The 122,640-nt window shown below is 44.2% G+C and overlaps 1 protein-coding gene across 1 annotated transcript; it reads right to left on the bottom strand.

Annotated features, from left to right (window-relative positions):
- Positions 1-5,765: 5,765 nt before the first annotated feature.
- Aco1 (aconitase 1) lies at positions 5,766-70,004 on the bottom strand. The gene is made up of 21 exons (XM_028884068.2): positions 69,850-70,004; positions 48,379-48,497; positions 47,373-47,541; positions 44,390-44,527; positions 37,120-37,189; positions 36,829-37,012; positions 36,230-36,369; positions 34,023-34,194; positions 32,871-32,971; positions 31,860-31,976; positions 30,665-30,824; positions 29,213-29,348; positions 28,401-28,485; positions 27,515-27,671; positions 25,120-25,244; positions 22,781-22,885; positions 21,580-21,722; positions 20,012-20,159; positions 9,670-9,792; positions 7,222-7,407; positions 5,766-6,547 (listed from the first exon to the last, which is right to left on the bottom strand). Exons 2-21 carry the CDS (start codon positions 48,473-48,475, stop codon positions 6,434-6,436), a joined length of 2,670 nt encoding a protein of 889 aa, XP_028739901.1. The 5' UTR covers positions 48,476-48,497; positions 69,850-70,004; the 3' UTR covers positions 5,766-6,433.
- Between the last annotated feature and the right edge of the window lie 52,636 nt (positions 70,005-122,640).

Raw genomic sequence — 122,640 nt, 5'->3', positions numbered from 1 at the left:
ATACCAGTGAGACCGGTAGAACCAAAGTGAACTATAAACTTCTGGATCCTGTCAGTAAACTGTTGTAATATACCATAAATACAACTACCAATTCACTCTACAAATCTGTATTTAATAGACAGGTACAGGCTTGCTGGGTGAAAACTTTAAAAACTCTTAATACCAGCTTTGATTGTCTTTGTTTATGGCAATTTGACTAAGTGAACAGAAATTAGTTGAGTGTTAAATCACATCTGTGGTGATGACATTTAACAGCTTCCTAAAGCAGCCCGTGGAACCATGGTTCCCGTTTCACAAGCAGGGCTGTATACTCCTCTACAACCCACGGGCTGCCTCACTGTCTCAATTGTGGTCTGAAGGCACCCCGTTCGAACGCTTCGTCTCCAGAGGGTGGCGCTGTTGGGGAAGACTGTGGAACCCGGAGGAGGTGGGGCCTCTCTGGTTCCACTTCCTGTTCGCTATGACTGCAGCTGGTTCCACTTCCTGTTCGCTATGACTCCTGCTCCCACGCTTCCCAGCCTGCTGCCTTGTCTTCTCTAGCAGGGTGAGAGATACTGCTCTGGAACCCTACACCAAAATAATCCCTTCTGTACGCGCTTTTGTCAGGGTGTATTCCTGCAACAACAGAAGAGTAACTTAGACACTGCTACAGTTCTGGGGAAGCTGTGCCAAAGTTAACTTCTTCACTGATGAGCAGAAAGTCCTGCTGTCTGTGCCTGAGGCAAATGTTTGCAATGACAAAATGATTGATTGACAACCAACAGCGGGTGGTAGCCATAACGCTGGCCCATAGAGGGACTTGGAAGAATACAATAGATGCTGTCTCGGAGGCCATGAGAATGGGAGCTGAGCGGGGAGATGATGGGTAAAGAGCCGCAGTTTAAATCACTAGAACCAGCTAAGCCTGAGGCCACGATGTCACTATCCTTTTATATGGATTTAGTTTTCCCTTTTGCATAAACCACTCTGAGCTGTGCTTCTAACACCCAAAGACGGACATGACTAACATATCCTTTCTTTACATACTTTTATGTAACACAAACATTGTATACACACACACACACACACACACACACACACACACACACACACACACACACACACTGAAAGGTACATGTACTTTGTTGCTGTGTTAATTTGCCAGTTAACTCACATTGGATGCCAAGGAATGCCTATTCTTTAGGAAAGATAAGGCAGTAATGGACTTGGAAAATCATAAACACAAAGGAGATTATCATCCCCTTTTCCAGAGTATGGAGCCAGCAAGAACTATACTTTCAGTTGGAGAGTGAGTGGGCCAGTACCACCTTAGAACTCAGGGAAAAGGTTGTACAGTCTTATGGACCAGCACAGGACACAGGCCAAGAATACCGCAGCAAAAAGAACAGAGGATTGTGGTGATATATTGTGTACCCTAATAAAGCTTGCCTGAGAATCAGAGGACAGAGCCAGTCACTAGATTAGACATAGAAGCCAGACAGTGGTGGCACACACCCTTATTCCTATCACTTGGGAGGCAGAACTCTGTCTGGATCTCTGTGAGTTCAAGGCCACACTGGAAACAGAGCCAGGCGGTGGTGGCACACACCTTTAATCCCAGTACTACTGGGAAGCACACACGCCTTTAATCCCAGGAAGTGACGGCAGGGCAGAGAAAGGTCTATAAGGCGTGAGGAAACAGGAACTAAAGCAGTTCAGCTGAGACCCTTTCGGGTGAGGACTCAGGCTTTCAGTCTGAGGATTCATGGGAACAGGATCAGCTGAGGAGTTGGCCAGGTGAGGTTGGCTGGGGCTTCTTGCTCTGCTTCTCTGAACTTTCAGCATTCACTCTGATATCTGGCTCTGGGTTTTTTCTTTTTTTTCTTTTTAATTAAAAGACCATCTAAGATTTGAACAACAGAGGATACATTTGGATAGAATTAAGAGTGAAAGGGCCTCCTTCCAGAGTCACATCCACAGGAAACTTCCCTCACAACCAGTGTCTTAGGCTGCTACAACAGAATCTCACAGACTGGACAGCTTAAGACTAGGAATTGTGGAGGTCAAGAAGGCCAAGATCAAACACTCTATCCCCCCCAAACTGCCAGTCAAGACTATCATCCCTAGAACAGCTGTTCTAGAGTGAAGAAAGGATAAAGACTTTCCCAACATGACGATGAAGGAGTCATCTCCAACAGACCTGTCACGGGAAATGCTGTGGGCAGCTCTTCAAGCGGAAGTTAGAAACAAGGAAAGACACAAAAGCATACAACTCACAGGGAAGGTAAGCAACACACCCAATCGAGAACACGGCCGTGTGGTATGTAGATCTGTTACTGCCATTCACTTTCCCTTTAAAGGTTTAAAGATAACACTCTTAAAATGTTAAATATTTACCACCATTGGTTAAGAGATGCACAATATAAAAACATGTCAGGTGTGGCATTAAAATACAAAATGTGGGAGGAAGAGGATGTTTTTATAAGTGTCAGAGTGTCTCTGGCTTATAAAACAGCCTGCAGTTCACAGGACCGCTGACAGCCTCCGGGTGAGCACAAGTCCAGATGTCTGGTAGATACACAGAGGACACCAATGAGGACCATCACCTGCTCACACGGGACGCGCTGAGAAGAAATCAAAGGTACAACACATCTGCTGAACGACCAGAGCCTCACGGAAGGAAGTCCTCACATATCAGTAACCAGGCATTTTAGAAACGTGCACACAGAAGGAAGTCCTCACATATCATAAAGGCAAAAATGCACACAAAAGTTCACATACCAGTAACAGCATTTTAGAAAGTAAGAAAATTCAATACAGTAAAGCAAAAACTGCAACAAAAATTCACATACCAGTAACCAGGCATTTTAGAAATGTGCACACGGAAGATCCTACATCCTACCAGCAGAAGGAAAGTCCTCACATACCAGTAACCAGGCATTTTAGAAATGTGCACACGGAAGGAAGTCCTCACATACCAGTAACCAGGCATTTTAGAAACGTGCACACGGAAGGAAGTCCTCACATACCAGTAACCAGGCATTTTAGAAATGTGCACACGGAAGGAAGTCCTCACATACCAGTAACCAGGCATTTTAGAAATGTGCGAAAAACGTACACATATTATATTCCTGAGCAACTAATGAGCCAAAGGAGAAATTAAGGAACTCAAATTCCATGCAGTGGAAGACTAAAGTTGAACATGTCTGCACTAACACCATGATCTGCAGCTTCAATGTAATCCTATGAAATTCCCGGTGCTGTTTTTCCCGATGATGTTTTTCTAAGAAATAAAAGCAACCTTACTAGGTACATGAAACCACAACACTCACACCAGCCGAAGACATGCTGGACATAGGAGCAAAATTGGAGTTATTACTGCTATCTAACTTCAAAATATACTACAAAGACATAGCAATGAAAATAGCATGGTGCTAACATAAAACAGTGCATAACCCAATGGAAAAGAACAGAGTGCCCCCCTCCACCAAAATAAACCTACACAGGTATGGTTAAATGACTTGACAAGGAAGCCAAGAACGCAGGTGGAGAATGAGCTGTCTCTTCAATAAATGCTGTGGAAAAAAATGGATGACCACATGCAAAAGAATGAGGTTGGACCCTTATCTTACTATGTATAAAAATCAACTAAAGGGCTGGAGAGATGGCTCAGCAGTTAAGAGCACTGACTGTTCTTCCAGAGGTCCTGAGTTCAATTCCCAGCAACCACATGGTGGCTCACAACCATCTGTAATGAGATCTGGTGCCCTCTTCTGGCATGTAGGCAGAACACCTAAACATAATAAATAAATCTTTTTTTTTTTTTTTTTTCTGGAGCTGAGGACCGAACCCAGGGCCTTGCGCTCGCTAGGCAAGCTCTACCACTGAGCTAAATCCCCAACCCCATAATAAATAAATCTTTTTAAAAAAAATCACTAGAAATAGACTGAAGATGTAAGCATAAGCTCTTACTCTATAAAAGTATTAGATAAATGCATTGGGGGAGTGCCATGGCATTGGTTATAGCGATGGTTTTTCTGGTCAGAATTTCAAGGACGAAAGCAACAAAAATGCAAATAGGCCCATCGGACTGCTTCAGAATAAAAGCTCTATAGCCAAGGAAATAGTCAAGAGTCAGACTGACTACAAAACAGGAGAAAATATTTGATAAACAGTTACTATCTAAATATGTGGTATTAAAGTTTGACATCGCAATGAAATAATTCAATTAAAAAATGGGCAAAGGTCTTGAACAGACATTTTTTCAAAAGAAGCCACAAAAAACGATCAACGGGTATATGAAAATATACTCAGCAGCATTAATCATCAGGGAGCTGCAAATAAAACCATGAGTTAGCACTTCAAATCCGTTAGCCTGGTCATTATCTAAAAGATGAGAGGTTAGTACTGGTGAGAGTATGGGGGGGGGGGACGACGACACCGTTGGAGGCCATGTACATGTAAGGACACTACGGAAAATAGTATGGAGGCCTCTAGAAAATCAAAAAGAACATTATTATGACCCAGACATTCTTCTTCTAGGTATGCATCCAAAAGAATTAAACCAGTATGTTGAAGAGACACCTGTGCCAATATTCATTTCAGCATTATTCACAAAGGCAAAGGTATGAACTCTGCCTATTGTCTAGTGTCTATCCATGGCTGAATCAATAAAGAAAACAGAGGGTGCATGTGTGTACACACAAAGATACCATTTGTGGCAATATGGGTGAACCTTATGGACATTATGTTAAATGAAAAAGCCACACACAAAAGAAAAATCACTGCACAGTCTCACTATGTCTAAAGTGAAATGCACACAGCAGTAATTACAAGGTGCTCAGACAAGCATCAAAATAAAAAGGAAGCAGTGAAGAGTCAGTTATGGAATAAATGGGAGGAAGTGTATCAAGCTATACATGAAAACATGGAAGAATATGGGACTTAATGCAGGAGGAAGGAACTTAGGAGTTCTGTGGTACTGCATGGTGACTGCTGTTATACCTATACATTATATATTCCTTTAAACACATATTCTCGGGAGTGTTTTCCACACGAAAAATAAGTATATGAGGCCTAATTCAGTTACTCTACAATGTTTACATTTTTAAAAAAATCATGTACAAAGTACAATTTTTACTTTTCGGTTAAAAAAATTAAGAGATAAGGCAGCCCCTCCCCCAGTGGAAATTTTAATCCACAACAGAGGCACTGGCTGGTCTGAAGTCAAGGCTCAGGGGTCAGGCTATGCACAGAACTGCATGTGTAACATCCTCAGATCTAGTTCTCCTACAGACTCAAGGAAACCAGGCTCCCAGTGTGAGAGGAAAGGAAATGGCGGCAAGCCAGTCTCTAGAGAGAAAATAAGGGTGTGTGTGTGTGTGTGTGTGTGTGTGTGTGTGTGTGCGCACATACACCCCGACATGCTCTCAAACAGCGTGGGGATGGATGATTTATAGTCTGTGGCATTTTGTTACAGCAACCTGAGCAGAACAAGGCACTCCATGAAATAATTCCAGCTATGAAGATGAGTGAACAGATATTAGGACACCAAGAAGCCATGATTTGCTCCCGGCGGCTGCTGCTGCTACCAAGGCAGAAGGACCCTTCTGGTCTCCTGCTCACCAACAGGCAGCTCACTCGTGGCTCCACGCCATCCCCTCTGTGTCTGCAATCCGATACAGTGGTAGAAACAGCAGGCACGAAGGCCCCTCAGGGCTCCTATGGCTCAGTGTCACAGCACTGTGGCCACATTCCCAACAGAACTCAATTCCAAAGCCAACACATTTTCATGAAAATATATTTAATCTTATTCAAATTAGGAATCCCGTCTCTCTCCCCAGTTACTTTCAAACAAAGGCCCCCCTCTCAAATGTTGAAAATGGTAAGAGACGATCTCTCTCCTGTTGATTGGAAGGTACGTAATCACACACTTCTGATGGCTGACCATCCACCAGGTCTTTGCTCACCAAGGAGGGAGGACATCACTGCTATGGCTGGAAGCGTGAAGAAGTTCTTACCTATGGCAGTTAACACTGGTGTAATGGATAGAGGAACGGACTCTCGGGAGGAGGGTTTCATTGAGCAGAGACGAACAGAGAGTAATAAAAAGGGGAGACACTTCTGAGAATACTGGCTAGTGTTCAGCTGAAGATTAGTCGGTGAAAATCAATGTCCGGTGATCAGTAACTCAAAGACAAGGTAGTTCTCTTTTTGGTACTACTAACTTTCCCAGATCCTAGATTCCAAATTATAGAAAAGGATAAAACGATTAACAAATGAAGAATGCAGGAACTCCTGGCTCTGTGCCTCCAGCAACGGCAGTGCCCACTTGCTCATCTTGGCAGCACCCTCATTAGAGGTACAGGTGGCTGCTTTACCAGGCCTCTGCCAGCTGGGGCCTGGTACCTCGTTGGGTCTAGCACCAACGGTGGGTCTCCGGAGAGGCCAGCACCTACTGGGCCATCTTGCGGATCATGTAGTTCAGGATGCCTCCATTATGGAAGTAAGTGAGTTCCACATCAGTGTCGAACCTCATCACGGCCTGGAAGGTCTTCCCAGTGTCCAGCTGTAACGGCAAGGAGGCAGAGTGCTGCTGAAGGAGGGGCCGAGACACCTGCCTCCGGGAGATTCCACCTGGCTGCCCACTAGCTGCCCAGGGCCAGCAGCATATGGAACCCGTGGTCTCTGCACTCAGCCAGACCTACTGGATTAGCATGTGTGTTTCAACAGGACCCCTTGGGATTGATGTGCCCACTGAAGGCTGAGAAGCACTGCAGAATTAATGATGTGGGTAAGAGGCATGTGGGAACAAGGAGTCTCCCAGGACAGCAGCTTGAGTGACACCGTGATGCTTTCTCCTAAGTCGTTTCTGGACATGCTCTAGGCAGCAGAGGTCTCGCTGAGGCTGCTCCTTAGGCAGCTGATTCAGCTGCTCACTGGGGTCATCCTGGGCTCTCAGCCGCTGCCTCTGCAGTGCTGTCCCCTTGGGACTCTGGTGTCTGGCACTTTATTCCTGCCTCCCTAAGGACGTGTCAGAGGGGATCGATGAATACTACGACATAAGCAAACTATGATAATCAGCAGGTATTACCTATGCCGTGAGGAGGTGGACAGTACCAGTAGGCTTCACATCTAATGCCATCCCCAGTTAACCCCTCTCCCTCCACTGATTTCTTCCTATCGAGGGATTACAAACAACAGGCCCTTGCTTCAAATCCTGCCTGCAGAAGCTCTGCTTACCTTTATCTGAACCTTCATGCGCGGCTTAAGGTTTTCAGGAATGTCGATAGTATACCGTTCCCGACCCGTGAGGCCCAGAGAGTCCGCAGTCTCACCGGGGAGATACTCAAGGGGGATCACCCCCATCCCGACCAGGTTACTGCGGTGAATGCGCTCATAGCTCTCTGCCAGGACAGCTTTGATTCCCTGAGGAGCCAAGAGAGAAGTTTGGACACAGCTTCAACTTTTTCTTTAAGAGACACACAGAAACTTTACAAATTCTTCAGAAATACTCACAGCTAGATTCTCAGTACCTGCCAGTTGTTCATCTAAAAAGCTATCTTCTAGTTATCAATAACTTAGTAGCGAGTCTTACCCGATTGCCTACAATATACCAGCCCTCTATAAGCACTTCCTTGAATTCTCTTCTGCCCTCCACCAACTTGGAGGCCAGCAGATGTAGTTACTGTCCCCTCTTGCTAAGGGAGTTTTACGGTGGGATATAGTATTTGAACCCATATGGTCGGACCATGCACTTAACCACTTTGAGATACAAGAGTCCTCAGCTAATTTGTATCTGCACCGTATAATCCAAAGCAATATAAAAAAATCATTTTCTTTTCCTTGGGTTTTCTTTTACTGCGGGCACATATCAGTAGATACCAAGGGTTTAATCAAGAGAGAATGCACTACCAAGCAAATGATTAGAGTGTGTTACTTTCACAGTTCCTGTTCCAGGACCAAACTGCACTGAACAGCTTTGCTATGAAGCTTCCTATGAAGGATCTTTTATTGTTAGGGTGTAATTGGCAATATACAGCAGTAATCAATAGAGCAGAGAACTGGATTAACTACATTTTCCTACTAGTTATAAATTCCTGGATACCACCTCAGATCTACTGCACCAGAACCTTGCAGGGGTGTGAGGTGTAGGAATGTGTGTGTGTGTGTGTGTGTGTGTGTGTGTGTGTGTGTGTGTGTGAGTGATTTCATCTAAGTTTCAAGAACCTGGTTGTTAAGTGGTAGGTATTGATGCTGCTGCATACTGGAATCACCAGGGGAGGTTTTTAAAATCCCAATGTCCAGACCTTTACTAACTGAAGTGGGCTTTCCCAGGAGAACACCTAAAATGTCTCCACACATATTTCAAAGTCAAGAAACACTGGCTGAATGGGTTTTACTGATATAAACTGTGCAGCCCTCTGGTGGTGAGACAGTTCAATGGGTAAAGGTGCTTCCATCAAGCCTGATGTCCCACAAGGCTAGAATCAACTGCAAGTTATCCTTCCTTTGACCCGTGGCTGTGTGGGTACTCATGTGTATGCACTTGCATATATGTGCACATGAGTGAACATACTAGATACATGTAATTTAGAATAAAAGCACCTACTCTTACTTTAACCCAACTCCCCGCCCTCCCACCCCCACCCCCCAGACAGGGTTTCTCTGTGTAGCGCTGGAGCCTGTCCTGGAACTCACAGAGAACTTTGTAGACCAGGCTGGCCTCGAACTCACAGAGATCCGCCTGCCTCTGCCTCCCAAGTGCTGGGATTAAAGGCATGTGCCACAGCTGCCCAGCTTAACCGCACTTCTAAAGAAGCCCAACTCCTCACTGCTCCCTAGAGTTTGCATTTACTCTTTACAATCACAGAGGACACTAATCTTAATAAATTATGTGTCGGAACATGGTCCAGGGATGGAGTCATGTGAGGAGAGTGCTGAGTGCTTGTGAGAACACTCCAAGAAACAAGAGCCTTGTGACCTCAATTTCTGCTCTTGGACTGTGTTTTCGTGCTCTTTTCAGGTGTATCAGACAGGAGTGAGTTTATTTTGGATTACTCGTCATTGCTTGTTCTTATTATTCAATTCAATCAAATGTTTAAATTATCCTTTGTCTATCTCTGTGGAAAAACATGTTTTTTCCACATGCAGCTTGTCCTTGTGATTGTACACAGCGTGAACTCATGAGAGCTCAACTCATGTGACCTTTCTTAACCTTCACAATATAAACTGTCTGAGGCTCTCAGTAAGGTTGGCTACTGCATGAGACTTTAGTCCACCTCACTTACTGGCTTCTATTGTCCCAGGTCCCACTGCCTCTACAGCAGTGACAATTATGAACATCATGCTATTTTTTTCCTATATATTAAAAAAAAGATAGCTGCATATACATTTCTGAATGTGTTAGCCCTCACAGGCTTTCCTCCAACGTCATCTACAGATACCCTCGGAGCTGATGGCTGCCGGTCCCAAGCCCAGCTGGTGAGCCAGTTCTCCTTGGGTTTGCCCTTTGACGGGAAGAAGTCTAGATCCACAGAGAAGCAGGCTGGGTGAATATCACAAGCTTTCCACAATCTGCTCTTTCATAATGTCTTGGAAATAAAGCCATGGCATTTCTTCCCAAGCACCCTCCCTGCTCCCACCCCAGTTGAGAGGCGGCCCGACCAGGAAGCCTCTGCTCCATCATACCAGCAGGAAAGGGCCTTTGGCTGCCCAGTCTCGGGAGCTGCCTGAACCGTATTCTTTGCCAGCCAGAACAATCAGGGGAAGTCCAGCCTGCTGGTACCGCTCCGCAGCATCGAACACATCGAGCTGAGAAAGAGGAAAGACAGCTCAGTCAAAGAAAAACTAAAATCCTGCCCATGTGCTTGGTCTCTTGGTTCCCAGTTGACTCTCATCTACTCTCATTTTTACCCAACTGACTAAACAAAACTGCTGTCCAATTTTATAGATTCAAATCCTAGAGCATCAGAAGCAGAAGGGGAAGTATATCAGATTTTCTTTTTCTTCTCTTCCACTGACTAAACCATTTGAAAGTTAAAAGACAAAACCCACGAAGCCTGGGTTTGGGCCCAACACTAGAGGCCCAGCAGTGGTCAGTTCTGAGAGGTAGCAAAAACGCAACGTGCTATGTCTAGAAACGATGTCAAATGCAAAGTCTTCTTGCCCCTCCAGGTGCAGGCCAAGGCAGGGGCAGCAGAGGCATGCACAGAGGCATGCACAGAAGCATGCACAGAGGCATGCACAGAAGCTTGCAGCCACAGGCCAGGAGAGGTCAGCTAGTTTAATAAATGAGAAACATCCTCCACAAACACATTTGCTTCCCACAGGACATTCTGCCGAGTTGAGAGTTCCCCAGACGTCTGATGGGATCACTGGTGACTGTGAACAATTATTTATTCGCAGCTAAGTGGATCAGAAAATAAAGCCCCCTAAGAGGGAGTCAATTGAAAGGGGGCTCAAGACAAGACTTTAGTTAGACTCTAAACTATGGTTTAACTCAACATGTTAATATTCTGGGGATGGGTGGGACTGGGGTTCATTTCACATTACCACCTAAATCTGGAAAGATGCTGTATGTCATGATTAGCTAGGACTCATGAATATGGAAACTGCTACGTAACAGGAAGTGCCTTCCTCTGCCCAAGCAAACTAGTGGGATCCGAAGGAAACAACCTACCTGCCACTGCAGAGACAGTCATCTGTGTGAACTAACTGTGGGAGTCTGTGTCTTAAAATCAAGACTGCAGCCTCAGAATCCCGCAGGAAGCAGCCTCCGTTACTGTAGGCTGCTGCTCCCTCTCCAAGTTTGTACAACTTTTCCTAATTTCTATCTTCATTACAAATGCTGTGACTTAACAAGGTCTTTGCAATCACGTGGCTAGTGTTCGGTGTGCCTTTTCAAAATATATTCCTTGTGTTATTTCTTAAGGAATTTCCTTCCTCTCTCTCTTTTCAAAGACTTACTTAATTTGTGTGTATGGGCCCAAATGTATGTCTACCACCTGTGCAGAGGGACCTGTGGTGGCCAGAGAGGCGCCTGCCCCCCTGGAAGTGTTGCCTCAGGCGGTTGTGAGCAGCCTGATGTGGGTGCTGGGAACATCCAGGGGAGCAGCAAGTGACATCTCTCCAGCTCCCGTCTCCTTTGTAGGACCTCCCGTTAATCAGATGTCCTGGTGTGAGTTCAGTCCACCTTCTTGAACTTTCCCTTTCTCACTCTTCTATATCTCCAGAGATTTTCTATAGAGATCAGCCTTGCCTTTGAATCTTTTAATGTTTTCTTTGTCTTTCTTTTTCTCTAATGAACAAAGATCTTGGCTTGTGATTGCTCTTGCTAAAAAGACAAAAACAAAAACAAACAAAAACCAAAACCAAAACCTCTTCTTGGGGATAATTGTTTTTCTTAACATTTTCTACTTTTTGCAGTGTCCCTGTGTCCTGCCTCCTTTCCATCCCATCTGCTTGCTACACTCTGTTTAGGACTGTTGTGCTGGTTAATTTTATATCAACTTGACACAAGATAGAGTCCTGTTAGAAGAGGGAACCTCAGTGGAGAAAATGCCCCCACCAGACTGGCCTGTGGGCAAGGTTGTGGTGATTTTCTTGATTCATGATTGATGTGGGAGGGTCAAGTTCACTGTGGGTGGGGCCACCCCTGGGGAGGAGGGGGCCTGGGTTGGATAAGACAGCAGGCTGAGCAAGCCAGGGGGAGCAAGCCAGTAAGCAACATTCCACCATGCCTCTGCATCACCTCCTGCCTCCAGGTTCCTGCCTTGGCTTCCCTGATGATGATTTATAACCAGTAAGTCAGAAAAAAATCTTTCCTCCCCAAGTTGTTTTTGGCCATGATGATTTATCACAATCATAGGAAGCAAAGTAAGACAGTTATTGAATGGGCCTGTCTCCCTTTCAGGTTTTCCCCTGGTCTTCAATGTGTTATCTTTCTCATATAATAGCTTATTATCCCCATTTATTGTTCATCTGCTGTCAAGGTCTCTCCACTCTCAGCAGAGGATGGACACCCACTCCTATCCTTGAAATAGTGCCTTTTCCACCTTTAACTTAGGAAATTAATCTTTCATTATCTGATAAATGAGCACTGTGACTTTCTCTGAAGATGCCAGGTAAGACAATACTGATGTCCCTCAGGGCCCAGCAATAGTTGCCTCTAGACCTATAATCAGACTAAAAGCCAAGCAGGCCCTAGAGAGGAGATAGAAAATGCAGAACAGATGTAAGAGCTCCTTCTCCAGCGCCTTGCCTGCCTGCATGCTGCCATGCTCTCCACCATGATGATAATGGACTAAACCTCTGAAACTGGGGGCAGGAACAGCGAGCTGGCCTCACCGGCCCCTGAACAGATATCTCCAACCTAGAGAACACGTTGCTGCTGGTGGTGCTCCAGGAACTCTTGGCTGCTGGGTGAGTGCGCAGCCCTGACGACTGCTCCCATTCCATACAGCTGAGGGAAAAAATAACATCGTCCTATCTCACAAGAATGGGACATCATGGACAAGTCATGTGTCCTAGATAAGTGTCCTACCAACTACACCTCTAAACTCAGGAACAGGAGTTCTTGAGTTTCATCAGAAATTTCTGCTGCAACACAGGCCTGCTGAGGTGGCCTGGGGACCCCCATGACAGATGAGCATCCGTGAGATTAGCAGGAATAAGGAAGAGATGAGCTGGCTGTTGGCAAGTACATCTCATCTCTCTATCTCAAGTGAAGTCTTCGAGGCATTCTTCATCCCTTCCCCAGGGAGCTAGGAAATGACTGGACTCCCCTGTCTGTGTGTAGTTTAATAATATAAGTGCCCGTTGAATTTCTTCTGCAATTTAGGGAACTCTATCTGATTGGTTGTTTTGGTCAGCTTTAGGATATTGGTCTGAAAAGGGGCCATACATTTTGTTTTCAATTTTGTTTCTGTGCCTTTTATGCTTTAATATTCCCCTGCAGACTTGCTGAGCCTGGTGCTCAAGCTGGGGAGAGAAATGGTTCCAAGAAGAGTCATCCAACCTCTGAAAGAATTTCAACCCAAGCAAGAGTCTTGACCTTTAAAGATTTGAAGCCTAGTTGGGACTCAACTAGTATGTGGTGTCATGTGGAAGGTTCACACGTCTCATCCGACCCCTTTCTTCAGCAGATTCCTTCTGCATTCCCCCCATCAGGGCTCACCCCACTCTAGCTGCAGGGTTTGACATTTGATTCAGAACAGGCTATTAGAGAACTCACTCTCTTGGGGTGAGAAGGGACCACTGAAGCTGAGCCAATCATAACCATCCCATGGGTCCAGCTATGCCTGCAGCCCAAGATTCCCCTGGAAGTTCCCATTACACAAGACAGATCCCACAGTTAAGAGACTTTGGATTTTAAAGATAACTTGGACTTTGAAAGTGTTGAAAAATGTAAAACCGGGATTTTTAACATTGGACTGTGTTTTATATTGTGATATTAACATGAGATTTGGGGAGTAAGCAAGGAAGGAAAGGTTATGGCTGAATAGTGTATGTTTGTGTGTGAAAGGTGACAAGGGATGAAATGCCATAGTTTTTTCCAACTCGACACAACATACCTGGAGAGAGGGAATCTCAATTGAATAATTGTCTCCATCAGATTGGCCTGTGGACATGTCTATGAGACATTTGCCTGATTAATGTTGATAGGGCGAGGCCCAGCCAACTGGGGATGGTGGCATCTCCAGGCAGGTGGTCCAGGATGTATACAGAAGCAAACTGATCAAGCCATGGGGAGCAAGCCAGTAAGCAGCACTCCTCTATGGTCTCTGTTCCAGTTCCTGCCTCCAAGTTCCTGCCTTGAGTTCCTGTCTTGACTTCCCTCAGTGATGGATTTGTAAAACGAAATAAACCCTTTCCTCTCCAAAAAGAAAGAAAAAAAAAGTGCAGAACAGAATGTAGATACAAAGTATAGATAGAATACTTATAATAGATATTTAGAAGTTGGAAGAATTCTCACATTGGTCCCCGACCTGTGTGAGAGGGCTATTGTGGTTGGAAAGACTAAATGGAAGCCTTTAGAGTTGCCTCTGTCAGGAAAAACAGTGACTTAAAAACAGTATCACACCTCTAGAAAAATTAAAGAAATTAGTGCCACCATCAAGGACTTGAAAGATGCTGGACGGTGGATCCCACCACATCTCCCATTAATTCTCCTAAATAGCCAGTGCAGAAGACAGATGGGTCATGGAGAATGATAGCTGACTATCAAAACTCAATCAAGTAGTGACTCCAGTTGTAGCTGCTGTACCAGATGTGGTGTCCTTACTTGAGCAGATGAACACATCTCCTGGTACATGGTATGCAGCTATTGATCTAGCAAAAGCCTTTATCTTGGTACCTGACCATTAGAACCACCAGAAGCAATTTCCTTTCAGTTGGCAAGGCCAGCAGTATACCTTCACAGTTTACTTCAAGGATATATTACTCTCCAGCTCTGTGTCATAACTTAGTTAGAGGGATCTTGAATGTCTGTCTTCAATGAACTATCACATTGGTTCACTGTATTGACATTTTGCTGATTGGACCAAGGAAGCAGGAGGTAGCAACCACTTTTGACTTGTGCTGCCTGCATAGCATCCTGGACTTGTTGAAGAGCCTTCTTCTATTATTCTAGGCCCCACACAAAGCTAGCAGTACATATGCACAACAGAGGATGGGAAATGAATTCAACCAAAATATGAGGGCCTTCCATCTCGGGGAAATTCTTAGGAGTCCTGGTGTGGGGCATGCAGGGATTCCTTCTAAGGTGAAGGATAAGTTATTGCACCTGGCCTCTCCCACCACCAAGAAAGCAGCCCGATGTCTAGTGGGTCTGTTTGGATTCTGGAGACAGCACACTCCTCACTTAGGTGTGTCACTCCAGCCCATAGACCAAGTGACTCGGAAAGCTGCTAGTTTGTGTGGGGGCTGAAGAGGAGGAGGCTCTTCCACAGTCCCGGCTGCTGAGGGGCTGGAAGAGGAGGAGGCCCTTCCACAGTCCCGGCTGCTGAGGGGCTGTGGGGCTGGAAGAGGAGGAGGCTCCGGGCTGGAAGAGGAGGAGGCCCTTCCACAGTCCCGGCTGCTGTGTGGGCCGCTCTACCACTTGGACCATGTGACCCAGCAGACCTGAGGGTACTTGAGCTGTCAGTGGCAGAGAGGGATGCTGCTTGGAGCCTTTGGCAGGCCCCGGTGGGTGAATCACAGAAGAGACCTTTGGGATTTTGGAGCAAGGCCCTATCATCATCTGTAGACAGCCATTCTCTCTTTGAAAAACAGCTCCAAGCCTGCTATTGGCCCTTAGTGGAATCTGAACATTTGACAATGGGCCACCAAGTTACCATCTGACCTGAGCATGTCCATCATGAGCTGGGTTTTATCTGACTCACCAAGTCATAAAGCAGGACATGCACAGCAGCAATCCATTAATAAATGGAAGTGGTATATACATGTTTGGGCCTGAGTAGGTCTTGAAGGCACAGGCAAGTTACACGAAGAAGTTGCACAAATGCCTTTGGTTTCTACTCCCATTTCAATGCCATTTGCTGCCAAGCATGCACCTATAGTCCTATAATTGGTTGACCTGTAGCCCTAGAGAAGACTAGGGCCTGGTTTACTGATGGTTCTGCATGTTAGACACCACCCAGAAGTGGACAGCTGCAGCCTTATAACCCCCTTCTGGAACAACCATGAAAGACACCGGAGAAGGGAAATCTTCACAGTGGGCAGATCCTTGGGCAGTACACACGGTCATACATTTTGTCTGGTAGGAGAATTGGCTAGATGTGCGACTGTTCACTGATTCATGGGCAGTAGCCAATGGAGTGGCTGGATGGTCAGAGACTTGGAAAGAACATGATAAAAATTGGTGAGAAAGACATCTGGGGAAGAAGTATGTGAACAGATCTCTCCAAAAGGGGCAAAGTATGTGAAGATACTCATGTCTCATATGAAAATGTCCATCAAAAGGTGACTTCAGTTGAGAAAGTTCAATAATAAAGTAGACAGAATGACCTGTTCTGTGGACAGTCAGCCTCTTTCCTTAGTTATCCCTGTCATTGCCCAGTGGGCCCATGAACAGCGTGGCCACGGTGGCAGAGATGGGGGTTAGGCATGGGCTCGACAGCTTGGATTGTACTCACCAAGGCTGACCTGGCTACAGCTGCTGCTGAGTGCCAGATCTGCCTACAGCAGAGACCAACACCGAGCCTCACATATGGCACTGTTCCCTGGGGTGACCAGCCAGCAACCTGGTGGCAGATTGATGACTACACTGGACCACTTTGTTTGTAGAAAGGACAGGAGTAGATGCTTATTCTGGTTAGGGATTTGCCTGTGCTGCATGTAATGCTTCTGCCATAGTCACCATCCTTGGATTTACAGAATGCCTTATCCACTGTCATGGTATTCCACATAGCATTGCTGCTGACCAAAGACCTCACTTCACAGCTAGAGAAGCATGACAGGGGATCCATGATCATGGAATCCAGTGGTTTTACCATGTTTCTCACTGGCCTGATAGAAAGATGGATGGCCTTTGAAGACACAGTTACAGTGTCAATCAGCTGGCAGCAGCCTGGAGAGCTGGGACAGGGTTCCCCAGCAGGTGGCATATGTTTTGAATCAGTGTCCAATATATGGTACAATTTCTCCGATAGCCACGATCCATGGAATCAGGAGTGGAAAAAAGAATAGTTCCACTCATTATCACCCTAGTGACCCACTAGGAAAAATTTTGCTTCCTGTTCCCTCGAACTTAAGTTCTGCTGACGTAGAAGTTTTGGCTCCAGAGAGGGGAGTGTTCCTGCAGGAGCCACAACAAATACTTTATTGAACTGGAAGCTCAGACCTCCGCCTGGTCACTTTGGGCTTCTGATGCCTTTAAGCCATCAGGCTAAGAAAGAAATAACAGTGTTAGGAGGGGTGGTAGATCCAGATTTCCATGGGGAAACTGGATTGCCTCTCCACATGGAGGTAAGAAGGGTTAAGTCTGTAACTCAGGAGATCCTTTAGGGTGTCTCTTGGTGCTCCCATGTCCTGTGATTAAAGTCAATGGGAAACCACAACAGCCTGATCCAGGATGGCAAAGGGCACAGACCCTTCAGGAATGAAGGTGTGGGTCATTCCTTCAGGAAAAGAGCCAAGACCTTTTGAGGTACTTGCTGAGGGTGGTGCAAAGACAGACTGGGTAATAGAGAAAGGTAGTTATAAATACAGGCTAAGGTTAGGTGGCCAGCTGCAGAAATGAGTATTATAAATGACAGTGTTTCTGTTACATTTTGTTAAGAATGTGTTTGTACAGATATTTGTGTTTTCTTCCTTTGACTTTTTTTTATATGATGGAATGTAAAATCAATTAAGAGAATATCAGTGGTTGTCATGTTTAAGTTTGAGATACTAAAAGAATGCCCCTCAAGGGAAATGCTACCTATTCTAAATATGCGTGTTTGCAATTTTGGGTGGGATAGTTATATAATGTTAGGCGTAATCATGACTGGTTATTGCTTTCATTTGGAATTTAAGCATGGCATAAGGTGATATTACTGTATGTCAAGCTGACCTGGGCTGGACTTGGGATGGGTGTTCTCATGATGGGTGTTCTTGTGATGGGTGTTCTTGGTTGTCAACTTGACTACATCTGGAATCAACTAAAACCCAAATGGCTGGGTGCACCTGTGAGGGATTTTTTTCTTAATTAAGTAATTTGAAGTGGGAAGATCCTCTTCTAATCTGGATCTGTGAGGTGGGAAGATCCACCTTTAATCTGGACCACACCTTCTGCTGGCAGCCTGTATAAAGGGCATGGAAGAAGAAAGCTTGTTCCTTCTCGGCCTGCTTGTTCTTGCTCTTATTGGCAAGTCCATTCCTTCAGTGGCATTAGCGCCTATTCTTTGGGATTCTGGTGTATACTGAAGACCAGCTGACACATTCAGCCTTGTGGACTGAGTAACTACTGGATTCTTGGACCTTTCATAGACTGTAATTGTTGGACTAGCTGGACCACAGTCTGTAAGCCATTCTAATAAATCCCATATATATATTGAGATATATATATATACATATACATACATATACATATATATATACATACATATACATACATATATATATATATATATATATCGATTCTATAAGTTCTATTCCTCCAGGGAACCCTAATACAGCAACCAATATCTGATTTGATTTAAGACCAATTCCATGAGATGGAACTCATCCTTGACACTAGTTGGGTGACCAAGAACTTGAGACTAGATAGTTCAGGAACCTGAGGGAAAAACCAAATAACACTGTTCTGCTAAAGAAATGAAACAATAAAATGACTCCTGATGACATTCTGCTGTCCTAATAGGTCAGTGCCTTGCTCAGCCATCATCGGAGAAGCTTCCTTCTGCAGCACATGGGAAGAAATACAGAGGCCCACAGCTGGACAGTGTGCAGAGTGAGAGACCTTGGAACACTCAGTCCAATGGTATGTGTCCATCAAATCCCTCCCCTCAGGGCTCAGGGAACTGTACAGAAGAGGATCGAAAAGGTGTAGGAGCCAGAGGGGCTGGAGGACACCGAGGATTCAAGGCTTTGGAAACACAGCAGGAAGGAGGCACATATGAACTCAGAGAGACCAGGAAGCACACACAGGCCTGCAGAGGTTTGCAGCAGGTAGAGTCCCAGTGCTGAGAGGAGATGTACACCTAAGTCCACATCCCTAACCCAGGGTCTATCACAACAGATGGCCACTTGCGAATGAAGGACTTGTTTTCTCCAGTGGCATCTCACTGGGGATATAAACCAATTTTAAGGGCAGGTCCCATGTCTAGCAGTAGATGGCCAACACCAAAGTAACTCAATGGCATCTTTGGAGGCTGTTTTTTGTCTCATAATATTTTGTCAGGGCATTTTTTTTTTAAACTTACAGGGTCCTTTGTGTATGTATTACAGCATCCGTAATATAGGGTTTTATAGGGTTCATGGGTGTGCGAACATTTTTGGCTCTGCATCTATATGTGTTTCTTTTGCTTTTTTTCTTCTGTTTGCTTGTTTTGTTTTCCTTTTTGGTTGCTTTGAGACAAGATTTCTCTGTGAAGTCTTGGATGTCCTGGAACTCACTCTGTAGACCAGGCTGACCTCGAACTCAAGAGATCCGCCTGCCTCTGCCTCCCGAGTGCTGGGATCAAAGGCGGTGGTGCCACCAATGCCCAGCCTGTCTGCTTTGTTCTATTCTAATTTGTCTGTTTTGTGGATCTGGATGGGAAGGGAAGTGGAGAGGAATGCAGAAAACTTGTTGTTGTTGGGGAATTGTAATCAGAATATATTGTATAAAAAAATCTATTTTTAGTAAAAGAAAAAGAGAAGAAAAAAAAAAAAAAAAAAGGGAAGCTGGCAGGCTACACTCCTTGGGGACCTGCAGATGTGCTACCATCCTAGATCTTATAGGCTAACCCATCTTGTTTTAAGCCTCAGAGCCACATAAGGCTGGTGTTATTCCTAGGTCACAAATTTATAGAAAGGGCCAGAGAAGTAAATAACTGGATCTGGGGCCTCACCTCAGGTGGCTCTGAATACAGACCGCACTCACACACCCACATCTACAGACAAACAACTCCAGCATGTGCGCCAGCCTCAAGCAGCTCCTTCAGGACTGGGCAGACCTCAGAGGGCCTCCATGGCCCTTCCTTTTGCTGTGGATGCAGTAAATTAAAACAAATACCAGTGCGGACACACCATAGCTCTTCTTGAGAAATATCCTGAATAATCTGGAACTTAGTCTTTAAGTACTTTAAATACATATGGAATTTCACCAGAGATTTTTTTTTTTTGAGCTCAACTTCCACAAAATGAGACTTAGTTGAACTATGGTACCCAACTGCTAAGCAGCAAGAAACTGTAATCTCTACCGGGCTAAATGGCACGGATATGGACACACGGCAAGAACTAGGGAGTCAGGCAGGCGACGCTGAGAAGACAAGAAAAGGCACTGTGAAGAGTCAGGCTCCAAAGCCCGACAGACACCGGTTTCTGGAGGAAGAGAGACTGTACTCACTGTTTCTCCTGAAGGAAGATGCACAGTCTGAGGTGCCTGCTTGTTCAGAAACTTGTTCAGCAAGCGAATGTTGGCAAACGTCCCCCGGGCCATGATGGCGTCGTTTCCCCGACGGGAGCCATACGAGTTGAACTCTCGTGGCGTCAGGCTAAGGACAGAAGCAGGAGGAGCTCTTTGGTGACGTGAGTAAAGAGGAAACAGCTTATACACAGACGAGAGAATGCCATAAAGCTAGCATGGCACTGAATCTGCCAGGGACGGCTCTGCAGGCTGCTCTCAAAGCCTCAACTGGGAGAGTGAACCAGGGGCAGAGAGGGGCAGGAATCAGTACTCTCCAGGGGCAACTCAGGAGTCTTTCAAATCTGGATAGAAAATTAGAAGGAGTTCTTCAAGGAGTGTTCATCCTCTTAACTCAGCAGGAAGTTCACACAGCTACATATAGGGTGAAAACTGACTTAAAAATAATAGGGAGGCCAGTCAGATGGATGGGAGAATGGGAGATGACTAGATATGCTCCACAAACTAAGCTGAAATAGGCCTGAATTTGTCCCTGAATAATCAGGGCCCCAAGACAAAGGGAAGCAACACAGTGACAATACAACACACAACTTTCCAGAGGAAAAGAGTCACCGCAGGCCAGAGGCACAAGAGTGACGTCGGCTCCTGTATCTTATGTGTGAGAGCCAATGAAAGGAACTTTGTACGTCAAGAACAGCATGGTTCAGCAGACCCAGCAGCCAGTTCACTGGCCTGTTTCTTACAAGACTGGGGTGGGTGTTTACGCGACTGAACTGTTGGACCTGCATTTGGTGGTTAAGAGAGCTTCTGGTTGGCTTTCGGGAGCAGGCAAACATGCCTCAGAACCTCTGAAATCCTAGCCAACATGTTTCGGGTTTGTGCGTTGGGGAAGAGGGGCATTATAATTGCTTACATTCACTTCCCTAAAGAGATCCTATGTCCAGACAATCACCTCCAGAGAAAAAAGTGTTCTGCTTCTCAGATTTGCTCTGAGCCCCCTCTCCAAGAGAACTGATTCAGAAGGGAGGAAAGAAATCAGGGAGTTTTTCCTCCTCATATGAGTCTCACGGGAATCAGACCCGGGAACCTCCAAACTCATTATCTGTATTTAGCTGGCAGCAGATGACACAGAGGTTCCTACAGATATCGGGGTGACCGGGGGTGGGGGGTGAGGGTTGGGTGGGGGGTGGGTGGGGGGTGGGGGTCGGTGAGCTGCACACTCTTGAGGCAGTTCTGTCCGCATCGTCTCAACAGGACATGACAATGAATGTCAGGATATACCATTGCTGGGTTTCCAGCAGGCTCTCCATGGCTTGGGAGAGGGCTGACGCTGGAGCCTAACGCCATACACTGGCTTAGGAAGCTGTCGCTCCTGGTCACTTGTGATTCACGGGCTCTCCTATGGTGCTTGCTAGGCAACAAAAGCTGGAAAATAACCTCAGTAAGGAAAGAACACAGTGTGATCCCACAGGCACCACGTGAGAGGAGAAATGCCAGCTTCATCGAGGTTCCTCCCTTGTCTTCGACCTCCCGGCCTCACCCACACTCACCCTCGGTTGGTCAGGTAGCGAGCAGCAGGACTGTTCCTTGCAATATTCCCCGCCGGAGAGATATGGTCCGTTGTTACTGAATCGCCTAAATTTAGCAGCACATAGGCATCCACTATAGACTTGGGTGGCTGGAGATCTAACGTCTACGGAAGAACGCACAAGCCAGCATTTGCCCAGATTTCCCAGACAGGTCACCAGGTGAGCTCAACCAGGTGAACCAGACTGAGAGCGCCACATCAATGCACGGAAAATTCCACTTTACTGGCTCACAGCAACACTGTTCACAATTAGAAGTAAGGTAAACTGAAAACAGTCACATCTGAATCTTGGATAGAAGGTGAAGTACTGGCATTGACCCTCAAAGGCAATGGGAAGGCAGCTGTAAGGACATTCTTTCTGCACCTCTATATAATTCTTCAGATGCCAAGGACAGCTGGGATGCTGACTTCTCCCACCCATCTCCAGAGCAATCCATCATGGAGTGTAAGATTTAAACACATTTGGCAAGTCTTGAGGATATTCTTCTGGACCAGTCCTGCAGACCTTAGCTGGTCCTCATCTGGGTGGTGTCTACTCACTGGGATATCCTTGCACAGCCACACAGAACCTCTGGCCAGAGAAATGGTGCCTACAGCCAAAGCTTCCAGCCTCCTACAGCTCTCCCAGCATTATCTGCTGGAGTATGCAAAGGTTTTGTTGTAATGGGCAGCCAGCACAGGGCTGTGGGGCAAGACTATACAAGGAAAAAATCCTTTAAAGAACTAATGTTAAGAAATAAAAAGCCAGGGGCCAGAGCGATGGCTCAGAGGTCAGGAGCACCAACTGCTCTTCAATTTCCAGCACCAAATGGTTGCTCACAACTGTGTAGGTCTAGGGGATCCGATGCCTTCTTCTGACCCCCTCCCCACTGTACACTTGTGGTGCACAGACATGCGTGCAAGCAAACTACTCGTACACACACGAATGTGAGGCCAGTGGGATGGCTCCAGGTAAACGTTCTTGTCACCAACACCAAGCCCGGTGACCTGAGTCTGACCCTGAGACCCACTGTGGAAGGAGAGAATTGATTCAACAAGCTGTCTTCTGACCTCCGCACTGTGTCATGGTACACCTTTGCCATGCTCACACACTAACATCATATACACAGAATAATAGATAAAATTTAAAAATATACTATCTAAAAATATAATAAAAATCATACCAAGTTTTGGAAGAAGGGCGGTGACTTAATGTATGTAGATTTGGGATTCCACGTGTACAGCTTTTCTGATGGGGCTGCTAAGGCATTCCAGCTTTTGTTTACAGTCTTAAATAAAAAAAAGGGGGGGGGGGGAATTAATCACATTCCAGGCAGGGAAAAACTTGATATATAAATACAAAACATTCAAAAGAGGTCTACTAAAAGCCACTTTGAGTGACAGGAGTCTTAAACAAGCCCTGGTAGAAAGGTAGGAACTTTCTATTCGCTCCATCCCCAGGACTCTTTCTCAGATGACGGCTCCCATGAAGACACGGCCTTCCCACCATTGCTCTGATGGTAACTGTCTACCAGGATGACCTGTGAAGACGCCATGGAGGCAGTACTGAGGGAAGCCTCCAGCTAAGAGCCAGTGGGGGTCTGGGGAACTCAGTCCACCCCCCAGGGTGGCCCTCAGTAGACCATGTCAGCCCAGGTGGGATGAGTTTTGCTTGTGCAGGCCGAGGCCCCTGTTGGGGAATATTATTTTAAAGTGTGTTACTTTTGTTTATGTTGCATTTGTTTAACTCTGTGAAGCTGTGTTACTGTGCCTGTCTAAAACACCTGACGGCTTAATAAAGCGCTGAATGACCAACAGGGAGACAGGAGAGAGAAATAGGTGGCGCTGGCAGGCAGAGAGGATGAACAGACCCAGAATCTGAGAGGAGAAGAGAAGGACCAAGAGAGGAAGGAGGAGGACTTCAGGGGCCAGCCACCCAGCCACCCAGCCACCCAACCAGCAATGGAGTAAGAAGGAAAGAAAAGGTATACAAGAACAGAGAAAGATAAAAGCCCCAAGGTCAAAGATAGACAGGATAAATTTAAGTTAAGTAAAGCTGGTTAGCAACAAGTCAAGCTAAGGCCGGGCATTTATAAGTAAGTATAAGTCTCCATGTGATGTATTTGGGAGCTGGATGGCAGGTCCCTCAAAAGAGTAAAAACAACCAACAACCGGCCCCTATTGGCTCTGCACCCATAGACACAAAATGCTCTTGTTTCTAATTGCTAAGCTTTAGTTACTTTTATTTCCAATATATGTGTATATATCTTCTTTGTTTATGATTTCATATACATGGATACAATATACAGGGCGTATCCCCCGTTATCCTCTCATGTCTCCTCCAACTCTAATCACATTCCCTTCCTCCCCTCTACCACCCCTCATTTTCACGCCCTTTTCTTTTCCTGATGTGCTGAGTTTAATTAGCATTGCTTGTATGAACATGGGTCAGGAGGTGTACTGGAGCCCGGATACCTATCGGTGGCTACACAACTGAAGGAAATGACTCCTCTTCCCTAGCAACCATTAATTGAGTGGATGGGGCCTCCCGAGTCCCTCCCCAGTTCATGACGGAACCAATGGATAATGAATATATACATTTAAAATTTGGACTTCCGGGTCACATGGACACTAGCGAGTAAAATGACAGCCACTGTGTATTTAAGTTGGCTTGGATTTTCTTCATAGATCCCTTAACTTGATCTTTGCAGAAACATTTTCAGTCAGATGGCCGATAAGCTCCCAGATACTGTTTCCCAGTGAGTAGCTTATGGAAGGGAGCAACGAGAGAATTCCATGCCCACGGCCTCTGTCCTATAGTCTTGTTCTCGTTTTAAAGCACCACCCTGTCAGAAGACAGTGGCCAGCAGGGACGAGGGTAACTGAGGCCTGGAAAAGGGGACTGAACCCCATTCATTTTCTTCATTCATTCATTCATTTATAAAAGGAGACTGAACCCCACTCATTTTCTCCATTTATTTATTTGGAGGCAGCGTCTCACTATGTAACTCTGGCTGTCTTGGGACTCACTATGTGGAGCAGGCTAGTCTCGAGCTCCCAGAGATCCATCTGCCTCTGTCTCCCAGTGCTGTGCTGGGATTAAAGGCGTGCGCCAACATGCCTGGCTTTTCTCCTATTTTAAAATGTACAACTTTTGTTCTCATTTCAACAAGTTGGCAATCCTGATTGTAATACTTTTTACCATTCAAATGATTCTTTGAGAGAGGCATTCAGTCAACTGACTGCACTCCAGTGACTAAATCCAGTGACCATCACGGTGAAACTGCCAGAGAGATGGTCTGAAGACTGTTACTGAGGCTGTGCGTCACATCCCTGTCCCGATCTGTGGCCTGTAGGTTTTGTAAAAACGTGAATCATGGGAGAAGAGTACTCCATAACCCTGCCCTGGTCAGAGGAAGAAATGCATGTCTCTCTCTGCTTCATGCTCCTGTGGCCTCAGGTCTGCAGCGATGGCACAAAGCTGACACTTAGCAGTGCGTGTGTGCACAGTGACGTGTCTCACCTCTATTTTCTGATAGACCTCCTTAAACATCCCCGGGATGACATACTGCCGTTCCACCGCCTGGATCTCATCTCGAGTTGGCCAGATATCCTTCAGAAATACCTGCTGGCCCTGTGCATTCACTCCTGGGGAAACACGTTACCATTTTCATTATCACACAGTCAGGTCTGTTCCTCCAGGAGCTGTGCAAACAGAGACTGTATCTCTTCTCATAGGTCACATTTCCATCAACTGATTAACACATAACCCGGTAGTACCTGCTCTCTTATTTAAAGACAATTACGGACAGTTTGGCCTCCAGCTTACAGGTTTTGTATTTGTTAATTCAGTGGACTATAGACTGAAACAGGCAAAGTGCCCGTGTTGAACATGCTCCCTCTCATCATTCCCTCACAGTGGGCGTGCAGCGCCGACATCCTCACAGGTGTAGCGTGTCTTAGGGATGGTCTGTGCATAACTGAAACACTCGGTCATTTTCTGTTAGGCACCGAGTCACTGGCAGACTTCAGTACCCTCAGAGGTCCCTGAAGCCAATGGACATGGGGAAGGCTGTATAGTACTGTCCTTAACTGGGGACTCGAGGCCAACAGCACACTCATTCACAACTGAATGAAGCCTGTGTCAATGCCAGGGACATCACGGGTGTCTTGTGTATAGAACAGTGGACACTAATTCAGTATTATGCTCCAGGGCCATCTAAAAAAGCAAAATCATCACAAAAGAAACATAAAAGTGAAAAATGGATGGCCGGGCGTTGGTGGCGTACGCCTTTAATCCCAGCACTCGGGAGGCAGAGCCAGGCGGATCTCTGTGAGTTCGAGGCCAGCCTGGGCTACCAAGTGAGCTCCAGGAAAGGCGCAAAGCTACACAGAGAAACCCTGTCTCGAAAAACAAAAAAAAAAAAAAAAAAGAAAAGAAAAATGGCACTAAGTAGTTGAAAAGGGCGTTTGTTTACTTACAGACTTACAGAACAAGAAGGCAGCGTGACTCCTGTCTGACTGCGTCACACTGAACGTGTGATTCAGGGTGATTCAGCTTTCACCCTGTGCTCATGTCCGAGAAGGGCCATGACAACACTAGGAAAACTGACTGAGGGTCAAACACATTTTAGGGATTACGCATAACCATAAATGTAAAATCCAAAACCGACGAGGGTCAACGGTATGGCATGGCTAGAGTTCCATCTCTTAAAAGCAAGTCTAAGGATACCTCCACATTATCTAGTCTCCTTGGGCTGGAGTGAGGGAGGCATTGAGGGTGAGAGCCCAGGAGAAGCAGACAGAGCAGAGCTTTGAACTGAGAGAATCTGACTGGAGCGTGTTCCTCTAGGGTATACAGAAAAGCGAAGCCTATCCCAGGAGGCCAGAAGGAGGCAAAAGGCCTCTGAAGATTCCAGAATGACAATTGCTAATATGTTTGGACCTTATATCCTTTTTGCCACCTGCTGCCCCCAAAAGAATCATGCTTGTTTCCTTTGTGTTTTGGGTGTACACTGAAGAACAATTAAAAGATTTCTCTGTCTCCTCTTGTGAGAGCCAAAGTTACATTTTAAGTTTTAATTACTACACTTAAGAGATCCATGCAACAAAATTGCCTCTGGTCTGCAAGCCCCTTGCCCAAGGGCACATAGTTCCTGAAATGCTGGAGGCTATTGTTTATGGGAGATAACAAGCCACATGTCTTCACTTCCCTAAAGAAGTTTGACCCATCTGCCCTTGATGTGCTTGATCACATGTGGCCAGGAGGCTCACAGGCAGGAAATACATCAGGATGTATGCTTGCCCCTGATTGGATGTAGGTTGGAAGTACATCAGGATGTATTGCCTCTGATTGAATCTAATACTTAAGTCACGGTAAACCATGACTCAGGGACAATCCCCACACCCCCATGAGACAGGGCTTCTCTGTGTAACAGTCCTGGCTGTCCTGTAATTCACTTTGTAAACCAGGCTGGCCTTGAACTCACTGAGATCTGCCTGCCTCTGCCTCCCAAGTGCTGAGATTAGAGGTGTGCACCACCACCGCTTAGGTGCCATTTTTTTCTGGGAAACCAGAGATGGGTCTGGCCAGAGCCCATCCACCTGTATTTAATTAAAGGTTGATTCAAATTTGGCTCTAAATTATGGTAATGGTCTTATTCTTGACCAGTGGGATTAACACTCTCTAGAGTCTTGTGTTTAGAGACAAGGTCTCACTATGTAGCTCTGGCTAGCCTGGAATTCGCCTCTAGAGATCCTCCTGTCTCTGCCTTCTGAGTCTTGGGATTAAAGATATGTGCCACCATGCCCAACTCCCAAGATTCTGCACTTCATTTTGTATTAACAAAAGTAGCAAATCCTTCTAGTCCTATTTTTCAATTCATTGGAAAAAGATAGTTACAAAACCAAAACCTTACCCAAAGGCTCTTTCTCAAAGTCAATCCTGATGGTCCCTGCGATTGCGTATGCTATCACTAATGGGGGAGATGCTAAGTAGTTGGCCCGGGTGTTAGGATGGACTCGACCTTCGAAATTCCTGTTCCCAGACAGCACTCCAACAGCTACGAGGTCTCCCTGCGTGAGGCAAGAGTTCAGTTATCAACACTTATCAATTCACAGAGAAGACACTGCCTAGACTTCTCATGTCAGACCAGTTTCCACAGCATACGGACAAAGCCTTCAGACACCCTTCCCTTACGTCTCCTGCTACAGGGAGGAGGGAAGGGAGGGGTATCCCAGGGGAGATGCTCCACAGGTCAGCACGTAACATCACAGCTTTTGCTGCTGGAGTCTAAGACCACGTGAGGCTACCCAGGAAGAGCAGAAGCTGACAGCTGAAGGAAGCCGTAGTGACAGATCCAGCAGGACTTTTCAGGGTTACAAATCTATGGCAACAGAAACCATGCCGACACCATGAAGTTTACGTTCATTTCTGAGGAGATGGGTCTGAGTTTGAACCAAGTTTCAAATGACCAGCAATACACAATTTCAGAGTCCTTTGCAGTCAAAAGCAGCATGCACTGACCTTTTGCCTGGGGCCAGGCACTGCTCAAAGCACTTTTTTATAATCGTAATTCTCAGAAACAGGTTCTGTCACTTCCGATTCACAGTTGTGGAAACCAAGGCACAAACCAGCTAATTTACTTACAGCTAGTGATTTCTCCTCATGAATTTTAGTTCTAAAGAGCATACCCCTGTTACCATATTCCGAATCTAAGGACTGCCATACACCTTCCAGAATTTGCCTTATGTTATAGAAACTCAAACAAGAGGTCTGCAGAACGTAGGCTCCTCTGTCGTTACCTGAGTGATCGCCTCCACCACAGGCTCAGGAAGGGGTCCACTGTTGCCAATGCAGGTCATGCAGCCATAGCCCACCACGTCGAACCTGGGTATCAAACAAGGCACAGACAATGGCTGCTCTCAGTGAGCGCCTCTGCAGGAACACATCCCAGAGGCCACAGGTCAGGAACAATGGCAGCGGAGTGAGATTAGGACAGGGCCGTTCTAGAGAGTTTTCCTTCCTAAGAAGGATGCCACTCGAGTTTTTAAACTTGTAACACAAGGAGGTGAATGATCTAGACTATTTAAAAGCTGGAACTAGATGTGTCATTTAATATCTCCATCTCCTATTGCTGTGCATTCCCAAAGGCTTTTGAATTTCATGAAACACATGGAGAAAACAGATGTTATACAAACTATTGGAATTGGAGAAACTGTTATGGTGACTAATCACTCATTCGCCTTAATGACTAGAATGTCTGCAGCCACGTAAGTAATTAGTTTCGCGCCAAAAGGCAGACTCAATTGCACAGCCACGCCCAGCCCACGGTTCTTCTTAGTGCATGTGAGGACCGGTGCCCTCTTCTGGGGAAAGAAGGGAATGCCACACGGAAGGAAGCACAGGGCTCACTCTTACATGATGAACCATCCCAGGGGCCCAACCACCCCAGGGGCCCAACCACCCCAGGCGCCCATGCACTGGGAAAGCTGGGGTGTAAGTCTATCTACTAGGTGATAAAAGGCTGTGAAAGTTCACAGGATCCGGTAGGGTGATAACCGGGACACAAGGACACAGGACTAGGACACAAACAAACAAACACCCTCTCCCTCACCCTAGCTGGGACAGATAAGGCATGACTCCACTCTCTCGAAGGTAGTAGGTGACCACACCACTTCCAGGAGACAGGCTGGTTTTGACGTAAGGCTTCACATTCAGCCCCGCTTCCACGGCTTTCTTTGCTAACAATCCTGCAGGACGGTGAACAGAGACACAGCATGGGTGGCTAGTTACTCAGATGTGAAGAACACTTTAGGAAAAGGCCTGTTTTTTTCCAGTTACATTTCTTGACCGACAGATCAAAAGCTCACTACCTAGAGAGAGTTCATGCATGCAGTAAGCCCAACTGAGTCATGGAGATGAAGCAAGAGGCAGGTGGACTTTGTTCCTCTTAATAAACAAACCCCAGCCTGCCGTGGTGACTTACATCTTTAATTCCAACAACTGGGAGGCAAAACCTCTGTGAGTTAGACCAGCCTGGGCTTATACAAACAAGTTCCCCAAAACCAAACCAAACCAACCAACCAAACAAACAAAAGAAATAAATCCCAAACCACTTAGGGATATCTTATGAGTTTTTAATTTTTGGAGGAAAAATGATCTAAAATTATCTGTTTGGATTCAGATGAAAATTCTATCAGGAAAGGTCTTTTCTGAGATACACAAATTGTGTACTGATTGGAAGGGAACACTGGCAGCCTACAGCATATCTAGACCACAGATATTCCTAAAGCAGAGGATCAGAGGCCCTGGGCCCCATCAGGACCATAATAGAATGGCGCATGCTCTGACTCAGGAAGTGTAACAGCGGAGAGGAAGAAATGAGGCAGGGAGAAGAAATGAGGCAGAGAGAAGAGGGGAGGTCATGAGGATACACAGGCCGTGGGCAGCTGCTGGTGTTCCCCAAGAAAACTGGCTTGTTCCAGATAAGTATGGAAAGTTGAGGTGGCAAAGATGACCTCTAAAAAGGTTTTCCTTACAGGCCCTTTAAGAAAGAACTATTGACCCTGGTCTCTGGACCCGAGGGAAGTTCTCAAGGTGATTAAACATCAGAACTAAGAAGATCTTATAACACTGAACTCTACATTTAACTATTAACTACCTCACAGCATTGCACAACAGGCTGCTACACCGAGCTTCATCAGCCAGGACCTGTGCCCTGGTCCAGCTGCAACTGCCAATGCACCAAGAGAGTGCAAAGTCTCCCTGCCGGGCTTACAGGGACAAAGTCCATGACAAGAGCTTCTTTTTCTGTTCTCTCTCAGGGAGGACTCAGAGGCTAGGCGCTGGCAGAAATCCAGCTTCCTCTGCTTCCTTCTACTTATTTTCTGTGCTAATTACAAAAGGAAAGGCTGTCAAACACTATGAATTCCACTGCAAATATTTTGCTTTGGATGCTTTTTTGCTGCGTAGGAATTTTCTAGGCCAATCTGTCTGTGGATCTGTAAAATGTAAAATTCTACTCCCACATCCAGGAGACCCAGAGAATGGAAGCAGATGTGCTCACCTGCTCCCAACATCACGGATGGATTGCTGGTGTTGGTGCAGCTGGTGATGGCAGCAATGACCACAGAGCCATGAGCAAGAGTGAATTCGCTGTTGTTGTAGATAAATGTCTTGTGGTCATTGTGATGGTCTGGAGCAACCTGAAAACCCTTAAATCCTTGCTGTGGGAAGGGAAGGTTGAAAATATTACATGCTAGAAGAAAGAAAACAGGGCACACACAATCTGCTATAATAAGAAAAAGTGCCAATTATTAACAAAACAAATACTTCTCTGAGTAAACTTTGAAATGATCCAGAAAATTTAAACTTTGCTTTATGCTTTTTAGATATTCACAAAGGCAGCCGTGAGTCCTGAATATTGCTCAGCAATGAAGTGAGTAACAACCACTTTCCTCCCTCCCCAAGAATAGGAGACTAAATCTATTAACAGTTCAAAGTTAGCCTGCAAAGTATATAGTGCAGTGATCATGGCCTGACCGAGACTACCGATTCTGATCTCATGGAAATCTGGAGAAAGGTGACTTGTATTAATATTGCTTTCAACTAATCTGATCAGTAATGTAAGATACAGCCGAACATCTGGTATCATGCTGATGCCTCATGGATAAACTCCATCTCAACCTCTCATTTGGGAGACACTCACTGAAAATCTGAACACCAGCCATCTTGCTGGGAGCCGTGTAGGGCAACAGTGGTTATGATGCAAATCTTATGGTCAAAGGTACAGATCAGCAAGGGAAATCACGCATACTCAGAGAGTGCCATGCAGTTTCAAGTGAGGGAAAGATGAATTCCTGCTAGGAGATGCTCTGGGCCATGTTACAGAGAAGAGTATCTGAACAGAACTTTAAGGATTGGACAGAATAGGATGTCAGGGGATGAAGCAGAGGCATGCACACACAGAGAGGCATGAACAAAAGTCCAGGGACTTAGAGCCTGTGTGAACAGGGCGGACAACACTGCAGGAGGGGGACTTTCACATGAGAAGGTCACAGGCATAAACAGGGGTTGTTTTCAGTAGGCAGGCATGTGCTGTAGAGAAGCTGCTAGGCCCATGGCCAATGGGGGAATCGTGAAGGAGTTTAGGAAGGAGAAGAAATGTCCTTGGTACCAGGCTTCAGGAAGATTCATAACAAGGTGGGGTGGAAGCCTGGGCACAAAGAAGCAAGGTACAGGGTAGAGTCCAGAGGCCATACCTTGGCTCCAAGGCAGCTTTCAAAGTCCTTTTTCATGTCAGACACAGCAACTTTGTCTTGGGGTCTTTTTGGTCCACTGCAGCAAGGCACAACTGTTTTCAAATCTAACTCCACGACCTGTTCATCCGAACCAAAAGCAATTATAGAATTCATAAAGAAATAGCACAATCACACCAGAGACCTTAGAACATCCCAACAATCAACAGTCAAATAAACAAGCTGCCACGTTCTAAGTCAGGGGAGCCAGTGATCCTTTTATCAGGCCAAAAATTAATTTCCCAATATTAAGATGGGCATGGGAGTAGCGTGGGACCGGCAGGGCTCTTTGCTGCCTTAGAGAGACGGGGTAGACACCGGCTGCCTGGTCCTCCACTTGCTGCTCTGTAGGGTAGCTAACACGTGGCTCTTGCGGGGAGACGGCTTTCTACTGAGGGAAGGAGCCACAAGTCATCGCTGTAGAAGACAGGCTGTCAACTCAACGAGTTCTTCCTTCCTGGATGATGCAGGAAAACTGGGACCCCAGATGGGTCTAGTTTACTCTCTAAACTTTGGCTGCTTACGGAAACATGGATTCAGTTTGTACCCCTAGAAAATAAAGCAAATCACTGGATAAACAGACCCACGGACATGCTCATGCCTCCATTTCTCTCCAGGACTGTAATAATGATACCTACTAAGGTCTGCCATGCCTAAGTGTCAATCAGGAGTTGGGGGAGGGAACGCCCAACTCACGAAGGTAGCATCAAAAGAAGTACTGATGGCACGCCTCCCAGCACTCGGACAGACAGCGATCGTGAGTCGAGTCCCTGCAGTCAGCCAAGACCATTCAAAGAAGTTACTTTGATATGTTATGTCCTTCACCTTTTCACTCTCCACTGTTGGCCACCCCATTCCCTTACCACGACAACACAGGCACTAACTTCCCACAATTCTGTCATCTGTGGAAAAACAGACACCCTCAACTGCTGCCTCAGAAAGCAGAACTGTGTTGTTTGGAGGGCGCTCTCATACCTGAGTGAAGTCTGGGTCTTGAGAGGGGTCGTTGAAATCCCGGAACATGCCTACAGCCTGAAGATACTCTTTAATGTGCTTTACTTTGTTCTCCTCTCGACCTAAATGGCATTAGCAACAGATGAACACATTACTATTTCCAGGTTAGAGATATGAACTGAGAGCCCATCTGCAGTTCTGCAGGTCACAGCCATCTACTGGGCACCTCCACCAACGTCTCTGCTTCTTCAGCTTCCGGGCTGCTGTTTATCAGGCACCACCCGCTATTCCTACTGATGTGTACGGAACAGATTCTGGCTCTACTCACAGACGTGCTTCATCTTTTTGGTGACAGCCTTATTCAAGAGGATCCTGAGCTGAAGCCCACTGCTCGGGTGCACCCATACTTCTGCCCTCAATTTGCCACGGTCACTCTTGGCATTACCTTGTTAAAGTAATGACCCATCACCTCAGACTTTGGTGTGCCTGCCACTGTGTGCTAAATGCTTCAAATGAATCACTTCAAACCCTGTGCTTTTATCATGACCCCACCAGACAAGTACCATTATTATTCTCATTTACTGATGAGGAAATGCTAGTGCAGGGAAATTATTAGGTAATTTCACTATAGAATACAGCTAGGAAATGGCAGGACAAAGAACCCACATTTGCATCCAAAGTCTAAAGTCTTAACCCCCAGTGCTCCATTACTAGAAATACAACCCAGAACCCACAGCTGTTCTGAGTATAATAGCCAGAGGCTATTTATTATTTAGCCTTGGGTGATTACACTGCTCTGATTCTAGGTTTTCCTTCCTATTATTTAAGCTAGTAATCTATCACTTTATACTATCAATGTATGAAGGGGAAGACAGTAAGTGAATGCCAGTGCCTAGTACCCGACAGGCACCCCAGAGACAACAGTTACCACCAAAAGACCTCGTGTACCAATATAAAACAATCAGCATCTGAAAAGCAGTATACACATCTGGGTTCTGGGGTACCAGAGAGACTTGTTGTTCTTGGCTATCACAGGTCCAGCTCACATCTCCTTAAATCCACAACATACTTTGTCTCCACAGAGAGGAAATAAGTCTAACACAAGAGCATCGTGTGGGCTGGAGGAGGCAGGGCTGGGATTCTCAGGGTCTCTGCTTTCAGCCCTTCCCCTACCTGTCTGCAGCAGGTATGCGATGCTGACTTCATCGACCGGGAAGAAGGCCGCAGTCGCGCCGTACTCTGGGCACATGTTGGCAATCGTAGCTCGGTCAGCAATGGATAGCTGGGCCACTCCTGGTCCGAAAAACTCCACAAATTTGCCCACAACCCCAACTTGCCGGAGGTGCTATACAGTAGAAACAACAGGAACGTTTGAGGCTGGACAGCCGTGTTTAAAACACAGAACTATCTCTTTGCAATGCTCCCTAGAAGGACTGGATGCCAGGATGGCAAAGGGACATCCCTGATTGTACTGTACCAACATTAAAAGGGCCACTGTGACGTGAACGTTGGGGAACTGGAAAGAAGTGGGCAGGGACTCGACTAGTTCTCCACCAACCCTCCTGTAGATCTGAGATTGTACCAAATAATTCTTATTTTATAAAGAGAGAGAAAAGAAATGCCCAAACTATGAATTACACCAGATAAGTTGTTCTGAATGACATTCAGAAGGAAACACTGAAGGCATTCAAAAATTACCTTCTTTCAACCTAGGTAAGTTTAGTTCTTATATAATCACAGTATTTAATAAATGATTTGTTTCTAAAGACGTAAGGCATAGCTCTTGCTACTACAAACCCCACAGACTGCCCATCTCCTGTCTTCTCTGCCCATCTCCTGTCTTCTCTGCCCATCTCCTGTCTTCTCTGCCCATCTCCTGTCTTCTCTGCCCATCTCCTGTCTTGCCCACATAAGCCATCAGCCAGGGCTGAGGCTCCAGCACTGGTCAGTTAACTGTACAAGGATGCCAGCCTCACAGACAGCTGAGTGCATGAAAAAGTCCTTCAGCTACATGCATTCTACCAAACTTTTGGGGTGAGCCCTGTTAGTCCATTTTTGAAAATGATTGTGACAATCTGTGGCATTCAATAAATCCAATTCTAAATTCCATAACAATTAAATCGAAGACAAACTTTTGGCTTTTTCAGCATGGGGTCTCTACAAAGACTCTCTATACTATATAGAACAGGAAAAAAATACTTAAAAACAAAGACCATGAAACTACTTTTTTTTTTCCTTCAAGACAGGGTTTCTCTGTGTAGCCCTGGCTGTCCTGGAACTTGCTCTGTAGACCAGGCTGGCCTCGAACTCAGAGATCTGCCTGCCTCTGCCTCCTGAGTGCTGGGGTTAAGGGCGTGCACCACACAGCCCAGGTGAAAGTACGTTTATTGTAAAGCAAGTGAAACACACACACACACACACACACACACACACACACACACACACACACACACACACAGGATTCTTGTAAGAGTTTAAGAAAAAGCCCTAATAATAACTTCCAACTTGTAGCTACATCTGTTGCAATAAAATAACTTACAATAAGAGAAGAAAGTGTAAAATTATTCATGGGACTAAGTTGCTATTTACATATAGAAAGATCCAGGTGGGGCCAGCAAGATGGCTCAGTTGGTAACTTGATACCAGGAATCCACAAGTGGAAGGACAGAACCAACTCCTAGAGGTCACCCTTAGTCCTCCACACATGCCATGGCCAGAGCTAAAAATGTAATAAAACTCAAGAGAAAAAGATCCATGTGGAAAAACTATAGCAAAAGTGTAAAATATGTGTGAGAATAATTTTCAACCTCACGATTACTTCTGGGAAGGATAGGCTCTTCTGAACCATACATACATGCTAATTCTAGATACTCAGAAATTATAAATACATGCTAATCCATAAAAACAGGCTCCGAAGCAAATCTGACAAGACATTATCGTCTCTTTAAGTCTTGGTGACAGGAGCTGGACAAGAGGCAGAGGCAGGTGGATCTCTGTGAATTTGAGGACAGCCTAGTCACATAGTAAGTTCTAGGACAGCCACCTACATAGGCTTGTCTCGGGGAAAAAAAGAAAAAGAAGCATGACTTTAATTTCTAGGTATTTTATGTCACAACTTTAAAAATTAAGGAAAAGAATAAAGATAACCATCTAAACTTAACCACAAGAATCCTTTTTAATCTCATTTTAGTTTTATAATTTTTCCTGGCCTCTCTAGAGCACACACACTCCATTAAATTTATTCTATTTGTCATTGGTTTTCCAAGAGGCTTTGGCTTTGTGTGTGCACATATGTGTGCGTGTACATGTGTGTGTGTACGTGTGTGTATGTGTGTGTGTGTTTGTGTGCGTGTGTGTGTGTGTCTATATGATCTCATTACCTTGGTAATGGTGAGCACGATGTCCGTGGATGTGACCAGAGGGTGGGGCTTCCCCATCAGCTTGTAGCCAATCACCTGAGGAAGCACCATGCTGATGGGCTGACCCAGCATGACAGCTTCTGCTTCGATACCACCTACACCTGCAGGGAACGGCACAGCAGAACAACAGCGTTTCAAGCCCTCAGTGTCCCTCAGGCACAGACTCAGGAAACCCAGGTGGCATGTGTACCTGGTACAGCTGTATTTCCCTAGGGAACACTCATTTTTCTCTATTCCCTCTATAGACTGTGCCCTCCCCTAGTGCTCCGATTAAAATCTCTTCAGTGCCACACTTAATAGAGAGAAGATTTAGGAGGCTCCGTTGTTAATGAACACCTAGCTGATATCACTTATGCAAATGTCCTCGAACTTAATTCAGTTTATTGTTCCAAATAGAGAGTGAATGTCTTGTTTTCTAGGCACTGAAAACTACAGCGGTCAACAAAAATGTGCCCTCCTCTGTGACCACGGGAACAAAAACAGTGAACGAGGTGTGTGCTCCAGAACGAGGTGCGTGCTCCAGAAGAGTGCCCTCCACAGGAATGTGGGAGAAGACTCACCCCAACCAAGAACTCCCAGACCATCAATCATGGTAGTGTGCGAATCTGTGCCCACGAGGCTGTCTGGGTAATAACATCCATCCTGATCAAATACGACTCTTGCCAAATACTCCAAATTCACCTGGTGAATGATTCCTGAGCCAGGAGGAATAATCCTCATATTGCAAAAGGCCTGGGAACCCCACTAGGATTGAACAACAGAAGGGACACAGTGAAGACATTTGTACTTGGTCATCGGCACACCTCTCCTCAAGCCCCACAAACATGAAAAACCAAATGGTGAAACCAAACCTTTAAGAATTCAAATCGTTCTCTATTTCTTTCAAATTCCAGGTCCTGATTCTTCTGTAAACTGTCTGTCCTGTCAGAGAGGAAAACTAAATGTATAAATTGTAAGGCTTCACATGGCACCCATCCAATCTGTTATGATGAATCAACCAAGCAGCCACTGTATCTGCGAGCTGCAGGCTGGTATACACTGTTACCAGCTGGAAAACTGAGGTAAGCCGCCAAAAACATGTAACAAATTACCTGCTTCAAGTGATTCCACCAAAGCCCTAAGACAGTGGAAAAACATGAGCTGAATTCCACTGGAAGTTAATGCCCAAGTCGGACTCTCAGGGACAAACTCAACACCATGTATGGCAAGAGCAGCAGAGACACTTAAGGGGCCTTGCTTCTGCACCTGCGTCTCCTCGATGACCCCATCAGTCCTCTCTGCTGGGCCACATGGGGGTGCATGCGCATGTGCTTATGCCGGAGACAGAGGACAGCAATGTCAAGGGCCCGTTGATTTCAGAATCCCAGTCTCCTATCTTTCAGACGGGGGGTTATGAAGATGGCTGCTCTCCATGAACAACTGCAAACCCAGATTACAGGCTGAGGTTTATTCAAGGTCATTCAGTAGAGTAAGTCATAGTCACAACTCTGCAGGTTTAGCAGAGAGAAGGCACACATAGTCTGTATATGATAGCTCAAGGAAACACTAACTATACAGCTAAGACCCAAGTCAAGCTCCACTCATTAGATAATCATTAACTATTGCCATTACTAGGAAACAGCTACTATTCTAACTACTTGATTGATTTTCTCATCGAGCCTCCGTAATGATAGATCTTGAGTTGAGCACTACTAAAGCGCACATTTTCATCCGAGCAAAATGAGATCCGCAGAAGTTAGGAAGGCTGCTGAGTGCTGCACAGCTAGGAACTGGTGGAAAGGGAACTGATGTCTGGGCATCTGGATCAGAGCTCACACTCTTTACCTCCTCCATTATTGCCTCCTGCAGGCAGTCATGGCGACGGGGGCCGTAGCAACAACCACGGCCACCGTAACCACAGGAGGTGCTGAGCGCCCAAACTCCAACTCTATACCCATCATCTCCCCATGTCATCGTCACACCCCCTTCCCTCCACCTGCCGAAGCACCAGCAGTGGCACAGGAAAGCTGGATAACTTGTCGTAGTCGGATGACTGATCAGTTAGAGAGCTGTCATCTGAACCCATGTCTGATTGTCCCGGAGCCTCCATTTCATACTCAACCCTTCTTTTCACTTCCAAATCAGCTATGGGAACGCAAAAGCTGCATTTTCATTACTTGGGTGGAGCTCAGGGCCTGGCAGGAAAGAGAAGGAACCAAGCAATAACCAAGTGCTATTATCAACTCTGGACATACAGCACTAGATGTCATAGGAGCAGGCAGAAAGGGCCATGAAATCAGACCGGCAGAGCTTCTAGAAGGAAATGACATCAATCCAGGCAGAAGGATGAAAGGAGCCAGCCAGGGAAAATCAGACAGACACTCTTTGGGGAGAAGATGTGAACTGAAGTTCCCTGAAAAGGGCCACCCCAATGCTGAGGCTATGCTCAGTGACCACTGCTTAGAACTTTTGATTGGGCAGAGTTGGGATGTTGCAGATCTAGGGCTAAGATTATCTTAGGCTGCTGTTAGTTCTTTAACAGCTATGCATCACCCACCTCTATCTCTAACCTGACATTCTTCTGACTATCAAGTAAAGCCTTTGGAATGTATTAACAGACCACTAGCTTCCACCATCCAAGAAGCTAAGCACACCGGAGTTCCCTGCTTTCTGTTAGCTGCCTATCTGTGTCCCGATGGCAGATGAACTGGCGGCTCATGAGGGTATTTATGGAACCATTTCCACAAGGCAGCATGCCAGTCAGGGGCAAACTGAATCTGCACTCCGAGGCACGGGAACTCACACCTGGCTCAGAAAAACTATCATAAACTATAACAATAAACTATACCTGAGCCAGAATAAACTATCATATTCCTTTTGAAGTGAGAGCTGTGTGTGTTATAGAGGGAAAAAAAAAAAAAAACAGCCAGCATGTATTACTTACCTTGAAAACACATTTAGTGAATACACTGCCCCCTGCCCCCACTGTGACGTGAATATTCTCCAAAAATAATTATTAGTTATTTTAATGGGATCAATTTCTGAGACACATTCGAGCATGGGGCAGGGGGTGTTCTAAAACTATAGCTCCAGAGCTGAATTCAGCTCAATATTTGTACATGCTTCATCCCCAAAGAATGATTTTTGCTTTAAAGATTGGGGATGGGTTATATGACCAAGATAGCATGTGGCTAGCAAAGCCTGAAATATTTAATTCTGAACTTTGCAGAAAAAAATGTATCGATTCTACTGAGAAAATGAATGTTGGAGAAAAGCAAAGAAAGACGCAGAGAAAGGGGCCCAGCTGAAGCAGACACCTCTATCAGCAGGTCCTCTGGATGCATGCAGCTACTCCGCATCTCCACTGTTCCTCCTGAGGACTCCAGCCCACCCCCTCCTGCCTGTCTCTCCAGGCCCCGGTGCATCTGTGTCAAGGGGAAACCTGAGTGCCCTGACTTCCTTCCTAAATCATTTCCTCCATCCATTCCTCATCTAACGATCTCCCCTCCTTCTATTTAGCCCTACAGCTACCAAAGTATTTATCATAAACACAGCCCCCAGCTGGTTTCCCAGTCCCTTAAACTCACCTTTCATATCATCACTAGTTTGAGTTTTCTACATACACAGATTATTATCAGCTCACCATATTCTAATAAACTATAAACCCTCTATTTCAAAAACCCAAGTTCTTCAGCCTGACGTAAACCTTGCTTTACCAGACCCTCCATATTCTCCAGCCCAGTTCTCAGGGTCGCCACATGGCGGCTTTCATATGACTCTGACTCTGTCCTCTCCTAGGATGGACTTTTGGCTCCTCCTCCTTGGTCTGTGTGCTTCAGGACCCTGATGGAGTGGCCTCTGGAGAGCCTTCTGGCTCCCAAGTCAGGGTTGTTTGCACTTTCTCAGGGTGACCACACTGAGCAATTGCATTAAAGTTATGTAGTTATTAAACTTCCTCTTTGAAATTGACTAGTTTATTGAATAAATATGGGCACAACACAGGTCTGTTAAACCTGTTTTACAGAGAAAAGAAAACCAAACATCAGGGAAGAGATCTCCAAGCATCGTTTCCACCAGTGCAGGCGAGACTCTGACTCATGTGGCTGCTGACATCTATTCTGCGCCACACAAGCACTTCTGGACTTTACCCTCCAGCATCAGGAGGCTGTGGGAGTCGAAGCAGGGAATGAACGAGAAGGCTTGGCCCAGAACATGGTAGGCAAAATGATAAGAAGCCAGAAATGCCCAGGCTGTTCCAAGCTATAGTGATCTCAGGTAAAAACCTAACACTATGAAAACAAAACCATATTGTGCTAAGTGTGGCTCAATTAGTCTTGTTGTGGTTATCAGAATAAATGGACAGACCTAGAATTCAAATTTTTAAAATTTATTTTATTACCACTCAAAACTCTCCTAAATTGGCCCAATCTAATGAGCCTTTTGTGTTTGGGGACAAGGTCTCCTGTAGACAGGCTGGCCTCGAGTTCTTGATCCTCCCATCTCGATATTCAAGGTACTAGGATTACAAAGGTGTCAACATGTGGCAGGTTTTCTTTGTGTTGCCAACCAGCTCCCAAATCATGTCATGGAAACATTAATTATGACTGCTCGGCCTTAGCTTACACTTGTTTCTATTAGATTTTAAATTAACCCATTTCTTATTAATCTATGTGCTGCCCCAAGGCTCGTTTACCTCATCTACATACTGTCCAGCCTGCTCTCCTGCCTCCTCCATGTCTGTGTATCTGCCTCCCTGCCCCAACCAACTGGCCACTGGCTGGTTGGGCCCCATTTTCTCTCTGCCCACCAGCCCCATCTAGCTCTCCTCTGCCTAGCTATTGGTCATTCAGCTTTTTATTAGACCAATCAGGTGCCTTAGGCAGGCAAGGTGAAACAGCAACACACCTTTACATAGTTAAACAAATGCAGCATAAACAAAAGCAACACAGCTTTACATAGTTAAACAAAGATTCTATGATTCTATCCCATAACACCAACATGCCTCACTCCAATCTAGAGAACTTCTAAAGAGGTCTCTGAATGTGAATGGCCTCATAAACAGAAGGGATAATTTCCCCATGATTATGTGATATAAATTCACATTTATAGTGTCTGAGACTTTCACAGAATAGAGCCTAGAAATTTATAAGTAGTATTTCCAGAAAAAAACAGCTTTCATGAAACCTGGTCATAAACTGTTGTGAAATTCTTGGGGAAAAGCCAGGGGCAGTTCTGAGATAAATGCAGGACACATGACAGCAACATGCTGGTTAGGTCCTCAGAAGCTGAAGATGACAAGGAAAATGATATTCAGACTAGACAAAGAGCTCCCGACTACTGAAAATATACAACCCTGACATCTTTACCTGGCTTTCCCAGCTCATTTCAAGAATGGAGCTGGGAGTTAGCCCATAGCACTCACTTCCATAACAGTCAGCACATATCACATTTAATTCCTTTAGGGTTTTTTTGTTTGTTTGTTTGTTTTTCGAGACAGGGTTTCTCTGTGTAGCTTTGCGCCTTTCCTGGACCTCACTCTGTAGACCAGGCTGGCCTCGAACTCACAGAGATCTGTCTGCCTCTGCCTCCTGAGTGCTGGGATTAAAGGCATGCGCCACCACCGCCCAGCTCATTTAATTCCTTTAAAGGATAAGGACTTCCAAAGCTGAAACTCAAACAAACAAACAAACAAAACAAACAAACAAAACAAAAACCCATTAAAATCAACCAACAACCAACCAACCAACCAACCAACCAACCTACCTACCTACCTAGCACAACTGGGGCTGGTGGTCTGACTCAGTGTGTAAAGGCAGCTGTCACCAAGCTGACAACCAGAGTTCCACGCCTGAGGTCCACAGGGTGGAAGGAGGTGACATGTCCCCTGACCTGCACGTTTGCACCACCCCCACCCCCACACAAATGCATGCAAAATAAATCATCCTAAACAGTTTTAAAAAAACAGCTACTATGTGTGTGCACTAGATTTAAATGGGTATATGACATTCACCCTTGTATTTGTTTTCCTAATACCATTTCCATTAAGATCATGTAAATGAAAAAGGTCCATTAAAAAAAAAAAGAGTGGAAGTCAACACTTAAAGGGAAGAAAAAAAAAATCAAGTGATAGCCCAGAGGCATTGACAGCATGAGCACTTGGGATTTGAGGCCAGCGGGTCAGACATGAAATCACCGCATTCTGCCTCCAGTCCCTTCACCTTCCAGGAAGGAACAATGAAACCTTGCTGCTAAGGTGAAGTCGCTATGACTTTGGGAGGTGACTTTATTATTACTTATGAGATAGGACTTTAGAAAATCCTTACTCAACTTCTTGTTTGCAGATCGGAACCATCAAGCCGGGCTCGTGTGATTTAAAGAAGTACTGGAGAGAGAGAACACCTAAGGATGGTTCCAGGGCCAAGGGAAAGGAGAAGGTGGGGAGAAGTCATGTCCGTGTCCAACATCTGTCAGTTCCAAGACAGGCCCTTTCTCTCCGTGTTGAATTTATCTGGTTTAAATATCTCAATATGAACTAGAGAATGGCTTATTCCTAATTTCCTTGGAGGGTATATGAAATCCATTGTCAGTCAAAGGGAAGAGGCGACGAGTTTCTTTTTTCTCAGGCTTAACTTTTCTTTGGGTCCATGATGCACCAAGTGCACTCCCTGGATTCTGCTGTGGTACAGGCTGACTTTCTGCACCGTCTAGTGCATCATAACAGGACTGGAAATGCACAGCAATGTTTACTATCTAGATTCATTTAGCCCAAAGACTCACTCTCAACAACTCCAATTTAAGCAAAGACTTTTGGAGAATGAGGACTAAAAGTTCATTAAAAAAATACCACAAACCTCAGTTATCTGTAAAACAAGTTAGGATTATAAATGCTACATATGTTTTGCTTAAGCAGCATTCACTTTTAAACATTTATTAAGAAGTCATCGCTAAGTTGTGAGTTTGCAACTTTGTAAAGTCATATGTTCAGTTTCTTTATAAAGACATTTTACTACCCACACCTTTGGATGCCGGGTGGAGGGACAGGTGAAAAGGAGAGATTTCGTTTGTCCCCATGGAAAAGTATCTCAGTCATGTTAACTTACCTTCTCTTTCCACCGAGGGATAATTTCAAAGTCACCAGCTTTAGTTATGTTAAGTGCCTATTACATGCATGCTTCAGTCCAGTGAACCAGCAACTCACTCGGCTGGACACAGGCTAGACGATGAGGGATTTCTGACGTGTGAATTTCAGCTGGCTAGGAAAGATGACATGGACCTTGGCAGGAGAGGGTGGGATGAGGATATAGCCCAGACAGAAGAGATGGAGGGCAGAACTAGTGTAGGCCTTATTCTCATGCACAGGGAGCCAGTCACAGAACAGTTTCTTGTGATAAAAACAGGAATAAAGCTGCAGTGGAAGCCGGGCGGTGGTGGCGCACGCCTTTAATCCCAGCACTCGGGAGGCAGAGCCAGGCGGATCTCTGTGAGTTCGAGGCCAGCCTGGGCTACCAAGTGAGTTCCAGGAAAGGCGCAAAGCTACACAGAAAACCTGTCTCGAAAAACCAAAAAAAAAAAAAAAAAAAAAAAAAAAAAAAAGCTGCAGTGGATGAAAAACCCCTCACCTCTTCTAAAGCCAGACATGCACTTGCGGTGACAAGCTCTCACGGCAAAATGTACACGTGTGTTTTGATTCATTCTTCAAGCTAGAGTAAAGCTACTAGATGCAGACAGACCACTCCTCTTCAAAGCAAACAGACAGGCAATGATAGCATTTACATGATCCATTTCTCCCAGTATCATTCACTGGAAAGTCGATTTTCTGGCATCACCTTTAAAGATATTCTCAAATACGCATGCACGTTAAAGATTTGTCTTACATTTATTTATTTGTCTGTATGTGGGTATGTGTGGGTATGCGTGTGCCATGGCACTCATGTGTACGCCAGGAAATGACTTGTGGGAGTTGGTTCTCTCCTTCTGTCATGTGGATCCCAAGAATGGAACTCAGGTCCTCAGGCTTGGCAGCAAGTACCCTGACTCGCTGAGCTATCATGGGCCCAACATGTACACATATTTTTAAAAGATGTGTATTCCAAGATTTTGCACAAAGAAGAAAACCAAGGAATCCCTTCTAACCCTCCTCACCTTCTGCTGAAATCAACCTGGATGGAATGATCAATTACAAGGTCAGCGGGACAGACAGGATTTATTTTCTCTGGATTTCCTCCCAATTTCTTCACAGCATCACGCATTGCAGCAAAATCAACCACAGCTGGCACACCCCTAGGGGGGAAAAAGCAAGCAGAAAACAGCCATGAGTGTGTGTGACTGGATTTTGCAGGTTTTGCCATTGTTAATACTGACAAGGGACCATGTCATCAGAGGCATTAGGAATAGGTGACTTAGAAAAGTATAAGTTGTTCTAAGCATATTTCCTTGAGCAGAAATAACACAGGTGGTAAGTGGTATGACTGAGCAGAATGTCCTTGTAGAACTCCACCGGTAAATTAACTTGAACACAAGAAACTATGGGGAAGACTGGATGTTTGCACTCAAGAAGCCTGATGAGAATGGACTGCTTCCCAGATCATTCCTTCAACTTTAGACCAGACTTGAAGGAGTGGATATATACCTTGGAATAAGACTAATCAAAAAAGTGAAAAGTCTTTTTAATGAAAACTTTAAAACACCAAAGAAAGAACCTGAAGATACTAGAAGATGGACAGACGTCCATACTCATGGACTGGAAGAATCAATGTTGTAAAAGTGGCTATATTACCAAATCATCTACAGGTTCAATGCAATCCTCATCAAAATTCCAATGCTATTCTTCACAGAAATAGAAAAATATAATGTTAAAATCCACATGGTCAGACAAAAGACTCCAGGCTGCCAAAGCACCCCCCAGAGTCTTAGCTTCTTTTCTCATTGCTGTGATAAGTTATTGACAATGTCACTTATTAAGGGAGAAAGGGCTTACTGTAACCCATGGTTCTCGGTACAATCCTTCACAGTGGGGTACAGTGGGGAAGTCAAGGCAGGAGCTTGAAGCGGCTGATCAAGAAGACAGCAAAGAACACATGCTAAAGTGGAGAAAACACTTTAGGATGCAAGTGTGGGCAAGACATCTCTCAGCAGGATTCCAGTCTACCCAGGAGTTAAGGCCAACAGCTGATAAATGAGACCTCATACAATGAAAAGGCTTCTGCACACTAAAGGAAGCAGTCTATCAAGGGAAGAGGCAGCTTACACAATGGGAGAAAGTCTTTACTAGCCATACAGCAGACAAAGAACTAACATCTAGAATATGCAAACGTCTCAAAAACTAAACAAGCAAGCAACCCAATCAATAAACAGAATAACGAAACAAAAGGACAGCTCTTAAAAGAAGAAATATGGGGTTGGGGATTTAGCTCAGCGGTAGAGTGCTTGCCTAGCAAGCGCAAGGCCCTGGGTTCAGTCCTCAACTCCAGAAAAATAAATAAATAAATAAATAAAATAAAATAAAAATAAATAAATAAATAAAAGAAGAAATACAAACTGCCAAGAAACACATAAAAGTATTTAAGTCCTCACTAGCCAAAGTAAAGCAAGTTAAAATTACCCTGGGCTTCCATTTCACTCCAGCCAGAATGGAAGTCATTAAGAAAAAGAATGACTATATATTGAAAACATGGACAAAAGGGAACTGTGGACACTGGGTGGGAATGTGAATTAGTCCATCCACAATGGTAGTCAGTCCAGGGGTTCCTTTAAAAATGGAATGATTTTTAAATGTCCCATACAACCCAGCTCTGCCCTCCTGGCATTTCCTCAAAGGCTCCAAGTCAACAGGTCACAGAGACGCTGCACTTCAGTGTCCCAGCAGCTAAGTTATGCGAGCAGCCAGACGTCTGAGCAAGAGCAGTGGATGAGAGCAGTAGTGCACCACACAGTACCCATGTTTTCAAACCTGAAGTACACAACTAAATCGTGTGCAGGAAAATGAACGCTACTGGAGATACTCTATGGAGTGAACTACGCCAGTCAGAAAGACAAATATCTGCGCTCTCTCATTTGTGGTTCCTAAATCTTATGTAGGTATATAAAGTTGTCTATGTGTAAATCACATGAAAGTAGATGTGAGGCTATTCAGGAGAGCAAAGGGATTACAGGACGGGGAGGGAAGAGAAAAGGGGCCGTGGGAGGTATGGGGACAATATGCTTAATGGCCAGTACCTAGGCCAAAACCCCCTTACGTAACAATGTATACCATATGCAAGGGTCACACACAATTGAAAAGGAACAGAAGTAGTAGTTAGAATTCAGAAAAATGGGCTGTCAATCAGATTTATACTGAGCCAGTCCTTCTCTCTTTAAAATACAAAATCTGGGGACTGGAGGGACGGCTCAGCAGTTAAGAGCGCTGGCTGCTCTTCCAGATTTCAGTTCCTACATGGCAGCTCACACCTGTCTATAAGCCCACTTCCAGGGCTCTTGATACCCCCACACAGACATATATGCAGGCAAAACACCAATGATCGTAAAATTATATATATATATATAAATATATATATATATATATATATATATATATATATATGTATAAAAATATGGTGATTTTTTTTTTTTACATAAAGAAACTGGGTCCACTAAAGGAATCAGAATAACATCATTGCCAAATGAGAAGATTATGTCTGAGCAATTGCGCCGTCACTGGCAGTCGGAATTCCAGCAGCATCAGCATCAGCATCAGCAGCAGCATCAGCAGCAGCAGCAGCAGCAGCAGGCTGCAGCCGAGGGTGGTAAGGCAGTGCCTCTTCTCTCCTCAAAGACAGCGCATCTGTGTGCGGGCACAACAGCCCGAGACTGGACCCTGCACGAAACTCCCCACACAGCCCTCCTGCATGCTCCCTTCTACCACCCCAGTGTGCTCGGCCCAGGGGCCTCAGTTCTGAGGCTGGACGCCCCTGTCACTGGCGAGGTGGGGTGACTGCTGGAGACTCAGCAGTCTGCTCTTGTTCCAGGGGTTAGGGCCTCTGGCTTTCCTTTTGTCTCCCGGACATTGAGAGACAACGTTTTTTTGTTAAGTAAAGACTTTCTGGAGAGGCTGACGAGGGGGTGGAGGAGAGGGAAGTGGCAGGCTCACGTAAAGTCTTGCAGGATGACGCGAGCCGGTCTAAACGGCACTTCTATGTTCTTATGCTGCATGACATTCCAGTTCAGAATGTTTTCAATGTCATGTCTCTTCACCAAAAACTCATCACAGTTCCGGACGGCTGCCTCCAGGAGAACTCTGATAGAAAACGGTAGGCGTCCTAGGAGTAGAGATAGAAAGCATTAAAATGAAAAGTACAGGGCACCTTTTGTTCAGAGCGCTCTTTAAAGCCAATCTTTCGAGAAACTTTATACCAGACATCGGATTATTCTTCCAACAGGGGAAGAGGGTAAAGTGATTGACAAGTTTAGGGCTGGAGAGATAGCTTAGTGGTTAAGAGCACTCTTCCAGAGGACCCAGGTTCAATTCTCCAGCACCCCCGTGGCAGCTCACAACTGTCTGTAACTCTAGTTCCAGGGACCTGGCACCCATGGCAAAACACCAATGCACGTAAAATAAAAACAAATAAATAAATTTTTAAAAAGTGATTGACAAGTTTAAAATGGAAAATGGTGAAAACTATGTACAGGGAATGGATTTAAGAGACATTCAGTAATTGAAAATACTCAAAGACTAGGGTAAAACAATTCCCCGTTTACTTATTTATTTAAATGGTTGCTTACTTTGAATTCAGTAACACAAAGAAAAGTTCCCATTAAGTCATCACAGTTCACCATCAGTCTAGACTTTGTGTGGTATACAACAAGCAATATGAATTTTTATAGATACACAGAATAATATTTCTTAAGAAACTAATGCTCAAGAAGAGAGAAAATGACCCATTTACAATTAAACAAATAAACATTCAATAAGATGTCTATTTGAAAAAGTGTGTGTGTGTGTGTGTGTGTGTGTGTTTGTCTGTTTAACCCACATTCACTTCTTGTCTCCTCTGATCTCTTCCAAGCCCCCAAAGGCCAATTAGTTGCATAATCAATTATACAAACGTGAGACCAGTTGCTAACAGAGCAATTACATCATAGAGTGATGTACTCACCATATCTTGAGTCCTCCAATTTATTCAAATTGAAGAATCTCTTTCCTGGTTGTGCAGGGTCCAAGGGCTCAGCAAGGTGTGCAAATGGGTTCTTCATGATTATTGATGGTCACGTGTCCCTGATAAACAAAATAATTGGGAGGGTTAAGGGGAGAGTGAATATGATCAAAATATATTTTATTCATATATGAAATACTTATAACTTAATGCAAAATTAAATTTTAAAATAGAAAATAATCTAATTTTTATTTTGGAAGCTGGGCTCTTTGTAGAAATGATGGTACACACTTACATAAACAAATCAATTATTAACTTTTCAAAGAGTGACAGTCTCAAAAGTGTGTTTCTTGTGAAGCTACCATGTCTGAAAGCCAGCTTTGGCTTCTCAAAACAGCAAACAGTCCAAGTAGCTTCTCTCTTACTTCAACACCTTCCAACTCTTCCACAAACTTCGTGTAGGAAAAGGGGAAACAAAGGATGCATCTCACAGAAAGTCTTGGCCATATGAGCAGACCTTGAAGCTGGACTCATCTTTCAGTAGACGCCAGAAGGGCACACAGGTGAGTTTATGCTTCATATCAATCTTGTGATCCTTCTGCCTCTGTCTCAGGACAGCCATAACTGGTGGAACTCTATCAAGCTTCAACTGTGGAAGTAGGGATTGGAGAGCCTGTTTTCTGAAACTGTCCTATGTGTTTCTATTCGGAAATCTCTGCAGCATTTTAATAAACTTGAATCCCACGGTTAGAAGCCTTCCTGCTTTGCTCTGGCATCTGATGGTAAACAGTGTGCTGACAGCGGCGAACCCTCTCTTGCTCCCGGAGCTCTCTTTGGGGCTTCAGGTCAGGCTCCAACTCCCCACATATGTTTGTGGGGCCAGCTACCCCATCTCAGGAAGACACTATTCCCAGGTCCACCATACATATACATGGTGCTTTCATTCATCAACACAGCTGAGAGCAAAACACACTGAGGTGGGTCTCACCCTTCAATCAATCTAGCCTCCAATATTTTTTATTTTATTATATGTGTATGATGAACGCCCGCATGTATATTTATATACATATGTCCACCATGTGTGTCTGGTGCCAGAGTGGGTGTTTGATCCCCTGCAGCTGGAGTTGAGGCCGGCTGTGAGCTGCCATGTGGGTGCTGGGAACCAAATTTGGGTTCTATGCAAGAATAGCAAGTAATCTTAACCTCTAAGCAATGTCTCCAGTCCTCCCCAATATTTTTTAACTTAAATGTAAAAGAGTGAGCATTTCCCCTGGTTCATCTCAAGGTTTATATGAGTAAATACTTTTTAATCAATACATTTCTAGAATGATCACTAGTTACAGATTTGAAGAGAAACAACTGTGCACCTATCCAGAGTGCAGTACAGAACTAGTACGCAGAACCAAAAAATCTTGAATTTAAATTGACTGGAAACCTGTAACTTTTTGTGTACCCAGAGGATGCCATAAAGATAAGATTTCATATCTGAACTCATGTGACTAGGCACAACCAAAACACAGGTGTGCAAACAAATAGTGTCTAAGACTAGCTTTAGATTTATGCGTATAAAGGGCATTTGAAGCATAAATGAATTTCATATGGAGACTTCATTTCATAACTGAGAGATCTAATTATGCACGTGCAAATATTTCAAAAACCGAAATATTCTGAAAAGATATTTTGACACAGGGTCTCACTGTGTAACCCTGGCTGGCCTGGTACTCGCTATGTAGCCAATGGTAGGTAGCTTTACACAGGGTCTCACTATGTAACCCTGGCTGGCCTGGTACTCACTATGTAGCCAATGGTAGGTAGTTTTGCACTTACGCTAGCAATCCTCCTTTTGACTCCTAGGTACTGGGATTACAAACTATGTACCACCCTGCCCAGGTATAATGTAAAATCTGGAACACTTCTGGTCTGAAGCATTTGATAATTGGACTAGGTAGTCTGCGGAGAAGCTGTTAGAAGCACCAGTACGGCAGGGCCAAGGCACACTATCTTAGACTGGGTTTCTGTTGCTGTGACAAAACACTGAACAAATCCAGCGTGGGAGAAGAAAGAGTTCACTTCCTCTTACAACTCTGAGGTCACAATGCGTCATCCAGGGAGGTTAGTGCAGGAACCTGAAGGAAGGAACGGACTGATGTGGAGGACAAAGAGGAACACGTGGGCTTGCTCCCCATGGTGTGCTCAGCTTGCTCTTTATACAACCCAGGACCACCTGCCAAAGGATGGCATCGCCACAGCAGCCTGGGCCCTCCCACAACGGCGGGTTCTGTGCAATAGCCCTGGCTGTTCTGGAACTCATTCTGTAGCCCCAGGCTGACCTTGAACTCACAGAGATCCACCCGTCTCTGCCTCCTGAGTGCTGGGATTAAAGGCGTGCGCCGCCATCACCTGGCAACAGACTTGCATACAGGCCAATCTGATAGAGACATTTTCTTAATTAGGGTCCCTCTTCCCAGATGTGGTGATTGAATGAGACTGTCCCCCAGAGGCTCAGATGCTTGAATACTTGGCCCCCAGTGGGTGGTACTGTTTGGGTAGGTTTAGGGGGTGTGGCCTTGCTGGAGAAAGTATGTCACTGTGGGAAAGCTTTGAGCTTTAAAAGTCACAGGTCATTCCCAGTCCCCCACAGCCACCTCTGCTTCCTGTTTATGGCTCAAGATGTAAGCTCTCAGCTTCCAGATCCAGCTGCCATGTCTCTAGACTGCCATCGTGGACTCTTATTCTTCTGGAGCATTAAGCCCAAATAAACTTTTTTTTTTCTTTAAGTTGATCTGGTTATGTGTTTTAGCAGATCATGAGAAAGTAACTAGTATACTAGCTAACTCTAGTTTATATGAAGCTGACAAAAAACGAGTGTGCACACTAAGGTACCTGTACAAGAAGAGCAGGCCACACAGGGGGAATGGCTTTAGTGTTTGTTCTTGTTTGCTCTTTCCGACAGGGTCTCGCTGTGTATCCCTTGCTGCCTGGAACTTGCTATGTAGCTAAGGCTGGCTTGGACGCACAGAGATAGATCTACCCGCCTCTGCCTAAGAGCTTGAGTTAAAGGAGACTGGCACCGGCATGCCCAGCCTTGTGGCTTTAGTTTAGCGAGGGTTCATGTGAGATGAAACATCACACACACGCAAGAGATTTGTTAGCAAGTCCTTGTAAGTGGGGAACCCACCAAGTCTAAAAAAGCATCCAACCACCAAATTCTAAAACACCATCAAACCACCCAAGTCTAAAAAACCCATCAATACTCTTTTTTAACAAGAAACACGGAAACTTGTCTATAGGAGTAGGTTGCAGATCTCTGGGCCCGGAAAATGAGATCAATCAATTTGAAGAAGGCATCATTTACAGACACCACATTGCCACATCCTTTTGGATTTGTCATCCACGCTATAGGCCTCACGTTTAAATGTTTCACCCCAAACAGTAGCAACTGCAATGATAAAGCTGTTGTTTTTCCTGCCTAGCAAAAAAAAAAAAAAAAAAAAAAAAAAAATGGATCAACAGAAGAGCATCTCCAGGGGCTGCAGCTGGAGGAAGTGCTGGAAAACACTCAAAGGACTGAGCGCAATGGGTCACTCATGTCTTCAGAGGGTCATAAGTTCTGAATCATTTCTGTTTCCATGTCAAGTCATAAAGGTGCCGGGTGCCAGGAACCAACCAAAAATTTATAATAAAATCAGCTGCTAAAATTACCAATACCTGCCACTATTTGGCGAGAACCAATCAGCTGATTTCCTTAGCACTGCTTGAAGATGCCCTGGGTGCAACACCAGTCCCCACAGGATTCCTGCTACTCCGCCCACCCTTCCTAGTCAGGTCCTGTCTTAGGATGGATGCAGTGACAAATATGGCTCCTGCGGAGAGTGGTTTGTATGAAGAGCGGAGAGTGGTTTGTATGAAGAGCGGAGAGTGGTTTGTATGAAGAGCGGAGAGTGGTTTGTATGAAGAGCTTTAACTGTCGACCTCCCTTTTTCTCTAGGAAGCTGGTAACTCTAGTAGTATTACGGCCACAGAGCAAACCCCACTTGTAGACATCAGAGGGGAAACAAAGCACTTCCTACCACTGAGTAGAAGCAGGCACCAAGCTGAGTACCCCCAGCTTCTCAAACAGTGGGCTGCAGCTCTGTAGGGGGTCATATAACTGCATGTGGGGGTTAGGAAAAATTTAATGCAGTCACCAAAAACGAACTCGAAATCCAATGCGTAATGAATCTGAGGTGTTTCTGGCAGTCTTCACCCATGCTGCACAGGGTGACTTCTCTGCAGCCTTGGCTCTGAGCACACATGGGCACTGCGTATGTGATTACATCATACCACACCAACAACGTTGCCCAGGACCTCAGCTCAGATTCAAGACTACTACTGTACATTATAAACTGCATTCAAATCTTTCTGTTCTTATGGAAACATAGTGGCTGAATTACGGAAAACAAAGACTTTTCATGTTTTTTACCATCATTCTTGTAAGTATTAAATTAGTATATCTGAGTTATATTGTATTAAAATGTTTGACTTTAAAAAGTGCATTGATTGCTAACTTGAATTTGATTAAAAAAAAACAACCATTAAATGAATTTTGGATTAGGATTTCAAGAGTTTCTAACAGTGTCTGAAATATCCCTAAGCACGTGTTTACCTTTTTATACTACGCATTTATGTGAAGCAGCATTTTCAGCATTGATGGTTAAAAAAATCAGGATACCAATGAACTCTAATTCTGCAGGACCAAGAATTCAGCCAAGATTTAATTCTCCATATAAAACAAAACATGAGTATCCATCCCATTAGTGTGAAAATTTGCTTTTTTCTTTAATAGATACCAAAATTATATATATATATATATAAATAATTATAATTACTATACATAACATTTGGAGTCTACGCCTTTTTCTACACCTATACTCGAGGTCATGTAAAATCCCCCCAGCCAAAAGGGACCTGGAGGTAGGGATGTGTAAAGCAGCCCTTATACGGTTTTCTACAGTCCTGGCAAGAACGCCGTCTGTGGCGCACACGGGCATTCCCATGTCACAGCTGCAGGAAGGCAGCTCTGAGGGATGGCACACCATAGTTATCATAGGAAAAGGCAGGATGAGGTTTGAACTCAGGCTGCTCCATTGTCCAACTCCACTTTATGGTACTTGGACTCCTGCTGTGACAGTGATGCTGGCATGACCAGGCTACCATCCTCCCCAGCTGAAGACAGCTATCAGAAACCTTCGAGGACCAGCTCAGTAGTAAATGGTGGAGTTACTCTTTCTTCTGGCACCTATTCTGAGCCATGTCTTATTACATGTCCCTGCCCATCTTTACTGAGCCACGGGTCAAAAACAATAGTAACTGTGTTAAAGCAACTAAAAACTGGTTTTGCTTAGAAGTTGGGAAATAATGTCTCTCCATAAATCTGGAGGACTTAAGAATCCAGGAGCACTCCAAGGCTCCACCCACATTATCACTCTTGGTGCAAACCTCCTCAAGGCCTCAGTGATTTGGTAATTTCACAAGAAATCCCCAAGTGACCACATTTCAAGGAGGAAGCGAGGGAGAAGACCTTTGGCTTGGGAATAGGTCCAGATCTAGCTCAGACTCTAGGCATGGTCAATGCCTTCTAGGTCAGCCCTTTCCCTGGTCAAACGCTAACCCACTCCTAATCCTTAAGTGTTACCATACTCTCACAATCTCCCAAACTGCCCCGAGATCTGCAGCTTTGTCCAGGAAGCTGACCAGCCGGCTAGGGGGCCCTACCTACTTTTGAGCAAACACAGGCCCCAGCTTTCTGCTTCTCTGTCTGTGCTCTCTCCCCCATGACTTTGCTCCAGCCTCCCTTCTCAGTTTGATCTAGCTAATCTGCATATAGTAACATTCTAAGGCAGGAACGGACCCAGATTGTGAACTGTGGATTTGGGGGCAAGACCAGCACATTATTCTAGTTTCTTCTGTTGGGAAAGTGGGAAGAGTCAGCACACAAGGCAGTAGGTTTAGGCTGCTGCCTTTTCCATTTCACAGAATGAGATGGTATTAGAGGCAAGAGGAAAAGCAAACAATTAAAAAGGTGAAAAGAAAAAAAAGACTTTATAACGCTATCTTAGGAGCGAAGCTACAGCAGTCATTTAGGGCCTGTCCTCCTTGGAGGTTTAGCTGAATACTTGGGACTGTGGAACACTCACCTCTAGCTACTTAGACAACTGAAAGCTCTAAGAGTTCTTCTACAACAGGTTTGTATAAAGGGGTGCTTGCACTAAGTGGGAAACCTTCCCTGTACCTACATTCTGAAAGTAAAGATAATTGTCTGGTAGGATGGCGGTTCAAAGCTAACCTACTATGAAGTGATGACTGCATGAACTGCACCTCAGGATTCTCACAGTTCACTCTGCACAGGACAGGAGTGTACAAACACCGAGTTTTTAGAGGAAATCACAAAACAAACAAACAAAAACCGTAAACACCAGGCACAAGTAGCTGAATCTGAGGTAGATATCTAAGGGGGAGCCATGCAGGTGAGGAGTTGTGAGTCTGGGCTCCACAGTCTTGCTGGTAACTGTCCTCTGGTCTCAGTGCAGGATATGTGTGGGGATCTGGAGCTTTGCCTCGTGCATATCCAGCATGGGTTAACCTCCATCACACCCTAGGCACACCTTGATCTTGGTTATTCACACACATTGCCAAACAACGCTGCACCTTTGTACACAGAACTCTAGCAGGCCCCTAATCTACTTAATAAATTGTTGGCTCTGAGTTTCTAGAAGCAGGGCAGCTAGGTGAAAGGATCTGTATGTCTCTGCTTTTCCCCAGGCACCCAGGAAAGGCTGTATTAGTGTAATGATCCTTCTCCGGAGCAGTGAATGGAGCTGCACAAACCAGCTTGTTCTTACATTTTACCACGTTGAGAGAAAAACAGGCAATCTTTACATTTCCTTAACAGCTAGTAAAGTTGAGTATTTCCTATTTGTCTGTTCTATGTGTGAATTTCTTCATTTGCAAACTGCTTATCCAGGCTGGGCGTGGTGGTGCCTGCCTTTAATCCCAGCACTTGGGAAGCAGAGGCAGGTAGATCCCTGTCAGTTTGAGGGCAGCCTGGTCTACAAAGTGAGTTCCAGGACAGCCAGGGCTACACACAGAGAAATCTTGCCCCGAAAAACCAAATATAAATAAAAATAAATAAATAAATAATTCTAGCTGCTTATCTGCCAGTAAGGCCAGACTGAGTGACAAACTGAGGTTCGGTGACCAAATGCTCTTATCTCCAAGGAATGTAAGTGAGATACTAATGTGGGCAAGAGTCGGTTCTGCAACCTCAGAGAGAATGGGACTGCTCTTGCTCTCTCTCTCTCTCTGGCCTTGAGACCCAAACTCTGTTAGATTTCCCCGAACATAAATGAAGCTCTAAAATGTGTTGCACAATTGACTCTGTGCTTGAAAACCCGAGAGCCTCTCCGCCTAGAGCAGGGTAAGAGGCTCACCAGGTTAAAATGTGGGTGAAACGCCCGTCTGGGTGAAGGTGCTGTGCTCTGGGCGGCCCCAGACTCAGCTTCCACATCCAAGCAGCACTCTTACAAGAGGGCTGTATGAGAAAGACCGAGGGCTGCTTGTGAACGGAGGCCAGAGCATCTCTCTTGCTTGAAAAGCACGCTGAGCCCTATTCTAGGGAGCATAAGTGCCAGAGAGTGTCTGCCTGCCGATTTTGTCCACCAAAGGCATATTTGTTTGGAACAGGTGATAAATCAGCTAACGGCCAGTGGTCAGGGTTAAAAAAAAAAAAAAAAAAAAAGCTGCCTCTTCTCGCTCTGACTCCAGCCTCCAGATTAACTAGGCCTATGTTATACGTCACTATCAGAGCTGAATCCTGTCAAGCTGCCTCATGTTTAAACAGGCCCTGCAGTCAACACTGCACTTGTACCCTCACAGGAAGAAGCAGAGGGGTGGTCCTGCCTCACAGAACCCCCACAGCACTGGGTGAGGGCAGAGTTTGGGGCTTTGGGGTTTGTTTGGGGCAGTGCGATCACTTCCTGGGAACTGCGCGTTCTGTCCAAGCCTGAGAGGGCAGGAATCACCCCTCTGGGGTCTGAAGCACAGACAGCGTACCTGAGGGATTGCTCACTTGGGACTTCCAGAGGAAAACAAGAGCAGATTACAGATTACTAACATCTGTGTGATGACAGGAAGAGGCTTCCTCAGCATGTCTCGCTATGCGGCTCCTCTCTTCCTAACCCTTTTTAAACGCATACAGCCTGCATGTTCACAGCTCTCAACTCCAAGGTCAGAGTCACAATGCTTAGGGCTTGCTTCAGTTCACTGGACAGACAGCCATGATGCTGCTTCTTCTTTCTATTTAAAGAGAGATGATTGGTCCTATTCCCAAACTGATGGTTCTGCTACTTATAAACAACTTTTTGTTGTTGTTGTTGTTGTTAAAAGGAAGATTCCAAGGATGTCTATGTAAGAATTAGCAGAGGTCAGATGTCTCCAAGAAGGCAAAATTATCATGGTTTGTCCCCGGCTCTTCCACAAGCAAAGCACTAGAAAGCTTTGCTGTTCCACGTGCCGTGGGTGCCTGTGGGAAATGGATTTTGTGAGATGGCAACTCTGACCCTTCCAGCCATTTGTAAAAGTGCTTTCAACCAAATAAAAACCTCTTAACTTACAACTAAAAAAAGGGGTCTTGTAGGACATTTATAACTAAGTAACTTAGAAAAAGAGGCCAACACAATTGTCTTCTTGGGAGAGAATAGAAGACCACAGTGGAGCAGACAAGGTCTTGGAGAAAGCAATGGCTCCATAACAACAATCAGCTCTGAGGCAGGGCCAATGGCTCAGCGGTTAAGAGCACTGACTGCTCTTCCAGAGGTCCCGAGTTTGAGTCCCAGCAACCTCATCTCACAGCCACCTGGAACTCCAGCTCCAGCTGACCCGATGCTCACTTCTGGTCTCTGCAGGCAATGTACACATTTGCATACCAACACACACACACACACACACACACACACACACACACACACACACTTAAAAATAAATCTTGAAAAAAAAATACTGGGTGTAGTGGTGCACACCTTTAATGTCAGCACTTGGAATGCAGAGGCAAGTGGATCTATATATGAGTTCAAGACCGGCCTAATCTACATAGTGAGTTCCAGGACAGTCAAAGCTACATAGTGAGACCCTGTCCCTAAAAAAAAAAAAACAACCAACCAACTAACCAACCAACAACAACAAAACAGTCAGCAGCTCCGGTAGCACCTTTCTCCTGAGCACTAACTATATGCTAGGTGCAGGGTGGCTGGGAGAGGTGAGAGCATCCCTCTCAGAAAGCCTGCTCCACCCCCAGGCTCTCTTCTTGCTACATTCCGAAGTTAGTGCTCTATTTCCTCCAGTCTTCTGGTCTATTCTAGATACCTGACCAGATTGAGCCGTATATTTCTAGACTTCTCAGTGGATGTTAAAGAATTAGTTTTTATTTAGGTAGCTAACATTCCTGTGTTTCGCTTTCACATAAAATGCATAAAATAAGGTAGACTGCAGATCTAAAATAAGGTTGGCCAATAGGCTAAAAAGTCATCTCTAAGGGAAAAAAAAAACAATTTCTGACTTGTGCATTCAGTGGATACTTCTTTTAATTATCTATTGCATGTCAGGGACTATTGCAGGTCCCAGGCAAAGAGACAGAGACAAAGCTCCCACCCTTATAGACCAGTACACACACAGACTGAACAAGTAAACAAGTGCACAAACAGAATGTGGGGTGGGGATACCAATACTGTTCTTGGTAGACTAAAGCAAGGGTGGTAGGCAGCTCAGAGGCAATGGAAGGAGGCTCAGGTGACCCAAGACTCCTCACGGAAGCCACGCAAGCAGAGAATTGAAGGCACAGTTTCTACATGCAATTCCCAGTTCAAGGTATGAGCAGTCTGCAAGAGGGTGAGATCCCATGCAAAGGCCCTGTGAGAGGCCTCTGGTGGGGCGAGGGAACAGCATGGAGGCCATGGTGAGCGAGGACAGAAGGAAGGCACAGAAGCTGGGACTGTGGCGGCGGCGGCGGCGGCGGCGGCGGCGGCGGCGGCGCTACCTGAGGGTTTCCAGCCATTGCAAGGGTTTTGATAAAGACTATACATTCCCGGCTGGCTACCTGGTTTAAATTACAGGCTTTCAACATAAGACTTCTTTAAAATTTGATGAGACACGAACTCAGTAAGAAAATATTAGATTATAATTAAGATGTGGCTATTTCCTAAATTGAACCTAAGTTCATTACTAAGTAACTCTGGAAATTCTTGGGACACATCACAGAAATGATCGTGTCTTACTTAGCACATGTGCACAGGCTCACAAGTAGGGTCAGGATTTGGAGGACAGGGACAAGCCACAGCAGTGCCTGACAAGCTCTCTCCTTTTGAGGGCTTCCCAATCCCGGAGGGAGCAGTGTTCATGCCCAGATCTCAAAGACATAGAATATAAATTAACCCAATTAATGTATTTTAAGTTAGTTGAAGCAAATCAAGACAACAGAAGACTCATTTTTCCTTTCAGTATCACTGGGTGGTAATAACAGTTTCTTTCACAACATGTTGCTGAATTTCAGCATTTATAGATTCCTGAGACACCTAGCAACAACAGCCACCCAGGATGTAGACCACTCATCCAGAAAGTAGAGACTCTGAGGCAGAGCTCCTCAGGTTCTAGACAGCCTGCCTCATCCTCTGCTTGGGAAGGTCACCTTCAATCCCTCTGGGTATGTGGGTCTTCACCCTGTAGTTTCTTACGGTCATCAGTGGGCTTAGGAAGTGATGTCTGCAGAGACTCCAACCACGCTCTTCTGCATCTAAGTCGTGTGTGTGTGTGTGTGTGTGTGTGTGTGTGTGTGTGTGTGTGTGAGAGAGAGAGAGAGAGAGAGAGAGAGAGAGAGAGAGAGAGAGAGAGAGAGAGAGAGAGAGCAGAGAGAAAGAGGAGCACGAGTGTACGTGTGTTGTATTTTTTTAGACAGGGTCTTGATGCACAGGCCAGGCTGGCCTTTCACTCTCAATCCTCTTGCCTCAGCTTCCCAAACGCTAGAATTTGAGCACCCCTGCCACCATGCCTGGCTTGCAGGTACATTTTGAGGAGAGCAGAGGAGAGCACGACATATAGCAGGACCAGCTGAGACTCATTCTTTAAGAAACCTGAATTCCTCAAGCCCCTGAGTTTATGTGGGGATGAACTTCTGACTTAAATTTTAGGATGAGAGAGGATGTCATCACAAAAGGCTACATGTGCAGCCTCCAGCGATCTCCCAGGGCCACTTTTACCTTGGCATTCACCAGTTTTGGAGGCCCAAAGTGGTCATGTCAGGGCCTCAGAACTGTCTGGACTCAGAGATGATGACTCATGCTAATGAAGTTCCCGGAAGCTCACTATCTATAAACCCCCATCTCAATGATTTTCCACGAGGCTTCTATCTCTTTGACCCTCGTATTCCTGCCCCAATGGCAGCATCACAGCAAGAGGGGTGGGTACCCTGAAGCCAGAGGCAGACATGTTGAGATAGGGACTGCCATGCAAAAGGTAGTCCCTCAGACTCTTGTTCCAGCTCAGTGAATCACATGTGGCATGGCTTACACACGACTCCCACTTCATTAGGTCAAAGATGTACTGTGGAATAATGTTTTTGTACACTGTGAAGATGTGTCTTTGTCAAGGTGCCTTCTGATGGGTTTAATAAAGAACTGAATGGCCAATAGCTAGGCAGCAAGAGGTTAGGCAGGACTTCCAGGGAGAGAGAGAAGAGATGAATCTAAGCAGGAGAGACATGCCAGAGGACACGAAGAGGAAACAGGAGGTGCAACATGGAAGAGAGATAAAAAGCCATGAAGCAAAACATAGGTTAATATAAACGGGTTAATTTAAGTTATAAGAGCTAGTGAGACAACCCTAAGCTATAGGCTGAGCTTTCATAATTAATAAGTCTCCATGTCATTTTTTATGAGCTGGAGACCCAAAGAAAATCTACCTTCAAAGATGTAACAAGTAATAGAGTGACATTAAATCTTGGTAACTGTGCCTCTTTGGACTATCGAAGGAACTAACCTGTGGCCTATGGGTCACATGTGTCTTAGGATAGCTACGAATGTGACCTAATACATTTGGAGGTAACGCCACCATATTACAACATCTCCTGGTATGGAGACGGAACTGGCGGGATTCACTCATGCATTTGCTTTACAGGGGTGAGGAAGTCCCCACTCTCAGCTACTCCTGGACTCAAAAAGAGGCTGGAGAATACCCACAGCAGCCAGAAAAGAATTTCACGCCTCCCACACGGCAGCAGTGGGCACAAGGTGATGAAGAAGCATCTAGGCAGAGCACCTCATCCATCATGGGAAAAGGCTCCAAGGGACACCACCATGCACCTTTCCGAATCACACCAAAGTAGCAGACTGACGAGAGAACACACTGGCAGAGAAACACTGGACTTAAAGACATAAAAAAAGTGATGTCGTCCGAATCACAAGTTCTTCTGGGTGAGTGAAGTATGGGGCACAGGAGGGAAAACTAGGAGAAAGGGATGGTCAAGGTCGAGGTCGTGAGGGACCCCACTCAAATTTACCCTGGAGACAAGGGGCAATGTTCGAGGCTTTTAGGCAGCTCCTCTCGGCCATGATGCTAGACTGGTGTCAGGGAGGCAGGTGCTTTTACAGTCACCATGCTTGGAAATGGGGGCGGGGTTGGTGAGGAAGTGCAGGAAGGAAAGATCCAGGGGAGTTAAAAGTAGACCAGGGCAGGCGAGGTGGACTGAGGGGTCTAAGGTTATTACTGTCTCTTTTTTGGTTGAAGCATCAGAGTCAGCTCGGTAGGCCAGGAGCCCAGGGGCGGGTGGGGCCAGGACCCAAGCTGGGAAGAACAGTAACAGCATGAGGCATTAGAGACCAGAAGTGGCTGCCCCCCAAGGATGTGTGGGTCTGCAGCACCAGACACCTCAACGAGTGCTGACAAAATCTTTAAGCAATCTATCCACAAAGACACCACTCTCTTATTTTATAGGTGACAAGACAGTAAGGAGGGGCAGGTCACCTGCTGAGGCCTCTGGGTGGTAACCTAGCGAGGAGTTAAACTCAGCTACAGTCAACTCTCTCACACCCAGGGTGCAACCTCTCTCCGACAGGCAGAGTCATTTCACATACAAATATCCAAATGAATAGTGCGTAAAAAATGAAACTCGCAAATAATAACGCCACCAGCACTAGGGCAGCTGGTGCAGGCAACACCATCCTGAGTGCCAAGGCTGGAGAATGGAACACGGACTCTCACCTTCCTTACGTCTCCATGGTGCAGCTCTCAACCATGGCAGATTCTGGGCAGTTCTTGACCAAGTCTATTCCCTGCTCCTCTTCAAACTAGTGAATCAATCATGTAAGAGGCCAACTTAGGGTGACGCAACTTCTTGAACCATGCCACAACCTGTAACCTGTTCTGTAACTCTATAACAGTCCCAGGAAGGACGAGGAGGTCAATGAATAATTAAGTGTTCCATACAAGTCACTTGGAGCAACGGTCCAAGGCAAGCCATACAAAGACAAGCTTCCCCCATTTGCTCAAAGGTCGGGAGAGAATGAGAGAGAACCGGAAGAGAGACATTCACATACATCTGCAAACTCGTCAGAGTGCTTGGGTAAACTCTTGACAGCAAAGTCTGGGAAACAGTCGGCTCAGAGAATGAGCTGCCGTTCTGTAGTTAAAATGCATTCAGAGGTAAGAACCGGTGCTGGGTCGCTCTGACACACAGGGCCCAGCAAGGCGGTTTCATGTCCATGCACGTTGGTAACCTTTAATCCCGATTCTTTGGTTTCTGATCTGCACTTTAGTCCAACTGCCCCTTAGGGCTATAGACAAGAATTCTTTCTAGCTTGTTAAACCCCACTTTGTTTTTTTGCATGTTTAAGGTCACAATGCCTATCTGTACATCTTTGCCCACATGGCAAGGGGTGCTGGGATAACTGAGTTAACACAGTTAGCACAGTGCATTCTGGGAGCCCTATGACATAAGAGAATTGATGAGATTGTTACCCCCTTACTTTATAGGGCTTGGTAGGCTAGAAAAGTAAAGTACATTATTTCTCTTACTAAGGATTTAAATCTATACCTTAAAACACATTTATTAAGCAAAGTCAAGAAGCACTCTTATCAAGTAAAAGTGACCCCATAAGATGTATTTTTAGGTATTTTTCCTGGGGTGGGAAGAAGCATTGTAAGGTTAGATAGACTTAAAGGCTCCAGATATATGTTAAAAAATAAACAAAAAAACAAAAACTCCTAAAAACAAGCAAAGCAAACAACTGGTCCATCACAACTCTTTAAAACTTTCAAAACTCTATGCAGATAAGGGAAACTTTACTTAGCCATGGGCAATGTACAAAAATGTATCTTTTATACTCATTGTTTCCCTCCAGTGATTCTTTCTAAAAATATTTATTTATTTATTTATTTATTTATTTATTTATTTATTTACTTACTTACTTACTTACTTACTTACTTACTTACTTACTTACTTAGAAGACAGGGTTTCTCTGTGTAGCCCTGGCTGTCCTGGAACTCCCTCTGTAGACCAAGCTGGCCTTGAACTCAGAGCTCTGCCTGCCACTGCCTCCCGAGTGCTGGGATTAGAAGCCTATGCTATCAATGCACTGCAAGAATACTTTTATTTAATGCAGATGAGTGGTTTTGCCTGCATGTATGTATGTGCACCATTTGGGTGCCTGGTACAGGTGGAGAGGCCAGAAGAAAGCATTGGAACTGGAGTTACAGATGGTTGTGAGCCATTATGTGGGTGCTGGAAACAACCCAGTCCTTTGGAAGGTCAGCTTGTGCTCTTAAACCGCTGAGCCATCTCTCCAGCACTTCCAAGGAGTCTTATCAACTCAGTTTGGCATGTATTTCTTGAGGATCTTCTTTGTGGTAATTACTAGGTACCACAGGAGAAAGGGAGATAAAAAGACACGCCTCTTGTACAAGGATTACAACCTAAGAGAAAAGACTAACATATGCACACGTTTAATTACAGTAAGATAAGGGGAAGAAGAAAGATCAGCAGACAAAAATAGCTACAACTGGGATTTGAGGAAGGCTTTAGGAAAGCCAGAGTGGACTAGGGCAGAGGGAGAGCAAAGGCAGACACCGGGAAATGCAAGCAGGGCTCAAGGAGTCCCAGAGGCTCCACCTGGCTCACACTAGGCAGTTTAAAGAGAGTAACAAACAGACAGCAACAAAACATAACAGAGACATGTGTGTTTTTCTGCCGTTGTTAATTTAAGTAGCTGAAAATGGAGATGACCACTCCCAGCAGAGGAAAAGGAAGAGAGGCGGGTAGAAGGGGCCATGGTTGAAAACGAGACTGGCCGGCAGGCCATGTTCGGATCCTGCGATGCCAAGTCACTCTCTTCTCCATGCGCTGTGTGCCCCAAATTTCTTAATAAAATAGTTAAATACAAGAGAGTGAGTTAATGGGGGGAGGGGGGGCGGGGAGAGGCAGAGGCAGAGACAGGGGTTGGAGGAGGAGGGGAGGGAAGAGAGGCTGATTGACAGGAAGATGGTCAGCTGATGGCACTAAACCTAGGAAGAACCTTCTAGGTTCTCAGTCAAGAGGACAAAGGGTCACAGGAGACTCCAGGGGGAAGTCCACGGAGCACATGTGACTCCAGCTGTCAGCGGGCCTGCTTTTAGTTCCCCTGCCTGGCTCTCTTAGTTCCCCTTTTCCCACTGGGAAAAAGATTGCAAAGCTCTGCTGCCAGGCAGGCTGTCGGTAACTCAGCCTAAGAACGGAGCAACTCTGTCCTCAGTGTTTGTGTTAAACAACTGCAGAGGTTGGTTTAATCATAAGCAAGTCGAGAGTCTGTGCTGGAAAGCACTGATAAGCAGGGTTGAGGAAAATCCAAAACCCAAGTTAACCACACGACTAAGAGAAAACCACTCAATACTGTGGTGAACCTAGTTTCTTTACCCAGGTGTGTGTGTATGCACACACCCACTTGAACACACACACACACACACTCACACACACACACACACGCACACGCACACGCACACGCACACGCACATGCACACACTCACATTTTCCCTCCTCAGAAACAAAGAATCAAAGGTAAATAGTCTTTTGAGACCTTTTATTTTAAAAACCACACACCAGATTTTTGCAACACCAGTACAAGGGTTTGTATAAGGGCCCATCAAAGAATAGTTCGATTTTGGGACCTCCAACCTCTGGCAAGAGCTTAAGTCAAACACTAGGAAAGAATAATGAAATGTTTTTACTTGAGAGGGTTTGCTCTGAATATTCTGAGTTAATATATACTAGTATTACAGATACTAGTTCAGAAACGTGATGTGACAATATCACTTGATGTGGTGGTTTGAATAAGAATGACCCCCATAAGCTCATATATCTGAATCCTTGGTTATCAGGGAGTGGCACTATTTGAGAAGGATTAGGAGGTGTGGCCTTGATGGTGGAAGTGTATCACCGGGGTTGGGCTTTGAGGTTTCAAAAGCACAAGCCAGGCCCACTGTCTCTATCTTCCTGCTGCCAGAGGATCTGATGTAGAACTCTCAGTTACTTCTCCGGCACCATGTCTGCCTGAGTGTCATCATGTTTCCTGCCATGATGATAACGGACTGAACCTCTGAAGCTGCCAGAACGGTGCCTTTTCACAAGAATAGATATGAGGGGGCAGGGGTTGCCGCTCTCTTACCAAAGAAATCACCCATTTCCCTTTAAAGGCATAGGTTGTTGGGATTTAGTTTTTCTTTTTAAGTTGCAAAAACAACATATAAAGAATGTTATAGGATAGATGAGTATCTAATACAAAAAAAAAAAAAAAAAAAGAAGGAAAAGGTTCCAGGCTTGGTTTTACATGATTCCACTACTCAGAAATGGCTCCTCTTAACAGTTTAGTATATCTGTTTTACATTTCTGAGGCAACTTCAAATTCACAAATTCTCACAGGTGTGAGATCACATATGAATATAACTTATGTATGTATACAGGTAACAAATATGCATGTATCTACAGTATGTGTACAAATATGTACATATATATCACATATAATAATAGTTATAATATACACATGTATAAGGAAGATTTGTCCCTGCCCCTGAAGTGAGGGTAACTGTTAGAGACGATACTGTTTTGTGCCTACAGTCAAAATCCACACTGTATTAGAAGGCAGGTCCATCCACCCCAGTGTAAACCTGAGACACCTCCAAGGAGTTGGGAGTAAGGATTTCCACTTATTGTGCATGCCAGATGGTCCTTCTGTGAACAACCTACTTTGGATTTTTCTATGATTGATTCTAAGCCCTCTGTAGTTCCTACTTCCACATATATCCAACTTGGAGATTCTAGTCCCAGAATTCCTGAAGAATCTTCTTTTCTTATAAAGAAGGTATCTTTGAAACAGGGTTCCTCTTTATATTCTAGTACAAGGGTTTGTAAACTATGGTCCAGCATCTGTTTTTGTAAATAAAGTTTTATTTAAACACAGCCATGCTCCTTTGCTTGTATATTGCCTGTGGCTGCACGGTTGTAATTTTTGCTGTCTGCTCCTTTACACAAGAAATCTGCTGATTCATATTAGTATATTCTAAACACAGTTTTTTTGTTTTTCTTCCATCAAACATTTTGAAAGACTTGAATAACACATCCCATACCCTGTATCTTTGCTCAGGCTAAGGGGTCTGGTTTTGCTTAAAAAAGAAAACAGAAAAGAAGCCAAATAAATCAAATGCACCTTGGCTCTGACAACAGTAGCAGCGTGCTGGTCAATGTTTAGCAATTTGTTCCCCAGGTAGAAAAAGCTCAGACATGGAGCGCTGGATGATTTCCACAGTGTAAATATTCTCATCATGGCCCATTTCAAGCTACAGAACTGTAACACTGCTGAACACAGAGTTGAGAAGACATATGCACAAATGCTAGCATAAATCCCTTTCAGGAAACCATGGGTACTTGGGACATCTGCTAACAATAGCTTAACTGTGAAGACAGAGACACTAAAGTTCTGAGAGATCAAGTGTCCTCTACAAGGCTACTCTAAGAACTGATGTCAGGTTGGAAGGGATTCTCCCATCCAGACTCTAGCTGCCTCATGAAGAAGTATTTCCTCCTAAAAGGCAGAGCAGGCAAAACATGACAAAAGATATTTGCCAGGCACATGGTAATAAATATTGGTTTTAACTGTCATCTTCACTGTGTGGGCCTCTGGTTTCCTTCACATATGCTTCTGAAGCACCCTTTACTAGGGGGTATTTCTCGTCTGATAGGACCATGTTTCATGTATACATGCAGACAGGGAATTGTCTCAACTGACCAGTCGTTACCTATGCTCTTGACCCAAAGTCCCAGACAGGCCCCACATCATTTACACTTGTTAATTTCCCAAAGTCCAGAAGAATTGGAAATGAGTTAAACACCTTCTCAAGGGATAATTAAGGGAGGCTCCACCATCACAGTGGAGTCATAGGCAAAGAATACAAGTGCTCAGAGTTTAGATCCTAATCCCCTTCTCCCACCTGTGGGAACAACAGCATATGCACAGATCATTTCCATCAGCCAAAGGGCTTAAATTCCTCCATCAAAACATGCTGGAGATGTCTTTCTGTATAAATAAAATGCTGATTGGCCAGTAGCCAGGCAGGAAGTATAGTATAGGCAGGACAAAGAGAGAAGAGAAGGCTGGGAACTGGAAGGCTGAGTCAGGAGTCGCCAGCCAGACGAAGCAAGATGTAAAAGTACCAGTAAGCCACAAGCCATGTGGCAACTTATAGATTAATAGAAATGGGTTAATTTAAGATGTAAGAGCTAGTCAATAGTTAGCCTGAGCTAATGGCCGAGCAATTTTAACTAATATGAGCTTTGAGTGATTATTTTATAAGTGGGCTGCGGAACTGCGGAGGCCAGAGAAGGACTGGAGAAAACTCCAGCTACAAAAACACGATAGCCTCTTTGGGCAGAGGATAGAGAAGTTTGTTTGCTTTGATATATGTAATTGATAATATGTGTACAATTTGTATTTCAAATTTGTATAGACAGAACATAAACCAAAGGAAACAATCTAATAAAGGATCCCATCTACTACATAAACACGATGGACGATTGCTTTCTAGTGGGGGGGGGGCAGAAAACATTGTTGTGGAATATTAATTTAAGATGCATTACATTTGTTTATGCTATGGCGTATTTGTTTAATGATGGTACCTTTGCTTGATTAAATAAAACCAACCTGGGTCAGGAGACTGAGTCAGCAACTAGCTGACAGGAAGTGGCAGGGAGGAGCCAGGTGTAGTTAGGGTTCTTAAGTGGGGGCTGGGCAGAAGGACACCCTGTTTTGGGGGGAGACGTGAGCTGAGAGAGAAGGTTAGATACTTGCTATTCAGTCTCTCTGAGAGAGCAGGATTGCACCTCAACCTTTGAATCCTGAGTTCTATAGACGGACAGAGATTTAGATGAAGTTTCCTTCAGCGGCCCTGATAGAGCCGGGGCCTGAGGGAACAGAATTCCTGCCTGGCTATGGCCAGTGCAGCCGAACTGCTCCTGGTAGCTGTGGAGTTGTGACTGCCGATTAGGACAGCAGTTGCTTTAGGGGCAGCTACTCAATTTAATGAAAAAACAACAGAGGACCACTCGTAGTGATAGCCAGGAAGGTGGAAGTGAAAGAATTCAAAGCCGGGAAAGCAAATCTCAACAAAGCCAAGTCTAGACAGAAACTCCAAACAGAACTGAACATGGGGAGGCGGGAGGCAGGCGCATGCCACCCTGATATTCTACTTATTTATTTGTTGTTTATTTATTTATTTTGGTTTTTGAGACAGGGTTTCTCTGTGTAGCCCTGGCTGTCCTGGAACTCGCTCTGTAGGTCAGAGCTGCTCTGGTATAATGCCTGTGGCTGCTTTCACACAGCAGCGTAAGAACTGCACGGCTGTAACATTTGTTGTCTGCTCCTTTACACAAGAAATTTGCTGGTCCACATTAGTATATTCTAAACACAGTTTTTTGTTTTTCCTCTCTCAAACATTTTGGAAGACTTGAATAACACATCCCGTACCTAGTATCTGGCCTCTAACTCACAGAGATCCTCCTGCCTCTACCTCCCAAGTGCTGGGATTAAGGGTGTGCACCACCACTACCACCGCTGCCACCACCTGGCTCACCACCCTGATATTTTAGAAATGACCTCTCAACTACTTGGAAATCTTACACCAGCCCCTATACATTTGGCATGGTCTCTCTATACACACTTCTCAGAACCCACAGATCCGGTTTGTCACATCAATCCTGCAATCCTGATGCTTATGTGGGTCAACTCAGCAGGCACAAAAACAACCAAGGCACACATGAACATTACTGAGTTTGCAGAAGGCTGCAGCCACCATCAAGGGTGGGGATCTAGGACTTAGTTCCCAAGTGAGGTCAAGAGTGGTCGTGCATGTCAGAAAGTAACACTTAACACTCTCCATGGTGCTGGGTGGAAGGTTCATAAACAAGGCAGCGAGCAACCCAGTGAACTATGCCTCCCAAGCATACGCTACCTCAATAGTTCTAAAGTGTGTGCAGAGAACACCTAGGTATCTGCAAGGTCAAAAACACTTCCAAACAACACGAAGATGTTACATTTTCAGGAATATATTTGAAAGTCTCCAGAAGCGACACCACATGTCATACTGCAACAGACTGAATGCAGAAGCAGATGTAAGAATCCACCTGTCAGCCGGCGGTGGTGGCGCGCTCCTTTAATACCATCACTCTGGAGGCAGAGGCAGGTGGATCTATGAGTTCGAAGTCAGCCTGGTCTACAAAGCAAGCGAGTTCTAGGACTGTTACACAAAGAAACCCTGTCTTGGGGGAAAAATGCACCTTCTTCTTCTAAGCAGAGATTTGCAGAAATGTAAAACAATGCCACTCTTAATAACTTTGTTTTGTAAAATGTAAGATTTTTGAAAATGTTATGATAAATATAATTGGTCTATTCTGAATTATTAAGCATATTGTCTGTCTATAAGTTTTACTTATACACGGCAAATATCAATAGGTACAACCCACATAACAAAGGTTCCTTAAGCACGCAAACGGTCCTAAGTCCAAAAGTTCAGCAACTTCTTAGAGGCTGGGTTTCTCAATCAGTCACCATGGGCTCTGAGCCCAACCGTTCCACTGAGGGGGTCTCTCGCCCTCATCCCACTTCCCATCGGCCCTAGTGGAGACTCCCTAATCTGCCTGCCACAGTCGCAGCCTGCTCTATCCCGTAGGCCAGGCCTGGCCTCACAGGCAAGGCGAGAACTCCCGGGGCGCCGAGAAGAGCCACTCCCAGTCCAAAGCGTCGCAGGCTGAGGAGCGGGCGGAGAGGTCACCCCAGGAGCGAGCTCCGCGGCCTCCCCCAGCTCGTCCCGTGTCCCCGCGGTCTGTAGCGTGTAAAGGCCTGCACGGACGCCCCGGAGGCGCATGGTACTCACCGCTCACTATGGGGCTCCACGAGCACACAGTCGGGTGCTACCAAGGACCCTGGCCGAACTCCGCGATCCTCCCGATGAGCGGTCCTCCCGACACTCCTAAAGCAAGGCGGGACGGTGAGTGAGCGGGCCGGAACCAGCTGCAGCAGGAGAGGGGCGGGGTCTGAGCCTCACTATGCCCAGAGGGGCGGAGCCTGAACACCTCCTCCATTCAGAAGCGGCGGGCCATCGTCGAGGGGCGGAGCCTGGACCCCCCACCCTTCGGAACTTTCAAGCCAAGGCAGAGGGGCGGAGTCGAGGACCTATCCCGCCCCAAGGGCCTGAACTTGATGCTGCGGCCAAGGGGCAGAGCCTGGGACGCCTCCTCTTTTCTTTCCAGAACCTGAAGGCAGGCCATGATCGAGGGGCAGGGCCTGGGATCTACCCCGCCCCGAGGGCGGGCCCTGGAGGCTGAGGCTGAATAGCGGAGCCTGGGCTCTCCAGGCCCAGTTCTTAGATCGGGAGAATCTGGGCCCCAAGCTGGGGCAGAGCCTAGGATCTGCTTTGTCGGTACAGCCCTGGCGGGAGTGCCGGAAGCTGAAGGCCTAGGAGCTTTGGCCCTAGATCCCCCTCGGCTCCGCCCCATAGGCGGGAGAAACTAGACTTGGGCTGCGACCAGCATTGCTAGTGGCTCAGTCCCAGGAAGTGGATAGCTGACTTGTAGGCTTTCCCTTGCATCGGGGAAGGCTGACTGTCTGTCATGTGGCGCAGAGTGTGATGTGTAACTGCCTGACTGGTGCAGGGAGTCCGAAGAAGACAGGCATCCTTTCCCCGCCTTTCTTTAAAAAGCTTGACGGTAGGTACAGGCTTCTTTTTCTGAGTGCCTCAGTACACTACGCAATCAACCATCTCCGTGCCTCCAGGTCTGTCCCTCCACCTTGTCCTTTTCTTCTTGTTCCCACCCCAATTATTGTTTTGTTTAGGGTCCTTCGTGGGGTTTTAGTTGTTTAGGGGTTTGGTATAGTTTTGAGAAAGAATCCCGTGGGGCCTGGGCAGGTTTAGAGCTCACTGTTCGGTGGAACTCAGTCTGACTTTGAACTCCCTGCACCCACCTTTCAAGTGCTGGGATTCAGGTGTTCCCCACCATGCCCAGCCTTTTTAAAAAAGTCAGTTTCCCTGTTTTTACTTGGACAAGGCATGAGAAGTGGACATCAGGAATATTCTCTAGAAATAGACTCTCACCATTTCTATGGCTTACCTAGGCAAAAATTTCTATGTATAAAACTTTTTTTTTAACCTATAGCGACCCTTTATAATACATGTCCACTGATCTAGTCCGAGCAACGAGGCTGGGTGGGCCTTCCGTATGTACTTTACATGCAGTTTAGCCTCTCAGGTCAATGTGAATTCAAAGACATGATTAGCTCTAGATGAAAGGTGGTAAGGTTTTCTTGTCCAAATTTGGAAAAATCAATGTAGATTTCTACTCATAGGCTAGGCTGCAGTTCCAAGCTGTCAAATCCTGAGGCTTATTATTGCTCCAGGTACTCAAGGAAGAGGCCTATTGCTCAGGATTTAGAGTGCCTAGCATGCAGCAGGTAGAGTTACCACTCTTGAACCTACGTGTAAGGACCCTTGCTGTCCAAGAGATCAAGCTCTTGGTCTCTTGTATGCACTCCCTACATTCTGTTCTCCAGAGTCCCTCCCTGTCCTGGAAATCCTTTAGCTGCTCTCTGGGGTTACAGCTCGGAGCTCTTGGAGGGCTCTGGAACTCCTAGCTGCCTTCTGTGTTAGTGCTCTGAGCTTTGGCGGCTGAGTCCCTTGGCTCATGGTGACTCTCTGGAACTCTTCAGCTACCTCCTCTCAGCCAATGCCAATGCTGCTGCCATCGCTATCAGATATGGACATCTCAAAGTCTTATCTTCCCTCAGTACAACCTGCCTAGCTTGATAAAGACCGTAGGTAGGCAAAGAGATTATTTATGGGGTGCTGTTACTGTGCCTAGTATGGAAATCCCAGGAGGCAGGACACCGGAAAGAATCCTTTCAGATTAATGAGACAGTTAGGGGAAACAGCCTGCTTACATAACCAGAAGACCGGCATGGCCTGCTTGCAAATGGATTGTAATCCCACCAGTTACAGCCCTGCCTGTGCATAGCTCTACCAACCCCAAGTGCTGAATAAACAAAATCACAGGCTTCACTTGCAAACCAATCACAAGCCTCACAGTGCACCAATCACAGTGTTTTGTTTTGTTTTGTTTTTTTCCAGAGTCAGTAGAGAGTTACTCCCGTCTCTAGTATGGAGAAAGAACAGCTTCCCAATGAGCAGGATCACAGCGTTTACTGGCTTTGTCTTGCAGAGAGCAGTCTTCCAAAGCCGGTGCAGTTCGCTGAAGAGGCCATGGCTGGAGCAGGGGCTCCCAGAGCAGAAGTTTTAGCTTAAGCCAGTCAGTGGTTGCAGTGCTCTTCGATGCTGGGAATAGCTGCCTGTTGAGTAGCAGTGTCCTCCCAACCTCGCATTTTGGGGTAACTTCTTAACGTATGAGCTAGAAAAAGGAAGGTGAAACAGCAGGATATTTTAAGACAGGCTATTTCTCCACCCTGCAGGGACAGGAAGTACTCAAAATAACTTCAGGAAGTCTCTGAAACCGACCAGATTCTCTCTCTCTCTCTCTCTCTCTCTCTCTCTCTCTCTCTCTCTCTCTCTCTCTCTCTCTCTCTCTCTCTCACACACACACACACACACACACACACACACCAAACATACAGAAGCAGTAAAAACTGTTCAGAGTCACTCTCAGACAAGCCAAGCTGCCTGGAAGAAGCAAAGCTAAGCTGAACTGCCTAGAAGAAACAGACCAGCAGAGCTGCCGGGAGGAGATTCAGACCAACTGTGCCACCTAGACACGCCACTTTCCAAACCACTGAATTGCTTGTACACTGTGCATTGTGTTTCAGGTCTCTAGCTTTTATGAGTTGTCATCTGTGTTAGGGTGGGATTTGGTGATGCAACTGTCTTTGAGTCCTTTCTGCTCCTATAAGTGACCCCTCACACATATTTCTGTAAGTAACACAAATAAAACTCATGGGTTCACCAAGTTGGACTTTGACAGTATCTGTACTTTGTTCTCTCATCAATTTCCTGTCCTGAGTGAGTAGCCATTTGGTCACATCTCCTGAGGAATCGTGGCTCAGCATTTTCCCATGGCATCTGTTGTGCATTTAAAGCAGCCACAGTGCCCTGATGATAGTCTTGCCAGCTGCTAAGATGAGCTGCTTAGTAGATAGATCCCCACCCAAGGCAGCTGGATACAAGGAACATGTTTGACAGCTGTAAATTTAAAGACCAAACCTGTCTGGCCCCCAACAGCTTAATTTATTAGGAGGGACAGTAAGCATTTGAAATGTGCTTGCAATCAAGTCATAGTGTTTGTCTTTAACCATGCTTAGTCTCTAGCCTGAAGTCCATGGGGAAGAGCTGGTTTTTCTCATCTGTCTGGCCAGTCTACATAATAATTGAAAGGGACTCCTGCACAGTGGGAGCTCCCTTCTAGACCCTGGATTAGGCACAAACCATACCCAAACACTTGTTCTCACAGAGAGATCTTTTATTAAGCAAGGAAGAAAAGTTAAAGTGGTTGCTTTTTGAGTCTGGCAGAAAAACAGCAGAAAATGACCTTGTAAGTGTAATTTATAAGAGTAGAAAAAAAGAGGGGAGGTCTGTGTTAGAATGGACCAGGATGCAGTGGTAGAGGAGATAGGGGATGAGGGAGAAGGGGAAAAGGAAAGAGGAAAGGGGGAGGGGTGTTTGTCCTGGAGAGACAAAGGACCACCTCTGGATAGAGAGGAGACAGATGTGGTGCCTCTGGATAGAGAAGAGACAGATGTGGCACATGGGTAAATGGCAGTTTATAAAGGTAAAGGGGGAAACCCCTGTGTTAGGATGAGGTGGTAGCTGGAGTTTTCTCCAGTCCTGTCCAGCCCCACGGACCCTACAACTGCTTATAAAATAATCACTTAGGAGCTCATATTAAATTGCTCGGCTATTAGCTCAGGCCTACTACTGTCTAGCTCTTACACTTAAACTCAGCCCATTTCTATTAATCTATACCTTGCCATGTGGCTCGTGGCTTACCAATAACTTACATCTTGCTACTCATGGTGGCAGCTGGCAGCATCTTCTGACTCAGCCTTCTTCCACCCAGCATTCTCCTCTCATCTTGTCCCTCCTACACTATCCTTCCTGCCTGGCTACTGGCCAATCAGCATTTTATTTATCAATCAACCATAGCAACATATATTCACAGCATACAGGACATCCCACAGCATGAGGTGTTTAATTTTAATTGGGTATGTTAATTAGGTGAGCCAAAGGGGGCTTCTGATTGCTGGACCCCATGATAGCTGGACCTTGGTAGTCAGCCTCAGGTGGAGGAAGTGGCCAAATAAGGGAATAGACCTTGGTGGCTAGCTTTAGGAATGTAATCTAACAGTTTTTAGCAAAGCAGAAGGAATTGGGGAGAAGGGCAAGGCCTGCCAGAGCCACATGCTCAAGTGGGCTGGTGTCCCTTCAGTAACACTGTTTCCAATGGAATAGAGCCCTGTGGTTGAATCTTTATGTGTCATTCAATTCTTCTAACCATCAATGAAGAGTTGGCAGGTATGAAATATGCCACAGTGGATTCAGTCCTCAGTATATCTGACTTTCATGCTTCAATATATGCCTCTCCCATCATGATAACCAGTTACCCCATACTGTTTTTAATTTTGAAGGGGAGATATAATTTATTGTATTCCAACAGAAGAGGACACTTTCCACCCACTTCCCAAACTCTTGAGTGCCCACCATATTAGATGCTCATCATGAACCCTGAAAGAAAATGTTAGCGTCCTCCTGGGAGTTAAGACAACAGTGTGTGGAATGCTGGGAGTAGGGTGAGGACAAGTCCAGCTGACTTGTCTTGAGGCAGCCCTATCTTGAGGTTCAGTAACAAGATGGACATAACTGATTACCAGTGAAGAAAATAATCACAGATATGAAGAGAAAGGAGACAAATAAATATGCCTGGCAAAGCCTGAGAGGAAATCGTTCCCATACCCTTCTACTTGGCTGCTCTTTGACATGCCATCAATGACATGGTGTTTGGGAACAGAGTGGCTTCTCTTCCATTGCCATCCTTGTAGCTACTCTGTGGTATTTGACTGGGGTGATTAATCTTAGAAATTTTAATTTCCTATAGGCTTTTCCAACTCTGTGCTTTCATGATCCACATCTTCATTTTGGGATCCTTTGTTTTTGAGGCTCATTCACTGTTCTCTTCTTCGCCTTGGGTCACATGTTACTGTGTAAGCTGGTAAGTTTTCCTTTGTTACTATGCAAGCTCCCTGCCACCTCCAGCTGGAGTCTGCTATGTCTCCACCATATTAAATGTATTATTGGAAATAAATTTCAACCCCCATACTCCTCATACAGGCTAGAATCCCTACTCACTTACGTTACTCAACCTTCAGATCTCCACACTCTTTATTTCTAATCATGCGTAGCATCATCACCTGGATGTCCCAAAGGCACACCTGTCATTCATTATATCTCAAATGGGAGTTTAGTGTCCTCTCTACTCTCTGTTTATCCAGCCAGTTTCTATGTCATCCTGGATCTTATATATTGAATTTAAACTTCATGGTTGGTTGAGAAAGCTGAACATTCATGGGCTTGAGAACCTTGTGACCATTATTACATAGAGTCTGCCTACTAAATATTTCTGTCATGGTGCAAAAAGTTCTAGTACCATAGAAGAATGTGATGTTTTATGACTTTTCGAGATGAAACTACTCAAGTGTGGTGAGTGCTCAGTTCTGCTTTATTGGCCAGCAGTAGAAGGGCCTTAAGAGGTTACCATATTTGATCTAGAAACCAGAACCTTCTATATGAGAAGAGTAATAAAGATTTTTTGTTGGTGTCTTAGTTTGGTTTTTGTTGCTGGGGGAAACACTGGCCAAAAGCAAGTTGCGCAGGCTAGAGTCTATTTCATCTTATACTTACAGGTAGAAGTCCATCACTGAGGTGACAGGCAGGAATCTGAAGGTAGGAACTGAAGCAGAAGCTATGAAGAAATGCTGTTTATTGACTTGCTCCACATGGCTTGCTCAACTTGCTTTTTTTTTTTATACAACTCAGGACCACCTGCCTAGGGCAGCTACAGTGGGCTGCTCCCTACAACCATATTGATCATTAATCAAGAAAATGCTCCCACAGCCTCGTCTAAAGACCAGTGTGATGGAGGTTTTTTCTCTCTTGAGATTCCCTCTTCCCAGATGAACCTCGCTTGTGTCCAGTTAACAAAAAACTAACTAGAACAGTTGGAGGCCTGTGAAGCTAGGAGGATTGCCTCTTTCTGTTCCACACTGATGTTGTAGAATATTAATTTGCAATGTGTTAAATTTGTTTATGCTATGGAACATTTGTTTAATGATGCAAGGATGTGTTGTATACTTGTATGTTTCATTTGTTTAACTCTGTGAAGCTGTGTTACTTTGCCTGTCTAAAACACCTGGTTGGTCTAATAAAGAGCTGAATGGCCAGTAGCAAGGCAGGAGAAAGGACAGGCAGGGCTGTCAGGCAGAGAGAATAAATAGGAGGAGAAATCTGGGGGAAGAGAAGATCTAGGAACAAGAAAAAGAGGAGGAATCGAGGGGCCAGCCACCTAGCCACCCAGCCAGCCACTGAGTTAGAATGAAAGTAAGATATTCAGAAGTAAGAAAAGGAAAAAAAAAAACCAAAACAAAAGGTAGACAGGATAATTTAAGAGAAGCTGACTAGAAATAAGCCAATCTAAGGCCAGACATTTATAGGAAAGAATAAGCCTCTGTGTGTATTTATTTGGGAGTTGGGTGTTGGGGCCCCCAAAAGGGCCAAAAGAGTAAAAAACAAACAACTATACACTGACTTCATTGCAGTGATGTGTGGCTTGGGGACACATTCTGAAAAATGCATCAAGATATCTTGAACGTAGGTGCTAGAATGGTATGCAGCCATAGTTATATGGCAGCCTCTGGAGGATTAAAACATCACAAGGTGCATTACTGGTCATGTATAACCTGGACTTACTCACTTTGCCGAAGGAGCCTAAGAACTCTATCTAACTGACTTTGTATCATGCTTTGTCGTTTATAGTGTACTTTCCCGCCCTTTCGTAGGAAAGAAGGGACATCAGAGAAAGACAGTATACACTACTTCGCAAGCCTCAGAGTGCCCTGAAAACATATACGCTACACTCATAAAGAGGCTGAGTTAGAAGTTCACACTAAAAATATAGTTTCCCAGGTACCCTGTCCTAATGCGTCTGACTCATTACCTTGGGGGGTGGAATCTGTACTCAGATTCTGAGGAAGCTAAAATTTTGCCACACACAATTCTATTCTAGCATACATCTCTATAGACTGGCACCGGGGTCCGGCTACCTGGGAAGATATACTCCACAAGGGTAGGGAAGCATGCCAGTTTGGTCTTGTTCCTGGAGCAAGGAGCCTGACCTGTCACGAGGCAGCATGGGTCTGCTGACTCTGGCCTGCTGTCACCAGCTCTCCAGGGCTTGCTCTTTGGCTCCTGCTGGCCTCTACATTGTTCAAGTTTCTCTTGCATAACACAGAGGAATGAAATGTGTTTGCCAATGAATAAAGTATAAAGTCGTCCTCCTGAATTCCTTATTTGAGGAGACTTATGTAGCTGTACAATTTCTCTCCAGCTCCCGCCAAACCCCTCCAGTCCCGGAGCCTACTTATAAAATAAACACACAGACTCTTATATTATTTAAACTGCTCGGCCATTAGCTCAGGCCTACCATTGTCTAGCTCTGACTCTTACACTAAGCCCATTTCTGTTAATCTATATGCTGCCATGTGTTCCGTGGCTTTACCTGTTGCCTCTACATGATGCTCCCTGGACAGCAGGCCAGCGTCTCCTCCATTTCCCAGGTACTCTGTCCTAATGCGTCTGACTCATTACCTTGGGGGTGGAATCTGTACTCAGATTCTGAGGAAGCTAAAATTTTGCCACACACAATTCTATTCTAGCATACATCTCTATAGATTGGCACCAGGGTCTGGCTACCTGGGAAGATATACTCCACAAGGGCAGGGAAGCATGCCTCCTCCCCTCTGCCTTCCTCTCCTTTTGCTCTCTCCTCTCTGCTAGTTGGGGGGTGGAAGAAAATATTAAACTCAGTATTCTCCTTAAGAAAAGAAAAAGTGTCTAAAAAAAAGAGAAAAGAAGAAATGGAATGGATAGGTATAAGGTATTATGGTAGATTATTGTATATTCTAGTAAACAAATTTAGTAAAATGGCAGCCTTAGATAATTTGCACTGTTATGGATTCTTATATGTTGATACAAATGTAAACTATTTTTATACTCCTGTTTAAGATAATTTGTATATTGATACAAATACAGAACTATATTTGTTATAATGTACATATATTTCTACTCTTATTTGAAATATTTGTATATTGATACAAATGTAAATTTATATCTGTCATACTGTATGTATGTTCTACTTCTGTTTAGTATATTCTGTCTACTGATATATATTTAAGATTATTGTCATTTTGCATATCACACTATATATACCTACCTCTGTTATAAATATTTTGTGTATTTTCACAATTTTGAAGTCATTGTTCTTTACCATAATTTGCTTATAGACTGTTTACCTTGTTTACATGAAGCATTAGTCCTTAGGTTATTTCGGTAGATAAGACATAGATTTATAGTCACCTATGCTTGTCATCTCTATAGTTACGTTAGTTAGGTTATCCAGATTTATAGATACATAGGTTGGATGGACAGGTAATCTTCAAACACTTCATGGACCTAGAGAATATGGCATTTAAGTAACTTAGAATTCTGTTGACATGAAACACAATTGCTCCTGGAAGCACCAATTTGATCCCAAGAGAACATTGGGCTTCTAAGACATTTCCATTTAGAAGTTTGTCTTCTTCTTGGCACAAAATGGCCTACTGGGCAAAAAACTGCCCTTGCCTTGACTGCTGACAGTATGAATGCTGTCCTTTCTGGACAAGCAGGACACAAGGAAAGCGACCACTGTACTCTGCCAAGACAGGGTAAGATGGTCTTTCAGAATTCCTGCTTCTAAAAATGGTCTGTCAGATACTCTAGGCCTCTAGCCAATTTGAATGCACCAACAATGCTGAGAAACATTAGGTGACTGTCCAGGCTGTCTTGGTCTACTCTTACAAGATTCCTGAAAGTTGCTTGCATCCATCTACCATTTCTCAGGTACCATTATATTCCTTCTCAGGTCTTTGATGGGATTGAAGATTAGCAGTTATAGTTACAACTTAATATATATATTATATATATATATAATATCTTAGATAGAACATATTAAGTATTAGATTCAGGTTCTTTAGGATAGGACACCTTTTGGAATAATCTTTGTAACATGCCATTTACCTATGCTCCAGACTTCTCTGGATTTTAGTATGTGTTTCTTGCTTGATATTGTTCGCATTGGTTGTAGTTCCATCTTATCTAGGTCATTATCCCTCATTACTCCTGGACAATATTTGATAACCATTCCTTTGTATATAGTCTTGTATTAGGTTAGAACCTTCTTATTTAGACAAAGGGAGGAGATGTAGTAGGTAGCTTTGATCTGGAAGTTCCAACCCCCATTGAGGCTTCGGTAACTGTCATGCCTACAAGGCAGGGCCAAGAGAGGACCCTGAAGACCCAAGATCCAGATGCACCGCCTCGCTTGGTTCCTGGACCCTGGATGCTGGAGGTAGACCAAGCAGAGTTCTCCAGAGAACACCGCCGGACTGCGCTACGTCTTCACCAGACCCTGCCACCTACCTATCCCTTCATTTGTAAGTTACACCACTAAATAAACCTCCTTTTTAACTACGTGGAGTGGCCTTAATAATTTCACCAATAGACTTAAATATCTAACTTTTTTCATTATATGTATGTCTTTTTCCATGCCAGAAAAAATTGAAATCAATATTTGTTTATTCTTCTAAAACCCAAAAAGCTATAGTCATAAGGAAAGGCAGGGCTCAGTATCATCTTTGCACCATATAAAATTCAACCCTGTCCCCCATCTGCCATGTACTTAATTTCCTGTTCTTTCATACTGCATAAGTACCTCAAGAAGCCTTCCCAGAACCCCCAGTCAGCCACTGATAATAAAGCAGAATTTCCCTCAATATAGAAAAAAATTCTTATTAAATGCCCATCCAAACAATTGTTTGTGCTTTGTAAGTTACCAGTACTGTTTCACAAGGAAAACTGAGGTTCAGAGTGGCCATGTTAGTTTCTTCAGGTCCCCAAATTCCTAATGGTGATCTTGGTTTGTGTGAAGACTCAGCTAACTACAGAACTCATGCTTTCAACATTTATGAAACAAAATAGTCAGATGCGCTGACATTATGAAGTATCACTACTGTTACTTACAGAAAGAGGCAGGAATTTGATATTCTGGAATGAACTGCAGTCCCCATGTGGCCTACAATACCTTATGAAGCCGTTTTCAGGTCTGTTCTCTCTGATTGTCATACAGCGCTCCTAGCCATAGTCCTGTCATTTAGAAGCACCAGGGTAAATAGTCCTCCTGGGTGGTGGGGTGTTGGAAACAAAGGGCAGCTCCCCTGTGAATCTCAGGATTGTTATACAATTACTAAATGTCCAGTGTCCTTCATGGATATTAATTTTCTAGATTCCTTTTAAATGCAATGCCTTTTTCTTTTTTTTCAAGTGAATAGGAAAATGTCAGGATTGATCTACCAAATCTACACAGGCGCTGAAATACAATGCCATGACCCAAGGCAGCTGCTGCTGATTTATGTTTCCAATTAAATGATTTGATAGCATTGACAAATGAAAAGAGAAAAACCAGCAAATTTGTTGCTTACTTGGCTCCTTTCTATTTCCAGTTCATGAAAATGGCTTCCACATGTAGGTTTAAGTGCTGGGAAAAATTAGTTGGGGACTGGTAGTGTAGTTCAGTTAGCAGGGTGATTTTTAATGTGGAAGAGCCTCTGTCATCACTTTCCCCTCATTCTTGGTGACCAGCAGCAACAAACGACAATTCAGAATAAAACATCTTGTCTATTCCAAATTCATCCACGGAAGTACCAAGATTAAGTGAACAGGAGAGCGGTCGTCTGCTGCCCTCTGTTGACGGAATGTGAACATGTAACCACATTGTCATGGGGAAAAGCTGAGTGTGGTTTTAGCATCAAGAGAGTAACAGTTAAACAAAACATTAATGGGAGTTGGAGGGATGCTTAAGAGTGTGTACTGCTTTTGCAGAGGACCTGAATCCAGTTCCTAGCACCCACATCAAGTAGCTCACAAACCCCTGTAACTCCAGCTCTTGGGAGGATCCAACATCTTTGGCCTCCATGGAGTACTGCACTCAAGCACACACACACACACACACACACACACACACACACACACTAAAATAAAATAAATCTTTTTTTAAAGAATAAATATTAACAGATTAATGAACTTTCTGTCCCTTAAGTCTGTGTTCATTGACTGTCCCAAAGGTCAGAGTAGAGATAAAAACATTTGGTCAGCAAATAGACTTTGTTAAGAGCTTGGTATTATGTGTCCCAGAATGATTATGATTATATTAATTAGTACTTTGGGGTGCCTGTGGGATTTATTGCTGTTATTATCTTCCCAGAGCCCTTTGTTTATCATTTTAATGTTTACCCAAGGTTGGAGAGTGTTCATCTTTGGCATATCAAAATCTACTGTTGATTGTGACTTTTGCTTTTTCCTGGTGATATCCGGTTCATAAAACACTAGCCACTTTACTCCTGCTTTCACTCCTATGCCATTATTGTCTTGTATTTTATGTTCTTAGATGCTGCTAACTCTTCAAGGCATTATTATTGTTCCATGTGGTTAGTATTTATTTGGACTTACACATACACTTTCTGGCTTTGTTGTTCTTCATTCATGCCCAGCTTTCTTCAGAGGTTCTGGGCTCCTCCTATTCAGTTAATCACATTTCTGAATATTTTCTCTAATATCTGTTTACTGCTGACAATCTTCCCACAAGATTCCTTTGAGGGGAAATGTCCTTCTGACTTGCTTCCTCTGCTCATCTTTGTTCTCCCTCTGCCCCTTCCTTTTTTTCTGTTCACAGGCTTTAGCCCAGGCTGGCCTTGTGCTCAACATGTAGCTGAGGATGACTTTGAACTTCCAGCCCTGTATCTACTTCCCGAGTGCTGGAATCACAGGCGTGCACCACCATGCCCAATATACGTGATGCTGGGATTCAAACCTAGGACTTCATGCATGCTCGGCAAGTGCTCTACGAACTGAACTACAGCTCCAGCCCTCAAATATTTTTTTCCAGCTCTTAAAAATGGCCAGAGCTTTGGCTACCATAGTGTTTGTTGAGAAATCCTCTGTTAGTCTAAATCTCCCTTCTCTGAGGGTTGATTTCTGTGGATATTTTTTAATAATCTGTTGTCTTATTTTTCTGTTTAATTTGATTTTTTCTAAGAATTTATTAATTTTTCTGCTGGATTCCTGTCCTAGTTTGCTTTCTGTGGCTGTGGTTGAGCCCTGACCAAAAGCAGCTTTGGGGAGGAAGGTGTTTACTTGCCTTACACTTCCATAACATAGTCCATTCCTGAGGGAGGCCAGACAGGAGCCTGAAGCAGAAACCAGGGAGAAATACTGTTTACTGACTTGTTTTCTGGCTTGCTCAGCTACCTCTCTTATGCAGCCAAGGCCCAAGTGCCCAGGAATTGCCCTGCCCGTAGTGGTCTGGGCCTTACCACATCAATCAGCAATCATGAAAATGACCCACAGACATGCCCACAGGCCTCTCTGATGGGAGCAGTTTCTCAACTGAGATGACTTTTCCCCAAGTATATCAAGGTTCATGTCAAGTTGACAAAAGCTAACTATGATAATATTCATAAGGTTTGAAAAATCTTCTTCATAGTCAGGCATGGTGGGGCACACCTTTAATCCCAGCACTCAGAAGGTTGAGGCAGGCAGATCTCTGTGATTCGAGGCCAGACTGGTCTGCCAAGGGAGTTTCAGGACAGCTATGGCTACATAGATGAATCCTTGTCTCAAAAAACCCAAAACTAAACCAAAACAAAACAAAAATCTTTATGTGACATGAAGACAGTGGACATCTGGCTGGATACACTGCTTGCTGAGTTCTCAACAATGGCCTGCTTAACATTTCCTAGGTTAAAGGGACAAGACACAATGATTCTTCAAAAGTTAAAAAAATCCTTTCTAGTAGTTTCTTATTATAGCTACAGTGAATTGCCAGGCACCTAGACGTTCAGAACAGTACTAATGTTTGTCTTATGTTTGGTGAGACAGAAATGTGAATGGCTCCAATGGGCTGAAGCCAACTGCTGGCAGAACCGTCTTCCATCTAGAGCGTGCAGGGAGAATCCGTTTCCTTTTCAGCCGCAGGTAACCACACGTGTTCCTGGCCGGGTCCCCTTTCTCCAGCCTCAAAGCCAGCAGTGGCCATCACCACGCCTCTGACCTCCATCTCTACACATGTGCTCTATCTGTGCAGTCTTGGTGCCCTTTCATAGGCTCTCTGGGATTATATTGGACCCACTCCAGGGAGATTATCCTTATTCTTCACACCTCCTGATGTAATTTAGTCACAGCTGCGCGATTCCTTTGGCCATGGTAAGTGTGGTCAGCTTAGTTGTCCCTGCTGTGACACAAACACATTGCATGTGCTGTGCTTCTTTAGATCCCTCCACTTCACCATGGGCAAAGGCAGCCAGTGCTCTAGGGTGCCCATGCTGCTTTTTTTTTTTTTTTAATCTTGCATGTAGAGACTCCCATGACTCAGGCATCTTGCATCTTCTTCAAGATCCATGAAATAATAACAGGTTTAATCAACTGCAAGTGAATAAAATACCAAACCTGGTATTGGTGGGCATCTGGATTTTCTTTCTTCCTTCATCAATGCTTGAATACCTGTCTTTATTAACTACTTGGTTCCCTTTCAGTCTAATTCTTCTAGTAAAGAGAAAATAAACATTTTACTTTTGTCATCAATCATATTTACTTAATTACTGCTAGTTTTCAGAATAATAAGCCGCATCCCTGTGAGTTTTGGAAAAGACCAATGTGTTGTTCTTAGCATGATGAACTCATGAATCTAGACATGTTGGTTTCAAATATCTACACCATTATTTTGATTGAGGCTTCAATTCATCTAGTTTTACACTGTGGGACTGTCTTCAGGTTGGCTCCTGAGTCCTTTTGATAACTTCCTTTACTCACTCATTTTGTTTGATGTATTCTCCAGACCTAGAACCTGTCAATTCTCCATGAAGCCCCATTTCCCCTTAGTAGGACATGGTCTTTAGAGACAGTAAGTAGCCTGAGCACTGTGGAATTCACTGCTCTCAGGCTGATCTCTATAGGAACAATACCTTAAACTTTTGTTTGTTTTCAACATAAAAAGTGCAGAAGCTTTGTTTTTTATCTCTGTAAAATTTTACAAACTGAAGGTTGGAGAGATGATTCAGTGGCTGGGAGCACTTGCTCCTCTTGCAGAGAGTCTGAGTTTGGTTCCCGGTACCCATGTTGGGTGGTTCATGACTAGCTGATAAACTGTAACCTTGAACTGTGGGAAAACCAAACCTTTCCACCTTAAATTGCTTTCATTGAGGTTTAAAAAAAAAATTACAGGAGGAAAATTAACTCATACACTATCTTGTCTTCAATTTGATATCCTTTTAGAAAATATATATTTTCTTATTTTTAGTTGAGGAAATCAATGCATTTTGCCAGACTTTTCCCTAAGAATCAAAACATAAATAAAAAAAAAACATTTCTTAGGCCTCACAGTAGTTCATATGTATCAAATCTCAAAGAATATTTTCTGCTGAGGAAAATTATTCAGACACATACTTTACATTTTAGATATATTACCCATTGGGTTTTGCCATGTTTGATGGAAATCTGTAAGGACTAGGTTACATATAAATAGCAGTGTTATTAACAATCACAAAATTAATGAGACCAATAATGAGCTCAAATGTGTAAAATGCCAGAGTTAGCATAAGCACCATGATGCCTCTGTGCATGGCATTTTTATTTTGCCACAGGGAAAAGTTCTGTGAGCTAATTCCCCAAGTGGAGCCAATACATTATTACTGCAATTAAACTGCTCATTATCTTAGTTGTTTTTGCAACTTTTAGAAAGAGCAAAAATGAAGTACTCTTGAAGGAGACATTTGTTGTTACGTAGTAAGTAAAAGTAGGTTTGAACAGAGGTAAAATTAGGAGCAATTCTGCATAGCACTCTGTCAATTGCAAGGGTAAAACACATTTACTGAAAAATACTTTGAACAACCCCCCACACACACACAGTGTTCAAAACTACACACAATCCTATATTCCATCAATGACTTATGACTGCCAAAAAGTGGTTCAACCTGTTTCTGTAAGCGAGGAGCATGTAATAGATAGTTTTAAACAAACATAATGTCTTAGTCAGTGTTCTATTACTGTGAAAAGACGCCATGACTGAGGTAACTCTTATGAAAGAAAGCATTTAATTGGGGGATTGCTTAGAGTTTCAGAGGTTTAGCTCATTATTATCATGGTGGAAAGCATGGTGGCGTGTAGGCAGGTGCTAGAGCAGTACGTGGGAGCAGCATGGTGATCTGTAGGCAGAGAGAGAGAAGCCTGGGTCTGGCATGGGCTTTTGAAACTTCTAAGTTCACCCCCAGTAATACACTTCCTCCAATAAGGCCACACCTCCAATCCTTCCCAAATAGTGCCACTCCCTAATGACTAAACATTCAACTATGTGAACCTATGGGGGTCATTCTTATTTAAACCACCACACATAGCATCAGAAACTTTGGGTGATGGAAAGCTAATTGAAAACACAATTTTTGCATTGTTATGGTATGGGGCACATAATAGGATACTACCCAACAACGAAAAGGAACAAATTGTCAATACATGCATCAACATGAATAAGTTACCACATAATTATTCAGTAAAAAAGTTCCATACAAGTACATTCTGTGTGATTCTTTTATATAAAATTTTAGGAAATACAAATTAATCTGTAGTAACAGCACCAATGGGTTGATCTGGAGTATTTGGGGGACCACAACACAACAGAAGAAGGAATTTCAAAGAGTCATGAAAATGTTTTTGGAGGTGAGTGATACATCTATCGTTTTGATTATGCACTTTCATAAAACTGTGTAGGTGCTTGTTTTAGTCAGGTTTCTTTGTAGTTTGGCAAAACACCAACCAAAATGAACTTAGGAGAAGAAATGGTTTATTAGCTTCCAACTCTCAGGTTAGAGGTCATGACTGAAGGAAGCCAGAGCAGGAATTCAAGGCAGGAACCTGTAGGCATGAACTGAAGCAGAGACTGTGAAGGGATGCTGATTATTGACTTGCTCAAGGCTTCCTTAGTTTGTTCTCTTATGTAATCCAGGACCACCTGTGTAGGGATGGCACTACACTCAGTGGCTGGACCATCCCACATCAGTCATTAATCAAGAAAATTTGCCTATACATCAGTCTGTCATTGGAGACAATTCCTCAATTGATGTTCCTTCTTCCCAGATGACTTGAGATTGTGTTAAGCTGACAAAAAACAAACCAGCACAATTGACTCCTTGTCAACTTGATACACAAATACTTGACTATTAAAACCATAATTTTCCTTGTCTATCTGTAAGATCAAATTATTAAACACAATATAGCTTTAAACGTCTTATAGTCTTTAAAATGTTCAGACACCTTAAAAGTTCAAAGTCCCTCAACTGCAAGCCTCTGTAAAATACAAAAATTAGTTATATTCTCTTTCCAAGAGGGGAGAACAAGGGAACAGTTACAATCAAATCAAAGCAAAACCAAATATCCAACAGTATAGATAGTCCAGTGTCTGACTATCACTGGGATTCACTCACAGTCTCTTGAGCACCTGAGGGCTTGAGTAGCTCCACTTCTCTGGCTCTGCCATCCACAACATCCACAGCTTGTCCTGTAGGCTCAGGGTGGCTCCATCCACACCTACTACTGCCCTTGGTGGCATCTTCAGTATTCAGGATTCTCCCCTGAAACTGAGGCTTCACCTGCACCATTGACTTCTCCTGATCTCTCTTGGGAGAGTCCAACTCTGCACACAGAATGTCAAAGTCAGCTCCCATTCATGACCCCTTCACACCTGTAAAACGACTGTGGAGTAGGTTATTTTCCACATTCTGCTGTCAGTTTACTGCAGCCTTAGCTTTCCTTTAGACCACAGTGTTTTGCTTTCTGATTCTGAGCAAATACTTCTAGAAGAGTTCAACTCAATGATGATGAGATCTTATTAATCTCAGCTACTTCTTGAGTTTCAGCTGAGAAGAAATCAGGGATCCTTAATTAAAAATACCATAAACAACTCTGATAGAGTCTTTGAGGCACTCAACTTCTTTCTGAAATTTCACAAACTGGGCCTCTATTGTCTGTAGTTCTTTAAAAATTCTTGCCTTGTGAGCTCCCACTGGATAGCTTATTAAGCACAGCACACTTAACAGTTTTTCCAGCCCCAAATTCCAAATGCTTCACAGTCTTTCCCCAAACAACATGGTCAAGTGTATCACAGCAATGCCCCACATTCCCAGTACCAGCTTCTGTCCTAGTTTGCAGTTATAAGTAATATCCTGTCCTATATTTTGGTTATAAAGGAGAGGAAAGGCTTTATTGGGCTTATAGATTATAGACATCATTGAGGGAAATCAGTGCAGGAACTCAAGGCAGGAACTGAAGCAGAGGCCATAGAAGAATGTTATTTACTGGCTTGCTTTCCCTGGCTTGCTCAGCCTGCTTTCTTATACAACCCAGGACCACCTCTCAAGGGGTGGTGCTTCCCATAATGGACTGAGTCTTGTCACATCAATCATTAATTAAGGAAATACCTCCTCAAACATGCCCACAGACCAATCTGATAGAGGCACTTTCTCAATTGAAGGTCCTTTTTCCCAGGTGACTCTATTTTTGTCCTGTTGACAACCTAACTAGTACTGTTAGTAAAAACAAGCATATAGAGTCTATTACTTTGTTATAATCTCTAAAAAAATTTAAGTTGCTTATTTTAATTTCCATTAAGTTATAATCCTGGCCCTATTGCTGAAGACAACACTTACATATTTTATTGAACAAGGAGAAGTTGACCTGGTGCCTATCTAGAGCCTTCACCCCATGGACTACTAGAGGAAAAAAGCAACTGTACTGGTCGGTTTTGTGAGTCAACTTGACCAAGCTAGAGTCATCAGAGAAAGGACCCTCAGTTGAGGAAATGCCTCCATGAGATCCAGCTGTAAGGCATTTTCTCATTTAGTGATCAATGGAAGAGGGCCCAGCCCATGGTGATCCCTTGGCTGTTGGTCCTGGATTCTATAAGAAAGTGGGGCTGAGCAAACCATGGGAAGGAAGCAAGCCAGTAAGCAGCACCCCTCCATGACCTCTGCATCAGCTCCTGCCTCCAGGATCCTGCCCTATTTGAGTTCCTGTCCTGACCTCCTTTAGTAATGAACAGCAATGCAGAAGTATAAGCAAAATAAACCCTTTCTTCTCCAACTTGCTTTTTGGTTATAGTGTTTCATTGCAGTAATAGAAACCTTAAGTAAGACAGAAGTTGGTACCAGTACTTGGGTATTGTTGTGATAGGCCTGACAAAGTTTTTTTTTTTTTTTTTTTTTTTTTTTTTTTAAAGAAATTTGGACTTTGGTACTTTGGGTTTGGAAAGCAATGGAATGCTTTAAGCACTGCTTAATGGGCCATAATAGTAAAAGCATGGAAGACAGAGGTGCCAAGAGTTGTTTGAACTGTTGGGGGCTCACTCAAGAGGTTTCAGAGGAGAAGAATTTTAGTATGTTGCCTACAGATCATTCTTGTGATATTTTGGTAAAGAAAGTAGTTGCCTTTTGCCCTTGACCAGAGTCTGCATGAGGCTAAAGTGAAGAGTTTTGGATTAATTCCACTGACAGAAGAACTCTCAAAACAGCTTAGTATATACTCTATCGTGTGAGTATTAGTGTGAATATTGAATGAAAATTTATAATGAAAAGTAGCAAGCTGAGCAGGGTAAATTACAAAAAGTAAATTTTGAGGAGAAAAAGAGCACCAGGAAGTGGAATGGAGCTAAATCTTGTGTTCAAGGAGATAAGTTGATTAAGAAATGGAATAAAAGGGGTAGTGACCTCAGGACAAGATCCCACCCAGTTAAGTTTCCAATTTGTGCAAAGAAACTAAAGAAAAGCTTAGAGTCAGGTGTGGTGGGGCACACCTTTAATCCCAGCACTGGAAAGCCAGAGGCTGGCAGATCTCTGAGTCTTAGGCCAGCCTGGTCTACAGAGCAAGTTTCAGGACAGTTAAGCTTAGGTAGTAAAAGACAGAAAGATGGTGAAGATGTAATTGAATGAGGGGGCCATGTCCCAGCCCCAGTAATCAGCAGAACTTAGAGGCTTCAGCCATGTGGTTCCGGCTTTAGAGTTCAGGAAAGAAGGAAGGAGTTATGGAATAAAGCCACTGAGGCCAGGCATGTGTCAGGGATGTCCCTGAATGGAGGCCATTGCTTAAAGCTGTGAAGTTGAAGCCTGGATTGCCTTGGAGAACCCAAGATGTTAGAGATGCCAGGGTTGTGGGATACCTGCTGAGAAGAGCTGCTAACAGGGAGTGGAACCAGACCAAGAGAAAGAAATGTGTTGCACTCAAACCATAATGGAGTTGGAGATCTGAAGAATGTTTTAACATCAGACACAGAGATGCAAAGTTTGGAGTTTGCCCAGCTGGTTTTTGGTCTTACTTTTGTCCAGTATTGCCTCACTATTCTCCCTTCCCTGCATTTTGGAATGGTAATGTATATCCTGTGCCATTATATGTTGGAAATATGTGATCTGCCTTTTGATTTTGATTTTTACAGGGGGATTACAGTTAAGAGATTGCCATGCATCTCTCCAGAGACTTTGGACTTTGAAACAAGTTTGAGACTGTTATAGACTATGGGAACTTTTAAAGTTGTACTGAATGCATTTTTTTCATTATGATATGGCTATAAGCCTTTGGGGGCCAGGGAGTAGAATGTGGTGGTTTGAAAGAAAATGGCCCCCAAAGTGAGTAGCACTATTAGGAGGTGAGGCCTTGTTTGAGGAAGGGTGTACTGTGGGGTCAGGCTTTGAGGTCTCTTTTACTCAAGCTTTCCTCGGTGTGACAGTCAGTTGACTTCCTGTGGCCCGCAAGATGTAGCACTCTCAGCTCCAACATCATATCTGCCTGCATGCTGCTGTGCTCCCCATCATGATGATAATGAGCCACCCGAATTAAATGTTTTCTTTATAAGAGTTGCCATGGTGTCTCTTCACAGTAATAAAAACTCTAAGATGCTGAGTTTTTTTTATTTGTTTGCCTGCTTGTTGAGAGAGAGAGAGAGAGAGAGAGAGAGAGAGAGAGAGAGAGAGAGAGAGAGAGAGAGAGATAAAGGGTATGGAGTTAAGTGGGTGGGAAGGTGGGGAGAATCTGGATATAGTTGAGGAAAACCATAACCAGAATATATTGTATGAACATTTTTTTCAATGGTTAAAAAAGTTATAGTCCTATTTCAGATGACAAGTCCTCAGTGGATTTTTCCTTCATTGTCTTCATAATTTTTCCACTGTGTGCCTTGAGTGGACTTCCTTCCCACTTGCTGTTCATGGGAGTTGACTTCTTGAAGAGCTCATAAGGGCGTACTTGCATACGCTGGTTTCATAGAATTATCGCTAGTACCCAGAAGTTATGGGCTAATTTCTTAGACTGATATTCCCCCACACTGAGCATGCTACACTCTGAGTGCCATCACCTAAGGCACTTCACTCTCTCAGGAGACTGCTGCTAATTTGATTTGGATGCTCAGATGATGCTCAACTCTTCATTTTGGGTTCCTGGAGATCTTCCATTTTCTTTTTACTAGAACTTCTTCAGATTCAAGCTTGAAAGAATCCCGCTCCCATACCCACTGCAATGTGTCTAGGCATTCAGAGTGAGAGAATTCAAAGCTTCTCACTTCACCATTCTGACAGAAGCTCACATTTACACACAGCATTCCTGTTGGCTTCTATTGTCAACAGTCCTTGGAAACTCCTGTTGTCAAGGCTACAATGACTTTACGTTGCCAAGCCAACAGTGGGCTCTCCTGGCCTCTTGACAGCAGGGGCCTCATTTGCCTTCTAATTGCATTCTTCCTTTTACATCAGCGGCACTACCTCTGGATATTCCATTTATTTCATTAGCTGTACTCATCAGTTCCTTTTTCTCTTCTCAGACACTCTAAATGTTGTCTGAATTAAAATGGAGTGATATGTACCAAACGCCAGCAAAATAACACAAATAAAGGCAGAAGGTCATCCCGAGCTGACAACAAGAAATATCAGAAGAGACTACCAGAACCATGACTTTGCACTAGGCTATAGTATTACAGGACAAGTACTCCTATAAGAACATCTGCCCAACAGCTGTCTGTCCCTCCCAGATTGATACCATCTTTGTTATTGATTTTTGTAGTCAAGGATAATTATTACAAAACAATCTAAACAACTCTCTTTGTCTGTCTTAGTTAAGGTTTCTATTGCTATGAAGAGACATCATGACCACAGCAACTCTTGAGCATAGGAGACCTCAAAGCCTACCCTCTACTGTGGCACACACACTTCCTTCAATGAGGTTACACCTCCTGATAATGCCACTCCCTATGAGCTTATTAGGCCAATTACATTCAAATTACCACATTCCATTCCCTGGCTCCCATAAGTTTGTAACAATATCATAATGCAAAAATGCATTTAGTTCAAGTTCAAGAGTCCTCATAGTCTATCACAGTTTCAACAATGTTTGAAAGTCCAAATTTCCAAGTCTTTTCTGAGATTCACACAATTTCTTAACTGTATTCCCCTATAAAATCAAAATAAAAAAGCAGATCACATACTTGCAACCTATAATAGCACAGGATATACATTACCATTCCAAAACAATGGGAAGGGAGCACAGTGGACCAAATACTGGACCAAAGCAAGATTGAAACCAGCTGGGCAAACTCCAAACTCTGCATCTCCATGTCTGATGTTAAAATTCTCTTCAGATCTCCAACTCCTTTCAGCTTTGTTGACTGCAACACACTTCTTTGTCTTTGGCTGTTTCTACTGTTAGCAGTTCTCCTTGGTAGGTATCTCATGGCTCTGGCATCTCTACCATCTTGAGGTCTCCAAGGGAATCCAGGCTTCAACTTCTCAGCTTCAAACAATAGCCTCTCTAGGCCTCCATTCTGGGACACCCCTGACATATGCCCAGTCTCAGTGGCTTTCCTTAGTGGCTCTCTGACTCTAAAACCAAAATCATGTGGCCAAAGCTGCCAAGTTCTGCTTCTTACTGGGGCTGAAACATGACCCCCTTGTTCAGTTATATCTTCATCAGCTTTCTGGTTTTGATTGTTACGTTTGCTACCTGTAGTGGTTTGAAAGAAAATGTCCCACAAAGGGAGTGGCAATATTAAGAGTGTGGCCTCCTTGGAAGAAGTGTGTCATTGTGGGGATGGGTTTTGAGGTCTCTTTTGCCCAAGCTTCCCTCAGTGTGACTGTCAGTTGACTTCCTATTGCCTCTGAGTCAAGGTGTAGGGCTCTCAGCTCCAGCACCGTGTCTACCTGCATGCTGCCATGATCTCTGCCATGATGATAATGGACTAAATTTCTGAAACTGTAAGTGAGTCATCCCAATTAAATGCTTTCTTTATAAGAGTTGCCATGGTCATGGTGTCTTTTCACAGAAATAAAAACCTAAACTAAGATACTACCTAAGCTTGGCCGTCCTTGAACTTGCTCTATAGATGATGCTGGCCTCAAACTCAGAGATCTGTCAACTTCTGCCTTCCCAGTGCTGAGATTAAAGGTGTGTAACAACATACCCAGCTGTAAGCTTTTCTTTAGTTCCTTTTCACAAGTTGGAAACTTAGCTGGGTGGAATTTTGCCTTGAGATCACCCCTCTCTTTATCCCCTGTCTTAATTTGTTTACCTCCTTGAACACAGGACTTAGTTCCAGTGTACATTTTGGTGTTTCTTTTCTCCTTAAATCTTACATTTTGTAATTTACCCTGTTCACCTTGCTCCTTTTCATTATAAATCTTCATTAGAGTTACCACTATAACCACATTACAGATTCTATATTAGGCTGTTTTGAGATTTCCTTTGCCAATGGAATTAATCCCAAACTCTTCACTTTAGCCTCAGGCAAACTTTTTGGACAAGGGCAAAAAGCAGCCACATTCTTTACCAAAATATCACAAGAATGATCTCTGGGCCACATATTAATATTCTTCTCCTCTATAATCTCTTGAGCAAGGCCCTCACAGTTCATCAAATCACACTCAGCACTGTCTTCCATGATTCTACAGCTGGTGTGGCCCATAATTAAAGCATTCCAGTGCTTTCCTAACCCAAAGTACCAAAGTCCAAATTCCTCCCAATAAAAGCATGGTCAGGCCTATCATAGTAATACCCCAGTTCCTGGTACCAACTTCTGTCTTAGTTAGAGTTTCTATTGCTATGTGGAGACACCATGACCATGGAAACTCTTTTTTTTTTTTTGTTTTGTTTTGTTTTGTTTTTTTGAGACAGGGTTTCTCTGTGTAGCTTTGTGTCTTTCTTGGATCTCACTCTGTAGACCAAGCTGGCCTCGAACTCACAGAGATCCACCTGCCTCTGCCTCCCGAGTGCTGGGATTAAAGGCGTGCGCCACCACCGCCTGGTGAAACTCTTATAAAGGAAAACATTTAATGCGGTGGCTTACAGTTTCAGAGGTTTAGTCCATTATTATCTTGGTGGGACATGGCAGTGTCCAGGAAGACATGGTTCTTGAGAGGGAGCTAAGAGTCCTTGATCCACAGGAAACAGGAAGTGAACTGAGATACTGGGCATAGCTTGAGCATAGAAAACCTCAAAGCCCACCCCCACAGTGACACACTTCCTCCAACAAAGCCACACCTCCTGATAATGCCACTCCCTGTGAGCTTATGGGGACCAATTACATTCAGAGTACCACATTGTTTTATCTTTAAAACCCCTGATTTATTTTGCCTCCTTGGATATTTCTACATGTATTTCCATTACAAGATTCATTCCCAAATAAATGAATCATGTTAGGAGACTCCCTCATTTGTTACTTAGATTGACATCTGCTTGACCTAATGTTGGAGAGCCTCGGGATTCTTCTGTGGGACTTCTCTTCTCTTTCCCTGGTGATCTTACCCAGAATATTTGTTGATTACTTCCAAAACTACCTCTCCAATTTAGACTCTCTTAATATCCAAAATCATGTGATATTTTTTTCCAACTGAATTCTTCTCACAAGAAGGAACTCAAATTACATCCAAATTTAATGGGTCCAGAGGAAAACTTCACCCCTTCTCTCTTCAGGAGCCTGCTCTTACTTCTCCCCAGCCTTCATTATCTCAGGAAACAGCATGACCCTCCTTTGCTTGAGCTGAAACCCTAGGAATCATTCTTGGCTCATCTGTTCCTAGAGTCTTGTCTAAGGATGGTCAGTTTCCCCTCCAAATGATCTCCTCATCTTTACAGCTACGTTCTTCCCTTAGCCCACCCACAACTCCTTTCTACCTACTTGATAGCATCCTATCTGGTCCATCTGCTTCCAGTCATTTCCCATTACAATCCACAAAATATTGAGTTTCCTTTTAAAATATAAATCAGGCTGCATTGTTCTACATTAAGTCTTCCCTATGGCTTCACATGGTATCGGAATACAATCCCAAAACTTCATCTTCAATGAGCTCTTACAACATTTGGGTTTTGCCTCTGATATATCTCATGCTATGGTTCTTCCTGGCATGTTGACTTTGCCTGTCTCACTGATACTCACTCTTGCCAGATTCATAGCCCACCCCCCTGAGGCTTCTGCTCTTCTTCACATGGCAGGCTCTGCTCTTCTTTCCTCCAGTGTGCTCCCTGGCATAACTGATTATATAACTTCTTTGTCATTTCCCTCATGGTTCATCTCACAATATTAAAAAAAAAAGATTTTTTGGTTTACTATCACCTTTCAGAATAATAAACAGGAACTTTAAAAAAATTAATGAACTTTTAAGAGTAACTTAGGTTCACAGTAAAATTGAAGAGAAAATACAGAAAGCTGTCATGTGTCACCCCTAACTCCCTCCCCACTGCTGACATCTGGCACCACAACGCTGCCTTTGTTGCAGTTTCATGACCCAACAGGGACACATCAGTGGGTGCACAGTTCACACACTTTATATCAGGACTCACTCTATGGGTTTGGAATAAACACATAATGACATATATCCATTGTTACACATCCCACATATAACAATTCGCATTGCTTTAAAAAATCCCCCAAACATTGCCTATGTGTCCCCTTCTTCTCCCCAGTCCCTATGGATCCTTACTGTTTCTCTTTACAGAGGCTAAAACAGGTGGAATCACACTCTATCCAGCTCTTTAAATTGGCTTTTTGTTTCTATTTAGTAATCTGCATGTCTGTTCGTTCATGTCTTTACATGGCTTGATTTCACATTCTCCTTTAGAAGTGAGTAATATTCCAGTGCTTGGATATACCACAGTCAAGTCTACTTTGGTTTGCTTCCAAGACTTGGCAATAGACAAAACTTCTGTAAACATTTGTGTGTGTTTGTGTATATATAAGATTTTGAATAATTTAAGCAAGTACCAAAGATTATGATTGAATATTTAGAGTATGTTTAGTTTTATGAGTAACTGTCACATTTTTTTTCTCAAAGTAACTATCATTTTATATCTCATTTAGAATGAAAAATCCCAGCTATTCACATCCTTGCAAGTATTTGGTGATGGCTGTGTTTTGAATTTGGGCCATTTTATTTTTGTATTTTGTATTATAGTGTTTCATTTTGTTTTAAGTTGTAATTCCTAATGACATGTATTGTTGAACATGCCTGTATGGTTTCTGTTTGTGTATGTTCTGTGATGTTTGGGTCTTTTTATTCTTTTTATAATTATTAGTACAAAATAATGGATTTCATTTTGCTGTTTTCATGTATACCATTGCATTTGGCTCATATTCATTCCTGAGTGTTCAGGTCTTTTTCTTTTTTTTTTTTTTTAAAGCAAGTTATTCTCTTATCATTAAATTTTGTGTATATTTTTGTTAATAGCCCTTATCAAAGTGTCTTTTGCAAATATTTTCTTCCAGTCTGTGGCTTCTCATTATCATGACAATATCTCTCACAGAGAAGGACTTTTTAATTTTAATGAAGTCCAGTTCTGTATTATTTATTTCATAAACCATGACTTTGGTGTATCTAAAAGGTCATCACCATACCTAAGGTGTTTTGGTTTTCTTGTTATGATCCATATTGAGTTAATTTTTGTTGAAGCTCTAAGGTGTGTCTACAGTCATGTTTTACATATGGATGTCCAGTTTTTCTGACACTATTTTCAAGAGACTGCCTTTATTTCATGATTTGCATTTGCTCCTTGGTCTCAATCACTTGAATAGATGCATCTAGGTCTGTTTCTGGTCTCTCCGTGCTGTTTCAATTGCACATTCATCCCCACTGTCTTTGTTATCTGTTGCTTATAGTATCTTTTGAGTTTGAGTAATGTCAGGCTTCCAACTTTGTTCACCATGTAGTAGGTGCTTCTGGATCTTTTATCACTCTATACAAACTTTAGAATCTGTTTGTTGATTACAAATCCTCAACCGATTCACACTTTTTTAAAATGTCTTCAAGTTGTATTTTATTTGACTTATTACATGCTCTGTTCATTTTGGCTGAAAGGCAAGTCTGATAGACTGGGTTAAAAACTTGCAGTAAGTAGGACTTTGGTAGTGTGCGCGTGAGGGGAAGCCTTCTGCAGTCTCATGGTTAGGCTTTGTTCTCTTGGGAAATCTGTGCCTTTGGACTGGGCATCTTAGGATTTTCTGCACTGAGTGGGGTTGGATGGTTAGACAGAGCTGAGCTTGGGAATTTTTTCTCTTCTCTATAAAGGTTAGGCTTTGATAACCTACAAGCAGTCTAGAATCTGGTAATATCTTGGTATCTTTTCCATTGAGGGCAAATCTTGGCATATTTCAAAATAGTTAATTTTTCCTTCTCCTTGCTGGAAGAATGCAGGGTATGTCCACTGACCATCACAGTGAAGAACTGGGGACCCCTGACACCAGACTCCACTCCATGGTTGCTTGTAACTCAGTCCCAGGCCTCTCAAGCTCTAGCCACCAACATGGACAGTTCAGGCTTCCCATTTGGCTGCTTCCCCTGGAGGTTTCAGTTTGCCAGTTTCTGGTTCTTACAAGCTGCAGTTCTCTGAGTCTTCCTGTCCATCTCTCTAGTTTTGGGGGATGGCTTGCTTCGAGACCTCATTTCTCTGGTGAGCTAAGAAGAGATATTGAAGTTGTTTCTTTTGACACTCTTAGCTTCCTGTTAGGAAAGAGTCGTGACTCTGAGCTCCTCACGTGATCCACCCAGTCTCCAGGTATATTTTATTGGTCTTTCTGTAGGAACAAACCTGTTATCTCGCAGGGCCACCCTTCTGCCTTGCCTTGCGGTGACCGGGAGCCATCGCTCTCCTCTCTGCTCTGCTGTGCTGGCTGCTCTTGTCAAGTCTCCGCCAATAGTGTGTGGGGCTTAAAGGGAGCTGGAAAGACTTGGGAAAGAAAGGACTTCCTTTTCAATTCTTGTTGCTTCTATCCTGCAGAGTCTTCTGAGGAGCTGTAGTATTTCTTGCTGTTTGTGAACCTCCCTGGTTTTGGTTCCCTGTAGATTCCTTAGGCCACAGATTTAGTGAAGACAGGAATTATGGGAAATCATAGCAAAACCTTTTCTTCTTATAATGACAATGACCCCCAGTAAAAAGCTACCATTTGTTGAGTGCCTATTTAGTGGTGTTTATTTTTCAAAATATCATCTGACTTAATAGCAAGACAATTACTACATGAAGAAAAAAACTCATGAGGAAGAAAAAAGTGACTACCTTAAGGTTTGTATTTTGTATAAGTGGAAGAGCTGGATTTGTTTTTTGTTTTTTGTTTTTTTGAGACAGGGTTTTTCTGTGTAACCTCCCTGGCTGTCCTGGAACTTGCTTTGTAGACCAGGCTGACCTTCAACTCACGGAGAGATCTGCCTGCCTCTGCCTCCTGAGTGCTGGGATTAAAGGCGTGCACCACCACTGCCCAGCTTGGATTTTTTTTTAACATTTATTTTTATTTGTGTGTTTGTGTGGGGTAGGGTGGGGGAGGTGTGTGTACACGTGAGTACCAAAGGAAGCCAGAACAGGGCATTGGATCCCCTGTGAGCCATGCAGCATCGGTGTTGGAACAGAACTCTAGCCTCTGCCAGAGCAGCAGGTTTTCTCAATCACTGAGCCGTATCTCTAGCCCTGAAGAGCTGGATTTCAATCTCAGGTCTGAAGAGGATATATATCCTATATAACACTACAGACATAGAGAGTCACACAGACATCAATCATCACAAGAGCTTCTAGAACATTTTCCAGTTTGATACTTTTCAAGGGTGGTGAATTTTGCTTTAGAGGACACAGAGTTACCGTGTCAGAAGGAATGCGTTCCTCAAGGTGAAGCCTTGTTGTTGGGGGGTGGAGTGTTGAGACAGATTCAGGTTCCATATGTGGCATTGATTTCTGGGGCATAATCATGAGACTTGTCGGCCCTTTGGACTCCCCATTTGTTTCATCACATGTAACCTGTTCTAAAAATGAGGGTTGGCATGGTGACATTTCCAGGATTCCACTAAACCTTTAAAACATCATTTCAAACAATTCTCACATTTTAAGTTATTCTCGGTTAAATCTATGCACCATCCTGCTTTGTGCTTTTGTATCTTATTTGGGGGGAAATCTGGTTTGGCTTTCTTCAAGAGGTAGATATGATGATCTAAGCAGCTCCTTGGCTTTGTGTTATAGATTCATAAACTCCCGGAGGCAAGAAAGCTTAAGGCTGGGAGATGCATTTAATTACCGACAGTGGAGTTTTTTGAGAGACATGATGAAGAATGTATCTCCATAGAGTTACAAGGGAACATTTCATTCCAAGATAGTGTTTGCTATATTAAATTGTGCCAATAGATGGAGAAGTTGTTCCATAGAAATCAGAAAGCCTGGCTCCTTCTCTGAGGAATAAAGAAATTTAGGTTTCTGGCAAGTTGAAATGAATTTCCTTAATAAAAATGAGAAGTAGAAAAACTAGGTTACTTATAAATTTTAACAAGAAGTAGTATTAACTAGGGACAAGAATTTCACTAATTTCAATTAAGTGTACATGAAACTCTTACTGCTTATACTGTTTTTGAAATTTGGCCATTCTACTTTTAACTATGTGTGCACATATGTATATATGCATGCACACCTGGCCTTAAACAAAAAGGATATAAAATAATGTGCATACTTTTATACTATAGCCAGGCAGTGGGGGCACACAACTTTAACCCCAGCACTTAGAAGGCAGAGGCAGGTAGATCTCTGTGAGATCAAGGCTGGCCTGGTCTACAGAGCAAGTTCCAGGACAGTCAAGTCTACAAAGAGAAACCTTGTCTCAAAGAACCAAAACCAAAACCAAAACCCAAAAACAAAAAACCTTTATACTAAAATAAAGATAAAATACAACCAAATAACTAAGTTTAGAAAAAAAAGTTGGGCAACAAATATGTCCTGGAACTTCCTGAAAGTCAGTGGGGGAATCAGCATCATTTGTATAGCCCCATGTCTGTAAAATAAAGACAAGCAGTGGTACCACTGGTATACTAAGACTAGAAATTATATCCCTTAGAATCATGAAGAAGATATTGGGTGTGATATAATGAACAAGGTCCTTCTACATGCTTATACTTTTCTCATGGCTGACTCCTACAGTTTTAGCTGGTGTGAACCCCACAGTGTTGTTCATTAAAGGGGATCAGATAGAGGGACAGATGAACACCAGGTACCCCAAACACTTTCTTTAAGAGGTAGACATGATGATCTAAGCAGCTACTTGGCTTGTGTAGTTATTTTGATTCTGTAATTTAATTGATATAACCAATTTGGAATCCATCAACTCTTGATAAATTCCCCACCCACCCTTACATTGGTGTGTGTTTGTGTACATACATGTGTGTGCATATGTGTGGAGGCTAGATGCATCATGTGTCTTTCTTAATCACTTCTGCACCTATTATTTTTAAAGATAGGCTCTCTCCTTGAACTTGGAGCTTATTGATTGGCTAGACTGTCTGGCCAGCAAGACCCAGGATTCTCCTCTCTCCACCTCCCCAGTGCTGAGATTACAGGCATGTGCTATACCAAAATTTCTATATATGTGATAGGGGTCCAAATTCAGGTCCTCATGGTTGTGTGGCAAGTATGTTATTATTATTATTATTATTATTATTATTATTATTATTATTATTATTCCAACTGAATAATCTCCATAACCTTTGATACTACTTCTTTAACTGAGGTTTTGGTAGGGACAGAGGGATGCTATGAGGACCGAAGAACATACCACCTGGCAACATTTAGCCCTGAACCTGTATCAATAAAAGCCATCCATGGTCACCCTAAACTATCAACACCTTCAGCCAACTGACACAGGATGGCTGCTGTGGTTGACCCAAGTTGACCTCTGTGTATAATCTGCAAGGCACACTGGTGCCTTTTTCAAAAGTCATTTAAGTAGCTCACCTTGTCATTCCCTTCTGGACAGACTCACTCCAGCCTTGTTTACTCTTTGACTGTTCCAGACCTCCAAAGCGTCGACATCCTGTGGTACGTGCAGCCTCTCTCTTGCCATCTTGCTTGGTTCTCCACTGTCTCCCAAGCTCCAGAGGGCATGGCTTCTCTGGGCCGTGAAGCATCAGCCGGGTCTTACTGTCCCAAGCCTTTACAGACCACTACTGTGACAAGCATACATTGTTTCCTGCACAGTGTTTGGGACTGGAAGCTGACCTGAGAAGGTTTTTCCAGCCGCTGGGTTTATGCACACCTAAGCTTTCTGCCTTCAAACACAGGACCATTGCAAACCAGGCAAGACGTGACTGGAAGCTACTGAGTCCTTCTCTCAACCCCCCCACAAAGGTCCCTCCTCCTCCAGACCTCCTCTCACCTCCACTGTATCCATTCCAACACAAGAAAGAATATCTCAAACATTATGTAGTCTATCACCTGAGGATATGCCAACAGGGTGTATTTTGGCCTATATTTCTGCATGCTGGTTGAAAAAAAAAACATATGCCCTGAATTCTGTTTTGTTTCCATTAACCTTTCTCTGAGAAATTACTGACCCTGAATATTGGAGCTGCAAATGGATTCTTTTAACAAGTACCCTGTCAGGAAGCAACCCCTGTGTGTTATGGGCTTTTAGCCTGCAAATGCTTTTCCTCCATTCATCCCATCCCCTAAGAAGGATTTATTTGAGTGACTTTTCATGTATGAGGGTTTTAGAAAGATCTCTATCTCTGCTGTTTTTAAGAGACCCACATCTGGAAAAATTTACAGTTTGTCCTATTTTTAGGGCTGGTGCTGGCTGTTTAAGATGTTGCCTCTTACTCTGACCTGTTTGAGATCTTCCCAAATCAACGACTCTTTTGATTTCTCGCCAGGCTTTGCCTGTACCCGGTGTGTGCTCAGACTTGAGTGAGATATTTGCATCCTGGAATAGTTTGCTGTCATCCATTGCTGTCATCCTTGAGAATACCATCTGAAAGTCTCCCCTAGCTCAGGGCAAGCGGAGTTGTCACTGTCTTGAGTCAGAGGCTGTGAGAAGAGGCGGTGGCACGATGTGTGCGGGCGGCTTGACGCTAGGTTTCCCCAGAATGCTGATGTCTGTGTTACTGCCGGTGCACAGGTCTGGGTGGGAGACAACTCCTGGAGACCAAAATTGCGGGCAGCCCATAGCCTGGAGCCTTGACTCATTCACCATTTTCAGGCGATGTTGCCAACCTCCCAGGGCTGGGAAGCCTCAAGCCCTGGCCAGTCTCACAGGGGCTATCTGGCCCTGTTACTAGTTTCTGTTGTGGTAAAAATAAAGATTTTTTTTCAAAAGCTCACTATAAATAATGCCCTGTTTCTGTCTATTAGCGTATTAGTCAGGGTCAATAGAATGTGTACGTAGATGTATGAGAAGGGGTATGAGGAGATAGGTTCACACAATCTGGCAGATGCTAAGTCCCACCACAGATTATCTGCATGCTGGAGACCCTGCGGTGTGGTAGTGTGGCTCAGTCCAAGTCTCCAGACCTCAGAACCAGGGAGGCTGATACAACTCAGTGTGAGGCCGAAAGACTGAGGACCCAGTGAGAGGTCACAGTACTGGAATCTGTAGCTTGAAGTCCAAGGTAGGAAGAGCCTAAGTATACTGGCTCTCAGGATGGATAGGAGAGGACTAACTCAGTTTCTGCATTTATTCTTTCTACAGGCCCAGATCTCTGGATGGTTCCCATACACATTGAAGAGAGGTCTTACCTCCCTGGCCCACACAAACTCACATGCTAACCTTCTCTGAAAATGCCCTCACATACCCCAAATCCTGCTTCCCCATGTTTTTTTAGGAATTCCTATTCCAGTCAAGCTGTCAGCTAGTATTAATCACCAGTATTAGTGACTATATTTTGAAAATCACTGGAATTTTGGATTTACATCTCTCTGTGTGTCTAAAATTAGGGGTCAGTCCAGATACAGGAAAACAGAAGAAAAGACATTGGGAATGCAATAAACAGAAAAGGAGCCCCCAAAGCCTTGCTGGAGAGTCACCCTAGAAGAAAAAAGGAATCGCATTTTGGTCCCCCAAAATCTCTCACTCTCTAAATTACCAACAGTGTCCTAACCCCTAAACTTTGATTGTAACAAGTGAAATGAGGCAGCCTTGTTTCTAGGTAGCAGGTTGGATTGCCACTGAGTCTCTCTGGAATACCTGGGCCTTTGTTAAAAGCTAAGAAGCAGAGCTGACACCAGATGGTATCTGTAGGGCACATTGCAATCTCTTCACACACATTACTTATATTTGCATTTGTGGAGTATAACCCATGTGGTGAAACTAAACACTGCCCAAAAGGCCCTATGGAAGACCTTAGAGCATAGCATCATCATCTTGGTTTCTGTTACCCTGGGCTAAATGAGAGCCAGGAGTCATGGCGGAAGAATGTGGACAGATTGGAAGTCAGGAAGATGGCTCTAACTTGGCTGGGGGCTTGTGTGCTTGTGTGTGTCAGCAGTAGCTAGCAGATTCTTCCAGATGGGATGGTTTTTCACCACCCCCTCATTACACGGAGTGGGATTTAGTTGCCAGTTTGGGTATCATTGGCTTTTCTATGTGCCAGGACTAACTTCTAATGAGCATGTTAGATCAAGGGAAAAAGAGGACCTATTATACCCACGTGGTACCCACTGAAAATGAAGCTGAGAAATGGTTCATGATTGGAGGAGACTGGGGTGAGATGGGGACTGAGGTGTAGTGGATAAAGGGAGTTGAAGAAAGAAGAACAAACAGTCTGTTACAGAGGCAAGCAGAAATGAAAAACAGACTAGGAGGGAAGAGAAATGGGAAGAAAAGAGGGCCAGAATTCAAGAAAGAAACCAAACACTGGCAATTAAAGACAACATGTAGCTAACACAATTTCTGGTCCTAATAAAACTCAGAGAGTGGCTGTGCCTTGTCAGTTATATGTCCCACAGTCCCGTGAACCCGACCTGGGTCCAACCCTGGGTCGGGCAGCAGGGTAACAACTCAGCAAGAAGTGGTGGTTAGGTACCTGCCCTGCCCTGGCAGAGGGAGCCTTACACGTGCCCCACCCCCACCCCAGGGCTGTTCTCTCAGTGCCTAGGCCGGGGCTGGTTTGTTCTGTTTGCTTGGAGGGAGAGCAGTGAACAGGAAGATAAGGAGGGGAGAAGCAGAAGATGAGCATCCATCCCCCTACATCTCTATCTCTCCATTTATAAAATGGTAAAATCTAATAGTGGATCTATTAGTAATAAATCTAATAACCCAAACAGTCCTCGTGGGGAGCTGGTGAGATGATTCAGCAGGTAATTGCTGCCAAGCCTGATGACCTGAGTCTGATCCTGGATCCCACATGGTGAAAGGAGAAAACCGACTCTTGAAAGATGTTTCTCCATCTTCCACACATGCACTAGGGTATGTTTACATCCATACACACTTTACACACAGTACAACTAACTAACTAACTAACTATCTAACTAACTAACTAACTAACTAACTAAGTCTTTGTGATGATTAAGGGAGTAATATAGTAAGGATCTACTCAAAAAATGCTATTTTTGTATTTACAAAGTGCACACAATATCAACTCAGAACAGTTTTAATAATTAAAGTGCCAGTTAAAAAACAGTACTCAGAACTTGAAATGCACACACACACACACACACTGTACTTCCTGAGAGAGAGGGGTGGGGAGGGAGAGAGGTAACTGCTTTGGGAGAATAGATTTTCCTTTTCTCCTGTGCTCGACTATATTTCTACAGAGAGCCTAAATTACCTTTTGAAATAAGACATGTTACTCTTTAGAAAGCTGAATTAGTCCTAACAAGGTCCATTATGATCCCTACTTTTCATAGCTTCCCAAGTGTGAATTCAATAGGGTCTAACACTAGTCCGTTCCCCAACTGTCCCCGAGTAAATCCATGCCAGGTGGGAACGCTGGTGGCCACCCACCGGCGTCTTTCTGCTCAGAGAGAGAAGCACACTTACGTTCTTGGCAAGAGCTAAGCAAGTTACTCTACCCTAGATGTCTCACCTGTGCTTGAAGAATGGGACCTGATGTTTGTAACAAAAGACTTTCTCACAACTGTGCTGAATAAAGAAGCCGAGGATTGCAGGCGGCCTTGGCTCCGTCACGACTTCCCAAGATCTGAAATCGGAAGCCCTGTTATTTGGAAGGCTGTCTCTTTGAGCGTGCTTTTTAAGTCTGTAGGCATGACCACAACGCTTTGGCTTTTAGCAGAGACACTCCTCTGAGGGGGGCTCAGTGGAGCAGCTGCTTTAGATGGCAAAGCGTCACTCTCCAACTGAGTGTACATATGAAGCACCCGGGGGAGGGGGGAGGTAGCTGAGGGTACCTAAATGCAAGCATTTGCCAGCCAGTGCTGCTTTCTCTGGAAACGGGAGCTGTCATGGGGTGCTTGCAACACTTCTCTGCCAGAATCCATACTCCATCAGTACTGCGATGTAGTGGGATCAGGGTGGGTTTTGGTGGAAAAAATACTTTTGGTGATCAGAGATGAGGGTGGAGTTTGAGAAGGAAAAGGATGGTGGCATTGGTATCCATTGAGGTCTTCTGTGGAGGTGGGAATTACTGATAGAAGTATCAAGTCAGACATTTGTGTAGTAACCACCTCTGCATCAACTTAAGCACTGCTTCCTATATTGATCTGCTTTGGCTCCTCTTGATTTTGGGCAAAGGTTCAGCCTCGCCCATGTTGCCAGAGGCTGTGTGTGTAATAGAGGCATCACATGCCGTGACAAAGCCTGTAGAAAAAGGAGTCTTTGCTGATACAGATCAAACAGGGGCATTTCCACTGAAAAGTGCACCACTGGTTATCTTCCTGCATCCCAGTAGGAACTTGGCAGCCCAGAGTCACACTCAGCAGCTGTCCAGGTATGTTGACACCCAGTGATGCTGACGGATGTGGGGCCTCATGCCCCATAACAGGCCGGCTCTTAGGTGGAGATGCAAGCAGGGAGCCTAGGATTGGAGCTGCAGAGCCTGAGTGCTGGCCTCCCGGGTTGTTCGAGCCTCGGGCATGACTCTGATCCTGTGTCAGCCACTGACAACTGAAAGCTGAAGCAGGCATTAGTCATGCCCTTTCTTCATTCTTCTTCTGGCTATTGTCAGCTCCTCTTGAGGAGCCTAGAAGGCAGAAGGCAGGAGAGGGAGAGGAAAGTCAGGCAGCTGCTTCTTCTGTTAGCAACTCTATTAAAATGTATCATGGGGGTGGGAAACAAGTGGTAGGAACAAAACTTCTGTCATCTCCTTACCTCTGTGTTCTCTGTGACTTATCGCTGAGGCCCAACGGCGCTCCTTCCATACACAATGGACACAGTCTATGACCCTGGGTTAAATACTTAGTGAGGAGATTTTGTGTCCATCTTAGTGTGTGTGTGTGTGTGTGTGTGTGTGTGTGTGTGTGTGTGTCCCCATCTATCTTTTTGTCTAACTGGACTGGCAAGCAGTTTGGTACTTGAGGTTTTCTACTTTGCCTTTTGCTCTTCAAATGTGCTCGGGGTGGGGTGGGGACTGGCTGACAGATAAGTGTGTATAGAACATTCACGGCATGCCTCCTGTGCACCAAACCTGGAACAGCCATTCACCTTACCGAAAGTGCATCTCTGCCTTCATGGATTTAATTTAATCAGGGCTACAGAAAATTAAGCAGACAATGAGTGTCTAGTGCACTAAGTGCTCTGACAAGGGAAGTCTCTGGTGCTTTGTAGCTTGTTGCTCGGCCCTTGAGAGTGACAAGGACCATCTTCTGGAGGAAATGTTTGCAAATTGTTGTAGTTAATCTTGATTGTCGACTTGACTTTCGAGTCACTATGAAAACAAGTCTCTGGGTCTTTCTGTGAAGAGATTTCTGCATTAGGTTGATGGAGATGGGAGGCTCCCCCTCAGTGTGGGCAGGACCATTCCATGGGCTGGGGTCCTGAACTAAGAAAAGGAGGGACCTGAGCAGTGGCCTCCACAGCTCTTCATCGTGACTGTGGCTCCAATGGGACCAGCATTCTCCTTCATCTGCTAACATGCTTTCCCCACTATCATGGACTGTCCCCTCAAACTGTGAGCCAAAATAAGTCCTTCTTCCCTTAAGCTGCTTCCAGTCAGGTGATCTGTGAGAGCATGAGGAAAGGAAGTAACACACTTTCTATCGGGAGTGTGGAAACAAGGAGAACCGGCGGGGGCGATGAGTGTTCTGAGCAGAGGACCACTTGAGCCACACTTGGAAATTCCCTTCTACGGTGAGCGAAGAGTTAAAAAGTCATAGACAAGATTTTGCTTTATAAGTATGATTTGAAAGATGGTTATTAATAGCTTTTTGCATATTCTTCTTCTTCCTCATATAAAATTGAGTAGAGAATATCTCTTCTGGTTCTTCCCTTTTCATACTTTTAAAATTTCTCTTTATGATCACTACACACTGAAAAAATAACAATGGTCTAGTTATTATTCATCTGACAAATATTTTAGTTGCATTCACATCAACATATTTAAAACCTTTATATGCTAGTGTGTAGAAAGTTTGTATTAACCTATTTCATACTAAGAGAGAATTCTTGTCTGTATGCCTACCTTATGGTAGGTGCTGGATTACAAAGACGGATAAGTGGAACCTCTGCCTTCAGGTTCTGGCAAGAATTACATGTCAGGCCTGTGTTAGAAATGGAGGTGGTGTGTGTGTGTGTGTGTGTGTGTGTGTGTGTGTGTTTCCTGCATGAAGGTTTTGGGCAGCTGTTATCCATGACATTGAAAGAGAATATGACCTTGATTCAGAATGTGTGGGTTTGGAGAAAGAACACTTGGCTATTTTTTATTTTTCTATTATCTGTGAAAGAAAAGGGACTTGTACATAAGACGACACTAACATCGACAAACAATTAATAGGACCAAGTCTCTTTAACAAGGGGCACATACAATCGACAGATTAATTAGAAAGAAGACTTACCTTCTCACGAGACCCTGCCTCTCAAATAGAACCGATCTTGTTCTACATACTGTTAAGACTTTACTGTGCCAGCTCTTCTCTATGGGATTCTTAGGATAACTCACGCTGGTTTTTAGGCTACAAACCACCTGTCCACATTGTACAAAAAAAACAAATTAACAGTGACATAAATCTAATGGGTTGTTTATTTCAGAAGTAGTGAAAGCTAGAAAACCATGGCAACTAATGTAGTCAGAGATATGCGAAAGTGACTTATACTCTTGGCAAAAATGTGTTTTTAAGAAAGTGTGAAAAATACTGAAACAGTCACTAACAGTTCTAGGCAATTTAACTTTTTCTTTTTCATGCATGTGGAGGAGTATTTGTGATTTTTCAATAACACCTCTAGTTAGACTTCTAAGTTCAGCAGAGGATGCCTGGTCAGAAGCCCAAGGATGGGGCTAAGGAACTGACTCACTGGGTAAAGGGCTTGCTGCACAAGCACTGGGACCTGAGTTCGAGTCCTAGCATCAGTGAAGAGATGCAGGTGTGGTGATGCATGCCTGTAATCCAAAACCAGGGAGATGGAGACAGGAGAATCTCTGGGGCTTGCTGGTCAGCTAGTTTAGCCAAACACCCAGCTCCAGGGTCAGAAAATACGATGGAGAGTGATTTAGAAAGACACCTGACCTGAAAGACATGGCCTCCAATATGCATGTACACATGCATGCACACCCCCAACGTTTACTTGCATATAGACCACACATTCCAACATGTGCATGCATACGCACTGTTACCGCTTTGAAAGAGAACGGCTCCCATAAGCTTACATTTTTGAATATTTGGTCCTCAGTTGGTGGAATTGTTTGGGAAGGATTGGTAGTGTGGCCTTGTTGGAGGTATGTCACAGGGTGGGGGTGGACTTTGAGGTTTCAAAAGTCTCATGCCATTCCCAGTCAGTGCTTTCTTTCTGATTTCTGCATATGGATCAAGATATGAGTTCTCAGCTGTGTCTGCTGCCATGCCTTTGACTCAGTACCATGGATTGTAACCCTCCGGAACTTGAAGCCCAATTAAACACTTTCATTTATAAGTTGTCTTGGTCATGACGTTTTGTCACTGCAATAGAAACATAACTAAGACATACACCATATACCCAATGTATGCATTCATATATATCACATAGAGTTCTCCCACATTAACTTGTATGAATATGTTTTATTATGGAAAGAGTGGTAATGAGAACATCCCAAGAACCTACAAAGAACTCAGTGTGTACTGTGTGTTGTCAGCTCCAGTCCCCTCCTTGAGAAAGCTATCTCTTGAGACCTACGTGGATGCTATTTGGTCACAGGAAAAATTACTGTGTCAGTTCCCTTATTTGCAAAATCCTCGCTGTTAAGGCTGAGTTTGTGGATGGCAGAACTGCTGTGCTGTTGATAGATTGTTTTTAGTTGTATTATAGCTCAGCGGATGCTTAATCAAACAAAGCGACATCCATCCATCCATCCATCCATCTATCCATCCATCCATCCATCCATCCAATAAATAGTGGTACCACATTTCTGCTTCAAAACAACTGGAGAAATAGAATGTACTACATGGAATTAGCTTGCTGTCTGGTAATTGCTGCTGGACTATATCAAAGGTTATCCAATCAAAGGCAAGGGGAAGGGTTGACCTGCCTCCTCCTAATTTCCCAGCTTTAATTCACTTCTGGGATAAGGTGTGTGTCTTCAGAAGGTCTTATTTAAAATACGGCCAACTTCTTTGGTGGAAGCAAACTAATTCTTTAGATACTGAACTTCCATCCTGAAGTAGGCTGAGCACATGTTCAGTTCTCAGAAGAACCCAAGGGTATTTCGCAGAATATAGTACATTGTGATAGGAGGAGTTGGGAAGGTGTGGGGATTTGAGGATTGTTTCAGGCAGCATTGGAGCCTTGTGATGGAGAGGGACAAATGAAGGCATTAGTCCCCACAGTGGAAGACTAACTCTACCACAACACTTGGTTTCTAGGCTCCACTGAGGGGCAGAATGGCTTCAGTTTATACAGTGGAGCAAAAAATTATCCCAAAATTCATTGGCTTGAAATAGTGACAAGATTTATTTTGAATGTGGATCAACAGATTAAGTAGGGCATGAGGAACCCTTGCAGCTCATGTGACTACTGACTTACTGCCACTATGGATTAGTTTGCACTTTATAGAATTCAATAAAAAAGAATCCTATAGCCATTACTGCTTATGCCTGGTTCCTTTCGCATAATATAGTTATCTCCATATTACTGTGTGTATTGAACACCCATCCTTTCTATTGCCGACTAGCTTACCATTGCATAGATATATCCCACTTGTTTATCTCTTTATCCCTTGATAAGCCTTTGGGTTATTACAAATAAAGCTGCAATGAAAAAATGCTATAAAAGTATTTGTGTATGTTTTTATTTTGGGGGAAGACTAGCAGGCTGTGTGGTAGGCACATTCTTACCTTTTAAATATGTTCTTAAACTGTCTTCTAGTTTAGTTTGTATCTTCTAGAGTTATATATGTAAAAGTATCATCAAGTACATATTATCTTTGTTTCCACTTCTACTCAGATGTTTTTCTCAGCCTCTCTGGCAGATAGAGAACTTAGGATGTTGGTATTATGGCACAGTCCAAGTCCAAAGGTCTCAAAAATTGTGTGTGTGTGTGTGTGTGTGTGTGTGTGTGTGTGTGTGTGTTGGGTACTTTACTCAGTCTGAGGTAAAGGCTTCAGGACTCAGAGAGCTTCTGACAGAAGCTTCCAGGTCAAAAGGCTGCAGAGCCTGGAGTTTCAATGTTTAAGAATGGGAGAATAAAAGTATCTTGGTCTGGGAGGCCAAGAAAGGAAGAGAGAAAGGTGGTCGGCAGTCGTGGGAATGCGGGTGGGGAGATATTGGTCTGTTCCATACAGAGAGTGATCTACGGTAGCTGTGCTTCAGTTTTGAACTAGTTTATTAAGCACATTGCAAGCGAAAGTGAACGAACAAACAGCAACAACACAGAAGCCCCAGATACAAAATATCATCAACTAGGGTGCTTGCAACATCCAGGAGAGACTACTGTAGTAGCCCAACAGAGGGCGCTAACAAAAGGGCAATGTCTGCCAATCATCTGCTTACAAACTTTAGTTGAGACTGACTCGGGAAGCCCCTTTGAAGCAGCCAGCTAGAGTTCTGATTAAGAGTCACAGGTACAGCAGTGTTCTCTCTGGTGAGGCTCCCAAGTAAGGAAGAGCGCACAGTCAAAAGGATGCTTACAGTTATCCAGCAGAAATGCCTGGGGGAAACCTTGAGACCCTCCCGCTGGAGTTTCTGCTGGAGTTCCAGGCAGAACAGAGCATTATCTTTCTGGATGAGCTTCTGCCTTCACTTCCCCACGATTGGAAATAGCTCATCTTTTAGCTATTCTCAAGGATACAATGTTTTTACTCTTGGGCTGTGTCTTAGTTTGCTTCCTATTGTGAAAATCACTCCCAAAAGCAATTTAGGAAGGAACGGGTTTTGTTACACATCTAGACACATCAGGGTAGGAACTCAAGCAGCAGCAGCAGCAGGAAGCATGCAGGAGTGCTGCTTACTGGCTTGCTCCTTACAGCTTGCTCAGCTTGCTTTTTTATACAACCCAGGACCACTAGCACCGGGTGGCGCTAACGACTGTGGTCTGGACCCTCCCACATCACTCACTAATGAAAAAATGCCTCCACAAGCATTCCCTTGGGCCACTCTGATGGAAGCAATTCCTCAATCGAGGTTTCCTTTTTCCGAGTGACTCTAGTTCGTGTCAAGTTGACAAATACCAGCACAGGCCGTTTTGCTGTTCTGTTCTTCTCGCTCCACATTACAGAGCATCAGGGTGTTGCTGAAATTCCTTCTGGGGTGGGGGCATAAAGCAATGTCTACCCACATTCTGAGGTTCCAATGACAAATGGAGGCAACGATTCCGTCACAGTTCACTCTGGGGTACCGATGAGTTTATTAGTTTTCCTTACAGAGCCTAAGTGAGAGGTTACTTACAGGGGTGCGAGTGCATCTCCACCAACTAACTGTCCACACGTGGAAAGCCTTACCCAGCAGGGCAGAGGGCTTCCATGTAGCCACATGGATAGAGCCCTTACTCTACACTAGCTCCTCCCCCAGGCCACAGGCGAGGTTGCCAGGTGGTAGGGGGCAGCTGGATACTCAGAGAGAATCTTGTGTCATATTCTGTGCCTCTGTGCAAGGGGCTGTAAACCACCAACAGGCCCAGATTGTTGTAAGGCAGGGCACAGCTGAACCCCCCAAGGTAGTGGGTGCTTGGCTTGGAGAACAGTCACTCATGACACAGAGGGACAGCCCATCCCAGGACAAGAGGTCTTGGAGAATACTTGAAATGAGCCTGATGGAATCTAGGACAATCACCGAGTGTCTGCAGTCAGCAAGTTTAAAGAACACATGATCATATACCAATATAATGTTCATGATGCAGGGGAGAGGGAGGGGAGAGGAAGAGAGGAAGGGGAGGGGGAGGATGAATGGGAATTTCCGTCTGTGGATAAAAGGCAGATCTTTGTCCATTTTGCTGGCCCATATACTCCAGAGATAAACTCACAGGCATAGCCAGAAATAATATCAGATATCCCGGTGTCTCTTAATCCAGCAAGGTGACACCTAAAATTAACCACCAGAATGTTCTTAAGAATTTTATACTTTGAGTTCTTACATTTAAATCTGTGATCCCTTGTGAGTAAAGTTTTGTATATGGCATGAGATGAGACTCAACTTCATTCTTTTTTTTTTTTTCCCAGTGTGGCTCTTAAGTTGTCTTTGTACTACATGTTGAAAATACTGCTTTGTGAAGAATAATTTTCAGGATTACTTGTGCATACTTGATACATTTTTTTCTATGTGACACTGAAATCTCTGTTGAGCTAGCTTAATGGCCAACTTTATGACTGAAATTTTAGGGCAAAAGCTGGGCTGGTACCCCCTGGCCCTCAACAGGCTAGGTTTGGCCCTCTGTTGCTATTACACTAATTAAAAAGTTAAGTAGGCTGGGCGGTGGTGGCGCACGCCTTTAATCCCAGCACTCGGGAGGCAGAGCCAGGCGGATCTCTGTGAGTTCAAGTCCAGCCTGGGCTACCAAGTGAGTTCCAGGAAAGGCGCAAAGCTACACAGAGAAACCTGTCTTGAAAAAAAAAAAAAAAAAAAAAAAAAAAAAAAAAAGTTAATGGTGACAAACAGAGGAAGGAGAATGATCAATGCAGCCATGTTGGAAAGAGGAGCAGATAAAGTCCATCTTGGGGGTACTGGAAAGAGCTACTGTTTTCAATAAGGATGAGTATGAGATAGAGCAAGAGATAGTCATAACAAGGCTGTGCTGATGTAGCTGTGATGGTCACCCCTACTCAGTTTCTACAAGGTGGTCTGAAGAAGTCCTAGCCACTTGAGGGGAGAAGGTGGTTCTTAGGAGATGATGGTTTCTTTCCCATCACTGTTGTGGACACTTGCTCTACAGTGGGCATGGTCTGTCCGATGACATTCTGCCACACCCTTCCAACTCCTCCTTCCTTCTCTTCTCCCTTCTTTTCTTCTTCCCTATAACCTTTATCACTGCCTATACGTGCATAATGTAGGGCAACCCACTGGATCATGGGCAACCTACTAGAGGTTATACCTCCAACAAAGAAAAATCTCCTTCCTCAGCAATGGCTCCTTGGTGAGAGATGAGGTCTCAAGAGCTCCTCTTCTATCCCTGCTGGAATCTTGACTCGCTTGATCTTATGAGGATTTCTGCAGGTAACCACCAATGCGAGTTCGAGAGTACAATGGGCTTGTCACATCCAGAAGACAGTATTTCACAGCACTCATCTCCATCCTCTGGCTCCTACATTCTTTTTGCCTCCTCATCTATGGACATCCCTGAACCTTGGGTGGGGGCAGTTGTTAAAGATGTCCCATTTAGGGATAAGCACTCAACCATCACTAATTCTCAGTATTTTGCCCAGTTATGAGTCTGTATTAACTGATGCCCACTGCAAGGCTGTGGGAGCAACAAAGGTCAGTGACCAAGGTTGAGAGCAGCAAAGCGCTGTAGAGATAAACTTAAATGTTTAGAAGGCAGTTTTCCAATATGACCATTTGCCAAAACAACAATAGCAGGCTTCCCTGCTAGAGTCTGTGATCTCCCTAGCCATGGGCGTTTGACCAGGTTTATAGTATCAGCCATGAATTCCCTTCTGTGGAGGCTTCAAATCCGTTCTAAAAGTGTCTGATTATCCCAGTAACCTTCATACCACCGTGGGCACATCTTGCTTGGCAGGTCGGTATTGTAGCATGCAGAGTCCAGCGTTGTGTAATACCACTAATTGCCTTCCTTCCCCAGCAGCGTGCACAGCACCTTCTGGCTCTTTGAAAGACATCCAGCAACGAGGAAGTTTTCAGGTCAGCTCCAGACTGGTTTCTCTATGTGCTGCAACCAAAGTGTGTGTTATCTTCAGCAATAGGGCCTTACCACCTAGTTATGGTGGAGACACACAAGAAATGCCAATAGCCCATGCTGTTTTGGGAGCCTCTGGGGCCTGCCTGACCAGTAGCTGGTAGGGAGGTATCTCATGTCTGGTTATGAGATTTTTCTGTAATAACTCATTTATTCTGAGAACAGCATTGTCTACCCATGTAGCCTACCTCTATTCAAACTCCTCTAGAATATATATTTTAAAACTAGTTTACAAAGTAGTGAGTGTCTGTAAGGCTTTTTAATACATCTTTAGTTTTGTTACCCCCTCACTACATGAACCCTAATATCCCCCTCTGCTTTCATCTCACATGGGTCCTACTGCCCTGTTTCCTCTTGAAGGCCTCTTTCCTTCCTCTCCCATGGACCCTTACTGGCTTCCTTGATTTTTTTTTTAAACTAGTGTGCTCATTGTTCTAATTGAAATTTCTTAGGGAGAATTTTGGAGATGCTCATTGCACTGTTCTGGAAGGAGCTCTCTCTATTTCATTTCAGTCCACACACGTATCAGTAATAAAAGTCAACGAGTGTCAGCAAGATGGTTCAGCAGTTAAAGACATTTTTCTGCAAGCCTGATGACCTGGGTTTGATCCTAGGGACCCACAGAACAGAGAAAGCAGCTTCCCACAAATTGTTCTCTGACCTGGACAAGAACACATGGCATGTATACACCCTCCCCTATAAAATAAAGAAATGTAGTAGAATTTTTTCTTTTTTTAAAGTCAATAAGAAGGCTGATGGTTACTTTCAGGTATTAACTTGAAGTTAGTTTAAAATGCTAACTTGTAGCCAGGGGTAGAGATGTGGTTCAGAGGTTAGGAGAGCTTACTCCTTCTTACCCATGTCAAGCAGCTCACAACCTCCTGTAACTTCAGCTCCAAGGGTTAGGATACCCTCTTTTGGTTGCCTTGGGCATCTATAAACATATAATATTGACACACACATAGACACATAAATAAAAATATTAAAAGTAATTACAAAGTAATTCAATGTTTAAAAAGAAAAAAATTACCACCTGTAATTACCTGGGAAGAGATTTCGATTGAGGAATTGTCTTTATCAGGTTGGCCCGTGGTTATGTCTGTGGAAGAATTGTTTTAGTTGCTAATTGTGTGGGAGAACCACCATTTTGTGCATTGGGTCTTGAACTACTTAAGGGAGAAATAAGCCGGCTGAGCGCATGCAGAGTAGGCAGAGGGAACCTGTGTGTGTCTCTCTCCACTCTGGACTGTGATGTGACGCTTTAGGTTCCCACTGTGACTTCCCTGGGATTGTAATTCCAGGACCGTTCCTCCCCCACCCACGCTGCTTTTGTCAGGGTATTTTATCACAGCAACAGGTTGAGACTGGATTAGCCAGGACAGAGCTCTGTAGAGGAGTGCTTTCCTATCATGTGTAAGCCCCTGGGCTGCACCCTGTGTATCCCCAGCACCTCCCAAAGGAGGGGCCAGAGAGGAATAAAGAGAGAGCAGAAAGATGGTTGTGTACCCAGTGGCCCCAAGACAGTGGACAATGGCACAGTGTGGCTACTCAACAGGAATAGCTTGCACAGTGAGCTGATGTCCCAGCTGGAGCTTTTCCTTACCGGGGAAACGGGAAACGGGCAACCGGTTAGAGCCGGAAGAAGAAAGTGAACCCCACCAGTCAACAGCAGTGCTTTAGTGCAGAGGAGTTCAGGGCAAGTAAAGTGGATTATCTTAAGTCCATGAAATTTCAGAAAAAATTTCCAGATCCTACAATTCACTTCTGATTCATCTCATAGTAGAAAAACATTAGACTTTGAAAGTTCTTGTACAGACTTGTATGTTATGCAAACTTGCTCCGGGGCAGAGAAGACCCCAGTGGCAGCTCTCTTCAGACCTCTTCACCGACCGACAGTGGCTGAAGCTCTTCCCCATGCATCTTCTCTGCAAGTGCAGGGCCCACGGCAGCGAATGCGGACAGTGCCACGTGAGCCAGGGAATCTTTTACAGAAGACTGGATGGTGCATTTATTAGCTTCAAATGATCCATCGAGAAACTTCAGACTGTGAGCCACTGGGTGGGAAGGCTCCATGGGGTGAGTGACAAACAGGCCGTGATTTCTGACCACAGAGGTTCTCGGTTTAAATCTAGGTCAATTGTTACATCTGCTGACATGTCCTCCTTTCCCCATCAGAGTGAGATTTCTGTGCTCTCCAGCATCCTGCCTCCTCCCTCTCCCCTCCTCACGGCCTTCCAGGAATCCATTCTGTGTCGGCCCAGTATAGTCAGTGGTTCTGAATCAAGGGGCAAGTTTACCATCTGTAGATCAGTTGACGTTTTGGTTAGTACCCTGGGATGGGCTATAGTGATGATACCTGCCACATACCATCACTAAACATCTGTCCATGTATAGGACAGCTGCCCGTACCAAGTGACTATCCCTTTACAAATGTCCATTGTGCTGAGATTGGCAAGTGGCTGCAGTTTGTCAGATGAGAGTGCGGAGCTACATACGCAAGATAAGAAAAATGGCTAACATATCAGTCAGAGGCTGTGTGAGAAGCCTGTTTCTTAAGACCATTTGTAAGTAGCGGTCTGAGGGCTTAACATTTTCATTTGAATTTTTTCTTTTCTATGTTGGTCGCTGAGAAGAAATCCAGGAATGATCAAACAATCCATTTATTCATAAGAATAACTGTCAAAAACACATGAAGAAAGCTGAGCAGAGAGGCACTAGAGGCCATTTGAAAAGTGAAATCCATAAAACATCTCTTCGGAAAGGCGAGCTCAGCCCTCTTCAAGGATCTGCCATCAGAACAGGCACAGCCTTCCATCAGGGTTGTTTCAGCCCTCAGAGTAGCTTTGGGATGTGGCTCTGATTTGCCCTTCTCTGTTATAGGCAGATTCTCAAGACAGTGCCACATGGACAGAGGGGCAGAGAAGGCAGAGGGGTGACAGGCACAAGGTCATCTGGACTTGCTGGCTTTCGTAGAGACGGCAGTGCTGTCCAGTCAGGGCTTACTGCCTGATGATGATGGGACCCAATGCTAAACGCCAGGTTTGACAAGATCAGTTCTATTGTCCAGGAGAAAGTGGCGGGGGTCATGGGGACATAGGATCTGACAGGTTGTAATAAGGTATTTTCTAGCCTGTTTCCTATAGCTGTTGACAACACTCTTTAAAAATAATCTTTTAGCTATCTGACAATTTCAGAGATGTACACATTAATAATATCTATCCTCAACTCTCCCTTCCTATTTCCTGTGGTTATTCCTCCACATGTTCCCCCTCCATCTTCATGTTTTCTCCTTTTGCTTCTCTTGTAACCCAGCTGAGTCTGATTGGTTCTGTATGCTGGAATGTTGGTTGTTCTAGCTGGCTTGATCTTATGCAGGTCTTGTGCAGGTAGCCATGGTTTCAGTGAGTTCCCAAGTGCAATGGGCATGCCACGCCCATAACGCAGCATTTTATGGCACTCCTCTCCATCTTCTGGATCCTACATCCTTTTCGTACCTTCTTCTGTGACATTACCCAAACCCACGTGTGTGCACACGACTGTATGCTTGTATGTAATATAGATGTCCTCTTTAGGCCTGAACACTCAACCTCAACTGTAACTTATTAGCACTCTGACCAGTATGAGCCTTTGTAGTGACCGATTCCAGCTGCAGAAACAGATTCTCTGGCCAAGACTGAGAGCTGCATTAATATATGGGTATAAGCATAAATACTTAGAAAACAATTTGTCAGCATAGGCATTTAGTAAAGCAACAACACCTTTCTTCTAACATAGCCTCTGAGGCCCTGTTCTCTTTCTTCAGGTGACAGGCTTCTGTGTCTGGGCCCTGATAAGCAGCATGCATGACAGCATTTAGAGATGGGGAGTTACCATGAACACAATCACATGGCAGTGTGCTGTGGGATGGTCTGTATGTCAAATTACTCTGATTGGTCAATAAATAAAACACTGATTGGCCAGTGGCTAGGCAGGAAGTATAGGCGGGACTAACAGAGAGGAGAAAAGAAAGAACAGGAAGGCGGAAGGAGATACTGCCAGCCGCCACCAAGACAAGCAGCACGTGAAGGTGCTGGTAAGCCATGAGCCACGTGGCAAAGTATAGATAAATAGAAATGGATTAATTTAAGCTATAAGAACAGTTAGCAAGAAGCCTGCCACGGCCATACAGTTTGTAAGCAATATAAGTCTCTGTGTTTACTTGGTTGGGTCTGAGTGGCTGCGGGACTGGCGGTAGACAGAGATTTGTCTGACTGTGGGCAAGGCAGGAAAACTCTAGCTACAAAAGCTGGTGTTGGCATACCTCCTCTGAGGCAAGGATCCTGTGGAAGACAGGAAATTCCTGACAGTGGCCAGAAAGAAGGAAGGAGATGGCGACTTTCAGAAAGATCCATTGGAACTCTGAAAAATGTTATTGAACTGCTCATGAATGTTATATTTGCCATGTCTAAACATGTAATTAGTGTTAAAAACCTAGGAGTTTCTACTAAAATCACACACATACACACGCACACATATTTGAGAGGAGAAGAAAATACTTTACCTGATGATAATAATATGAAAGTTTTGTTCTCAGAAATTATAAGCTGTTTGTGGTGGTTGGGGCATGCCTATAATCCCAGCACTCAGGAGGCTGAGGCAGGATGATGCTGAATTCCAGGCTACACAGTAAAACTATCTCAAACAAACAAACAAAAAGTTGAGTGCAATTTGAAAATTACACTCCTAGAAGTTACTGCAGAGTTTCTGATTCAGTTCTGACAAGGAAGAAATAATTTTTAACAAGCAATTCAGGGACCATGGGAAGAAGTGGATTAAAAAATAAATAGAAAACCAAGTTCATGGAACTAATTATCAGGGAGAAGTTATCAGAAGACCCATGACTGATGTCTTCAGAGGGTCTTAAGGACGTTGAGGAGATACTTCATTGTACACATAAGGCTATATCACTCCTACATCTTGAGCTGCAGAGTGATTCCAGCATGAGGTTGTTTCTTTTTGGCACTACTGTTGGTGGGAAGCACATGGGATTGAATGAAGCCCGACTTTACTCTCATGGAAAAAAGCTTAAGCTCTAAAGACAGAGTGTTAGCAGTCATATTTAATTATGCTTGTGGGTATCTCTCTGCCTGAAACAGAAGGGTCCTCTATAATCAGCAGACATTCTTGTTTGCAATTAAGAGAATTTACTTCGCTCAATCAAAACACAAAAGGGATTTATTGAAGAGGAGAAAGAGACTATTAAAGAAAGTAGAAATGTTCACAAGAGCACTAGGTGGACCAGAGTGCTCTGTGGTAAATCCAATGCTCTGATGCATAGGGGACTGCTACAGGTTGACCCTACTACATTGCTATAGGAATGGACCCATATGCTGCTAGTGCTGGGCCTGGACACAAGGAACATGATGTCTTCTGCATAATGCTTTCTCTGCCATTTGGTAAAAAGGTAGAGCTACCATACAGATCTCTCCACTTGAAAGCTAGTATTTCATCAGGAGCATCTGCACAGCACAGGGAATCTGTCATAAGCTGTTCAGTGATAACGTTGACACTGGTGTAAAGGGTGCCTAAGGGATGGTGATTAGGTTTCACAGATTTTTAAAAGCCAGATTTTAAACTGGTAACTTGAAATGGTACAGGAAGAGAATTTACATCACAGAAATTGGCAATTTCCAAATCAGTTTTTTTTCCTAACAGTGCAGAAAAAAAAAGTCAATTGTGAAATATTTACCAGATTTCACTGCAAAGAATGCTGGTTACTCTGTTCTCATAACCCTCCTGAGGACGTGACTTTAAAGGAGAGGAGGTCTCTAAGCATAGGACTGTTGGTTAAAACAGTCATTCACAGCAACATTTACTTCCTTGGTTAAAGCATCTTTGGTACCTAATAATACAGAGTGAGGTAGAAGCTCAAGTCGGCATCACATTAAGCCAGGATTTACAGCCGTGTCTCCCTTTGATGGGCATCCTTTCAAACAGCTCTGTTTTTCCTAGAATGACTATTTATTAAAAGATGAAAGGGAATCATGTTGCCTTTGACATGCCACTGAAGCAAGGGGCTATGAGCATCCTCGCCAAGTGTACTAGTCTCTTAGTATAGGGTCCCCAGGCATTATTCCCCAAAGGGAAATTGAGAGAATGACTCCAAAGATAAAACAACCATGGCAGAAATGGTCACCCAGGAAATCTGAGGGATTATGAAGGGAGAGAGAGAGAAGAGAGAGGGAAGAGAGGGGAGACAGAAAGGGAGAGAGGGGGGAGGGAGGGACAGAGTATTAAAATAAGGGACTTAACTAGCAGATTCTCGAGAAAAGATTTTGATGTTAGCATCTCCTCTGGGAAGGAGAGAAAGTGGGCACCCTCGGGTGGAGAGGCAGACCTGCCTCTAGAGGTATTGGAGAGGAAGAGGATACAGATCCTGAGTGGTGTGTGTGTGTGTGTGTGTGACTTTCCCACTCACCTTATTATTTTTTATTTTTCCTTTAGTCTTTTCCTGTCTATTCACATCTTATATGTTGTTAATATACAGGCTATATTCTTCTTAATCTTATATAAATTATTTCTCATCACCATTTGTTGTAGGAGAATTGTTTATACGGCCAACCTGCTGTGCCAATAAAGCCACCTTGAATCAAGGATGGAGTCTGGGATTGGCTGACCAGGAGTAGCCATAGAAATGTTGGAGGACTGAGGAAGCCGGGTAGAGAGGGACAGGAGGGGAGAAGGAGAGGCTGAAGGGGATTTCCAGGGCTTTTAGGTTGGGAAAATGTGGAGAGTAGGGTCAGCTGATCGCCCCTCCACTGTTCCTTAGATCTATCAGGTTTTTATTCCAGTTTCTGACTCCTGAGTTTTCATCAATACTAGCACAGTTAGGTAAACGTTGTATCTCCTGTCCAGTGAGCGGCATTAGTAAACCATGCCAAGGCAGTGAACCCACCACCTCTCCGCTGCCATCGCCATTGCCGGCTGTGTGAGTCTCCCTCCCCACAAGCCCTCTGTCTGAGTTTTTCCATGGAAGTCTTTCTACAGCAGCCTCCAGCTGCTGTCCACTCCAGCCCCAAATGCCTCTGGGGTTAGCCGCCCACCGTCAGCCTGTGCTCTCACTTCCCACCACGAAGGCTTTCTCTGGATCCCTTCCCTGGGTTAACCTTGGCCAGCTTGGCTGCCTTGACACCCGCTCACCCCTGCTTGCTTGCGTTTTTGCTGCTGTTGCCACTGCAGAACGCGCTCAGCCCCTGGCTGCACAGCTACGTGAAAGCAGCTGTGGGCGGCCCTTAGCCAGGCGAGCCGCTATGGAGGGCTACCCACCCCCTTTACAGCTTTGCCAGCACTATAGTGTTTGTGCTGTGGACAAACTCAAAAGTCATCAGATCTGGTGAGATACCTGGGGATTCTTAAAAGGGGAATTGGGCTTTTTTTTGTTATTAGGAAAAAAAAAAAAAAGAGGGGAAAAATATTTCCCACGTTAAGAATCAGAAATATCACAATGCTGGGAATTAGGACCCTGTTTAGTGCTGCGATGGACGGCTTGCAAGTGGAAAAAATAAATGAGATAAAACCACTTAGCTGAGATTGACATAATACCAATTTTAATTATTATTAGTTTGGTAATCCATATTATATCCTTAAAAATGGTTTGATAAGTATGCCAAATATGAAAATTTGACTGATAAGATATAAACCTTAGAAAGACTTACTATTGATAAAATGCAAGCTTTCGAAAGACTTACTATTGATAAGATATAAACTTTAGAAAGATCTATTAATGAAAATAAGAAAAATATTCAGGCACAGACAGAAGAATTTAGAGCAGAACCTACTGCACCATTGCATTATGAAATTGAAGAGGAGCAGCCCAAAGCTATTAAAAAACCAACTTTAGTTTATCCAGTTACCAAACAAGAATGACCACCAGATGAGAGGTATCCCCACGACTATGCAGAAGTTGACTGGAATCCTGTAGAAGTTTTAGATTTGAAGATATTTAAAGTAGCAGTTGTTTTGTATAGTATGCACTCCTATGTGAACCAGATGTTAAATTCATGGGCAGTTGGAACAGAATTATTCCATAAGACTGGAAAGACTTAGCTACAGCAATACTGGAAGCTGGCCTCAGTTACAGTGGAGAACATGATGGAAAGAGGAAGCTAGGTCCATAGAACAATGAGGTAGGACTAGAGGTATGGGAATTTCCCAAGACCGGCTTCTTGGTGAAGACCAGTATGCTGATTTGCAAAGACAGTTCAGATTTGATGACCACACCCTGGCTCTATGTCATATAGCAGCTTTGAATGCTTAGGACAGGGTTGAAGAATCAGGAAAGAGGATTGAATCAACTCAAACAAAGCCTTCACTGATTTTTTTTTTTTTTTTTTTTTTTTTTTTTTTTTTACAAATACTGACTTCAAATGTAAATAAAGATGTGGTCATCCCTAAACAACAGGAAGTAATTTTAAGAACATTATGCCAACATTCCCAAGAGGTGGGGTGGGTAATTTTTGGTCATTTGATGGATGTTTGTCATCGCTTGTGGGGGTTGGTTACAAGATGTTACTGGTCATGGTCAGGGAGG

Source organism: Peromyscus leucopus, chromosome 2 (genome assembly GCF_004664715.2).
Source record: "Peromyscus leucopus breed LL Stock chromosome 2, UCI_PerLeu_2.1, whole genome shotgun sequence".
Lineage (NCBI taxonomy): Eukaryota > Metazoa > Chordata > Mammalia > Rodentia > Cricetidae > Peromyscus > Peromyscus leucopus.
The sequence above is the reverse complement of the archived record's forward strand: the minus strand, read 5'-3'. Positions and strand labels throughout refer to the sequence as shown.

Coding starts and splice junctions, on each gene's coding strand:
- Aco1 (XM_028884068.2), bottom strand. CDS start 48,475: ATGAAGAACCCATTTGCACACCTTGCTGAGCCCTTGGACCCTGCACAA. Junction 20,160..21,579: donor CGCTACCTGACCAACCGAGG/GTGAGTGTGGGT, acceptor TTCTGTCCTTAG/CCTGACGCCACGAGAGTTCA. Junction 6,548..7,221: donor GCATGAAGGTTCAGATAAAG/GTAAGCAGAGCT, acceptor TTGCCGTTACAG/CTGGACACTGGGAAGACCTT.